Source organism: Bubalus bubalis, chromosome 23, assembly GCF_019923935.1.
Source record: "Bubalus bubalis isolate 160015118507 breed Murrah chromosome 23, NDDB_SH_1, whole genome shotgun sequence".
Classification (NCBI taxonomy): domain Eukaryota; kingdom Metazoa; phylum Chordata; class Mammalia; order Artiodactyla; family Bovidae; genus Bubalus; species Bubalus bubalis.
This window is the reverse complement of record NC_059179.1, coordinates 39,636,316-39,743,424: the sequence shown is the minus strand read 5'-3', so window position 1 is coordinate 39,743,424 and position 107,109 is coordinate 39,636,316. Positions and strand designations below refer to the sequence as shown.

The window sequence follows — 107,109 nt, the reverse complement described above, 5'->3', positions numbered from 1 at the left end:
AATGGGGTTTGGGAAGTGGAAGTCAGTGATCCAGTGAGAACGTAAACAGGATGTATCATTAGTTGGGCTTCTCCAGAAAATGTGTGTGTGTTTATGTGTATATATTTTCTAAATTTATTTCTATTATTTAGTAAAGAGAGGATACCGATGCTTTAGATTTTATCAGGTAGGCAGTTATGAAATAAACGGGTGCTTCGGTTTTTTTATCTCGCTTTGCTTTCTGGAAGTGACCAAAAGGAGAGCAGGCAGGAGGGGAATGGGAAGCGATTTTGATGGGAAAGACACCTCCCTTATCATATACACCACCTCCTCAGCGGGAGCTGATCCTGCAGTCTTGAGGTAGGATGTCTTCTTTTCCAAGAAATCTGTTAGTGGTCTTAAGGCCTTCCACCAACTGTATAAGGTCCATGCACATGAATGAGGGTCGTGATTCCTCCACGTGTACGGAATACCTGCATGGCAACACCTAGCCTAGCATCTGCTTAATAACTAGGTGCCGTCACCTAGCCCAGCTGACACAGAACTGTCACGCACTGATGGGAGCAGTGGGATGAGGACAGGAGCTTGGGAGACCTCAGAGTAGGAGTGCGCGGGGGCCGAGGTGAGTCTGGGTAGTTCTGCTGGGAGGGCCGTCCTGGGACTGCAGCCTGGACAGGACCGGGCAGGGGAGTAGGTCACTGTGGGAGGGGCAGAGCCTGGAGACCAGGCGGTGAGTTCATCTGCACTTCCCAGATATTTAATAATAAGGTAAACTGAGGATCGAAGGGAAAGTGGTTTTTTTTCATTTGTACTTTGTAGGCTCAGGAGAAGGAAGGAGACAGGTGGGAGAGGAAGGGAGGTGCAATGGAAAGGTAGAAACGGAGAGGCTGGTAGTCGGATTTCTCTTAGTCTTATTTTTTTTAAACTTTTAATTTTATATCAGGGTATAGCTGATTAATGTCATGATAGTTTCAGGTGTACAGCGAAGGGACTCAGCCACATGTATACATGTATCCATTCTCCCCCAAACTCCCCTCCCATCCAGGCTGCCACATAACATTGAACAGAGTGGTGGGATTTCTTTGTGGATGAGGGGAGACCTTCTCCCTCAGCAACAGGGCTGAGAAGAAAGCACAGCTCCACACAGGCCACCCAGGACAGTGAAGACCAAGTGCTGGCTAGGGCAGGCAAGGACAGGAGTGTTCCAGAAAAGGGTCCCTTCTGCCTGGAATTCTTCTTCCAGTGCCCTCCCCACTTTCTTGCACCTCCTTTAGGCTGCCTTCCAGATGCTTCGGGAACTCTGCTCTCCCCCCACACCACTGTCCTGGGCTCCCAGGTGTGGGGACCCCAGCAGATGACCTGTGGCTGCTCCTCTTCCCTTTCACAGCAAGCCAATGGCACCGTGCTGGCCTCAACTGCCCTCTCCTCTGCTCCTGGACCTTCCTTGCACTGCCGAGCGGCTCCGCACTCTCCCCTGATCTCCACTGGTTCTCAGTGGGCAGTGTCGGACAGCAGGCAGTTTGAGTATCGGGAAAGTTAGGCACACCCCAACCTCACACACACACACACACACACACACACACACACACACACGGAGAGATTTTTTTCAAAAGTAACAAGAACGTATAACCTGGCAGATTCGGATCATTCTTTCTCTTCTTTGGTGGCTTAGTTTTTATCTTAAATTTCACTGTGGGAGGCATCACAGCATTTAGGGCCTCCGAGGGCTTGATCCAGTCCTGCCTCACACTGCTCTGCCTGCAAACATTTCAGAGCTCAGAGGATGCGGTGACACAGCCTAGAAACAGGCGCAGCCCAGGAAGGGCTCAAAGACACAGAGGGCGTGTGCCCTCGCCGCGGCTTTTTTTTTTTTTTTTTTTGCACAGCTTGAAAGTTCAAAACACGCTGGAACACGGAAAGAAAGGTATTTGCCTGGGTGACTCAGACATGTTCCAGCATTTTCCCACAGGCTTCTGCTCGTCCCAAAATAACTGCAACCCTGGATCCTGTCCCTTGGCATATGATTACTTTGGTATAATGTTACAGAGCAGCGGCCACACTCACATGGGTGTTGCAGGAATGCACAGCCCAGGATGAGGCTCCGTGCTGTAGAAAAAGGAAGCGCAGAGACCACAACACGGAGAAGTGCTGACTCGCCAGAATCATCCAACCCACAGAGCAGGGCCTGGGTCAGCGGTTACCTTACATAGATGGGGAGAAAAAGACCCAGAGAGGGAAATGGTACACCCAAACTTACAGTTTGGGGATTACAAGAGAAAGCTGTCGGAAGAGCTGGCCCTAATTGCTCATCAAATAATACTGATTTTTTTCCCGTTTTAAAATTCAAGTATAGTTGCTGTACAATATGATACAAGTGGGGTGTCAAGGCTTCCCTGGTGGCTCAGATGGTAAAAAATCTGCCTGCCAATGCAGGAGACCTGTGTTCAATCCCTGGGTTGGGAAGATCCCCTGGAGAAGGGAATGACAACCCACTCCAGTATTCTTGCCTGGAGAATCCCATGGACAGAGCAGCCTGATAGGCTACACACACCATGGGGTCAAAAAGAGTTGGACACGACTAACATTTTCACTTTTACTACAGGTGTACAGCATAATGATTCACAATTTTTAAAGGCTTTACTCCCCTTATAGTTACTGTAAACAAAATTGACTATATTCCCTGTGTTTTACAATGTATCCTGGTAGCTAATACAGATGTTTATTCCTAAGTCATCATCCCTTTAGCCTTGGAATGCTAAGTCAAGGAAGTTTGAGGGCCTCGTGGTCAGCTAGGGTGCCCATGTGCCAGGTCTGGACAACAAGGTGGGTATAAGGTGTCATAATGGACCTGCCCTCAGGGGACTTAAGAGTCTTGCTTAGGAAATGACTAGATGCTAAAACAGCTGGACGACAACTGGCCCCTGGCAAACAAGCTGAAGGCTGGTGGGCGTTTTGGGAAATGAAGTCTGAGAAGAAGGGTTCTATCCCAGCAGAGAAGGTCTCACAGAGAGGTGGGCCCCCAGGCTGGGTGTCGACTCAGGTGGGAATGCCTGGAGGGGAGCAGATGCAAGGTGAAGGGGAGAGAGGAGCTCCAGGAACCTTTGGAAACGAAACACTGGGCAGCAAGTGACCCTAGCACAGATGCCATTACTGAATAGTTTGAAGTTGGGAATTCCCAGTGGTTAGGACTCCTTGCTCTCACCGCTGAGGGGGAATTAGGATCTGACAAGATGCCTGGCACAGCAAAATGGAAAAATAAAATTTCCAAGTCCCTTGTTTTATCTGGGAAGCAGGAATAATTTCATAGGATTTTGACATAATATATTTTTAAAAAGAACCAACTCTCTGACCAAGGGAGAGGTGAGAGATTATTCTCAAATTTTTGTGGTACTTACACAGAGTCCTTTCTGTCTTGGTGCTAAAGATGAGGAGAGCAGAGTGCACTTTCACATCTCCTGGGGCCTGGTTCAATCCTTCTCCTGCTCCTAGGTCTGCGGGCACCTGTCACTTCCTTTTCCCTCACCCGTCACACAAGGACGTCAATTACAGCTAACGCCTGTCATGTGCCACGCACTACTTTCACTGCTTCCATGTCTGATTTAATCACCCCACCTCCCCATTTATGGGCTTCCTTGGTGGCTCAGTTGGTAAAGATTGTGATGGCTTAGTGGTTTAGTCGCTGTCATGTCTAACTCTTTGCGACTCCATGGACTGCAGCCTGCCAGGGTCCTCTGTCCATGGGATTTTCCAGGCAATACTGGAGTGGATTGTCATTTCCTTCTCCAGGGGATCTTCCCGACCCAGGAATCAAACCCAGGTCTCCTACATTGCAGGCAGATTCTTTACAGACTAAGCTATCCGCCTGCAATGCAGGAGACCTGGGTTCAGTCCCTGGTTGGGGAAGATTCCCAGGTGGTTTAGTGAGTAAACCATCCCCTATTTTACAGCTGAGGAAACCAGGAAAGAAAAGGCTCTGTTTGCCCACTGTTTCAGAGCTTTTCCGTGAGGCTTTGATTTGATCCCAGGAGTTCTAAATCAAGACTGTTCTGAACTAAAACGTTCTCTTAAAGAGCATTGGCATAATTAAATAAGCTGAACCCCTCTGACACTAGCAAGACAGTTTGCTTTATGTCCCTGACTCCCACGGAGGCAAGATAGGCACATTAACAAGATCCTTGCAGCCAGCCCTACACTCAGCCTGTCACCACCATGCAAGGCCAAGGGACCGCCAACACAGGCTGGATAACTCCTGCCCAGTACCCACGTGCCATCTAATTTTGATGGCTGAAAACATTCTAACTGCACCAAAGGGCTACCTGCTGATAATCTTCAGTGATAAAATACCCACCTCATTCAGTGACCACTTAAGAACCCTTTACGTTGAGATACACTGAGCATAGGATCAGGGTCTTTTCCATTGAGTCAGTTCTTCATATCAGATGGCCAAAGTACTGGAGTTTCAGGACTGATGCTGAAGCTGAAACTCCAATACTTTGGCCACCTGATGAGAAGAACTGACTCATTAGAAAAGACCCTGATGCTGGGAAAGATTGAAGGAGAGGGAGAAGGGAACGACAGAGAATGAGGTGGTTGGATGGCATCACCGACTTGATGGACATGAGTTTGAGTAAGCTCCGGGAGTTGGCGATGGACAGGGAAGCCTGGCGTGCTGCAGTCCATGGGGTCGAATAGAATCGGACACTACTGAGCGACTGAACTGAGCATAGATGCCCAAGTCATCAAAAAGATGGTCGCATTCTTTACACTGATTCATCTAGTGAAAAACAGTCCAGAAGGCTTTTTGCTTTTTATTTACACACTTGTGTTTCTAGAATCATTGTTGTTGTTAGCGGCCAGCTTATACTCCTCAAATGAGTTCACCGCGTAAAGATGTTGGCGGACTCCCATGCGAATGACTTCAGCCTTTCTCATCAAGCCGAGTGGCAAGCACACCAGTGTGTATTTTTGTGCAGCACTGTCAGGCACCAATATTAAACTCAATACAGTCATGAGGAATTCAGCTCAGGGATTCAGCAGGCTTCCTCACAGCTCTGAGATCTCAGGCCCATCTTTCTCTTTCTTCTCAATTTCCACTTATGTGACAGAACATATCTCCACATTCTGAGGCTGGGATACTTCCCAAGCTCTTAAAATACATTAGTCCAGAAAGATCCTTTCCCCTCCAGTGGCTTCACAGTGCATCTGATCCCTAACCCCAGTGACTTCGAGGAACCCAATCTGGGAAGATATACCTGGTCCCAGCCTGGCTTGGTGACTCAGAGAAATGTCAGATCAAGATGACCCCAAGACACTCACAGAACACGTGCCCAAGCCCCAGTGACCTGGACTCCAGGAATGCGTGGGCCAACCTCAGGCAATACTGGAAACTGGTTTCTCTGTGCACTTTTGAACCCACGCAGCTGCTTGGTGAGACCTGCAGGTGGCCTGGGGCCAGGTGGGCAGAGATGCACCTCGGCTGGGGCAGTCAGAGAGGTGTGATGGGCACATTCCCATTACCTGGGTTTACAGCCCTGGGTCTTCCCAGGTTCCGGCTGCAACCTGAGACAGAAAAATGACCAAGACTCATTTTCTCATGGGCCACACCAGTAGGGATGTCACAAATCCCAGAGCAGGCTTGTAAACACATCTGCTGTTTATTTTTCCTGAAGCCAGTGCAAGTCGATCTTGATGCTGCCACTCTTCAAAATTCAGAAACCACAGAAGACATTTTGAGTTACATTATTACTTTATTTTCCTTTTTTTTACACATAGCATTAAAGTCATTCCACATACAGCTATCTCTATGGCTCCTTACACATTTTATTCTATCTAAAGTATCATAGCTATTAGATGACAAAAATCATCCTATTAAAATGGCAACATTTCTGAAAAACGGGCTTCATATTTAGTGATGAGAAACTGACTCCCCATCTACTCCCCCTGCCAAAAAAACCTCCTTCAATCCAGAGCTAGAAAGATAGTTCACATCCATGGCTAACACATGGGGCCCATACAGAGAAGGCTCCAAAACAAGCTATGGGGTTATTAAACTTGTAACAAGCAACTTCTTTATTTGTACGGAATACGAACACAAGAAAAGCATCATTTTCCTTTTTAGCCCTTTTATTAGTGTGTCTTGCCTCCACCCAAGTTACTGCGTACCAAGCGGCTATGAAGAGTAAAAACCAACTGATTTTAAGTCCCTGAAATGCATGCAACTTATAATTCCCTAAAGCACACAATCAGTTCCCAGTCTCCAGGGCTGACTCTTCACTTTGTAGAGACTACGGTGCTGCCGGGTTAGCAGTTGTGTCTGTTGTGCTGATGGGGTTTGGAGTTGCTGCTGCTTTGGCTTCCGGCGGCTGGGTTTCAGTTTTGGGGTCTTCTCCATCTCCAGCACTCTTCTTGCTCTTGTCTGCAGCCATCTCCATGATCTCCTGTAGTGGCTGATCGGTCTCAAGCGAGCTGGGCTGGAGTTCGTAAACCTGGACTTGACCTGGGACATCTATTGCTTTCTGTTCAAGTTTTTCCAAGATGGTCTGAACCTTCCTGACCCCATCTCTCCTGGCCTGGCGGACATCAGCTCGTCCTTCTGGGTCTACCGAATCCAGGGCCAGTAGCTCTTTGGTCAGATACTCTTCTATCATCAGGTACTTTTTGTCCGTCTTCTTGCCTTCAAAGTTGTCCACAGCCTGTTCCAGCCCTTGTACTTTCTCCAGGATGGCTTCTACTTTCAGCACACCTGGATGCTTTGGGGGCACTTCAGCCTCTCCTGGTTTAGGGGGTGCAGCTTCTGCAGGGGCAGGACTGGGGGCTGCTCTCTCTTCTGCAGCCACATTCTTGGGGGAAGAGGGGACGGCAGAAGGGACAGCAGAGGGGACGGCAGAGGGGATGGTAGGAGGGGCGGGGCTAGGAGGACAAGGCACCGGAGCGGAAGGAACCTTTATTTCCACCTTCTCAGAGGGAGGCGGGGGCTTCTGTGAAACAGGTTGAGCATCCACCTCCTTTCGGATCACTTGGATCGGGATGTGTCCGGGAGGGAGATCTGGTCCAGTTGGGCCTGGCCTGCTTTCTGGCTTGTTTTCAGGTTGAGGAACAGGCGAAGGTTCTCGATGGGTCATGGGCTGTGGGGAAGAGGCAAGGACACAGACAATTTTAATGGCTGAGAGTCACAGGTGGTCATTTGTAGCTAGTACTGACTAGAAGGAAATGGGAACGACTTTTAAAAAGTTTAACAGTATAAAAGAGATTTTCAAAGTCAACCGACACCAGTTACAAGAATAAAATATGGTATTCATCATGTATAATGGGGCTTCCCAGGTGGGGCTAGTGGTAAAGAACCCAGCTGCCAATGCAGGAGACATCAAGATGTTGAGTTCGATCCCTGGATCAGGAAGATCCTCTGGAGGAGGGCATGGCAACCCACTTTAGTATTCCTGCCAGGAGAATCCCATGGACAGAGGAGCCTGGCAGGCTACAGTCCATGGGGTCCCCAGGAATCAGGCATGACTGAAGAGACTTAGCATGACTAGCACACATGCATTATACGTAACCAAACCATTGTTATGCTTCCGTTTGTTACCTTGGTCTCTCAGTCTGTTATCTCTTACTGACTTTTTCTGAAGATGGAATTCTTACGGCAATGAAAAGAAAACCAACATAATTTTTCAAAAAGGAAAATACCCCAAACTCATGCTGACTCCTGAGTTACTTTAGCTCAAAGCAAAGTCCTGGGTGACTCAGACTTTCAGGGGATGGAGCCGTGGAGTAATAATTGCCACTTGCCCCCTTCTGCGTGAAAGTCTCTGCTCAGGGTGTGACCTTCCCATCTCCTGTTTCAGCAAAGTTATAATCGTCTTTTTTTTTTTTTTTAAAACCTATGACAAAAAAATAAATAAATAAATAAAACCTATGACAGCGTTGTGGTTTCTGCCCAGACTGATGTATTTTTTTGAGAATAAGCAAGATGCCCCAAATGGGTAACCTGTACGACTTCTGCTTGGACGCACTTGTGCCAGAGTGGATACTGGCACAGTACAGCACCTCCACACTGACTGCACGGCTGCAGAGGCTGAGATGCTCTTTAATGTGACCATAAGCTAGAGGCGTGTTTTAAAAAATGAACTATGCCTGCAACAGAAGGAACTTGGTTCATCCAGCATTCAAGTGAATATCTAAAACCCCCTTAAAAAAAATCTCACACACTCTGATTTCATCAACTGGGAAACAGGAGTTAGACTGTAATACTTGTAAAGTACTCCATATTAAAAACATTATATCCCACTATAATATTCAATTAGGTCAAATCTTTGCAAGCCTCCAACATGGGATCTCTGAATAAGCTGTGAAAGGGAGGCCACTACAAACAAGTAAGATTAAGTGGAAATAGGATTAAATATTGTTTCACCAATTACACAAAATATATAGGAAAGATATGAGAGGAAACATTGCCAGCTTGGCAAATGAGCACTTCTTTCCCATTTGAAAGGATTACTGAGTTTAAGTTAAGGATCTGATGGACGCTTGGCTGTTTGAACACCACTAGCCTCCTTTTCCATCAAATCTCTTCTGCCAACCAGGAGTCCTCAACTTTGGCCCTTGGCATTCATGAACTAGCCACACGCCTCTCCTTGGGCTTTAAAGCAATAGCTGAACAAGTGACTTTAGAAACACTTAAGAGGGGGTGTGCCCGCTGGCTTGTACTTTTCAAAAACTTTTCAAGGTCATGATAGCAGAAAAAGACCGAGAAACTGATCCAGATTAAAGGAGGCTAAAGGCAAATGACACCTGCATGCAATGCTCACGATCCTAGACGGCATCCTAGAACAAAGGGCAAACTGCTCTACAGGAGATGTGAAAACAAACTGTATATGAGACAGTAATGTCGTAAAGATGTTAACTGTCCTACATCTGATCATTCTAATGTAGTTTCAATGAGAAGGTAGCTCTCTTAGGAAAACACCTGCTGTCATCTTTAGGGGACAGGGGCATGTTATTTATAACTAAATCTCAAACAAAAATATAGATAATATATGGAGAGAGGAAAAATGACAAGGCAAATGGAGTAAAACATTAACAGTGAATATGGCTGAATCTTTGCTTTCATGACCTTCACGTATACTGGACTTCCATTCTGTAAGGTTGGAATCAGAAATTTCCAAATAGAAAAGCCAAAAACAAAACAAAAACAAAAGCCAGTAACAGGAAAGCACTCTGTTAGAGGGCCCTGGACAGTGTCCCCATTTGTAAGAAGAAGATGCCCTCCATTTGTTTACAGGGGACTTTCCTTTTAAGAACAGTGGTCAAGAATTCACTCAGCAGCTGAGGGGCCCTGGCTGCTGGGTACTCTGTGGCTCTAAAACCAGAAGACTGCTTTCCCCAGGGATCAGTGCCTGCACACCTCTGTACTGTGTGCTGTGCTAAGTTGCTTCGGTCATGACCGACTCTTTGTAACTCTATGTACTGTGCCCACCAGGCTCCTCTGTCCATGAGATTCTCTGGGAAGAATACTGGAGTGGGTTGCCATGCCCTCCTCCAGGGACTCTTTTTGACCCAGGGATTGAGCCCGCATCTCTTACATCTCCTGCATTGGCAGCTGGGTTCTTTACCACTAGTGCCACCTGGAAAGCCAGTGCATGCCTCTACCGAAGGTTAAACGGGCACTGCCTGTGACTTTCACCAGACAGGCAGGGAGGTGTCCCAGCCACCCAGCCGGCCCGGCATCAGCTGGGCAACACAGTCCTTTACTGCAAAGGGTAAGACATGCTGCCTGTGGTCAAGGTCAGAGCAGAGCTGAAGAGAGCAGATGAACACTTCCGAAATGCATAGAATAATCAGATGCTGAACTGTAAGAGACTAGGCACCCTGAGAAAAGATGAGGAGGCTGCACGGAAGCAGCAAGACTGGCTTGTCCCTTGGAGGATGGGAAAAGTTTAGATTGTGGAGGCATCTCAGAAAGTGGGTTCAGTGTGAGCAAAGAAACAAGAGAGGAGACAACAGACGAAAGGGCCAGCAGGGTGCAGAAGGGGTATCCATGAGGCAGGAGATGGAGGCTGCAGCTGGAGTGTGGAGTGGGGTGTGGCAGGGCCCTGAAAGGGTATGATGGGCAGAGGACACCTGGGCCCCAGATGTGTGATGCTGTGCTCTGCCCACCTTTCCCCATCACGGTGGCTGGAACTCTGCCCCTGAGGCAGCTGCTACAAAGAACAAGCAAAAGCTGTAGAAGGCACCAGAGGTTCACAGCCCTCGCCCGCATCTGCTGGTGACCAGCATTTTTCCGGGATCTCGGTCTCCCCAGGAAGGGCTGATGAGGGCAGAGGACCCAGGACACCTGCACAGAGCTCCTCCGGCCCTGGAGAGATGCCACCCCAGCCCATCTGTGACACCGACTCCCATACCTGAGGCCTGTCGACCGTGGTCTGCACACGGACAGATGGCGGGGGTGGCACTGGTGTGCTGCTTCTGGCTGGAGAGCCCTCCCGGCTGGACGCACTCCGGACAGGAGGCCGGAAGGGGGATGCGGTCCACGTGGTCCGGGGCTCCCAGTCATCCCCCTGGATCTTGTGGTACACAGGCTGGTGCGTCTGGTACTCGCCCTGCTGAGCTGGGTAGTGCGTCTTCTGGGCTTGGTGGAAGGATGGCTGGGCTGCTGGCCGGGTGACATTCTGCTCGTGTATCACAGGGATGGAAATGTAGCCCCGGGGGAGCTGGTGACCACCCAGGCTGCTCCTGCCAGCGGCGGAGGCAGGCAGGCTGGCTGAGGAGGAGGACGAGGAGCAGTCTGAGGCCGCTGGAGACTGGGACCGCTGCAAGACACAGAACGCAGACACATGGCCCTGTGAGGCACCCTTGCCTGGCTCTCCGACTCTGCCCCCAGTACGTGCCTGTTCAGGGTGGCAGGCTTAATACAACCTCCCACCTGTTAAGCCTTTCCAGGGTCCACATGTACTGTTAAGACTGGGAACTCAGGAGTCAAGAGGCCTGGGCTCAAATTCTCAACAGCCCGACAGCTTTGTTGTTTTAGTCGCAAAGTCGCATCCGACTCTTTGCGACCTCATGGGCTGAAGCCCACCAGGCTTCTCTGTCCACGGGATTTTCCAGGCAAGAATATTGGAGTGGGTTGCCATGCCTTCATCCAGGGGATCTTCCGGACCCAGGGATTGAACCTTGGTCTCCTGCATTGCAGGCAGATTCTTTACTGTTAACGAGCTACGTTTAAAGTACAGAAAAGAGTAACCCCTCCTCACCTGACTTGAAGATTCTGTAAAAGAATCAGTGGGTGTGTCTGGCACCAGCACCACCCACAGGAAGTGCTCACTGAGTTTTAGTTATTGTTGTCATTTCATTTCCTCTTTCCTGAACTCTTTTCCTGCTTATCCCCAGAGAACCCAGGGGGCAGCGGGAACCACGTCCCCATATGGACCAAGGCAGGCCAGGCCCCTCTCCCTTCCTGACAGCCTACTTTCTATTTTGGAAGAGCAGAAGAGTGTTTCCCCAGCTGGCTTCCAAGGCCCCTGCTAGGTTAAATTTGTGAAGATTTCTCTGACTGACGCATCCCTTTTGATTTTTACAACAAAAACATTACAAATATAGGCGCTGCCTCTCCAAGAAAGGGTAAGTGCCTCCTGTGTGAGTGTGTGCTCAGTCATGTGCGACTCTTTGTGACCCCATGGATTGCAGCCTATCAGGCTCCTCTGTGGATGGAATTTTCCAGGCAAGAATACTGGAGTGGATTGCCATTTCCTTCTCCAGAGGAACTTCCCAAACCAGGGACCTGACTCACGTCTCTTGCCTCTCCTGTACTGACTGCCAGGTGGGTTCTTTACCACCGCACCACCTGATGCCTCCATTAACTATGTTTTTCACATGGAGTGAGCATTTGTGCTCAAGAGCAGCGCAGGGGACACAGTGGGATGGTGTGCAAACAGGAAAACCCAGAGGGCCTATGGCTCAGGATTCCTGCTGGGGTCCACTGGCCTTCAAGTCTCAGCTAAGAACCAGGTTAAGGACCATGGCTTTAACTGTTAGTGCAAGGGTGCTGACCTCAGGCTTAAAACCTGAAAAAATAATTTTATGCTTTGTTTTAAACAGCAGACACTGTGAGGGCAGGCATGCGGTCTCATTTTCACATCAGCGTAGCTCCGAGCAGTGAACACTCACCCGTGAACACTGAACTGAGTGAACGACACAGAGCCTCTCTGTGCTTCTGGCACACACAGCTCGGTGGGAATGAGGGGTATCACAGGAGGAGCCAGAAGGCAAGGCTTCCACGCCCTGCAATGCCACTTCTGACTTTATGCTTTTGGACCAAGCTGTTACCCCTTCTTGAGCCCCAATTCCGGAGCTTCAGAAACAAACCACAGTCTCTGCTCACCTGAAAAACCAGCCTGTGAAATGCTGGGGGGACATAGGGCTGTCAGCAAGCAATCTTTGTTGGGTGACGCCGGCCAGGCCCCGATGCCCCACATCTCACGGGGTTGTCATGAGGGTCTGGGGTCATCTGTGGTCTGGGGCAGCCCAGGAGGCACAAAACCCAGCTCCCCGCCATCTCCTCCCCCTGCCTGCACAGGTCACGGTCATACAGGCCTGTGAGCCAGGCCTCTCCTTACCTCGGGTCCATGGGAGGCTGGAGGCTGGCCCGCTGCAGCAGCTGCAGCCGGTGCACTCGGTTTATCTGGCTGGCTGGCTTCCGCCACACCCCGCAGGGGCGACTGGGATCTCGGGGGAGCCGCTGCAGCCGCCTCGGTTTGGAAGCGCTGCGTCCCAGGCTGGGAGTATGCAAAGACAGGGTGCGGCCGGCTCGGGGCACCTTCATGGAGGACGGGGATGGGAATGTAGCCTGGCCGGAGCTGGGGGTACACGGCATGACCTTCTCTAGTGGGCAGCAGCCTGGGGCCCTCCCGCGAAGGCCCATTTGCAGAGGATGCAGTTTCCTAAAAGTGAGAGGAGACACACAGACCTGTTAGAAACTGGGAAGGAAACAGCCCCGAGCAAGAGAAAGCACAATGCCACGTGCTCCGATATTCCAGAGTGACTCTGGGCCCCACGGTGCCAGCTAGGAGCCAGGACAGCTGAGCACAGAAACTGTGGGTACCTCCCCTGATCCCCTACTTCTTCCAGACCTCTCCTCCCTTGCTGAAGCTGCTGTTGGCCCAGCAGTTTAAGAACCAGAAGCATCAAGAGAAAGCAAGAGACAAGCAAGGTATCTGTGAAGCACAGGAGAAGTCCCAGTTTCCCGAACTGGTAAGACAGGTTTTTGTTCTGGATGACAAGGCAGCCTTGCATACAGGAGAGTCCCCGACAGCCTCCCAAACCTTCAGAGACCCAGATCAGAAGATGCTAGGAGGGTCCAATGCCAACTTGCTAAGGGGATTACAGCCAGCATCTTGGCTTCCTAAACGGTCCTCACATTTCCTGACAACGCAGACTCGCGTGGGACCCCGACACAGGCCACAGCTCAGAAATCTGCAGAGAAGGGGCAGCGGCGGGCAGGTAGCTTCCTCAGGAATATTTTCAGAACAAGAGGCAAGAAAGGGAGATACCCGAGGAACGCAGAAGAGGCACAGGATGAGAACAAAACCCGGGGATTAGTTGTGCTGGTCTTGTGATGCCAACAAAGCTTGCTTGGCGAGGAGCGGCTGGGGTCCCTCCTATGTCCTCTCATGAAGTTCTCCCTTCAGTGGCCTGGCTATTTTGGGACCCTTGAGAAGGCCAAGTTCCAGATGTACCACAGAGAAAGATCCTGTTTCAGACAACAAGGCTGGCCAGTCACTCACCAGGCAATGTCATTCCTCACCAAGCAGAGGCTGGGCGACTGAAGCCAGGGACCCCTGTGGCTTCCTGTCCTGACCATCTCCTGAGCACTAGAGGGTCCTTTCACAGAGGAGGAGGCTGAGGATTCATGCCACTTCCACGCATCCAAGTGGACAAACTATTATGCCTCCTTACGAGGCATCCCCCTGAACGGCAAACACCAGAAGGCTTGAGGCTCTATTCCCGCTGGGGCAAAGCTGGTCACAAGGAGGGCAAGCCCTGGACCTTAGATCTTTCAGACCCGTGAACCTCTCTCTGCCCTCCTGCTAAGCTCGCCGCCCCAGCGGGCCTCCCAGCACTCATGAGAGGCCCGGGTGTTGCCGTGTCCTTGGGGACACCGGCAGACAGGCGGTACTCTCAGATTAGAATACCCACGTGCTCAGGGTGGCGGCATTATTTTAGCCTGCTTAACTCTGGGGTCACCCAAGAGCAGGGAGTGGGTCCAGGCGTCACATTCAGAAGCGCATTCCTGCCACGAGACGGGCACCAGAAGGGAGGCAGCAGCAGCGCTGAAGGAGGCCTGTGCTGCTGGGTGCTGACTCATCACAGGCCGGCTGGGCACCTCGTCCTCGCCCTGGGGCACCATCCCTCCAGCCTGGAGCGGAGCCTGGACAAGTGCGGGGGGCAGTGTCCTTGCTGGCCTCCTCCTGGCCACACAGTAGAGCAGAGATGGGCAAGTTAGCAGCCCTCGTCCGCTGGCTGGCCCTGCTCCCAAGCTACTGGGTACCATGGTTTACACCAGCAAGGCCCAATCCCTGCCGGCTGGGGGCTGCGTGAAACAAACAGGATGGCCACCTGGAGAGCACAGGGGCCCACCTGGGCTTTTCTAGTAAGGTGGGGTTTCCTAAAGAAGGCTCGCCTTCTTTCTTACCTCTGTTAGTAACCATTGCTTCATTGGGGGTAAGTCTCTTCACCTCTCTGAGCCTTAATCCCCTTTGCTAGAAAGTGGAGCTAGCAACACCCACTTCTCAGGTCTGCAGTAAGCTGTTACGAGAGCCCATGGAGAGGGGTTTGCCCAGGGGGCTGAAAGGCAGTCCCTTCTTAAACAGGCACAGGATGCTTCGACTCAAGACTCCCAAGGGTCAAAGGAATCAAATCTGAAGGACTCAGTTAACCAGTGGTAACCAGAGTCAGGAAGGTGGACACACCTAGAGGAAATGGTAGTCGTCTGGGAAGGGACCCTCTGAGGAGATGCAAAAGCTCTCTCTCTTTCTGGGTGGTGGAGATAAATGAGTGTACACCCATATATAAGAGCAGTCTCTCACAGTCTCCTCGTCTCTGGAGCCCCCACACTGCCCATCTCCTGCCTCAGTCCACCCACACTACCCAGGCTGAACCCGTGAGGGCGGCCACCCCCCACCACCCTGCTGTTATCTGTGCCTCCACCTCAGACCCTCCCGGGGCCTGGAAACCTTAGAGAGGCCTGGCTGAGTAAGGCCTGGCCACTCCTGGGGGAAGCCCCTGGATCCAGAGGGTCTGAGGGCGGGCCTGCCAATACATTTTATGCATCTCGCTGAATATATTTTGTGCCTCAGTTGAAAATGGAAAGGGAAGAAAAAGGAAGGAAAAAGGGGAGGAGGGCAGAGGAGCAGCTCTGCCTGCCCCGGGGCTGTGAGAGCACAGCCAATACCTGGCCTGGGTCTCGGGAGCAGTGCAGCGCTGGGGTCAGTGGAGGGAAGAGCGTGGTCGCTAGGCCGGGGCGGGGGCGTCAGGGGCCCAAGCTGGAAAGAAGGGAGGCTGGGAGAGGCCCGGAGGCTGCTTTCCTATAGTTCTGAGGTCTGTACTCCCGGTTCCGAGTGAACGAATGGCTCATTCATGCCGTTTTATAAAAACCCCACACATCTCTTCACGATTGTCGTGTCTAAAAGAAGGCAGGCAGCCCTGACGCTCTGGTAGGCGGCGGCCGGGGTGTGTGGCAGGCTTTGTTTAGAAAACACGGCCTGAGGTAAGTTTTAAAAAACCATCTCACGTCTATGGACTAGAAAACTAACACTTCTATGTGAACGAAAATTTAAACCCGAGTGAAACGCCCGCCCGCGACAAGGTCCGCACGGGGTGCTGATGCCGCCTCCGCTCCCGCTCTGCTCTTGTTAGAGCCCTGTCAGCAGCAAATGCTTCAGGTCTACGAACCAAACTGAGGACCCAGAAGAGTCACACTGCCCTTTTTTACCTTCTGTGGTGTTTCATCCGAGTCTAGTGAAAGGAAAGATGTACTTTTTTTCCGGGGGGGGGGGGAGGGCGGGGAAGACTTTAAAATGTTTAATTTATATTAAGTATTTATATGACTATGTATTTAAAGTTAAGTATACATTCAAATGGCTTTCCTGGTGGCTCAGACGGTAAAGCATCTGCCTGCAATGCAGGAGACCTGGGTTCGATCCCTGGGTCAGGAAGATTCCCTGGAGAAGGAAATGGCAACCCACTCCAGCACTCTTGCCTGGAAAATTCCATGGATGGAGGAGCCTGGTGGGCTACAGTCCATACGGTCGCAAAGAGTCGAACACGACTGAGTGACTTCACTTTCTTTCTATACATTCAAATATATATAATAAATATATATTATTAATTTTTATAATTATCCTAGAAAACGTCTAGAACATGTCTCCTTAGTCCCGTAAGAAGTGTTCTCAAGTTCAAGCCCAAGCCTCTTGGTTCTGCTGGCCGGCATCTTTCAATAGAAGACGCACTACCTGCCCTGCCCTGACTTCGCTGGGGACGGGGCTTCCGTCTCCCGGGGGTTTCGCTCCTGTGAGGCCGGGCGACAGGGACGGGGTGCCAGCAAGATGACCAGGCGGACGACGGCCGGCCCGGCCTCCCCATCACCGCCTGCCTCGCTTCCTGAGGAGCGGTGACAGCATCACAGAATTACCCTCCAGTCAGCTCAGCTCGTTATCCTTATCTGAGGGCAGAGCCATCAGGAATACATTCATACAAAATCCAATTAGGAAATCAGAGCCTGACTCCACTGCTTATCTCACTGCACTAATTTATAAAATGAACCGGCCAATTCTTCTTCTCTGGGCATTACATTAAAATCCTCTGCAGGTGCCAAACAACTCCATAAGAAGGCCAGGATGAAAAGCGGGAAAAATCGCCTCAGATGAGCCAAAACCTGCCCTAGCAAATATCAGGTATTACTACTAGATAAGCCTGGGGTCAGGTTCTGAGCTGGGACAAGGGTGTGGCTTACAAACAGGTCTTATTTACTCATTGTTGTTGTTCAGTCGCTAAGTTGTGTCCGACTTTTGCAACCCCATCGACTGTAGCACATCAGGCTCCTCCGTCCTCCATTATTTCTGGAGTCTGCTTAAACTCACATCCATTGAGTTGGTGATGCCATCCAACCATCTCATCCTCTGCGGTCGCCATCTCCTTTGGCCCTCAAACGTTCCCAGCAACAGGGTCTTTTCCAGTGAGTCAGCTCTTTGCATCAGGTCGCCAAAATACTGGAGTTTTGGCTTCAGTATTAGTCCTTCCAGTGGATATTCAGGGTTGATTTTCTTTAGGATTGACTGGTTGGATCTCCTGCAGTCCAAGGGACTCTGAGAGGATGACTACACTTCACCACTGGTTTTTAGTAACAGCGTGGGCACTAAGGGACAGCTACAGACTTGGAAAGAGACTGCACGTGGTCCCAGAGCCAGCTCTGCCCCTAAGGAGGCACTACAGAAGCAGCTTACTCCTACCCTCCCACCCCCAATTTCCTGAGCTGTGAAATGATGTGCTATAAATCGGTGGTTCTCAGACTAGTGGCGTCTGGAACACCCAGGAAATTAAAAAAAAAAAAATGCAGATTCACTGTTCAGTCCTAACAAAGTCTGACTCAGAAGGTCTGTGGGGAAACCCAGCCCCAACGGCCCTGGGAGCACAGCTCTAAACGAGGGTCCTTTCAGATGACCTTCTCCCTGACCTCTGATCCCAAGATCTCTCCTAGCTATAAACACCCACATAAGGCTCAAAAACAAGGAAAAATTGATGCTGCAGAAATCTAAAAATGATCACTCTTAACTGTACTCAGTTAAATCACATCAGTAATCGCTGGAATTCAAGGTGCCCTGAAGTTTCAGGAAGAGGAGGAGTTCCCTGTGCTATACAGTAGACTCGGGACCTTAAAAGCAGGCTGGGACCATAAGCCCCAAAAACAGTGCCCCCATGAGCCCCAACCTCAGCTCCACAGTGCAGTGTTCTTTAAAACGTGGGCCGAGCAGCTACAAACCACGCTCTGAATGAAGGGGAACAGCCACAAAGGCAACTCAGAGCACCACCGCCTTGACAGCCCTGGAGTCTTAAGTAGGACACACTCTATTAACTGGGTTTTTAGGCCAAAAGAGCCTCATGCCTGTCAGCTAGTGACTTTTACTAATGATACTTCCAAGACTTCTAAAACAAGGGGGGGAAAAAAAGATGAAGGGAAAGAAGAATCCTGGGACTCCCCATTTAGCGAGGACCTGGATCAAAATAAAGTGGCCTGGGCTTGCCTCTCTCAGGCAGGAAGCAAAACAAAAGAAAAGCTTCCTTCTAAAGCGCACACAGAGACCTGAGCTTCAAGGTCCTACAAAACCTTCCATTTGGTATTGTAGGCCACAGAAAAGAAGCAGGAATTATTGCCAATGTGATATATAAACAGATACCTACATCCCCACAGCCAAACTCGAAGCTCCCACTACAGTGTGGTAAAGGGTCTCTTCCACTGCTCCCAACCCTGTTTGGGGGCACATAAGAGACACCGGGCAAACTCTGAATAATAAGCAAAGTCCACATCCACCACAGTCTGTTTACAGCACTCCTGGTGGGACAGGAGTCTACACTCTAAGCAATCTAGTCCCAGGTGACTGAAGGTTTTATCTAATATACCCGTTATGAGAGTATGTACACTTCTCCACAAAACAGAGTTACAGATGTACAAAATAAACTTATGGTTACCAGCAGGGAAGGGGGGATAAACTGAAAAGATTGGGATTGACATATACACATTATGGTACATAAAGCAGATAACTAATAAGGACCTACTGAATAGCACAAGGAACTCTACTCAATACATCTGTAACGGCCTACATGGGAAAAGACCTAAAAAAGAGTGGATATAGGTAATGTATAACTCATCCACTTGGCTGTACACCTGAAATTAACACAGTATTGTCAATCAACTATATTCCAACAGCAATTTTTTTTTAAAGAAGTATGTGGCCCTGATCCTGGGATTACTGAGATGGGTGTCCCTATGCGCTTTTACTAGGGAAAACTTTTTTTAAAAAACATGACATTGCTTCTCTTTGCAGCCGTGTCCCAACAGGTAGGAATGAACCAGAGTGAGCCCCCATCTCCAAGCTGCCATCCTGGACTCCAATCCCGCCCCGTTGCTTGCCAGCTGCGTGCTCTCGGACAGGACTCCTTCCTACTGAGACTCAGGTCCCCTAGCTTATAAAAATCCCCATGCCTCCCAGGACCTGTTGCCAAATTTAAGTGAAATGAGGCACAAGAAAGTGTCCGTGAACTCTGAGCTGTCCTGTGCCCTGTATAACCGTGCTCTTCCATTCCACAAATAGTTACTGATGGACCCAGCTTCTCCCAAGCAACTGCTGGTTGGGCCTACTGTTCAGAAAGTTGTAAATTCAGGTTTAATTCCTCAGTGGTCTCACCCAAGTTGGTAATGAGCCTGTTAAAAGTTTGAAGCCCTTTTATCTGCGAGTCCTAAGAGCACTAATTAGCAGGGATGCCATTTTCTCTGTTAAGACATGTTATCTAATGTTTCATACTGGAAGCAAACACAGCCAAAGACAACTCCAGAGTTCTGAGCCCTACACTCGCCTCTGCCTTCAGGAGGCCCCCAACCCTGGAGGGGCTGCCTTGCAGACAACCAACACCCAGTCTGCAGTGACTGTAATGCCTGCACACGTGCCCTGAGGCCCAGGGGGAAGAGTCAAGCCAGGCTGGGGCAGAAGGAGTCGCCTAGGAGTAGAAAGTCTGCTAATGTCCCTTCAACATCCCCAGGGTGTCCCTCCATGGCATGTAAGTCGTGGGCCACAGCTGAGTATGTCCCCTGCTGGAGAGAGTGCTCGGGGCTCAGAGTCTCTCACTCCCTGGAGCCCCCTTCAAGGGTTCCCAAGGTCACAGGGGAAGTGGCTGCAAAACCAAGAAGAAAACCCTGGATCCTGGGAGTTCAGCTCCTGAACTCAGTGGCTTCAGGGTATTTAAAAAACTACCTACTTCCTCCTCAGGGAAAAAAAAAAAAAAAAAAGGTAGGGATCTGCTTTAATCAATCTAAAGCCACAAGCCACAGACGAAAAAGTACCTGAAATCTCCGTATCTGGAAGCAAACTCTTGTCTGAATTTAGATAAAGAGACCCCGTCACCCCCATGGGTACATTTCCATTGGTTTCTCAAGGTTCTGTCTCAGAGGCCAGCCATGCATAGCATCTGTTGGTAGCAGGGTGCTGGCTTTACCGGACATGCATTTTGCACAAAACACAATTCCCCAATAGGAAAAAAAGTCAAATCTCCAATTCATCAACCACAGCTCAAGCAAGGGGAGACTGACAGATGGTGGCAGCCCTGGGAGGAATTTCTGGGGGGGGAACTCCTACCCCACCCTAAGCAGCTTCTCAAAGCACTCCTTTCCCAACAACCACACTCCCTCAAGAGGGTGGTGAAAATTAGAAACCCCCTCCCTCTCCTTCTGCCCCTTAGGGTAGCATCCAGACCACCTGTGCACACGGCTGATGACCCCCCAACACCCTTGGGCATCTGGTTCCTGCTGGCACTGTCCTCAGGCCCAGGCAGAGACCCTCCCCTCAATCATAGGGTTGACGGTAAACACAGAACTCCCTGAAGAACACAGAACACACAACTGCCCTGGCCTGTCTCGGGCAGGGGATCTGGGGCCAAGGCTACAAGCTGCTGGGGCTGTGGGCTACAGGTCTGGCTGAGGCTCCAGAAGGCTGACGCCCACACTGAGTTCCTGCCCAGCTCCTGTGCACCCCCCATGAGGGGCATAGGAACCCCCAAGGAAGGGTGCTGAGGGCGTCAAGACACTGGTGGAAGGACAGTCAGCTGAGGTGGTTCAGGGGCCATAACAGGCCTTGCCTCGGGAAACAAGACTTCATGCCCATCTGGGAATCGGCAGACCCACATCCAGACAGCACTCTCTACTGTGTGGGGAAGCCGAGTGCCTCTCCGAGAATCCCCTCCGACTTCTTGGTGGAGGCTGGGGCCCACAGATTGCACACACGCCTCAGGTCAGGCCCTGGCTCCTCACAATCCCGCTGGACGAGTACTGGTGTACGCCCATTTCTCAGAAGGGGAGACTGAGGCTGGGCAGGGGGGAGGTGAGTGATTTTACCCGAGACCACCGGACATGTGAACACTTTCGCTATTCCTGTCACACCTTACACTGTGGGATTACTGATTGTTGATGGCTAAGGACAAACGAACATCTGCAAACCCTTTGTCTTCCCGGGGGGGGGGGGGGGGGGGGGGGGGGGGGTGAAATCACAGCAGGAGGGAAAGCATTTCATTTCGCCCGGTGGAGCTGAGCTGAGGCGCAGACCTGGAACATTCAGTTCAAGTGTGCTCCAGGCCAGGGAGCCAAGGCTCAATGCTGAGTCACCGCCTGGCTGAGGCAGGGCAGCGAGAGTGGGGCACTCAGTTCTGAGTCACCACAGACCGGAGACTCCTCAGGCCCAACCCAGGGCCTCTGCTGGGAGTGAACCCAGGTCCAGCCCAGCAGCAGAGCCGGGTCCTACTCTGACCCTCAGGCTCCGTGGGATAATCTGGAACATTCAAAAAAGCCATGTGGCTGCCTTCCCTGCTACACACATGTTCTTTCCTATCTTCCTGCCGTTTCCACTTCTAAACCATTCATTCATTCATTCTTTGTCCAAGAAAGAATTTTTAACGTAATTGAAAAAAATACAACAATTCTACTTTAAATTTTCAAGAAACCAAGGAAGTTACTTCAAAATAGGAAATGCCTGTTCTTCAACAGGATGCTAGGGAATTTTCAGGGCTAAGTCTCATCTCCCTCACTCAGGACGCAGCTCTGGGTGGGGGAGCTCTCAGGAGGCACTTAATGTACATAGGACTTCACAGCTGGCACAGGGGTAAAGAATCCGCCTGCCAGTGCAGGAGGCACGAGAGATGTGGGTTTGACCCCTGGCTCGGGATGATCCCCTGGAGTGGGAAATGGCAACCCACTCCAGTATTCTTGCCTGGAGAATCCCACGGACAGAGGAGCCTGGTGGGCTACAGTCCACAGGGTTGCAAAAAATCGGGCATGACTGAGTACACACACACGCTATACACAATATTATGGAGGCAGCGAACAATCGGCAATCCTGGTCTTCAGAACCGACAGTGAGTAAGAGGCTTTGCCGCTCTACAGTGTCTGACCTTACTGCCAGCCTCACAAACGGAAAAACTGGAGACAGACTCCTCGCACAGCCCTGGCTTAGTGGCGTCTGGCTGCTGACAGCAACCAACCTCCCTGGCAGGCCGGCTCTAAGATGCTGTGTCACTGGCGGGGACAAAAAAAAGACCGCCTCCAAATACGTAAGGATGAACTTAGGGAATCAATACCCAAGTCCCCTGTGGAGAAAAGGCCATTCAGAAATTCAATAAAAAGGAACCGGCAACTGGGAGACGTTTGGGGACGAGGCTGACGCCACTTAGGAACCGACAGAAGGCTTCCTGCAACACGCACGTCAGGAAGGGACGCTTGTCTTCAACAGCCTGTCCACTCCAGAGCCCAGGCCCATGTTTTCCTCTTCTCCACACAGAATTGTACATACTGAGCCCGTGGACCCTGCCAGGCCCTGAAGAGGCAGAGAGATGAAAGAGACGCAGAGTCTGCCTCTGGGACGCTCAGCCCACAGGGGCGTGACCTCGAGGCAAAGCAGGAACGTGCTGCCTTTTGGAGGAAAGTTTCAAATTGAAGTAATGTGGCATCTGGAGCCGGGATGGGCTGCTTCCAACTGGAGAGATGGGGGAAACGCTTTGTGGAAAATGGCCCTGAAGGAGGCAGAACTGTCCTCTGTGTGACATTTAACACCATGACTTGCAGAGAGCGGGCACTCAAAAAATTTCGGCAGAGATGAATGAGCGGAGACCGGGGCTTGTCTTCTCAGCTCAGACCCAGGCTCAGGAAAGGAGCCAATGTGTCTGATGAGCTGTAGGAGATGGACTCAAGGCTGTTTAAAATCGGGGCTGTGCCTGGCGAGCTCAGAGTATAAAGGTCTAAGTTTAAAGAAGCAGCTAGGCCCACTAGCATCAAGTCTGTCACCTGGGGTGGGGGCAAAGCTCTGCTCACAACAGTCTGTTCTGTCACAGCTGACAGGCTTCAGGCCAGGCACCTCCCCTCTCTGCATGTCTGTCTCCTCGTGTATAAGGTGAATCTGACAGCTTCCACCTTCGTGAGCGCCTCTGACGGTTTAAAGAGATAAGGTTTGTAAAAGCACCCACCTGTGTCTGGCACATGTCTACAAAGGTGTTGACAGACTGAAAAAATCAGTTCCTCCCTTCCTACAGAAACTCTCTCTGATCAAGCTTTTGCGAGCTGCCTGACTGGCTGAAAAGCTGCCAAGGCCCCCAAAGAAATCATCCTAGAAATACATGAATACTGAACAACACCAACTATCTCACCAGGCCGCACGATGCCAAACAAGGGCTGGAGATCAACTTTCACATCTGCAAAAGGAGGGGACTTGGAGCCTCACTTCACAAATCCAGCTTTTTGTCTGAGAGCTGAGGCACAAAAGGATCATGGGCATGCGGACTTGATTCACAAGCCATGAGGAGCCGGGAGGGCCTGGAGAACTCTGTCAGGTATCAGAGAGGTTTCCTTGCAGTTCATCAGCACTAGAGGATCCTCAGAGGTTCCCAATAAGCAAAGCCTTCAGCTACTGCTCCCAGCTTCTCTATATAAGGCGTCTTAAACATTTTAAGAGCAACATTAACACAGCAAAACTATGAAGCAGAAAGAGTAGGTGTGGATTGATGCATGGCTTCCTAATTTTTACGAAAAATGCCAGGTCGTTTTTAAATGTCAATGGGAAGGAACCAACGTGTAGAGTGGTTTATATAAGGCAGCTGTGTGTCATTCCAGAAACAAGGACAACGCTAATCAAGCCTCATGGGTGGTATGAGGCTTCCTGACTCACAGGCAGCCCCAACAGCATCAAACAGCTAAGCCTTCCCGGCCCTGGCTAACGTCAACCGCCGCCACAGTTCCTGCGCGCTGTCTCTACCCCCTGTAAAGGGCAAATATACACCGCGACACAGGCAACAAGTTATTGGTCAGGCCTTGCATAGGCCAAACACGGACTGTTCTTCAGAGGGGAGAACGAAGGTCCTGGATGAGCTGGGCTCCAAAGGCATTTGTTTGGCCATGTTTTTTATCAAACCCTCAGCAAATTGCTATTCATCTGTGATACAGACATTTGCTCCAGAGTCAGTGCAACTGGCTGGAAATATAAAGGAAAGAATGGCCGCTCCTCTCCTGTGTTCTGATTCTAAGAGGCACAAGAGCTAGCGATCGATCTGCAAACCACAAGATGATCTCATCTCTCGGAATATTCAGGAAACTCTCCTGAACGTGAAGGGGAACAAATGGGTCTCTGCTTCAACTGAAACTCAAACCAGCTCTGAGTTCCTCTGCAAGGATGCTCCTATCTGTTTCCTATAGGGCCTGAGGATAATCTGTCAAACGACTGTGGTGAGATTTGGCCGGCAGGGCAAGCCTCTGGCCTGCTTCTCCTGGGGTTCACAAGGGTCTGGGGATCACCTCCCCACACCTGGCACTGGCACCCTGCCAGGCTCCATCCCTCCCCCTGCCATCCCCGTCATCATCCCCAGAAACTCAGGCACCTGCTGAGTTTAACCAGGAAGGAAGGGAGGCTCGGGAGATGGCTCTGCAGGTTTAGATGTGAAGCAGGATCCTTTGAGGATGCCAAGGCTCACACAGGTGCACACAAAGTCATAGCTCCCCCACACCACCCCCTCTAGGATGTGGGATCATTGTCCTTTGGTGACTCCCAAGTGCCCAGGTGCCAGAATCAAGAACCAACAGGGCAGCTTTTTCTGACATACAGATTTCTGGGTCCTACCCTGAGCTACCTGGACCCAACAAGGGAGTACGCACAGCTGGCAACCTGTGTTCTCCTCAGGCTTCCCTGGAGACTGCCAGGCTCGGGAATCCGTGCCCAGGCACCTCCGGGACCGGAAAAGCTAGAACCGCCCTGCTCCTCTGCCCAGGGAGGTTTGCGAGGGAGCGGCACAGCGCCACACTCCAAAGCATCTGGCCTCTGTTTATTTCACAAGGCGAGCCAGAGGAGCGGCCCGCATAGAAACTGTACGTCTCAAAGAGGATGCCAAGCCCTCTGCCAGAGAAGGGGCCTGGACTGGTAGGAACTTGCCAAGAGACATGTGCAGAAAATCGATATCCAGGAAGACTGCAGGTGGGGAGGTTCAGATTCTCAGAGTGGAGCTGGAGTAAGCCCAAAGCCTTTGCCTTTAGCTGTCCTGCCTCTGCAGTGAAGGGCAAGATTCTTTCACTTGCCCCCTCTTTAAAAATGGGATGAAAGGTCACTCTAAACACCTCAGGGAAATGGGAGAGGATCAACTCTAAGACAACAGCAAATAAAACTAAACCATACACAAAGTTCTAGTCTTCTTCTTTCCAAGAAAGTCATTCATTTATCCATATGACTAAACTGCAGACACCCCAGAAACTGTCTTCCCCTGAAGAGGGCTTTCTCTGTTTTTCATGTTCAGTGAATAGCTCTTGATTGACTGACAGCATCTTCCCTGGAAGGTAAGGATGCTCAGAGGATCCTCTTAGCTCAGTTCCTCTAAAATCACCCTTTGTTTTTTGCCAGAATTCTTTTCTCAATCCACATTAAGAAACCAATTTCTGATATAAAGTGCTAGTGAAGGATATTCACTTCATGGCAAATAGATGGGGGAAAAATGGAAACAGTGAGGGACTTTATTTTAGGGAGGCTCCAAAATCACTGCAGATGGTGTTGTCTGCAGCCATGAAATTAAAAGACACTTGCTCCTTGGAAGAAAAGTTATGACCAACTTAGACAGCATATTAAAAAGCAGAGACATTACTTTGCCAACAAATGTCCTTCTAGTCAAGACTACGGTTTTTCCAATAGTCATGTATGGATGTGAGAGTTGGACTATAAAGAAAGCACCGAAGAATTGATGCTCTTGAACTGTGGTGTTGGAGAACACTCTTGAGAGTCCCTTGGACTGCAAGGAGATCCAACCAGTCCATCCTAAAGGAAATCAGTCCTGAATGTTCATTGGAAGGACTGATGCTGAAACTGAAACTCCAATACTTCGGCCACCTGATGAGAAGAACTGACTCATTGGAAAAGACCCTGATTCTGGGGAAGACTGAAGGCGGGAGGAAAGGGGATGACAGAGGATGAGATGGTTGGATGGTATTACCGACTCGATGGATATGAGTTTGAGTAAGCTCCAGAAGTTGGTGATGGACAGGGAAGCCTGGCGTGCTGCAGTCCATGGGGTCCCAGAGAGTCGGACATGACTGAGCAACTGAACTGACTGAAAGATTTTCCATCATTCACAGAAGTTAAAGTGAATTAGTCCCATAGTTGTTTTGTGTACATCAAAGCACAGTCTTGAAAGCCATGAAGCCCACAGAGCTAACAAAGTGAATGTTAGTTTTTTCCTTATGTTCTAGTGCCAACTTAGACAGCATATTAAAAAGCAGAGACATTACTTTGCCAACAAATGTCCTTCTAGTCAAGACTATGGTTTTTCCAATAGTCATGTATGGATGTGAGAGTTGGACTATAAAGAAAGCACCAAAGAATTGATGCTCTTGAACTGTGGTGTTGGAGAACACTCTTGAGAGTCCCTTGGACTGCAAGGAGATCCAACCAGTCCATCCTAAAGGAAATCAGTCCTGAATGTTCATTGGAAGGACTGATGCTGAAACTGAAACTCCAATACTTCGGCCACCTGATGAGAAGAACTGACTCATTGGAAAAGACCCTGATTCTGGGGAAGACTGAAGGCGGGAGGAAAGGGGATGACAGAGGATGAGATGGTTGAATGGTATTACCGACTCAATGGATATGAGTTTGAGTAAGCTCCAGAAGTTGGTGATGGACAGGGAAGCCTGGCGTGCTGCATCCATGGGGTCCCAAAGAGTAGGACATGACTGAGCGACTGAACTGACTGAAAGATTTTCCATCATTCACAGAAGTTAAAGTGAATTAGTCCCATAGTTGTTTTGTGTACATCAAAGCACAGTCTTGAAAGCCATGAAGCCCGCAGAGCTAACAAAGTGAATGTTAGTTTTTTCCTTATGTTCTAGTGCCACGTTGAAAAATCTCAATTAATTTGGTAAGCAGCTCTTTTCTTGAGTTGATCACATCCAGCCATCACCATCCAAGTAGTCACAAAAGCCAGAAGGGCAGAAAAACAATCAAGTACTCCAGCCTGCACAGTTCACACTTAAATTTCACAGAAATTTAAGACTCTTCTACCTTCTTCTGAACAATAAACTGCCTCTTAATTAGGACCTTCTGGTGTAGGTCTCTCTTTGCTATTGGTACTGGCTGAATGGCCTTTGGAAACACATGTGAACTCTCTGGGTTTCTTTCTCAGAAAAATAGAGGCTGAGCTAAAAGATCTTTAACCATCTTTCGACTTTAAAATTCTGTTAAATTTTCAAATCAACTTTTACAGCATCAAACTTCTGATTTACTAGCTCTTATGTTCCACTTGTTGAGAAAAATAATAGTAACTTAACCTGTTTTTTTTTCCCCCTTGAAAAAGTTTGTAAAACCACAGCCTAACCCATCCACCATACATAAGATCTCAACCTGCTGGGTGAGTTTCATGTTGAAAACCAAGTGCCAGAGATGTGGCATGTACACTGAACTCACAGTGGATATGTTCATACTTGATCTACACTCACCACCAACAACGCCAATGGATTCTGACTCTTCCTGTCTCTATAGGAAGGAAGCCTCAAAATGACAGGATTTTTTTTTTATTTTGGCCTCAGTAAAGATCTACATCCTTGCAGGCTGCAGTAACAGAGCTGGTTTGAAATGAGCTTTAGTTTCACTCAATAATGGGCTGAACAGTCAAAACGAATACATGGTTATGTCGATCCCAGCTAATTACAGCCTCTTGAAATAATTTTCAGGAATAAATATACAATTAATTTCTTATAAGTATAAGCTGCTGATTGTACAATATCTCACTGTTGGGCACCAGAGTTTCATAAATATTTTAAAGGAAAAAACTGCATAAAACTGAAGGTGGTTAACACAGATTTTTTCCTTCTAAAACAATGGTTTATAAAACATTCTTAATTCTGTGAATTTTTAAATCTTCATAATAACTTACCAGCTCTTTATGTCTTTTATTTTGCCCAGACAATGTAACACTACTACAAGTCTATTTCTTTTTGCCAAGCTTTATGTTTTGAAAAAGCTCAAAGTTATAGAGAATTACAAGAGCAGTACAATTAGTTATAATTTTTTAAATTAACGGACTCATTCCAAGTTTATATTTTCAAATTGTCATGGTTCTAAGGATTAAGTAGTATATACACCCCTGCATATATGTAAATAAGACGTACTTCTAATACAAAAGTATTACTACTAAATTATTTGTGTATTGGGGATAAGAAACAAATCCTAAATATTTTAGTAGCATAACAAGGAAGGGAATGTACTGATATTAAAAAAGAAAAAAAAAAATCTCTTTCTGACCAGGGTGAGGCAGTATCTAAGGCGATAGCCAACTAGGGGACAGTCTGGCATCTTCAGTTTAGAAATTGCCTGGAAGATTGCATCTTGTTTTTAACAAGTCATACTAGAATATATTCGTAGTGAAGACAACTTTCAAACATTAATACAGTTTTAATTTCAAATACAGAAGGGAAAAAAAAACAAGAAAAGGAATGCATTTACATCAGTCTCCTGAGTCACTCTGTGCCTGAGGTGGGAGAGTGAAGTCAAGATACCCTCAACCAAGTTCAGGAACTTGAGGAAGTAAAATTCCTAAGAGACCCTAAAGGACCCCCACAGAAGCTTGCCAACGGTCCCCTGGCGTCTGCCAAAGCACGGTCAGCAGAGAAAAGAGGATCTGAGCCCTGGAAGCCGGGTGGAGACCGTGGCCGGGCCTGGCCCGGGCCTTGGTGCTGAGCAGGCCGGCCACCCGTCGTCTCCTGGCCCAGGGCCCCTCGAATGGAGCCGGTGGACGGAACCTGGTGCCACAGCGCAGGTCCCACTTCCCGCCTGGCCCCCGGAAACCAAACACGGCCCAGGAAGGGCAGTCCTCTTGAGAACCTCCCCAAACTGGCCCAGACGCCGGCCAAGGGCGGGCCTGGAGAGGGGGCTCGTGGGGGGCGCAGCAGGCCGACCCCCCTGGGAGCTGGCGTCCTCCTGGGGATCCGTGCGTTCCAGGCGGCCTTCACTGACCTCCGAGGCACCGGCTGCGGCCGGCGGGCACCTGGCGCCTCGCGTCCCCGCAGGCCCAGTCCAGCCGCCCCCGCCCGGCCCTGTCCCCAGACTGGCCGTCGATGGGAGGTTGAGGGGGAAGGTGGAGGGGTAGCCGCTGGCCAGGGCGCGGCGCGGGCCTTGCTCACCTTGGGGCCCTCGGGGGGCACGCGCGGGTCGTTCCACGTCGTGGTGCGGTTGTTGTGGTCCACGAAGAAGGGCCAGCCGGTCTGCGGGTCGATCTTGATCTCCCAGCCAGGGGGCAGGGGGTCGCGGTCGCCGGCGCCGTTGCCGGACGCCATCTGCACCATGGGAGAGTGGGTGGCTGCGCTCATGCTGGGTCGGGGTCGGCCCGGAGGGGCGGCCGCCGGGGTGCTAGGTTGCAGGGTGCCGGGTCGCGGGGTGCTGGGTCACGGGGTCGCGGGGTGCCGGACCTCCAGGTGTAGGGTCGCTCGCTGGCCGCGGCCGGAGCAGAGAGTCGGGAGTGCCGCCGACGTGTCCGGGAAGCCGGCGCCGGGCACCTTTATGAATTAAAGGAGGGGGTGACGTGGCCGGAGAGGGCTGGAAGTGTCTGGAAATAGCCTCCTCGCTGCCAAAGGGGAAGGAGGAGATAAAGGGAGGTAGCAACTGGCCGGCTAGAAACTTCTGGCCCCATCCAGAGAAGTTGGCGGCGGCTCGAGTTGGATGCGGAGCTCCGCCCTGAGTCATCGGCTATAATCGGGGCGGGGCGGGGCGTGGGCGGAGCATCCGCCGGCCGCCCCTCCTCCACCCCGCCACCTCTTCCCCCACATTCGCGGCTCCCGGAGGGCGGGGGCTCCCCGGCGGAGTCGTCCGTGAGCTGGGCGGGGGGCTTGCATCCGAGGGATCCCTGTGCCGCCGAGCGGCAGGTGGAGCAAACCCCCGGGGACGTCATTTGTATGTCCTGGGCCGGTTTCGGTTTTCGGACTCGCTTGGTCTTCTTCGAGCCGCGTGGGTGTTCCCGGGACTGGCTCCTTCGTGTAAAAACAAACTCATCGTTAGCCTTTTAAGTCGTTGGGGATTAACTAGAGTCTCTCCCACCTCACCTTTGCACCCCCAGATTACTGATATATCCGGGACATTGGTGACCCTCAGTTAATCACTTTTTTCCCATGGGCTTAAGGGCCGTCCGGAAGGGGCTCTGGAATGTTGATCCGACATCAGAAGCAAGCCAGGGAGAATAATGGAAGTACAAATAGAAATTCACTTGCCTTTCTTTCGAATCCTAAAGAAAGATTGCATCAGAGCATGCTTGTTGCTGAAGCACATGTCTTAAATGTAGACTCTGTCGTTGCAGTGAAGAACTTTATAGAAAAAACATTCTTTGGGGTTTAGGGCTTGTTGATGGTGCAAGTTGGTTCTTGCTATCTTAATCTGACCTTCATTTGGAAAGTAGTGTAAGTCATGCGTGCTCAGTCACCTCCGACTCTTAGCGACCCTGTGGAGCCCGCCAGGCTCCTCCGTCCAGGGAAGAATACAGGAGTGGGTTGCCATTTCCTTCTCCAGGGTATCTTCCCGACTTAGGGATCAAACCCATGTCTCTTGCATTGCAGGCGGATTCTTTACCCACTGAGCCACCTGGGAAGCCCTTTGGAAAGCAGGAAAGAATTCAAATTATGAAAAATTTTTGTGTGGTTAATGAAATGGTGTTTACACTTGTAACCTCCACCGAGCACCTCAATTCCTCTGGGAGAGAGAGAGAGTATGCCCCCAGAGGTGGTATGTTGGGAGGTCTCATTTTAGATTTTTGCAGGCTCATTCCCTTCCCCAGAAACATTTTTGAGAAGGTGCCTTGGGCTAAAGTAATATTGGGCCCAATATTCCAACTCAAATGCAGAGGACATTCTGGAACCCTCAGAAACACTTTTTTTTGGGTCTCTTGCCACCCCCAAATTACTCCATTTGGAAGAAATGCTGAAGAGACCTGCCAGTCATTTTCAGTCGAACGGGGGTCTCACTTACATAGGTCTACTCATCAGCTTTAAAGTACAAAAACTCAGCTTTGTGAAAACACAGAGATGTTTAAGTGCCTGTACTAGGTCAGGCTTTCCGGGTGGCACAGAGGTAAAGGATCCACCTCCCAACAAGAAGATGCAGGTTTGATCCCTGGGTCAGGAAGTTCCCCCTGGAGAGGAAATGGCAACCCACTCCAGTCTTCTTGCCTGGAAAATCCCATGGACCGAGGAGCCTGGCAGGCTGCAGTCCATGGGGTCACAAAAGAGTCAGACATGACTTAGTGACTAAACAACAACAACAACTGACTCAAGTCACCACCAAATACACGAGACTCAGATATAAACCCAAATGCTAGTGCACCGATTTACCATAAGAACTATTATTATTGAAAGAGCTGGACCCTCAAGTGCACTAGTCAGTGGGCCTCTTTTTTATTTTTACTTTTGGTTGCACTGGGTGGCATGTGGGATCTTAATTCACTGACCAGAGCTTAAACCTGTGTCCCCTGTATTGGAAGTACAGAGTCATAACCACTGATTGCCAGGGAAACCCCAGTGGCTCTCATATTTTTCCTTATTTTTGAAGCCTTGACAGAAGGTTGGGCCTAGAGTCCGTATTCAATAAGTATGGATGTTTATTGAAGGTTGATTCCAAAGTGAATGTTTATTTGTATTTTCTTCTTTGCTCAATTTCACTACAACTACATTTAAAGACGGAACAACAACAAAAAAGACGGAACATTCTTTGCTAGTGTTAACGTTTGTTTGCTTTTTTGTTAGATTTGCTAGAGAAGCAGGGAGGAAATAGTTTCCTCTGGGATTAATATACCAGCTTCTGAGAGTTATAGCCCATCAGGGGTTTCAAGTGGGTTTGTCTACAATGGAGTCATAAATCTTGGAGAACTGTCTAGAAGAAACTCCTTAAAGCCATGCTGAATAATGAGGCACATGTCTACTCTTGATGGCTTTTTCTTTTTCTAGATCTTATGACACTCATTCCCCAGGGGCTATAGACTGAATATTTGTGTCCCCCAAAGTTCATATATTGAAACATATTCCCCAGTGTGATGCCATTTGGAGGTGGGTCCTTTCAGAGATGCTTAGGTCATGAGGATGGAGCCCTTATGAATGAGTTTAATGCCCTTATAAAAAAAAAACCCAGAGAGCTCTCTCCCTGCTTGCTTCCACCGTGTGAAGGCACAGTGAGGAGATAGATGGCTGTCCTCTGGCACCTACCAGACACTGAATCAGCTGGTGCCTTGATCTTGGAATTTCCAGTCTCCAGAATTGTGAGAAATACATTTCTATTGTTTATAAGCCCCCCGGTCTGAGTTAGTCTGGTATATTAGCTCAAATGGACCAAGACACAAGGCCTTCTGCCGTTCATTTGCCTATCAGAAGCATGACCCTGAATTTCTGTTTTTCTCTTTCCATCCAATCATCATCGAGTCTGTAGATGGTATCACCTCGGTACTCATTGTTTATGGGTATCCTCTCTTTCTTCAGTACCACCAGCCTAGTCCAGGTCATCCTTGTCCCTCATGTGGACCCTGGAAACAGCCTCTTAGGTTGTTCATGTCCAATCCATTGCCCAAATGGTGGCCAGAGTGACCATTTTCAAGCACAAGTGGGCCATGTCCTCTCTCTGGTTAGAATGCTTGAATGGCTCCCCATCGCCCTTTTTATCTCCAAATCCAACACTCGTTGGCCTGGTGTGTAAAAGACCCTTCTTCCACTCTCTCTGATGCCCACTCTTTGCTGGCTCTGCTGGACTACGTCATGAGCACACTACCTCCTCAACCTTCTTCGCCACTGCTGACAGGTCCCACACCCTTTGCCTGGCTGATGCCTCTCCATCTCCAGGTATCACCTTTGGTATCACTTTCCTTTGCCTTCCTAGTCTGGGTCATGTGTCCTTTCTAGATGCTCCCATACAAATCCTGGGGCACCCTATCAAGTGCGCTGCATTACAATTGCTTGCCTGATGGTCTAATTTGCTATGCACTGAGTTTCTTGAGCCTAGGAGCAGAATCTAGATCGACACTGAGTCCCCAGCCTCTAGCACAGTGCCTGGCAATTAAAAGTTGTAAAAACAATGATTGTAATGGTGGCCAAGTGGCAAGCATTTACTGAATGCCAAGTACTGTGGTATGAGCTTTATGTGGATAATCTCATTTAATCTTTGTGATAGTGAATGTAATCCCCTTGCAGGAATGAAGAATCTAGATGTTAAGAACATTGTAGGAAACCAATCACCAGCGTCCTTTGCAGACTGACTAAGCTGATGAAAGTTGTCTTGCCCAAGGTCACATCTCCTTCTTGGGGCAGCCTGGATCCAGTGACTGTTTGACTGAGGGGCGTCAGGACCCTGTCCTTTGGGTTCAACTCGAGGCATTGCTAACGTGCTCTCCCAGCTCCAGAGCGTGCCCTTGGGGTGGGCTGCTACTTGCTTGGGACTGCACCCCAGCTCAGCTTCTCCCTCTGCCCAGTCCTGCTTCCTGGTCTCATTTTTACTAGTGTTACTCTTAGGAGGATCCCTTCATAAAATCCTGTTGGCCAATTTCTCTCTCGCCATCTGCTTCTCAAGGAACTAATCCTGGAACAATCCTCCCAGTAGCCTAATGTATACTTATTACTAAGATTCTCCTCAATTAAGTTTTAAAGACACTAGGTAACTTGCTCAGTGTCCCAAAGCTCATGACTTGTAGAGGCGGGATTTGAACTCAGTCAATTGACTCTAGAGCCTATGCTTCTAACCAGGCACTCGATAAATCCAGTCAGTGAATCGATGGCTTATTTTCCATGAGTCACCAAGGTAAAAAAAATTTAGTTCCTATCCTTCCCTAGTAGCTAAGATGGTAAAAAATTTGCCTGCAATGTGGGAGACCTGGGTTCCATCCCTCAGCTGGAAAGATCCCCTGGAGAAGGAAATAGCAACCCTCTCCGGTATCCTTGTCTGGAGAATCCCTATGGACAGAGGAGCCTGGTGAGCTACAGTCCATGGGGTCTCAAAGAGTCAGACATGCCCGAGTGACTAACATGCAGAAAAAGAGCTTTGTGCATATAATCTTCTCAACGCCAAGGAAACCAGGGCAGCAACGGACGGCTGTGGATGATCACAGCCTGTCCTGTCAACGGTGTGGACGCGCTTGGCTGACTCATAGTGCAGGTCACTGAGAAGGGACTTAAGCCCAGCTCTAATGGTGAGTTCTAAATGAAAATGTCACCTGAAAGGTCTCTGTGTCTGGATGATTTAATCCATTTCTAATGGAACACATGAGCTGGCGTAGAACAGCCAGTTCTCCCTGACCTGTGCAAAATGCTGATTATCCCAAGTTGTTTTTGTTTGCTTTGGGATGTGTTCAGAGATCAACACATGCAGCCGTGCACAGCTTCACCAGCCAGGGCCTCCCAAGGGGACCCTTCCACTATGGGCAGCCTAGACTAGGGGAGGCCAGGGCCATTAGGATGGAAGGTCTGGTCTCTTGGAATGTCCTGATGGTCAGGTTCATTGGGAGGGGGCCACAGGCAGGACATAGAGAGGGTAGAGAGGAATAGATACCTGGTCTGGTTCTGCTGTAGAGACCTCGAGAATAAGGTCTAGATATATGCCCTGCAGAGGGGGAGGGGAAATCAATATGGTTTAGCTCAAAGTTTCAGATTTCAGCACTAACTTTGCATCTGTTTGTTATTAAAAGTTAAAGTCTGTGCCTGCTCCAGCCCAGCCGCCCTGTGCTCTCTGACCTGAGGCAGGTACATCCTGTTCCAGGCAGCTGGGCCTTTAATCATAAACTATTCTGTTTTGCTATTTAACTGTCTATGTTCTTCCCTGAAAGGATGGCAGGAGCCTTGGAAATGGGGACTCGAGTGTTAAAATCTAATTTTTTTAAATATCAGGCACTGGTGCTAAGCACCCCAGGACCTGATCTTATTTATTTCACTCGGCGATTCTAGGAGGCATTAAGCCCATTGCACAGAGGAGGACACAGGTTTAGAGATGGTGAGTAACTTGCACATATTCACATAGTTGATCGGCAGGTAGAATAAGGGAATGAAATGAAATCTGTCTGATTCTACAGCTTGTGCTTCTCCACCCTCAGTGAGACCCAGGTGAGCAGCTGTACTGGGTTGGATAGGTGGTAGTTGGTGGTTGCTAAGTTGTGTCCAACTCTTGCAACCCCATGGACTACAGCCAGCCAGGCTCCTCTGTCCATGGGATTTCCCCTGCAAGAATACTGGAGTGGGTTGCCATTTCTTTCTCCAGGGGATCTTCTAGACCCAGCGATCAAACCCGTGTCTCCTGTACTGCAGGCAGCTTCTTTACCTACTGAGCCACCAGGGAAGCCCAGCTTGGATAGTGTTCCTCCCAAATTCATATCTTGCCAGAACCTTGGAATGTGACCTTACTTTGCAGATGTATTCAAGTTAAGATGAGGTCAGGGGATTAAGGCAACCCTTAATCCAATGACAAGTGTCCTTATAAGAGGAGAAAAATGTGGATACACAGACACAAACACACAGGGAAATCACCATGTGATGCAGCGATGGGAATGATACCCCTACAAGCCAAGGACTGCCAGCAAACACCAGAAGCTGGGAGAGGTAAGGAAGGATCCTGTCCTGAGACAGTAAATTTCTGTTGGTTTAAGCCATCTAGTTTGTAGTACTTAGTTAAGGCAGCCCCAGGAACCTAATATTGAAGAAGGCAATGGCACCCCACTCCAGTACTCTTGCCTGGAAAATCCCATGGACGGAGGAGCCTGGAAGGCTGCAGTCCATGGGGTCGCTAAGGGTCGGACACGAATGAGCGACTTCACTTTCACTTTTCACTTTCATGCATTGGAGAAGGAAAAGGCAACCCACTCCAGTGTTCTTGCCTAGAGAATCCCAGAGACGGGGGAGCCTGGTTGGCTGCTGTCTATGGGGTAGCACAGAGTCGGACACGACTGAAGCGACTTAGCAGCAGCAGCAGCAGCAGGAACCTGATGTAGCAGCCATACTCTCAATCTCTATTGCCTGTCCCAAACGTTGCTTCTGTAATCCATAACAAGAACCACCCTTTGGAGCGTAATTGACAGATTGTTTCACTTGTCCCTCATTAAGAATAGCCATGCAGGCAGGAAGACTTTCTTAATTCCTTATCGTCCCAAATCAGCTTTCCTTGTCTGAGGAATTAGTTCCTTTGTTCTTGTTCAGTTGCTAAGTTGTGTCCAACTCTTTGTGACCCCATGGACTGCAGCACACCAGGCCTCCCTCCTTGTCCTTCACTATCTCCCAGAGTTTGCTCAAACTCATTGAGCAAACTGTCTATTGAGTCAGTGATGCTAACCAACCATCTCATCCTCTGTCACCCCCTTTTCCTCCTGCCCTCAATCTTTCTCAGCATCAGGGTCGTTTCCAGTGAGTTGGCTCTTTGCATCAAGTAGCCAAAGTATTGGAGCTTCAGCTTCAGCATCAGTCCTTCCAATGAGTATTCAGAGTTGATTTCCTTTAGGATTGACCAGTTTGATCTCCCTTGCAAAATACTAAACTCTCAATTCATTTGAAGTTAAACACTTGAACATGTTTTGAGTTTCTGTATATTGTTTTTATTATTATTATTTATTTGGCTGTGCCCAACCTTAGCTGAAAAAGTTGGCTTAAAACTCAACATTCAGAAAACTAAGATCATGGCATCTGGTCCCATCACTTCATGGCAAATAGATGGGGAAACAATGGAAACAGTGACAGACTTCTTGGGCTCCAAAATCATTGCAGATGGTGACTGCAGCCATGAAATTAAAAGACACTTTCTTCCTTGGAAGAAAAGTTATGACCAACCTAGATAGCATATTAAATAGCAGAGACATTACTTTGCCAACAAAAGTCCTTCTAGTCAAGGCTATGGTTTTTCCAGTAGTCATGTATAGATGTGAGAGTTGGACTATAAAGAAAGCTGAGCACTGAAGAATTGATGCTTTTGAACTGTGGTATTGGAAAAGATTCTTGAGAGTCCCTTGGACTGCCAGGAGATCCAACCAGTCCATCCTAAAGGAAATCAGTCCTGAATATTCATTGGAAGGACTGACGCTGAAGCTGAAACTCCAATACTTTGGCCACCTGATGCAAAGAACTGATTCATTTGAAAAGACCCCTGATGCTGGGAAGATTGAAGGCAGGAGGAGAAGGGGATGACAGAAGATGAGATGGTTGGATGGCATCACTGACTCAATGGACACGAGTTTGGATAAACTCCGGGAGTTGGTGATGGACAGGGAGGCCTGGCGTGCTGCAGTCCATGAGGTTGCAAAGAGTTGGACATGACTGAGCGACTGAACTGAACCTTAGCTGTGGCATGTGGGATCTAGTTCCCTGACCAGGAACAGAGCCTGGGCTCCCTGCAGTGGGAGTGTGAGTTTTTGCCACTGGACCACCAGGGAAGTCCCCTAAATGTATTTTTAAATGAGTTTTTTTTCTTTTCCTTTCACCTATCAAATTCTCCAAATCTTAGGGTCAGGTTGCAGTGATGTTATTCTAACCATCAATGAACTGATAGTTTAATCAAGCCAAAAACAGAAAAGAAATGGAGGAAGGGGGTGAAAAATGCCTAGTTACCTAAGTATTCATTCACTCCACCAAACACTTGAGGGCCAGTCTCTAGGATCATAATGATGGATGAAATGTGGGCTCAGTCCCCTTTGTGTAGGTGAGAACCTCATGAACAGTTAAATCACATAACAAAACAGTAAAAATGCTGTGGCAGAGAATTAAATGTTCTAAGAGCTAGAAAGAGAAATCAACCAAGACTGATGAATCTGAGATGGCTTCAGGGAGCATTGGACATTTATACTGGAAAAAAAATTATTTTTTAGTGGATAATACATTTGCCTGCTTACACATCTCCAAAGGGCACCCGAGGAAACTATTTTCATTTGCTAGGGTTGCTGTAACAAAGTACTAGAAACTGGATGGTTTAGAACAATGGAAATGTACTGTCTCATAGACCTGCTAGCTAGAAGTCCAAGATCAAGATGTCTGCTGGGTTGATAGCTCCTAAGAACTGCAAGGGAAAAAAATCTGTTCCCATGCCTCTCTCCTGGCTTCTAACAATTTGCTGAGAATGACTTCAATCTCTGTCTTCATCATCAGTGTTTTCCGTGTGCCTGTGTGGGCCCAAATGTTCCCTTTGTATAAGGATACATGGCCTATTGGACTAGGGGCCACACTGCTCCTCCTGTGACTTCATCTTAGCTAATTGCATCTGCAATGACCCTATTACCAAATAAGGTCTTGTTTTGAGATACTGAGGATAAGGGCTTCTGCAAATAACTTTTGGGAGTCACAATTCAACCCATAACAGTATTAAGAGAAAAGGTAAATCTCATTATTTTTCTCAGATGTTCCCAAGTCTGCTGGGTTCTGGCTGCCAAATCCCTGCAACCAATATCCCCAGGGGTCCTCCATGCATTTCCCAGGATGTATGTGCATTCTTCCCACACACAAATTCTAGCACATCTCATGCACTGGCAACCTCCTTATTCTTTTCACTTAATACCCTGCGAAATTTTCCACATCAGTCCACACAGACCTTCCTTATTTCCTTAAGTGGCTGTACAATAGGCTATAATTTATTTCACTGGAACCCTGTTAATAGACCTTTTGAGATCTATTACAAACAACAGCACAATGTATATTCTTGGGCACACGTCATTTTGCATGAATGTACAAGTACATCTATTAATACCTGGAGGTGGAAGTGCTTGGTCATCGAACGGGTGCATTTTGAGATGTTTTACCAAATTGTTCTCCAAGGAGGTCAGAAAAGGTCAGCCTTGCCCCAACTGTGTTCACAGTGCCTGCTTCCCTGCAATCTTTCCAGACTGTGTACCTTACTTTCCAATCTTTGCCAATCTGGTATATTCCCTTTGTACTTTAAATTTGCATTTATATTATTATGAGCAGAATCGAGCATCTTTTCATCTGTCTAAGAGATATTTGGTATTCTTTTTCTTTGAACAGCCTGTACCTATCCTTTGCCCATTTTTCTGCTGGAACTGAGGAAGAATGAAAAGGATTTTTACAGATGTGGAAAGACGGAATTTTAAAAGGGACTGGATAATTGTGGGGCACAGGAAGATGAGGACTGGCATTGAAAAATAGCTTGAGGACCTACCACCTCTGCAGTTGCTGGAGATATCTGGGCCAGGCCTTTCCTCCTCCTCCAGCCTGAGCGACAGTCTGCTCAGGTACCAAGGGGAAGTCTGGAAATTACATTCTAGGTCTAGAATTGCAGATTTGAGCTTGGACTGTGAATTGTCTGAGAAATCACTAGGCCCCTCCTCTGAGCCTGGTTTATCTCCAACGGGTTGATTAAAGTTGGTGGAGGGGAGGTGGGGGCATAAGAGATTGGACTCATAGCTTGAATTAGTAACCGATTTAGGAGAGAGGTAAAGCCTGAAATATGTCCTAACAAGACAGTCAGAGGCCAAGTTCAGAAATTCCTCCCTAGGCCACAACATGCTTTTGTGTTGTTGTTCTCTGTCTTTATTTTCCTGGGAGGTATGACTGAGGATGTCTGAAGAGCTGTTTTCAGAACAGAGAAAGGATCAAGCTATGCTTTGGTGTCTCTGCAGTCACGTGGTTTGTACTCTGGAAATCAGGCAGATGTCAGTCACACACCCTCTGTTGTTTCTAGAAGGTGCATGAGGTGGCTTCCAGAGGGTCTGTCAGGTATCATTGTTCCATTCTTCCATTCTTGGTGGATTTATCGACAGCAGCCCCTGGGCTTGGCCCTGTTCCCACAGACTCAGACATGTAGAAGCTGACCTGTGCCTTCCAAAATGTTAGACCCTAATTAGAGGAATAAGAGTACTGTGATGGCTAATTGTCTGGGTCAACTTGGCTGGGCCACAGAGCCCAGATACCTGGTCACACATTCTGGATGCTTCTGTAAAGATGTGTCTTGGATGAGATGAAGGTTTAAAAGTAGTGGACTTGGAGTAAAGCAGATTGCCCTCCATAGTGTGAGTCGACCCCGTCTAATCCACTGAAGGTCTTAATCAGAACGAAAAGTGATGTCCCCCTGAGCAAGAGGGAGTTCTGCAGCAGACTGCACTTGGACTAAAACTCTTTACTGGGCCCCCAGCCTGCTGGCCTACCCTGAAGCTTTTGGACTTGCCTTTCCACAATAGTGTGAACCAATTCCTTAAAATAAATGTCTTTCTGTCCCTCTCCCCTCTGTCTCGCTCTGCAGATAGACAGGCAGATCGATAGCTGGATAGATGGACTCTGCTGGTCCTGTCTGTCTGGAGAACTCTGACTAATATGATGACTGTGGGTTGTGTGGCCCTCCAGGCAGCATCTGACTTAGCCCGGGTGGAAGGAGATGCTGAGAGGAGGGAGGAGTGGGGCCTCGGCAATCAGGGGGGCCTTAAGCAGGACCTGGAGAGCTGAGGAGGATTCTGAAGCAAGGTCAAGTCTGAGTAGGTGCAAGAAGGGAGAAGGGCCTTCTGGGAGGGTAACAGCAAGAGGAAAGCTGTGGCGTGAGACCCACGCAGGAGACAAGATGGAGACACCGGGCTCCTGGCTCCAGGCCCCTTCTCCTCTGCAGCTGTCAGATGAACTGGACCTTGTTAGTGGAAGTATGTGCTTAATGTCTGACTCCATCTTAGGCTGGAAACTGGTATTTTCTTAGCATGCGTATTCCCCATGCCTGCCTAGATCCTTCACGAGTCAGTGTTAAATAAATATTTATGGAGTGAAGGCATTCACTTCGTCCTCATATTGAATTATAATCTATGGAAGAATGAATTCCCAACCTTGTTCCAAAAGGGGTCAAGAAATTGGCAGTGATGGTTAAGAGAATTATTTTGTCCCAATGGGGAGATAATTTTATTCCTTTCTTTACAAAAAATATACTCGTGAACAACTCAGACAATGCAGACAAATAGAAAATAGAACTGTAGTCCCGCTGCCTGGAAATGAGATGTAAATTAAATAACATTAAATCACCCTTAACTGCCAAAATAATGCCATTTGCAGCAACATGGATGGTCCTAGAGGTTGTCATACTGAGTGAAGTAAGCCAGACAGAGAAAGACAAATATCATGTATCACTTACATGTGGAATCTAAAAAATGGTACAAATGGACTTATTTACAAAACAGAAATAGGGTCACAGATGGAGAAAACAAATTTACAGTTACCAAAAGGGGTGAAAGTGGGGGGAGGGATAAATTGAGAGATTGGGATTGGCATATACGCACTAATATCTATGAAACAGATAACCAATAAGGACCTACTGTATAGCACAGGGAAGTCTACTCAATACTCTGTAATGACCTATATGGGAAAAGAATCTAAAAAAAAGTGGATATATGTATAACTGACGCACACTGCTGTACAGCAGCAACTAGCCCAACATTGTAAATCAACTATACTTCAGTTAAAAACAAATAATTTTTTTGGCCATGCAGCATGTGGGATCTTAATTCCCTGACCAGGGATCAAACCCAAGTCCCCTGCAGTGGAAGAGCCGAGTCTTAACCACTGAACTGCCAGGGAAGTCTCCTCTCTAACAAAAAAGTTTTTAAAAAATCACCATTCTTGTTATTCTTGCCACATCGTCAGAATTTTCCTTGCTCTTGAACCAGGACTGTCATATTTATTGTGCATCTACTGCTGTTAGGGATTGAAAACAAAGGTAAAGACAGACACAGGGGTTCCCTGCCTTCTAGGAGGGTTGGGCAGATTAGAGAGAGTCTCACGGAATCTAAACTCTTCCCAGCTTGGGTGTTCCTGGGCGGCCTCTTGGCTGCTGCACACAGTCTTTTGTTGTTGCTGTGCTTGAATACACATTTTCTTTTCCCCTTCCAAGGCTGTGGGGAATAGACCTCTCAGGGCATTTCTCTGGAGCCATTTCCATTTTATAAAAAATGGGGTGTTCAATTTGAAGGACCCTTTTCATTTTTTTCCTTAGATCTCTCTGGAAACTCAGCCTCTTTAGTTTAATGTTTTTTGGGGGGAGGGTATCGTTTTTTGTGTTTAAAGGTCGAATTCTTCTACTGGGCAGCAACTATTCACCCTGACAGGCCAAACTGGTTTAGTTTTTTATCACTCTTCACTCACCAAAAGATGCATTATCCTTAGTAAATAGAGGGGAATAATTAGCAGCATTTCCTTTGTTTTTGTTTGGATTTATTTCAGTGGTGTTCATTTTGGGTACATAAATAATAAATAAGATGCACCGTTGTTTGAAAATGCGCTTTAAATTTTAAGCTCATGTATAAATGAAGCATTTCATCCAATGTCTTAATCTGTTATTTCTTGGCATTCTTTAGGGTTGTTCTTATAGGTGTAGGCTAGAGCTTAGCCCCCCTGTACCTAGGAAAGGGCTTCCCTTGTGGCTTAGCTGGTAAAGAATCTGCCCGTAATGCAGGAGACCTGGGTTCAATCCCTGGGGTGGGAAGATCCCCCAGAGAAGGGAAAGGCTATCCACTCCAATATTCTGGCCTGGAGAATTCCAGTCCATACAGCCCATGGGGTCACAAAAACTTGGACACAACTGAGCCACTTTCACCTAGGAAAAATCTGTTTTAGTTTTCCAAAATTTTTTTGTTTCCCAGATTAATTTTATTCATTTTACCCATAGAGCTATCCCATACTGTTTTTTGGCCACAAGATACCAAGACCTACTTGGGAACTGGAACAGGCAGTTTTTACCTTCACAGTATCTGCAAACTGCGCTCTCTGAAACAGGCCTGGTGGGCCCCTGGGAGTCCATACTGTGTTCCTTACCCACAGTGCTAGGCTGGTAAAGGTGCATTTGAAAGCTGGGAAAGGATTTCCCTGGCAGTCCAGTGGCTAAGACTCTGAGCTTCCAGCGCAGGGGGCACAGGTTCCATCCCTGGTCAGGGAACTAGGACCCCACATGCCATGTGGCGTGGCCCAAAAAATATCCCCTTAAAACAAAACAAAAAACCCAAACCACTTTATAATGTAAAAAAATAAAAAATTTTAAAATATTAAAAAATAGAACACATATTTAAAAAAAGAAAGTTTGGAAAAGCATTTGCTAGTTATTAGCAGCTCATTGTCCCTGCCAACAGCAGGCAAGTCCCAGAGACAAGGGAGGCCAAGCTATGCTCAAGCTGGACTCCATCCCCAACCTCATGTGGGAGAGGAAGCCAGCAGTTAGGTTTCTTTCTTGTCCATATAAAAAGCAGAAGGAAGAAAAAAAAGCAGAACTAGGTTTTGTGATTAGAATTTTAAAATTTGTATTGTTTTCTCTGTAACTACCCAAGCAATTTATATAACTCTGTAAATGCTGGGAAGTACAGAAGTCTCAGAAGAAAATGAACATCTCAGGAAGGGTTGGAAACTTTTAAGGAGGCAGGATTAAGTTTGAGATGGGGAAGAACTTGCTCACAGTTAGGCCTGAGCTCCTGGTTCACTGACAATGTAGACAAGAAAGAGGACTGAACGAACAGCCCCTAAATGACTTGCCTGCTCTGATTTTGCCATGGGGCGGCCTGTCCTCAGCCTGCTGGGTTCTAGACAATGTGTCTCCTCTTCCTCACCGCTACGCACACAGAGCAAGAGAGGCCAAAGTGAATCAAGGCTCTGAGAATGGCATGGGCAGAAGAGGCTTAGTTCCCAGGAAATGCCACATCTGTTCATTCATTCACAATTCTTGAAATATGTATTGAGTAGTCATTATGGACCGTGCACCACACCAAGCTCTGGGGATGTTCCATGAACAGCACAAACTCTAGACCAAGTTCCCACATGGGCAGCAAGGTTGTACAGATAAGAATTTAGTCACAATTGTTAACACGAAGAAGGAACAGCCATCCTAGACCAGAAGTTAGGAAGGCATCTTTGAGGAAGTCACACATCAGCTGGTCCTTGCTGGGTGAGTAGGAGTTGGCGGGGCTGAGGACTGCGGAGGAGCCAGTCTACAGTATATGTGAAGGTCTGTGTTAAGGAACCTTCAGGAAAGGAAACAAGGCCAGTGTGGTGGGTGTGTGGTGGCACGGGGCTCTGCTGTGAAGTGAGCTGGGCCTGATCTTGTAGGGCCATCGAGGACTCTCTAGGGTGTGGGACCTACGGTAAGGACAATGGGAGCCATTTGCAGAATTTTAAGTGAGGAGTAATCTGATTTGTCAATGGCACCCCAGTCCAGCACTCTTGCCTGGAAAATCCCATGGACGGAGAAGCCTGGTAGGCTGCAGTCTATGGGGTCGCTAGGAGTCGGACACAACTGAGCGACTTCCCTTTCACTTTTCACTTTCATGTATTGGAGAAAGAAATGGCAACCCACTCCAGTATTCTTGCCTGGAGGATCCCAGAGATGGCGGAGCCTGGTGGGCTTGCCGTCTGTGGGGTCGCACAGAGTCGGACACGACTGAAGCGACTTAGCATAGCATTAGCATTTATTTACTTTTGGTTGTGGTAGGTCTTCATTGCTGTGCAGGGACTTTCTCTCGTTGCAGTGAGTCGCGACTTTCTCTAGTTGGACTACTTTCTCTAGTTGCGACTCTTCCTTGCAGTGCACAGGCTTCTCACTGCGATGGCTTCTCTGATGGAGCACGGGCTCTCGGCATACGGGCTCCGTAGTTGCAGCCTGTGGGCTCTAGAGCACAGGCTCAGTAGTTGTGACACTTGGGCTTAGTTTTTCTGAGGCAAGTAGAATCTTCCCAGACCAGGGATCAAACCCTAGTCTCCTGCTTTGGCAGCGGATTCTTAACCACTGGGCCACAAGGAAAGTCCCAGATTTGTGTTTTTCGAAATCTTTCGGCTGCCATATGGAGAATATCTTGTAGGAAGGCAAGGTTGGAGGTCAGGGGACTAGTTAGGAGGCCAATAGGAGCACTTAAGTGAGAGATGGTGCTGCTGGGCCTAGAAGAGGGATAATAGTAATGAAAATTAGGTTTGATTGAATGTGTAACTAAGTACCAGGCACCTGCATGATTTCATTCAAGCCTCACAAACGCCTGTGAAGTTAGGTGTCATTATTATTGTTGTTGCATTTTTTTTAAGATATTTTTTGATATGGACCATTTTAAAAGTCTTGAATTTGTTACAAAATTGCTTCTGTTTTATGTTTTGGTTTTGGGCCCCAGGGATCAAACTCGCACTCCCTGCATTGGCAGGTAAAGTCTTAACCACTGGACTGCCAGGGAAGTCATTAGTATGGTTGTTTTATAAAGAACACCGAGGCTCAGAGAGGTTAAGAAAGTTGCCCAAGGTCACACAGTCTGCGAATGGAGAGTCAAGATTGGAACCTGTGCACTTTGAGTCAACATTTGAACCTTACCCAAGGTCACAGAGTAGAAAGGGTCAGAGTCAGGATATAAGCCCAGGCAGGTCCATCTGGTCAAAGCTATGGTTTTTCCAGTAGTCATGTACAGATGTTAGAGTTGGACTAGAAAGAAGGCTAAGCACTGGAGAACTGATGTTTTCAAATTGTGGTGCTAAAGAAGACTCTTGAGAGTCCTTTGGACTGCAAAGAGATCAAGACAGTCAATCCTAAAGGAAATCAACCCTGAATATTCATTGGAAGGACTGATGCTGATGTTGAAGCGCCAATACTTTGACCACCTGATGCAAAGAGCTAACTCACTGGAAAAGACTCTGATGCTGGGAAAGATTGAAGGCAACAGAAGGGAGCAGCAGAGGATGAGATGGTGAGATAGTGTCACTGACTCAGTGGACACGAATTTGAGCAAGCTCCAGGAGATAATGAAGGACAGGGGAGCCTGGCATGCTGCAGTCCATGGGGTTGCAAAGAGTCAGACACGACTTAGTGACTGAGCAACAACAGCAAGCTGGCTGTTAACCATATTAACAGGGGGCAGGCTCTTAACCGTGGACCATGCAGCTTCCAGGAGCGTCTACAACATACTGGTCCTCCTACCCAGGGCCAGGCTTCAACAAAGCAACCCTCACTCCAAGTGAAAGCCCAGAAATAAAATTGGCCCTCAGACATTTAAAGTATAAAACTTGTGACTGGCATCTTTGGACCTAAGTTCATGTATGTAGAAATCGTGAATCTGCTATAAGCTGTTTATCAGCATGGCCTGAGCTTCTGAAAGCGTTACTTTCCAGACATTATTTTCTGAATTGGTTGGGAGGCTTTTTGTAGAAGGAGGACAAGTTATCTGATGAGGAGTCCACAGGGAGACTTTTCTCAAATTTCTGATGACATCATTCCATTATGTAGAGGTTGCCTTCTTGGTGTTGAAAAAAAGCTTTGCTTAATTTGGATGCCTATGGAATTATATTTGGAGCGATTGCTATTAAAGGAAACCAGCGGAAGGGCAGTTCCTCGTAAGCATGGATATCTCTGTATAAAGGAGACCACAGCTTTCCACAAAGCATACACAACCCCTTGTGATCTAGAACCTGAAGGAGGTGGATACTCCTGTGCTTAAGTGTTAGTCATTCAGTCATGGCCGACTCTTTGCGAACCCATGGACTGTAGCCCGCCAGGCTCTTCTGTCCATGGAATTCTCCCAGGCAAGAATACTGGAGAGGGTTGCCATTTCCTTCTCCAGAGGATCTTCCGGACCCAGAGATTGAACCCAGGTCTCCTGCATTGGTGGGAGGAATATTTACCATCTGAGCCCCCAGGGAAGGTCGTGTGTTTAAACAATCCTTCAAAGGAAACGTCAGCCCCTGGAGCCACCCACAGAAGTCATTCCTATTTCAGAACCTTCCAGAACTTCCCATCACTCTCAGGGAAGAACCCAAGAACTTCACTGAGGCCCCATACCTGTCGCAGCCAAACTTGCCAGCTTCTCTCTACCTTCCAGCCCCATTACGGAGTCTCACCTCCTCCCCCCTCCCCCGCCCCCAGATATCCTATACGGGTCCCTTCTTGCCAAAATGTCCTTTTCCCTTCCCTTCATGTGGATCCTTTCCATCTCATCCTTCAAGATCCTGCAGAAGGGTCTTAGGAAACTTTCTCCACTTGACCCAGGTACTACTAACATAGCTTTATTATTTGTTATTGTTATTTAGTTGCTCTGCTGCTGCTGCTGCTAAGTCGCTTCAGTCATGTCTGACTCTGTGCGACCCCATAGACGGCAGCCAACCAGGCTCCCCCGTCCCTGGGATTCTCCAGGCAAGAACACTGGAGTGGGTTGCCATTTCCTTCTCCAATGCATGAAAGTGAAAAGTGAAAGTGAAGTTGCTCAGTCGTGTCCGACTCTTTGCAACCCCATGGACTGCAGCCTACCAGGCTCCTCTGCCCATGGGATTTTCCAGGCAAGAATACTGGAGTGGGGTGCCATTGCCTTCTCCAATGCATGAAAGTGAAAAGTGAAAGTGAAGTCGCTCCGTCATGTCCAATTCTTTTCGACCCCATGGACAGCAGCACACCAGGCTTCCCTGTCCTTCACCATCTCCTGGAGTTTTATTATACACAAATTATAATTATTTGGTTATGGGTGTCTTTCTCTTTAAACAGAGAGGCCAGGGATCAACTTATTAGTCTTCATTTTTTCTTCCTTCTCCTCAGCTGTGGCCCTTCTGTCCAGCACAGCACCCGTTGAGTGATACTGGGCAGATTACCCTTCCCAAACTCTGACTCCACCTCCCTCCAACCTCACTTTAGCAAGACTGTCCTGACCACAGACTAATGTCTATGCTGAAGTGTCTATGTTTTGGACCATGTGAAACTTGACTTCCCTACGTGTCGGAGCTAGGAGTGGATCCCCAGAACACAATTCAGTGGCTGGCATGTGACCTGCAATGACCTGGGGAAAAATGATGAACCAAGCCCTCAGGCTCTGCTTTTAGGAATGTGAAGTAAGAAACAGCATTGGCAGAAGACAGGGGTGTGACTGAGTCACACGAAGGGGAGAGAACAAGAGTGAAGACTTAGTGGCTACCTAAGTGTCCAGAGCTTCCTTGGCTCCAGGCTACCCTCCAGCTCTTGTCTGATTTCTGAGCTCCAGTTTCCCATCGTGGTAGCCAGCCTCCAGGATGGCCCCATGACCATTCCCTTCTGGTACTCACCTCTGTATAATCCCTTCTCACATTGAATAAAGTGACTTGTGGGGCCAGTAGGATATCGCAAAAGACAGGGTGTGTGACTTCCAACATAGAACATAAAAGACATTGCAGATTCTTCCTTGGTCTCTCAAATCAGTCCCTTTGGCAGAAGCCAGTCACCACACTGAAGACAGTCAAACATCCATGTAGAGAGGCCCTTACGGAGAGGAGCTGACCAGCACCAACTTGTGCATGAGTCACCAGAGAAGTGGATCCTCCTGCCCCAGTAAACCTTCAGGTGACTGCAATCCAGGCTGACATCATTTTTTTTTAATTGGAGGATAATTGCTTTACAATATTGTGTTGGTTTCTGCCATACATCAACATGAATCAGCCAAAGGCATATCAGTTCAGTCACTCAGTCGTGTCCGACTCTTTGCGACCCCATGAATTGCAGCACGCCAGGCCTCCCTGTCCATCACCAACTCCCAGAGTTCACCCAGACTCACGTCCATTGAGTCAGTGATGCCATCTAGCCATCTCATCCTCTGTCGTCCCCTTCTCCTCCTGCCCCCAATCCCTCCCAGCATCAGAGTCTTTTCCAATGAGTCAACTCTTCTCATGAGGTGGTCAAAGTACTGGAGTTTCAGCTTCAGCATCATTCCTTCCAAAGAAATCCCAGGGCTGATCTCCTTCAGAATGGACTGGTTGGATCTTCTTGCAGTCCAAGGGACTCTCAAGAGTCTTCTCCAACACCACAGTTCAAAAGCATCAATTCTTCGGCGCTCAGCCTTCTTCACAGTCCAACTCTCATATCCATACATGACCACAGGAAAAACCATAGCCTTGACTAGACGAACCTTTGTTGGCAAAGTAATGTCTCTGCTTTTCAATATGCTATCTAGGTTGGTCATAACTTTTCTTCCAAGGAGTAAGCATCTTTTAATTTCATGGCTGCAGTCACCATCTGCAGTGATTTTGGAGCCCAGAAAAATAAAGTCTGACACTGTTTCCACTGTTTCCCCATCTATTTGCCATGAAGTGATGGGACCAGATGCCATGATCTTCGTTTTCTGAATGTTGAGCTTTAAGCCAACTTTTTCACTCCCCTCTTTCACTTTCATCAAGAGGCTTTTTAGTTCCTCTTCACTTTCTGCCATAAGGGTGGTGTCATCTGCATATCTGAGGTTATTGATATTTCTCCCGGCAATCTTGATTCCAGCTTGTGCTTCTTCCAGCCCAGCATTTCTCATGATGTACTCTGCATATAAGTTAAATAAGCAGGGTGGCAATGTACAGCCTTGACGTACTCCTTTTCCTATTTGGAACCAGTCTGTTGTTCCATGTCCAGTTCTAACTGTTGCTTCCTGACCTGCATACAGATTTCTCAAGAGGCAGGTCAGGTGGTCTGGTATTCTCATCTCTTTAAGAATTTTCCACAGTTTGTGGTGATCCACAGAGTCAAAGGCTTTGCCATAGTCACTAAAGCAGAAATAGATTTTTTTTTCTGGAACTCTCTTGCTTTTTTGATAATCCAGCGGAAATTGGCAATTTGATCTCTGGTTCCTCTGCCTTTTCTAAATCCAGCTTGAACATCTGGAAGTTCACGGTTCACGTATTGCTGAAGCCTGGCTTGGAGAATTTTGAGCATTACTTTACTAGCGTGTGAGATGAGTGCAATTGTGCGGTAGTTTGAGCCTTCTTTGGCATTGCCTTTCTTTGGGATTGGAATGAAAACTGACCTTTTCCAATCCTGTGGCCACTGCTGTGTTTTCCAAATTTGCTGGCATATTGAGTGCAGCACTTTCATAGCATCATCTTTTAGGATTTGAAATGCAGCAATACGGCTAACTAACACAGTTTTTTGTTGATCTACAATAATAAATTCTTTACAATAAAAACTCCCTGTACTGGCTCGTGTGTAAATACTATTTACTCACTGCTACCTTGTGTAGTTGGTAGGTTTGCACCCACTTCTAGGGACAGCCTATGCCTTGGGATTAGCAATTGCTCCATTGGAACCATAGGGCTTCCCTGGTGGCTCCAATGGTAAAGAATCTGCCTACAATGCCGGAGACCCAGTTTCAATCACTGGGTTGAGACGATCCCCTGGAGAAGGGAATGGCTACCCAGTCCAGTATTCTTGCCTGTAAAATCCCATAGACAGAGGAGCCTGGTTCTCTAGGGCTACGGTCCATAAGGTCACAAAGAGTCAGATATGACTGCGCAACTGAGCATGTAATCCCAATAGATTAACTTTACATTGAAAACATTTGCATTAATACATGGATAAAGCACTTTTTGCAACTCTTTCACATACATTCAGGATCAATAGGGTTTGTTTACTGAACAAATATTTATTGACTTCCTACTATGTGTAAGGAGTTAGAAAACATACGGAAAGGAATCAGAAATTATTCTTGCCACCGAGGAATTTATAATCTAGTGGGAGCATTATAACATGTATATAGGGACTTCCCTGATGGTCCAGTGGCTAAGATTTTGCACTCCCAATGCAGGGGCCCAGGTTCAATCCCTGGTCAGGGAACTAGATCCCACATGCCACAACTGAGTTTGCATGCTGCAACTAAAGATCCCGCATGCCACACCTAAAACCCATACTGGCCAAATAAATAAATAAGTAGATAATTAAAAAAACGTGTATATAAGTAACTAAAATACCATGTGGAAACTTCTAAAACCCTAACACTTGGAACTGAGCACTGGCCTTCTCCTGAGGGTTACACTAAAAGCTTTAAGTGGATAATCTTCTCTTCTTGGATGTGGTATCTATAAGGCAGGGTGGGGTGGGTTGTCTTTAACTCTAACACCTGTGACAGTACTTGGCACACGGTAAATATTTAGTGAATCTCACTGAGTCCTCACAGCCATATGGAAAAAGCAGAGTAGTAGAGTAGGTTATTAGAGCCAGACATCCTGGAATGAGAAGTCAAATGGGCCTTAGGAAGCATCACTACAAACAAAGGTAGTGGAGGTGATGGAAATCCAGCTGAGCTACTTCAAATCCTAACAGATGATGCTGTGAAAGTGCTGCACTCAATATGCCAGCAAATTTGGAAAACGCAGCAGTGTTCACAGGACTGGAAAAGGTCCGTTTTCATTCCAATCCCAAAGAAAGGCAATGCCAAAGAATGTTCAAACTATCGCACAATTGGACTCATCTTACACGATAGCAAAGTAATGCTCAAAATTCTCCAAGTAAGGCTTCAACAGCACACGAACCAAGAACTTCCAGATGTTCAAACTGGATTTAGAAAAGGCAGAGAAACCAGAGATCAATTTTCCAACATTCGTTGGATCATTAAAAAAAGCAAGAGAATTTCAGAAAACATCTACTTCTGCTTTATTGACTACACCAAAGCCTTTGACTGTGTGGATCACAACAAACTGTGGAAAATTCTTGAAGAGAAGGGAATATCAGGCCATCTTTCCTGACTCCTGAGTAATCTGTATGCAGGTCAAGAAGGAACAGAACCAGACATGGAACAACAGACTGGTTCCAAATTGAGAAAAGAGTATATCAAGGCTGTATATTGTCACTCTACTTATTTAACTTCTATGCAGAGTACAACATGTGAAATGCTGGGTTAGATAAAGCACAAGCTGGAATCAAGATTGCTGGGAGAAATATCAATAACCTCAGATATGCAGATGACACCACCCTTATGGCAGAAAGCAAAGAGGAACTAAAGAGCCTCTTGATGAAACTGAAAGAGAAGAGTGAAAAAGCTGACTTAAAACTCAACATTCAGAAAACTGAGATCATGGCATCTGGTCCCATCACTTCATGGGAAATAGATGGGGAAACAGTGGAAACAGTGTTAGACTTTATTTTTCTGGGCTCCAAAATCACTGCAGATGGTGACTGCAGCCATGAAATTAAAAGACACTTGCTCCTTGGAAGAAAAGTTATGACCAACCTAGACAGCATATTAAAAAACAGAGACATTACTTTACCAACAAATGTCCGTCTAGTCAAAGCTATGGTTTTTCCAGTAGTCATGTATGGATGTGAGAGTTGGACCATAAAGAAAACTGAGCGCTAAAGAATTGATGCTGTTGAACTGTGGTGTTGGAGAAGACTCTTGAGAGTCCCTTGGACTGCAAGGAGATCCAACCAGTCCATCCTAAAGGAAATCAGTCCTAAATATTCCTTGGAAGGACTGACACTGAAGCTGAAACTCCAATACTTTGGCTACCTGATTCGAAGAATTGATTCATTGGAAAAGACCCTGATGCTGGGAAAGATTGAAGGCAGGAGGAGAAGGGGATGACAGACGACGAGATGGTTGGATGGCATCACCGACTCAATGGACATGAGTTTGAGCAAGCTCTAGGAGTTGGTGATGGACAGGGAGTCCTGGCGTGCTGCAGTCCATGGGGTCGCAGAGTCAGAGATGACTGAACTGAACTGGGAGTAGTTTTTACATAGAATCAGTTTCCTGAATTTGGATCTGGGCTCCGTTACTTGCAGGGGAGTGATCTTGGAGAAGTTACTAGCCCTCTCCATGACTCCATGACTCCGTTTCTTGACACAAAGAGTGAGGGTCATCAGGTTGTGCTAAGTGACTTCAGTTGTAGCCGACTCTTTGCAGTACTATGGGCTGTAACCTACCAGGCTCCTCTGTCCATGGGATTCTCCAAGCAAGAATACTGGAGTGGTTGCCGAGCCCTCCTTCAGGGAATCTTCCCGACCCAGGGATGCAACCCATGTCTCTTAAGTCTCCTGCATTGGAAGGCAGGTTCTTTACCATTAGCACCACCTGGGAAGCCCGAGGATCATCACAGGCATCTAGTTATATTACCTAATCATGCTATCTCACAGAGTTGTCCTGAGGCTCACAAGAGATAATTCGTGTAAAATACTTGGAACAGTGCCTGACACATAATAAGCGCTAAAATATTAGCCCCTGTTAGAATCACTATGATGATGCCCATTTTACGAAGAAATGGAGGCTTAGAGATGTTAAGTAAGCATAGGTATATGTTTTTAACTGTATCACTCCAGTATTTTCCATAAAAGGTGTTAAGGGATGGTAGACCAAGATTAATGTCACAATATTTTCTTGTAAAGTAAAAAGGTAAAAGAGAGTGAGAGGTTAAGACTCCAGGCTTCCACAGCAGGGGGCGCAGGTTTGATCCCTAGTCCAGAAACTAAGATCCCACATCCCATGAGGTTCAGACTGGGGGTTGGGGGTGGGGCGGAGAGTGAATTCTCATCTAAAGAGGAGATGATCAAGTTAATGGAGCAACTCTTCTGACAATCTGTTCTAAACGAAGGTCAACTGGATTCTGGCCACAAGTTACTTTTGCTATTATGACCTCCCTTCTCAGGCAGCTGGTTGTTTCAGAGAAGACCCCTGGGGTTGGGGAGTGGGAGCCGAGGCTGCAGAAGCCATTTTTGCACAACTCACCACGCAGTTCGCAGCACAGCTGAGAAACACCAGGGAGAGCAGAATTGCTAATCACGCTGTCTGCTGATGTAAACTCTATTTGGATCCGATAATGTTTTTAAATAACCTCAAACACAATTAGCACCCTGAGGAGGGGGGGCTGGTTGAATGACTAGAGAAATATCATTCAGATGGTTCATTAACTAATTACAGCGCCCCACAAACAGTGTCTGGGAGGCAGGGGGCTGTGAGCTGAGTCACAGGGCTGAGTTAGGGACCACAGTTCAGCACTCTCTTCTGGCACTAGCATCAGGAGGTGGCTTTTTTTTTTTTTTTAATTTGGCTGTGCTGGGTCTTAGTTGCACGTGGGATCTTTAGCTGTGGCATTTGGGATCTATGCCTGCCTGGGCATTGATTCTCAGCCCCCGCACTGGAAGCGCAGAGTCCCAACTACTGGACTACCAGGGAATTCCCAGGAGATAGCATTCTTAATTGACAAAGAGGGACTCTTCCTTTCTTGCTAGCTATCTCCCTAGCATCAGTGGGAAGCTGGGAGGCGAGGCCTGGAAATACTTCCATGCCAGGGCTACAGGGCTTCAAAAGCTCTGTTCCTTTCCATGCTAACTCCCTGCACTCACAACCCAAGTCAGACTCTCAGAGAGCTTAGACAGGGCTGGCTGGTGTTGGGTCACTCTTTCGGTTAATGAATCTGTTGTCTCCTCTGTCTTGAGCACTGGGTGGAAGAATGTATCCTGGGGAGAAGAGGGCACCTGCTGTCCTACCGCAATCTTGCAGCCCGAAAAACTTGAATTCTCCCTGCATGGGACAGAGGTGGCCACACAGAGGCAGGGCTGGTTGTATTGCCACCATGGAGAAGTTAAAAAAATTGTTTGAAGTTGTAGAAAGTGTTTGCAAAGCACGTAGGAATGCCTGCAACTTAGGACAGGCCACTGTTTTTTTTCCCCCCTTTGACTGGGCTGAATCTTTGTTGCCCCATGCAGGATCTTTAGGGCTTCCCCAGTGGCTCAGCAGTAAAGAAAATGCAGGAGATGCAGGAGATGTGGGTTCAATCCCTGCGTCAGGAAGATACTCCTGGCGAAGGAAATGGCCACCTATGCCAGTATTCTTGTCTGGAAAATTTCATGGATAGAGGAGTCTGGTGGGCTACAGCCCATGGGGTAGCAAAAAGTCAGACACATCTGAAGCAACTGAGGTGCAGGCATGCAAGATCTTTAGTTGCAGCATGTGGATTCTAGTTCTCTGACCAGGGATCGAACCCAGGACCCCTGCATTGAGAGTGAGGAGTGTTAACCACTAGACCACAAGGGAAGTCCGTGAGCATGCCACTCTTTGATTCTTGGTTTTCTGAGCTGCAAGGGAGTTAGTATAATAATCTCCTTCAAAGAGTCATCAGATCAAATCATGTAAAGGATGCAGAGATTTTAGCATGGTGCTTGGCCAGAAGCCAGGACTGTGTCAGTTCTCCTTTTTGTCATTTGATCACACGCACGCTGTTACTCACATCCTTCAGAGGAGAGCAGATTCAGACCTCGGCTCCTTTCCCCAGGCACGCTCCTCCAGCATTCAGTAAGCATTCAGACTCTGGATGTTTGGCCAGCCTTGTGATGGAGCTGAAGACTGACTACTCACAACTCTTTTTCTGAATTTTTTAGAGAAATCAGTGTCAGTAGCACACTATTAGAATTGCAACCTCCTCCCCCAGCTTTGTTTTGAAAACAGCATTCTTTTAGAGGAATATAATTAAGCCTAGCTGGCTATATGACCCTATTTTTCTATTTTCCTCTAAAGAGGAGGCCAGATATTTCTGGGGCCAAAGACAGGATTAACATTTCTTAGCCTAGTAAACACACCCATCTGGATGCAGCATGGGGAGCATTAGCGCTCCAGTCGTTTCCTGTAATCAGCTTGAACGATCCAGGCCACAAGCTTGGAAATTGAATTCTAGAAGTGATTTTCCCATCGTGGAAGCTATTTCAATTATGGCTTCTGCAGATGAAACTCAGATAAGCCACAAACACAAGCCTTGCACACTTATGTAATGTGTCTGCACAATGGGAACCTTGAGCCGCACAAGGAACAGGCCGCCCGGAGGCTCAGAGCAACAGGTGCCGGCCAGGGCCACCTGCCTGCTCTGAGCGGCCGCAGTGAGCCAGGTGTCAGGTGAGACTCTCTGAGCAACCGGGGGTGACCGAATCCGGGCCCCATCCTTAAAAGCTGGCAGTGCAAAGGAGAAGACGAGATTCACTGCAGGAAGTTGGCAGTTGACTCCGGTGCCGTGAAAGCAGTAGCTCAGCTTGGAGTTGAGGGTGTGACATCTGAACTGAATTCCCAAGGGAAGGGAGGGCATTTCAGGCAGAGGGAAGAGCAAACCAGGACCCAGAGCTATGAAATGTGTGTGTGTGCCCGAGTCTCCAGGCTGCCCCTATGTTCAAGTGGGAGTGGCAGGAGACTAGCTTTGTCCATCACCATCATTTTTAGCCTCAGAAAGTCCTTTAGGAACTGCCCCAGGAGCTTATCTCCAAGACACCAGACTTCTAGGGCATGAGATTCAGAGCTCCATGAGCCCTCCCAAGAAATGCAGAGGCCACGCTGTTGCATTTCCAAGCTGGATCTCTAGAGGGCCTGATCGCTAGAGTGCTGGATCTCTAGCACATGGGGCCTGAGTATTAATATCAGAGTCCATGAGTGCAACAGTGGCCAGTCCATGGGAGGCTGAGGCAGCAGAGCCCACTTGGAAATTCTAGGATATAGCCGTCAGTCCAGGAAGGTCTCAGCTGTAGAATAAGATTCAGGGCAGTTTCAGAGGTCATTAGGCAGGTGGCCCTTGGGCGATCTGGGAGCAGAGGCCACTTTGCCCAGCGATCCTTCAGTGAAGAAGACTTGAGAGCAGACAGAGGCTGGCTCATGAGGTGGGAGCCTTGCACTTGTTCACTTTTTGTGTCCTACACAATTTGGGTGAGGGATGCTTTGTAAGGGGATTCCCATGTAGCTCAGTGGTAAAGAATCCACCTACCAATGTAGGAGACTCAGGAGACTCGGGTTTGATCCCTGGATTGGAAAGATCCCCTGGAGAAGGGAATGGCGACTCATGCCAGTATTCTTGCCTGGAAAAGTCCATGGACAGAGGAGCCTGGCAGGTTATAGTCTATGGGGTTGCAAAAGTCAGACATGACTGAGCGACTGAGCCCATGTGCTAAGTAAGTCGTGCTGAACCTATGAAATTTGTGACACCCAGCTACCATCAGCTCATCATGGGAAGCCCACAGTAGGAGTTCAGGGGGAAGCAGATAGACCTGAGTTCAAGTCCTAATCTTGCAGTTTGCTGTGGACCTTAAATTACAGAGTTTCATGAAGTGCAGGACTCCTAGTTGTTAAAATGGGGATTAGGGAGTCCACGGGTTATTGTGAGTGTCAAATGAAGTATTAGTGGAAGATCTGGCATCATGGTGAGTATTGGACGGTATTGGGTTTTATCCAGGTGCCCCTGGATAAAAGTTTGCAGCCAGTGGCTAATCTTGCATTATTTAGGGTACTGAGAGACAGTGTTACCCTTCAGTTTTGAGGCCTCCTTACTGTCACCCTCATGGCAGTGGGGTCGGCTCATCTATAATCACACGCTAAGGAAACAAGAGCAGGGCCTCCCACTGGCCTCTCCTCTTTCCTGCTTCCACTGAGACCCTTCTGATCGCCTTCTGCACGCAAGGCTGCCAGAAAAGAGTGCATGCAGCGAGAAGTGATGCAACTTGAAATTTCATTCACTGTCATTAGAGAACTTGCTGGGCTTGAACCTTTTCACTGCCCTTCTCAGTTTCAAAATCCAAGAGGCAAAGATTTTATGAGAGAAACAATGTAGATTCAAAGTTAAAAAAAAGAAAAAAGAGTCTAGGATACTGAAACTGAGTCGCTTTTCTGCCCCCGGCCGCAGTTTCCCCATCTGTAATCGAGAGATCATAGTAATAGCTTCCTCTTGGGGTTACTGTGGAGAGTAAATGAAAGTATTGAAAAACGCATGGTGCAGGGACTTGCCTGGTGGTCCAGTGGTTAAGATTTCAGCTTCCAATGTAGGGGCTGCAGGTTCAATCCCTGGTTGGGGAGCTAAGATCCCATATGCCTCATGGACAAAAAACCAAAGCATAAAACAGAAGCAACACTATAAAAAATTCAATAAATATTATTAAAAATGGTCCACATAGAGAGGGGGTGGGGGAAATGCTTGGTGCAATGCCTGGCAGAGAGCAAGCACCTCATGTATGTTAATGATAGTCATCATAGCCATTCTACTCCCAGACATGGTGTAGGGTCTCTTTCCAGAAATACTCTGTGCTTACAAGAAAATGTATCTACGTACACATCCACACAGATAGATGTTACACGTAATGCTCTGCAACTTGCTTGTGTTCACTTAATAAGCTTGGGCATGTTTCCACATTCAAGCATATTGATTTCCCACATTCTTTTTAAATAACTGGGCACTATTTCATTGAATAGGTACCATAATTTATATGACCAAAGGAGAGCATTTAAACTATAATGCTTGAATTATAGTTCAAGAGACACTGGTTCGAACCCTGGGTCAGGAAGATTGCCTGGAACTTGGGGACTTCCCTGGAGGTCCAGAGGTTAAGACTCAGCGTTCTCAATGTATCCAATGTAAGGCATGCCAGTTTGATCCCTAGTCAGAGAATTAAGATCCTACTAGCCAAAAACTAAATTAATAAATAAAATAACCTATTTTGAAGCTCTCTGTAAAAATGTTTTTAATTGAAAAAATTTTTAAATAAAATATATAATTACAAACTGTCCAGAGCTTCTATATTTGAACATACATGAAAACAACCATTTGAATAATTCAAACATCCTCTACAACATTTACAAAATCTTATAGATTTGACCCACATTGTGTACCCAGAGTGGTGCAGAGAGACAAACTGGAACCTCAGGTCAAGAGTGCTGTAGACTGGTCTGGACATGCCTAATGGGGCCGCTTAAAAACTGTGAAGTTGCTATATTTATTCCAGGTTAATTTGGAACAGAATCAAGATTAAAAGAAGTGTAATAGCTGTTTGTTTACACTTTTAACGACAATGTAAAAGGACCAGTGGTTTTAGTGTTATTTTTCCATTTGGCTTCCTGGCACCTCGAAATTCAATCAATGTCCTGCTGTTCAGAGGTATTTTGAAGTGTGCCAAGTCTTAATTGAAGTGGAAGTGCCTGAAACCAGAGTTAATACTGTGAGCAACAGGGAGTCGAATTTATGGAGGTAAACTGTTGCTAGCTCTGCATTTCAACTCCTTCTTGGCTCCTGGGGTCTATTTAAATTCCGAGAGTAGACTGGATGGTCGGAGCTGGGCTGAGCCGGAGCAGCAGCTCCGGTGATTCTGCTGAGCTTCGGGTTACCTTGGAGCATAAGAAAAGAGTCTGCTCCAGGGCCCAGGGCGGACCTCAACCTGACATGTGAAGCCTACTGAATGCACTGGGCGCTGCGCTGAGAGCTGGAGATGCAGTGGACCGAAGAGTGAGACTTGCTCCCTGTCCTGTGAGACTCTAGTTGGCGTGTATGCTAAGTCGCTTCAATCGTGTCCAACTCTGTGCGACCCTATGGACTGCAGACCGCCAGGCTTCTCTGTCCATGGGATTTTCCAGGCAAGAATACTGGAGACGGTTGCCATTTCCTACTCCAGGGAATCTTCCTGACCCCGTGTTCGAACCCATGTCTCTTGTGTCTCTTGCATTGACAGGCAGATTTTTTGCCTCTGTGCTACCTGGGAAGTCCTGGAACCACTATTGTACTAATTGATTCAAGGAAGAATCATCAATGAGTGTAAAACCACTGGTTAAACAATGCTGGGGGAAAGGATATTTACATCCGCTCAAATGATCACATCATGAATTACTTAATAATTACAAACAGTAAGAAGTGTCTTTCCAAAGGAGAAATCTGGTGGACATCTTCACCAATTATCTTCTTCACATCTTCCTTAATATGGCCAGTAATGGGACAAATCAACACCAGGTAGCTTCTAATGGGATATATTGAGGACACAGCATCACCTACAAGGAATTCCTACCAAAAATATTTAACCTGAATATAATTATGAGAAAATAATGAAATAAATCCAAATTGAGGGCCTGAACATTTTAAAAAGTGTCAATGTAATTAAAGAAGAAATAGAATTGTGATAAATTAGTACTTGAAAGCAGAAGTGAATGGAAAAAGACTCAGCCTAGTTTAAACTACCCCTTAACTTAAAGGAGTAGAGATGGATGAGAGGAGAGGGAACATATGGATAGAGAAACCTGGGGGTGGGTAATGTACTAATTCTTAGGTGGGGTGGTAAGTATTCACTTTATTATCCTTGACATGGTCATATATATTACATTCTTTGGTATGTGTTACATATGACATCATATTTTAACATGGCGTTTTGGTGATGACCTAGAGGGGTAGGATGAGGCGGTGGGAGGGAAGCTCTTAGAAAGGTGGGATATATGATTCCCAGGTGATTCATGCTGTTATACAGCAGAAAATAACACAACACTGTAAAGTAATTACACTGCAATTAAAAAAAAATAATTTTTAAAAAGTGGAGAAGCAGTAAAAAAATTTTCAACTTAAAAAAAAAAAAGACAATTTAGTTAGGGCAAGTCCAGAAGTCCTAAATTCTACCTTTGGCCTATCTTCTCTAGTGAAAGTGAAAGTGAAGTCACTCATTCGTGTCCAACTCTTTGCAACCCCATGGACTGTAGCCTACCAGGCTCCTCTGTCCATGGAATTTTCCAGGCAAGAGTACTAGAGTGGGTTGCCATTTCCTTCTCCAGGGGATCTTCCCGACCCAGGGATTGAACACAGGTCTCCCGTATTGCAGGCGGACACTTTACGATCTGAGCCACCAGGGAAGCCCTTCTCTAACTAGACGTAGTTCCAAAATAGAAGGCAACGCAGGTAAGTGAGAGGCCAAGGAATCATTGACTGTTTGCTCCAAACCCCACGGCAGAGAAAGGAGGTAAGGTGGGCTGCATGGGTACTGCCCCTCTTGTCCATGTTGGTTGGACCCTGAGGCCTGCTTACAGGTTCTGAAGTCTAGTATTTCTTACCCCAGAACTTAGATTTGAGTGTCAGACTTTGCAATCATGATAAGGGGAAAAGTCAGCTTTCACACAGATCCATCATCAGGCAGAAATACAACCAGTGGCAAGAGCCAGGGAGCGAAGTGCAGAGCTGGTGCAGGTCTGGAGGAGAAAGGGGAAGGGAGGAGAGGTGGTTTGGTCACGTGCTTTTGGGGAAAGAGCAGGCCTGCCCTTTCCTACTCCTGCTATCATTTCACAGGAAGGGGCAGAGGCAAGAGCCACACTCCACCCAAGGTCCCTTTAACTGAGTAACTGTCCACTGGCAGGTGTGGTCCATCTTGAGTTCCAGAGAAACTCCTCTTGACCTTGGTGGAATCAGGCGTAGGGCCAGAGGAGGACAGGAAGGACACTGAATTCCTTCTCTTGGAGGACAGTCCACTCCAAAGAGAGTGGACTTATTTTATAAGTGAAATTGACAGAGTTCTGGAGGCTTCATAAATGTTACATGGCTTCCTTTCCCCTCTCCTCCAGGAGCTCACAGTCCCCTCTGTCCAAGCCTTTCAGATGGTGAGTATTGTCACCCTTGCTCCCCACTGGGTCAGCTGGCGGGCACAGAGCTCCCTCTGCTGGCTCACACGCTGGAGACTTCTAGATGTTGAACAGAATCCTTCTTATGTGACATCAACTGCAAATAATTGTCACATAACAACCTGTAACAACTTATTATCTAGTACAAGTATCTATTGCTGTAGACAAATACTCTAATATAAAGTATAGCAAGGACTCTGGAATCAGTTCAGAACCCTTAACAGTGACCTATTTCTTAATTTCTGAGCCTCAGTTTTCTCATCTGTACAATGGGTATAATAATACTGGCTTAGGATCCAGTTAGCAAAACAGAAATTATATTAGTTGGTTTAACAAAGAGAAGTTGGGGGAACTTGGTACACGTGTTGGAGGACTAAAAAAGACAAAAATAGGTATTCTGAAGCTAGAGATAATAACCACAAGCAGCAGCTACCATTCCTTTGGTGGAAAGAAGAGGTTGGGGTTATCAAAACTGCCTCAGTCATCTATTGCTACTCAACAAACCGCCTCAAAGCTTAGAGACTTCACATTGCGTGGGTTAGCTGGACAGTTCTTCTGCGGGTCTCACCCGGGCTCACTCGTGCTGCAAGCTTTTGCTGGAAAGCAGGCTGAGACATGCTGAGGGGTTGGCCTGTCTCCCTCTGTCTGTTCATCCTCAAGGAAGCTAAATGGCGCTCCCTCAGGGAAGCCTGGCTTGCTATAGTCCACAGGGTCGCAGAGTCAGACACGACTGAGCAACTGAACAGCATACAGCAACAGTCCAAGAAAATGAGCCCCAAAGCAAAAGTTCTGACCCAGCCTCTTATTAGCTGATATCCCACCGACCACAGCAGATCACTTGGCCTAGCCTGAGTTACGGTGAGGGGACTCCACAAGGGCACTGACCTCAAGATGTTATCATCCATCAAGGGTCACTGGTGTAACAATTGATCACAAGGACCTATGGGATCTCCAGCTACTGCTCAGGACCTTGGAGGAGGGCCCTCATGGAGCTGGGGTGTAGACAGCTGAAATGTGGGTACTACCCAGCCATGCTGGGAATGTGGAAAGAAGTTGGAAATTGGAACCATCTGCTGTTCCCGGCAAACAAATAGGAAGAACTCCCTTCTGCCTTCTACACTCCCCCTTGTGGCCCTTTTTTGGCCAGCTGTGAGAGAAGATCTGGAGCTTGCAGACTCCCAGCCCTGGCACGAATCACAGAGCCAGGGCGGAAGGTGGGCACTGAAACAGTACCTCCCTTCCCTTGCAGGTGTGGTGAAGATGGGCACTGTCTGCCAGCCCAGACGATATGTTCAATTATGGGTAATTATTTTTAAGAAGCTTTTTGGCCACAAGGCACATGGGATCTTAGTTCCCCATTGTTGTTGTTCAGTCAATAAGTCGTGTTTGACTCTTTTTGACCCCATAGACTTCAGCACGCCAGGCTTCCCTGTCCTTCACCATCTCCTGCAGTTTGCTCAAACTCATGTCCATTGAGTCAGTGATACCATCCAACCATCTCATCCTCTGTGGCCACCTTCTCCTCCTGCCTTCAATCTTTCCCAGCATCAGGGTCTTTTCCAATAAGTCAGTTCTTCACATCAGGTGGCCAAAATATTGGAGCTTCAGCATCATTCCTTCCAATGAATAGTCAGGTTTGATTTACTTTAGGATTGACTGGTTTGATCTCCTTGCTGTCCAAGGGACTCTTAAGAGTCTTCTCCAGCATCACAATTTGAAAGCATCTATTCTGACGTTCAGCCTTCTTTATGGTCCAACTCTCACATCCATACCAGGGATCAAACCCATACCCTCTGCATTGGAAGGCGAAGTCTTAACCACTGGACTGCCAGGGAAGTCCTGGAGATAACGATTTTTAATTCTTTTTTCATCTTTCTTGAGCACGATTGCTCAACTCTCACTGTACTAAACTACACTGTACTATAACTCTCACTGCACTAAGTACCACACAGTGAGATAAAATTTAGAGATAGCTGAGGTTTTTGTTTAATCACAGTATTGTGTTACTGCCCTGTGGCTCTTATCCATAAATGCCATGACATTTATCATCTCAAGTTTCCCAAGTGGCTCTAGTGGTAAAGAATCTGCCTGCCAGGGCAGAAGGTACAAGAGACATGGGTTCAGTCCCTGAGTCAGGAAGATCCCCTAGAGAAGGGCATGGCAACCCACTCCAGTATTCTTGCCTGGAAAACTCCGTGGACAGAGGAGCCTGGTGGGCTACAGCCCACAGGGCCATGGAGAGAGGGACATGACTGAGCAAAACACAGGCTATTTATCATCTCAGGCCAGAGTGTGTCAGGAATTAGGACCGTTACAGCAGTTCACAGAGCATCTGAGTGGATTTTTCAAACAGGTAAGACACTGGTCTTGAGAACTGCACTTTTCAGTTGCAAGAGCTGGGTTTATTGAGAGAGGAAAGATTTCCTGAGGTCTCAGAGACCAAGAGCCTGGAGGACTCAGAATACAGAGCTCATACCAAAAGGTGCAGAGAGGAAAGGAAGCCATGAGGTCTGTGGGATAGTTTTTTTGTTTTGTTTTTTCCTGCTCCGAAGGAGATGGTAGTCACAAAGAGAGAAAGAATCAGAGGGGCTTAAATGGATCTGATATGTGGGGCTGCAGGAGAGGCCCTGTACTCTGGTCTTACCAGGAGTCATAAGGGTTTACACAAATTGCCATGGGAATGTAAGGATAGATTTACTTATTCTGTCTCAAAAAGCCAGGAACAGCCTCATATCTGCAGGACACAGACAACACTCAAACTGGGAAACTGAAACGAATCAGGGATCTATTTACGAAAGTGTGGGCAGGGTTTAGTAACAGCCACAGGAGGAGTTGCTACAGTAGCCTAGTACTAATAATAACTGGGAGCTATCAACTACCACTTTCAGGCCTGACGGAGCAAGAAGGAGGACCAATTACGAGAACCTGGTGAGCTGTATGTTGAAGACTGCTGGTTATGTTTTAGGGGACATGACCTGCTGAGGGTAGCAACCCAGTGGGTAGGAAGTTGTGGGAATAAATACTGTCTTTTCTTTCTTCTAACCTCCTAATACAAGGGTTGCTAGATTACATGGGAAATACCTATGCTAAAATATTGCTGAAATTCAAATTTAACTGGGTGTCTTGTATTTTATCTGGCAAGACTAGCCAGTACTCCCCATTGGCTGAACCAAGACAGAAGCTAGAGCCCAGGACAAGCTATTGATGCAATCATGGGGTCCCTTTGGGTTTTATTTTGTAGTCAATAGGGATAGTGGTAGATTTTCAGGAAAAGGATAAATATTAAGTAATACTTTATTTAATATTCACAACAACACTACTTGTGAGAGTATAGTGAATGTGTTAGTCACTCAGTTGTGTCCACTCTTTGCAACCCTATGGACTGCCTGCCAGATTCTGCTGTCCATGGAATTCTCCAGGCAAGAAGACTGAAGTGGGTAGCCATTCCCTTCTCTAGGGGATCTTCCCAACCCAGGGATCGAACCAAGGTCTCCAGTATTGCAGGCAGATTCCTAACCATCTGAGACACCAAGAAAGCCCAGTGATAGCATAAAATGCACATTAATGAAAGAATGAATAAACTGCAATGGTCACAAAGTGGAATGTAACACAGCAGTGAAAATAAACTAAAGACACAAACAACAACATGGATTTTTTGTTGTTTTTAACCATCTCATTTTATTGGTATTTGGATTTTTTTATAAAAACATCTTAAATAAAAATAGCTAAACAAAAAATAAAGTATATTTAACTTATGTAGGGTACAATGGCACCCCACTCCAGTATTCTTGCCTGGAAAATCCCATGGATGGCAGAGCCTGGTGGGCTGCAGTCCATGGGATCGCTAAGAGTCGGACACGACTGAGCGACTTCACTTTCACTTTTCACTTTCATGCATTGGAGAAGGAAATGGCAACCCACTCCAGTATTCTTGCCTGGAGAATCCCAGGGATGGGGGAGCCTGATGGGCTGCGTCTATGGGGTTGCACGGAGTCGGACATGACTGAAGCGACTTAGCAGCAGCAGCAGCAGGGTACATATCTTAAATTTAATGTACATATTATTTATTTTATATACATATTGTCTTATGTTGATATCCTAATCAACCCTGAATAATCATTGGAAGGGCTGTTGCTGAAGCTGAAGCTCTAATACTTTGGCCACCAGTTGAGAAGAGCCAACTCATTGGAAAAGACCCTGAGATGCGAAATAATTGAAGGCAAAAGGAGAAGAGGGCACCAGAGGATGAAATAGTTAGATGGCATCACTGATTCAATGGACATGAATTTGAACAAACTCTGGGAGACAGTGGAGGACAGAGAAGCCTGGCATGCTACAGTTCTTTGGGTCACAAACTGTCAGACAAAACTAAACAACTGAACAACAAAAACAATTTTTTAAATTGCATTTATTTATTAGTTTAGGCTGTGCTGGGTCTCTTGCGTGGGCTGCTCTCCAGCTGCAAAGAGCGGGGGCTACTCTCTAGTTGTGGGGCATGGGCTTCTCACCGCGGTGGCTTCTCCGGTGGGGAGCACGGGTTCTAGGCTCTTGGGCTTCAGAAACTGTGGCTCGTGGGCTCAGTAGTTGCCGCTCCTGGACTCTAGAGCACAGGCTCAGTAGTTGTGGCACACAGGTTTAGCTGTGGGATCTTCTCAGATCAGGGATCGAACCCATTTCTTCTGCGTTGGCAGATGGATTCCTAAGCACTGAGCCACAAGGGGAGCCCAACAACTATTTTTAACATAATTATTATATTCCAGATTCATTCTCAACCTCTATGTATCATTAAGGAGGAAGTTTTGTGTTACCATACAGTTTATTTTCAGTAGAATAATTTTCTTTACATGATTGCCTCTTGTGCATTTTTAGCATATTTTTATGATGGTATAATTATTATGTAGTCAGGTAACTATGACAATAGATGGGAAAACAGTGGAAATAGTGACAGATTTTATTTTTGGGGGGCTCCAAAATCACTGCAGATGGTGACTGCAGCCATGCAATTAAAAGATGCTTACTCCTTAGAAGAAAAGTTATGACCAGCCTAGACAGCATATTAAAAAGCAGAGACATTGTCAACAAAGGTCCATCTAGTCAAGGCTATGGTTTTTCCAGTGGCCATGTATGGATGTGAGAGTTGGACTATAGAGAAAGCTGAGCAGTGAAGAATTGATGCTTTTGAACTGTGGTGTTGGAGACGACTCTTGAGAGTCCCTTGGACTGCAAGGAGATCCAACCAGTCCATCCTAAAGGAGAGCAGTCCTGAGTGTTCATTGGAAGGACTGATGCTGAAACTGAAACTCCAATACTTTGGCCACCTGACACAAAGAGCTGACTTATTTGAAAAGACCCTGATGCTGGGAAAGATTGAAGGCAGGAGGAGAAGGGGATGACAGAAGTTGAGATGGTTGGATGGCATCACCGACTCAATGGACACGAGTTGGTGATGGACAGGGAGGCCTGGCATGGTGCAGTCCATGGGGTTGCAAAGAGTCACACTGAACTGAACTATTATAAAATCAAGCTATAAAGCAGTTCTATTATAGCCCCAAATCTCCACAAACTCTTCTATAGTCAACTCCTCCTCCAGTCCTCAACTTCTGGCAACCACTTACCTGTCTTTCATTCTTACAGTTTTGTCTTTTTCAGAATTTCATATAAATGGAGTCGCACAGCATGAAGACTTTGGAACCTGGCTTCTTTTGAATGAAAGAATAAAGCATAATGCATTTGAGATTCATTCCTCTTGTTGCATGCAAATTTCATTCCTTTTCATTGTTAAGTGGGATTCCATTGTATGAATAGTGTATCAGTTTATTCAGAAGTTTAAGGACATTTAGGATATATATCAATCAGGACTGATATGTGTCAATCTCCAGAAAAGTAGATCCAGTAGGATACATATATGTGTGTGGGTGTGTGTATACACATCTCTCGCTCTTGCTCAGTTGTATCTGACTCTTTGTGACTCCATGGACTGTAGCACACTAGGGTCCTCTGTCCATGGAATTCTCCAGGCAAGCATACTGGAATGGGTTGCCATTCTCTTCTCCAGGGCATCTTCCTGACCCAGGAATTGAACCCAGGTCTCCCACATCGGAGGCAGATTGATTACCATATGGGCCACCAGGGAAGCCTGTATACACACATATATATGTATATATATTTATACATATAATACATGCATATATACATCTATAGATGCATATATACATCTATACCTATCTATATCATCTGTATCAATATCTGCATCTGTGTCTATCACGAAAAAGAATTCATTCTGAGGAATTAGTTCATATGAGTGTGAGACAAGTCCAAAAGCTGAAGGGTAGGCCAGCAGTCTGGAGACACAGGCAGGACTTCTATGCTACATTTTCAAGGCAGAATTTCTTCTTCTCTGGGAAACGTCAGTGATTGCTCTTTAGACCTTCAAATGATTTAATGAGGCCCACCCACATTACTGAAGATAACCTTCTTTACTAAGTAAACTGTAAATGTTGGTCACATGTACAAAAATATCCCCACAGCAGCATCTGGACTAATGTGTGACCAAACAACTGGGCACTGCTGTCTAACCGAGTTGGCATAAAATTGTCACAAGATATGTCCAGTGTTTGGTGACTATGAATACAGCTCTATAAACATTCCTGATATGGGTTTTGTGTGGGTATAAACTTTCATTTCACTTGAGTAAATAAATCAGAGTGGGATAGCTGGATCATGTAGTAATTTTTATGTTTAATTTTATAGGTAACTGCCAGATTGTTTTCCAAAGTGGTTAGAGGTGAGAAATTAATGTAGAGTCTCTTAACTGATGATTGTGTTCAATTTAGGGTCCTGATCTAACAGACTTGAGATGGGGGAGTTGAAGGACTATAGGAAAGAGCATCACGTTAAGGACTCTGGAGAACCTAACAGACCCTGGTCCCCACTGTCACAAACCACAGACTTGAGGACCCTTTTCATCAGATCAGAGGTTGGTGACTTTTTGAAATTGTTTCTAAATGACTTTGCACGCAGCAGAGGCTGAGATTGCTATGGGCTGGTTTTTCAACGTGTCTATGTTCCTCATTTGTCTGATTTTAATTTAGATCAGCCTTTTGCTACATGTTTTAGTTGGTAGATTTTACAAAAAGTAAAGGTCTTTCATCATTTACAGCACCCTCTTAGGTCTGCTGCTAAGCTGCTAAGTCACTTCAGTCGTGTCCGACTCTGTGCGACCCCATAGACGGCAGCCCACCGGGCTCTGCCATCCCTGGGATTCTCCAGGCAAGAACACTGGAGTGGGTTGCCATTTCCTTCTCCAATGCATGAAAGTGAAAAGTGAAAGTGAAGTCGATCAGTCGTATCCGACTCTTAGTGACCCCATGGACTACAGCCTACCAGGCTCCTCCGTCCATGGGGATTTTCCAGGCAAGAGTACTGGAGTGGGGTGCCATCCTCTTAGGTCTAAGGCTTAGCACTGGGGAGGGGAGGGTTAATTTTTCCATTGGTGCAACCATGTTGATGCTTTCTTTTCTTTGTAGATGAATTCTAATTTTTATCAGCTCTATCTACGTAGTTTTTAAAACATCAACATGTATAAGGCTTGTCAGGAAACCAGAAATTCTGGAACCTCTTCCATTTCCTCTTCCCAGAATCATCTGTTTTCAGTATTTACTCCCTATCTTTAAATAGCTTGACTGCATTTCCATTTCCCGGTTCCTCAATTTTAGGTATTATCTATTGACTTCGGCTATAAAAGATAAGAATTTATCTTTCACCCCTCATCTACCACACAACAACATATTTTGCTGTAATATAATTTTGGTTAAATCAATTTTCAGTGTCTTTATTATTATGACCATGTAAATGTTACGCACAGCTGAGCCAAACAATACAATTACTTCTCCTATCCAATATAACTTTCTTTTCATGGAGTTGGTAAGTGTCTTATTTTCTGCTTGGTTTTTCATGTACTTGTTTACATTATCTCCCAATTCTCCCTCAGTTGTTTGCTCTCCTTTCAGTAAGAGCGAACAAACTTGGTATTAATTACATTTCATCTTCTTGACAAAATGTCTCTAGGACTCTTTTTAAAAGATTGCGGTAAAATATATACAACAAAATTTACCATGGATACCATTTTTAAGTGTACAGTTCAGTGGCATTTACCACATTCATTTTAGACAGCCATCAGCACCATCCATCGCTGCAACGTTTTCATCATCTCAAACTGAGACTCTGTTCCCATTAAACACCGGCATCCTCCCCAAACCCCCAGCCCTCACCCTCTACCTACTCTCTGAATTTGACTATTCTAGGCCCCTCCTATAAGCAGAACCATACAATATTTGACCTTTGTGACTGGCTTATTTCACTTAGCAGGATGCCTTCAAGGTTCATCCATGTTGTAGCATGTGTCGGAACCGCCTTCCTTTTTAAAGGTGAATAATAATTTCATTGCACGTATAGGCCACGTTTTGCTCATGCATCCATCCATCAGTGGGCACGTGTGTTGCCTCCACCTTTTGGCTGTTGTAATGCTGCGATAAACATGGGTGTATGGTTTCTCTTTGAGATCCTACTTTTAATTTCTCGGGGGTATATATTCAGAAGTGGAATTCTTGACTCATATGGTAATTCTGTTTTTAATTTTGAGGAACTGCCATACTGTTTTCCACAGTGGCTGGACCATTTTACATTCCCATTGACAGGGCCCAAGGGTCCCAATTTCTGCTCATCCTCGCCAACACTTGTTATTTTATTTACTTTTTCTGGCATTTTCCATAGTATCCATCCAAATGGGTTTCGGGTAGGAGCCTTTCCTTTTGACTGATCTTTATCAATTTTTTAAGGTCGTTTCTTTGATTTTCGTTATGTGTTAGTGTCCTCTCATATTCTCAGCCCTCCTTCCATACACTCCCCAGGGGATACTTTCTCTCGCCTCAGACCTCAGTTACACCTACAGATTTTTTACTCCAGTAGCTAGTCTGGGTCCCTGAGCTCTAGACTTCCATATTCATTTGAATGCTGGGCAGCTTTAAATATATGTGCAATCATTGAAAGCAAAACCAAATGCACTTTCCCTAAAACCCATTCTTCCTGTGTTTCTAACTCAGTGAAAGAATTCACCATCTGGGAAGATAGGCAAGCCATTAACATGGGAGTTAGCTTGTTTTTTTTTTCCCTTCTCCCACCTTACTGCCATCCTGTTATCTTGTATCCATAACTTTGTCTTTTTCATTGCTACTCCCCGCTGCTGCTAAGTCACTTCAGTCGTGTCTGACTCTGTGCGACCCCATAGACAGCAGCCCACCAGGCTCCCTCGTCCCTGGGATTCTCCAGGCAAGAACACTGAAGTGGGTTGCCATTTCCTTCTCCAATGCGTGAAAGTGAAGTCGCTCAGTCATGTCCGACTATGTGTGACCCCATAGACTGCTGCCTACCAGGCTCCTCCGTCCATGGAATTTTCCAGGCAAGAGTACTGGAGTGGGTTGCCATTGCCTCATGCCTAAATCTACTCAATTTGTAACTCCTTTTCTCTTGTTGAAATTTAGCCCAGAAGCTCTCTCAGCCTGAAATCTTTCATCCCTGTGATAATCTAGACACCTGCTTGAGTTTTTCTGCTCCAGTATAGGCCTGATACTATTCCTCTACTTAAAACCTCAGAACATATGTGGAAGAGAACCCTGGTGGCGCAGTGGTAAAGACACAAGACACCCAATCCCTGGGTCAGAAAGATCTCCTGGAGTAAGAAATAGCAACCTACTCCACCTGATCCAGTATTCTTGCATGGAAAATCCCATGGACAGAGGAGCCTGGTAGGCTACAGTCCATGGGGTCACAAAGAGTCAGACACTACTGAGCGACTTCACTTTCTTTCTTTCTACCCAATCCAGTATTCTTGCCTGGAGAATCCCAGGGACAGAGGACCTGGCAGCTTACAGTTCATGGGACTGCAAAGAGTCAGACACGATCGAGTGACTGAGCACAGAGGGACCGAGAATAGATGGATTCTTCTAGGGAAAAGCAGAAAGGAGAAGACTAACCCTATGATTTGAACTTCTCATGAAGAAGGTAGTTTTGTGCTGACAACAGGCATAGACCAGAGAGCCTGGAAACAAACCTGTGCATGTCAGAAACTTTGGCACAGGACTCTGGTAACCATGAAGGTACCTTACTCGAAATTCCCTCCAAGAGAACCTGGGGCTCACAGCACAGTTAGTGGACAACCTCTAGGTCTCACTCAGATTAGAAGACAGCAACTTTATAGCCACTGCAGCATTTGTGCAGAGACCACGCTCTCACCCAAGGCTGCTTTGAGCCAGTGGCTGAGACAGCAGGGGCACAGGAGTGGAGCCATTTCTGTCTGACATGGGTCTCCACTCAAAGGCAAACTTTCCTCTCAGGGTCTCCAATGACCTCGTCAAGGTGAGCTCCAAGTTGCACCAAGTTGGAGGCAATTCCTAGCCAACCCTCCTTGCCCACTTCCCTTTTCACAAGTGTCCAACAGGTTTTGTGGGATTTTTGCCTATTCCTGTCCTATTTCACCCTTCACAAATTTTCCTTCAATGCATCTCTTGATCTTCTAAGGACCCAAATTACATGATGACACAAGGCGCATGTCAGATCAAATGGGAAACACTGTGTGGAACTGTTCAATGAATGGAATTTTAAAATAATGATTATAAATGTGGAAAAATATGAAATTGGATCCCTATCCTATATTTGTATAAAATTTAACTCCAGGTAGATCAATGACTTAAATTTCAAATATTAAGTTTAAAAACTTTTAGTAGACTCCATGGATGAGTATCTTTTAGAATCCATGATTTAGAAGTTGAGGTAGGAAAATATTTCTTAAACAAGACACACACTCCAAACAGATTTGACCACTTTAAAATTAAGCACTTTTGGGACTTCCCTAGTGGTCTAAAGGTTAGGAATCTGTGCTTTCACTGCTGAGGGTGTGGGTTTAATCCTTGGTCCAGGAACTAAGATCTCGGAAGCCACTAGGTACTGCCAAAAATAAATAAATAAATAATTTTAAAAATTAAGCACTTTTGTTCATTAAAGGCATTTAAAGAGACAGCTTATAAACTGGGAGAAGATATTTGCAATATACATAACTGAGAAAGGATCAGCATCAAGAATTCCTTAAAATCAATGAAAAAAAGCATATATAACCTAATAGAGAAATGGACAAAAGATATAAACAGGCATTTTTCAGAAGAGGAAACACATATGGCTATGAAATATGAAGAGACACTCAATCTTATTGATTATTAAATGCAAATTAAGTCCACAGTGAGCTAACATTTTGATTGATAAGTGTAAAAAGTCTGACAAAGCAAGTGTTGAAGAAGTTATGGATCCACTCATAAAACCTCCTATATAATCCTAATGGGAGTGCAAATCTGTGTATCCACTTTGAAAAAAACATTTGACATTATTTTCTAAAATTGAATACTCACTACCCCATGACTCAACAAAACTACTTTTACATATAGACTCACACAAACCAAAGAAAACTCTTGTAAATCTGTAACAGAAGAGTACAAAAATGTTCATAGCATTGCTCACAGTAGCAAAAACCTAGAAGAAACCCAAATGTCCATTCATGAGAAATCAGACAAAACCTGATATGTTCACCAGCTGGAATCTTATACAAGAGTGAAAATGAATGAACTAAATACATAAAATATGGCTGAATCTTACAGTGTATAAAGTGTATGAATTTCATACAGTGTATGAATGTTACAGTGTATGAAAAAAGCTCAAAAAGATACAAAGACACCATTTCCCCCCTCCCACTTTGTAGTGGACTTTATTTCTGAGCAGTTTTAAGGCCCATCACTTCATGGGAAATAGATGGGGAGTGCTCGCTTCGGCAGCACATATACTAAAATTGGAACGATACAGAGAAGATTAGCATGGCCCCTGTGCAAGGATGACACGCAAATTCGTGAAGCGTTCCATATTAAAAAAAAAAAAAAAAATAGATGGGGAAACAGTGGAAACACTGTCAGACTTTATTTTTTGGGCTCCAAAATCACTGCAGATGGTGACTGCAGCCATGAAATTAAAAGACGCTTACTCCTTGGAAGGAAAGTTATGACCAACCTAGACAGCATATTCAAAAGCAGAGATATTACTTTGCCAGCAAAGGTCCGTCTAGTCAAGGCTATGGTTTTTCCTGTGGTCATGTATGGATGTGAGAGTTGGACTGTGAAGAAAGTTGAGCACCGAAGAATTGATGCTTTTGAACTGTAGTGTTGGAGAAGACTCTTGAGTCCCTTGGACTGCAAAGAGATCCAACCAGTCCATTCTGAAGGAGAGCAGCCCTGGGATTTCTTTGGAAGGACTGATGCTAAAGCTGAAACTCCAATACTTTGGCCACCTCATTCGAAGAGTTGACTCATTGGAAAAGACCCTGATGCTGGGAGGGACTGGGGTCAGGAGGAGAAGGGGACGACAGAGGATGAGATGGCTGGATGGCATCACGGACTTGATGGACTTGAGTCTGAGTGAACTCCAGGAGTTGGTGACGGACAGGGAGGCCTGGCGTGCTGTGATTCATGGGGTCGAAAAGAGTCCGACACGACTGAGCGACTGAACTGAACTACCACACGGTTTCCCCTATTGTTACTATCTTGCATTTATGTCGTACATTTGTTGCAAACAATGGGCCAATGTTGACATATGATTACTCACTAACAGTTCATAGTTTACATTAGCATTCACTCTGTGTTGTACATTCTATGGGATCCACCATTACAATACCACACAGAATAATTTCACCACTGGGTAAAAATGACCTGTGCTCCACCTATTCATCCTCATCTCATCTCTTGCAACCATTCTTTTTTTTTTTTTTTTTTTTTACCAGTCCTGCCAATACCTTGGTTATAGTCCAGTGAAACTCAGTTCAGAATTGTAAGACAATACATTCCTGTCGTTTTAAGCCACTAAGACTGTTAGAGGCACGGATCCAATGATGAACTGCATTATGATAAATACAGTCCTGTACCCAGGTCCAGTTCAGAGAATAAATCCCTTGAATAGCTTTTTATGGACTAGAAGACAAAGCCCAAACTCCTCAGCCTGTGCCAATCCTTAACAACATGGTTCTATAAACCCCCTGCTCTTCTCATCGCCTTATCCGACTAGTGAACACTCGGATGGAGAGATCTTCGAAACTTGTAAAGCAATTTTCCCTGGGGCTTCCCTGGTGGCTCAGTGGTAAAGAATCCGCCTGCCAATACAGGAGACGCAGATTCGATCCCTGAGGAAATGGCAACCCCATTCCAGTATTCTTGCCTGGAACGTCCCATGCACAGGGGATCCTGGCGGGCTACAGAGGTCGCAGAGTCGAACACGACTGAGCACAACCCCCAGAGCAATTTACACGCCGCCAACCCAGGCTCGAATACCTATTTGAGGGAAAACGCGCCCACAGGACGCGGCTGGCAGTTGGGAAAGTCGGGGGTGGGGCCCGGTGAGGGTAGCTTGCAGCTCAGCGAGGGTCCAAAGTCCACTCTATCATCTTCGCCCGTCGCGCGGGGTAGCGGTTGATGACAGGAGGCCGGCCGTTTTGGTTAATACTGGGGGTCAGAACGCCCCAAAGGGCTCGGACACCACGCGGAGTCAGAGCACTGACTTTAGCCGCAATTGAAGAAACCGCTCTCAAGCTGGATGGAGGCGGAGCGGCAGCTCCCGCAGAGCCAACAGAAGAGCTTTAAAATGCCAGGAGCAGTGCTAGGACAGCCCCCAGCGCGAGGCACTCTGGGACTTGTAGTCTACCTCCGAGACGGGGCTTCCCCCCACCTCGTTTCCCCGCCTCTTACTGTAGCTTTTATTCTCCCCCCGCTCCCCTCCCAGCACACCGACTTCCTGGTCGGCGCACGCCTCACAGACGACTACACTACCCAGAAGTCTCTTCTCCGCGTCCCAGCGCCCCGCTGGTGCCGGCCGTCTCCTTTGAACTACAGTTCCCAGAAGTCCTCTGGAGAAGTGATTCCCTCTCTCATTTCTAGGACCACAATTCACAGACACATCACCTTCCCGGAGGTTCTCTCTCTCTTTTTTCTTTTGACTCGAGCTGGCTGGGTTTCGCCGACCGGCCGGCGCACAGCGACGACGTGGTTCGCCGTGACACCGCACCGGGTTCCCTCAGCGGCCCGTCTTCCTCCCCTCTTAGCGATCCCCCTTGCAGGTCGTCGCCGCCGGCCTGAGCAGTGACCTGGCGGGCCGCGCCTGCGCTCTGCCCCGTTTCCTGCCTGGCTGGTGGCGGCGGCCATTTTGTCCATCCTCCTCCTCCTCCTGCTCCTCCTGGTTGGAGCGCAGTGTCCGGAGCGGGCTGGGGGGAGAAAGCCCGAGAGCAGGGTTCGGTGCCTTTTCCTCTGTCCCCAACCGGTGCCCGGAGCCCCCCTCCCCTTCCTCCCCACCCCCTCCCCTCCCCGGCCCTGCCCTCCCCCTTGTCCCGGGATCGCTCCGTCGCACCCACCATGATGGAAGACGACGGGCAGCCCCGGACTCTGTGAGTACCCGAGACGGAGGGGGTACCAGGCGCTGGGAGACCGCCTGGCACCGCGGGACGCTGTGGGAGGGAGCAGGAGTGCGGGGCCGAACCTGGGACTTCTCGGTGGATCCTTGGCCGCGGTGGCGCGGACGCGAAGTGCATTCCTCATCTGTCCCTTTTTTCCTTGGAAGGGAAGCCCTCCCTTCCCCCCCAAATACAGTCACTTCCTGGGGTCCGGGGCTCGCTTCGACCTTTCCCTCTAGCGCCCTTCTTTGCACCCCCTTCCTAAGCTGGGTGTCTGCACGGCAGAGCCTGTCAGGCCCGGGAGAGCTCCTGCTCTCCGTCTGCTTTGGGATCCCTGGGCTGGGCCGGGAGCTGCGGGTCCCCCCCCCAACCCCCGCCCGACCATGGGGGCCGGGCCTGGTGGGGGTGGGCCTGGGGGTGGGATCGCAGCCACCTCCCCCTGTGGGTCGCGAGGAATCGGCACTCGCGCCCTCCATGTCCCCGGCTCCAGTCGCTGCCGGCTCTTCTCCCTAAGTTGAACTCCCGGAGGAAGCCGGACGCTCGCCTGCAACTCTAGCCCCTACTCTGCCCCACGTGCCCGTGCCCGCGCCCACGCTGTCAGAAACACTCGCCCAGCGCCCGCTACTTTGAGAGTGAGAAAGGGATGCCTCTTGCCGCCGGAGCATCTTTTCCCTTCTTGGATGATGAAGTTTACTTTGAGCGCTACCTACGCTAAACTGCCAACCAGTTGTTAAACTGCTTTTGCTCTCATTGGTGTTATCTCCTCCTAATCTGTTTTTTGGGTCGAGACCTTCAGAGTTGGATAAATAGAGGTGTTTTGTTTTTTGTTTTTTTTTTTAATCGGCTCTTCAATGTGTGTCTTTTGAGCGCTCTTTCTTCGATCTTGCTGTTGCTCTTTACCTGAAGCCCAGTGTAATGAATGAATTTCATCTTCGAATTGCTTTTTCGAGTTTCCTTGCCTTTCTACTGAAGTAATGACTCAGCATTTGCATTCCTTTGCAAATGGTGTGGCACTCCTTTCTTTTTTTCCTGCCTTTTTTTTTGGAAGTGTGAGTAATTCCTAGTTACATGTTTAAGTTGGGTACCTTGGGTTTTCCTAACGTTTCGAAGCTCAGCACACCTGCCCCCGGTGCAGGGAGTCAGCCAGGCCGCTGCTTTGTTTTCTCTTCCCTCTCTGCCTGGTATTGATAGGATCATAGTCCACTTGGCTCTACTATCTGTTGGTTACATTACTTTGGGGGGAACACGAAGGTGGATCGGTACTCAGAAGTTTGACCAGTTTCTCTTCTGTACTCCTAGCAAAGTGTGTTCGGTCAAGAAGGTAGATATCTGTGTTCAATATTGGTACAAGTTTGGCTTCTTGTCTTGTTGGGAGGGGGGAGATTACACTTTTTTGTTCCTGTTTCTCTAATGTCTCCCTAAAGTATCCGCTGTTCTTTCTGAGAATTTGAGGCCAGCTTAAGCACATCAAATGCTTGGATAAAAAGCCTGCTTAGGAGAAGTTTTCAGTGTGTGTTCTGTGCTGTCTTCCATTTCTGCTGTCTTTTCCCAGAAGAGAGAATTGGGACAAGCTTGAAATTTGTCCTCTTGACATCTGTTGAAGCCAAGACTTGGGATTTAGTTAGCAATGTGTTCTTGGAAGGAAGCATCTGGGAAGGCTGAATTTAGGCCTAGCAAGCATGTATTTAACAAAGAGAAAAGTTACATTGTATTTAAAACTCTGAAATATCATTATTGCATCATAATAGCTTCTGAATAATTGGTAAATTCTTGAGGCACCTTTCACTTCAACTGTATCTGTTTCTTATGAAGAATTCCTGGTTCTTATCATGCGAAATAAAATGCTATTGCAGTAGCCTTAATTCATATAACTACTTTGCATCTGCCTTCTCTTCCATCTCTATCAGACCTTACTCCACAGACTAATTCGTCACTTAAGAATTCTTACCTCGACCTTCTCCAAACTCCTGTTCTTTCTCAGTATGTTTACAGCTGTCTAAAAATGTGACATGTATACATATAAGTACTGAAACATCTTGAGCCTGGTTGTGCCTGCATGTCAGATGTCAGCACATGTTCGCTCTTCTTCCTTTTTCCTGCTCCCACTCTTCTCCATGGGAAGGTTTGTTGTTTTTTTTTTTTTAGACAAGGACTGCTACATCTTCCTAGGTCTTACCCCTGCCTGGAACGTAAGAGGTACTCAACTATTTTACAATGATTTTACTTCTTTTCACTAAATTTAATATTAAGTCCGTTTTTTAAGAAATCCTGATTGATTTAAAATTATATATAGGCAGACATGGTCATACATGGTGTGGTCTGTTGATTTATATATATATATATATTAAACCTCAAACGTACAATTTTGAAATAAAAGCAAATGTTTCACAATTGCATTTTTGTCAGATTTTAATAAAAGTAATGCATATTTTACGTATTCTTAAAAGGTTCTTTTAGCTACAAGTAACATGATGAAAAATTTGAAGGTGATTTTAGAGATTGATATCTAGTAGGGGTTTTGTTTATTTATGGAGATCCTTCTTTTATTTTACATTGTGATCTTTGGTTTGGGCTTTAAAGTGGTTGGTATGTTTTAAAACAATGTACTCTTAACAAAGTTTATCTTAAACTGTTTCCTTAAAATGCCTGTGTGTTACTAGTGAGGTTTTTTTCCTGCAGACACACACAAGCTAAGACATATGGTTCTATCATCAGAAAACAATATGGTGTTTATAGCCTAGGTAGGTCTTTAAATATTCATTACCTACAGTATTACTAATTTATTTGATGGTATTTAAAGTGATATAGAATTGCTTTGATGTTGAGCCTAAAGTTTGTCATATAGTTGCTTTGAAGGTCTGTTTTCTGATGTTCTTTGTTCTCATTTGACATTTGCGGGAGGTGGGGGGAGCTAATATATATTGGGTAATTTGGGATCTAAAAAAACAAATGAGAAAAATTCTGTGTAAAACTGGTGTTGGAAGTGAACTGCCCAACACCTGCCTTGTAGGATTCACATTTCAGATTTGTGTTGTGGGTAACTTTGAGTGCAGTGATTTGATCCATGGTATTTCTGCATCTGTTATACAGCATTAAATGGTAATTGTGCTCTACTGTAGCTTCATTTTCTTCATCTATTCGATGTACCACAATGAATAGGAATTGTGGGTCTGGGGTTATACCATGGTGTGCAGAGCCATCTTGTAGGCTGTTTTCTTCCTAATAGAGACTCAGTCAAAAGGAGGAAATAAACCATTGATTTAGGGTATAATCTGACCATCCAAGGGCAATAGCAGAAGTAAATACTATTAAATCCAATTATAAAATTGATTACTCTACCAAGGGTTTGGCTGTATTGGGCCTGAAATTAAATTAAGCCTCTCATTCAATTTAATTGTATTCTGTTTCTCTAAAATGTATGTGTGTGTGTGTGTGTGTGTGTGTTGATATTCCTTATATAGTTGATCAGTTCACTTATACGTCCTGTACCTTTCTTCTGCTCTGCCTCTTTCCTAAAATGAAATATTGATAAATTGATCAGTTCATTAGAGGCCCATTGAAGGATATTGTTGCAAAATCTTCTCTTACGTAAGAATTTGCAAGAACAAAACCAAAAATGTTACTTAGCCATAGCATCTTATGTAAAATGCCGTTAATTTTGACCTTTGTAGGGCTAATCTTTTCAGAGTAGAGCACAGTCAGTGATGAAAAGTGTGATTAGTCTTCTGAAAGGGATGGTGTTCTTAAAATTCTGCGCAGTTTGACATAGGAAGTAGTTTGGCAATGTGGACTTTTGCCTACTGTGAAACTGCCAAGTTCTGGTCTCAAATTTGATTTTAACCCTGATGTTAGGGATAAAGACACCATTTTCCATTTTTAATGTGTTAATTCCTACAGTTCCTGTTCTTAGAAGACAAAATAGACCTAACGTATGCTTTTTCCCCACCTTGAGTTAAAAAGTGTTTCAGAATTCCCTAAGTATTTTCTCTTTGAATTGTCAGGTACGAGCGTTTGAGCTATTTGTCTTTTTCTGTTATTCTGTGTTCTTCAAGTAGAAATTTTATATTTAAATCCTTGGACTGTTAGAATATGTTGACTGCCTCATAACCAAAGCAGAAAGAAAGTGTAGAAATGACGTATAATTTAGAAGGAGAAAGGGTAATATTTCAGTATACTACCAAGACGTGATATTTTTGCCAGATCAAGCCTTGAATATTTTTGTTAGTATTTATTTTGGGACAGAAACTTTATGATAATGTCACGGTATTTAAGCTGTATAGTATAGTGTTTTAAAAGTTACGAGATATTTTTGTATTAAGTTGTATGGAGGATGAAGGCAAATGTAGATGAATGAATTACAGAACTCTGAGTGAAGGAAAAGGCAGTCTTGAGATTTGGGTATAATTTAGGTGAAATTATGTGTTGAATTATATCCTTTTTATCCTGTCAGATTTAGATGTCTTACATGTGGTTATGGAAGGCCAATTTTATATTAGCTTCTGGAGTTTGCTGCTTTACCACGGAACTTTTAGTGAAAATATTTGAAAAATAGGAAACTTTAAAACTGGACTTTTTCTATAAGTATTTCATGACATCCTAAAATTAACCTTTTGCTCTTTGTTGCTCGAAATGTAAATTAATATATCTAAATGTGCCTTTAGAAATTCTTCAGAATCTGTATTGATGAGAAATAGATTGACTTGAAATAAAGATCCTATGAAACAGGATGCCCATGCACCCTGGACTCCGTTCAAGTAACATTGGAGTTTTTCCTGGAAAGATGTTTAAACACTCATACAAATTTAAAATTATTTAAATCATTTACAATTTGTTACATAAAAGCGATACTCTTTACTTTGTTACTAGTTAGCTTTGATAGGTGAAACTCCTGTTCTCTTAGAAATGAGCTGCTGCTGCTGCTGCTAAGTCGCTTCAGTTGTGTCTGACTCTGTGCGACCCCATAGACAGCAGCCCACCAGGCTCCTCTGTCCCTGGGATTCTCCAGGCAAGAACACTGGAGTGGGTTGCCATTTCCTTCTCCAGTGCTTCAGTTGTGTCCGACTCTGTGTGACCCTATGGACAGCAGCCCTGTCCATAGGATTCTGTAGGCAAGAATACTGGAGTGGGTTGCCATTAACTTCTCCACTTAGAAATGAGCTAACTATTACTATTTAGGTTAAATGAGTTTTAACACTTCAGAGACCAAGGTCACTGTTCTTTATAGCTAGGTCTACCTTGTATAAAAAATTCCAAGGATTCAGACTCACAAACCCCTATGGGTTTAAAAGAAAAAAGAAAGGAGACAGGTGATTGTCTGGCTAGCTCAAACGTCTGTAACCTTTCACTACTGCTGGGAGTGTGTCCTGCACAGCCTACTCATGGGTCTGCTCTTTATTTATTTATTTATTTATTTTATTTTTTTTTAATTTTATTTTATTTTTAAACTTTACATAACTCTATTAGTTTTGCCAAATATCAAAATGAATCCGCCACAGGTATACATGTGTTCCCCATCCTTGTAACAAAAAAGGTAACATAGTGGACCTCAACCAGTTGGTCACTTGTTTAGTCTTCCATTCAAGTAACATTGGACTTAGGTTTCATTTTTAGAGTGTGTTAAAGTTATTAGGACCCATTACGATGAAATTCTTAGGTAAACAAGAAAATTGCTGTTGGTTCTTAATCAGATTTTCTTCTTTTACACTTAACCTTACTTTTCTCAGTCTTGTTTTCCCTTTCAGAGTGTCCCAGCTTAAACTCTGGCAACTGTAGATGCAAGGCTTATATTGGTCTCAATACATTGTTTCCAGATGTTATTACAGTTAGGAAAATAAAGTTTGTTTTCCTTTCCAGAAGAAACAGTGTTTAAATTTTACAAATATTGTTTGGTTTATGAGGATCATAACAGATGTGAGTTTTAGGAATTATACACTGCGTACCGGAAAGACTTAAAAAGTTTATTCAGCTAAATTGAGATAGGTCCATGATACAAGGTGGTCATCTTTGAGTGGCAGTGTTCTTTTCATTTAAACTTAACCTGTATATTAAATTTCTTATACAATATATATATATTCAACTTGTAATTTTAAAAAGACAAATTTTTAGATATGTTATAGTCAAAAGTATGCCTGAATTTGTCTTTAATTTTTTCTGAATTTCTAGAGAAATCTTTATATTTGCTTTGTTATCTACATAAAGATGTATTTTGTTGATTCTGATGCATTTTAATTGAGGAAATTTTGTTATTTTACTCTGCTCTCCTGAAACAAAATAATGAAGACATACCATCAATGACAGTCTTATTACCAAGACACAAAAAAATCCTTCAATCTCTTGTGTGTTTTGCTATAACTTTGATTCTGTTCTTTGTTCACGTAATTGCTTTGGTTGAGGGTCTAAGATAAACTAACCTTATATCTGATACCCCTCTATGATTGGGTGTTTTAATGAGTCAATATTTATGGTACTGTGTGTGTTATACATTATTTTGAATTGTCTTTCACATCTAAACATTGTAGTTTTCTTGAGACTGGTTTAAATTATTATTTTTATTCTAACAGATGAGAAAATGATATATAGGCTTTGGGGTGCAAAATCAGATTGATTTGCTCTTTATAAAGTCTTTTAAAGTGATACTTTAGTGCCCTAAGAAGTTATGCTTTCCTAGGTGAGAGTTAATCTTACACACAAAGAATCAGGCTTAATTGGAAAAATTTTATTGGAGAGAGGAAGTTGAAATAAAAGATGATGTGTAAATGATAATGCTTTAGAGCCAGAGCTGAAGGGAAATTGCTGATAGTTTTTTGTTTTTTTTTTTTTCTCTTCCTATACAGATACGTAGGTAACCTCTCCAGAGATGTGACAGAAGTTCTTATTCTTCAGTTATTCAGTCAGATTGGACCCTGTAAAAGCTGTAAAATGATCACAGAGGTAAGAGCTTCCCCGTTCCAGGTGCTGACAGTTAGCATACTGTTTAACATTTTGAGATACATGAGTTGATTTGTATCAATTTAGGCTTCAGGATACTAGATGGAAAGATTAGTGTTTGTTGTGTTGACTTGTTTGCTTTGACTGACAAATTAGGTTTAGAAGTTGAGAGGACAAAGTGTCTGCCCTTATTTTCAAATAGTCCTTCATGATGCTGCTGTCTTCAGGTGGTTATAAAAAATTATTAGAGCTTATCTCAAAATACTGAGAAACTAGGTGATATTTCATCTATTTACAGTAAGAATGTTACACTTGAATTTCATGGGGTGGTGTGTGCAGAACATTGGCTTATTATGACCATAGTGCCACACAGGCATCCTGAGCATTGTTAGTAAATGCTGCCTGAGCAGCTTGATGAAGGCAGGAGTCTGAATTGAATTGTTAATTTATTTTCCTTTTTTCCCCCCTCAAAACCTTACTTTTTATACTTTGCTGGTCAATGACTTGTGTTTCAGTTTATTCTCTTCTTCTTTTTTATTTGTTAACACTTTTTTTTTTTTTTTGGACTATTCAGTTTGTGCCAGGTGCCATGGTAAGTGCTAGGGATACAGTGGTGAATAAAACAGTTCCTAGCCCTGTAGAATTTTCCAGTCTAGTGAGGGAGACAGAGGCGTCAACAGGCACGAATGGTAATAGGATAGCAAATGCTGGGGAAGCTGGCGGTTTCCAGTGCTCTAGGAGCATATGGGTCCACACAGCCTCCAGTCAGGGGAGGGTTCTTGGAGGATTCAGAAAGGGTAATGGAAACTGGCTAGATAGGAATCTGAGGAAGAAGGGAATCCAGGTAGAAGAATGTTGATCCAGCCCGGTAGACAGAGAGTGGGAGTTCTTGTGAGATTGAGAGAAAAATAAAAACCATAACATGGTTAAGTTTGGAATGGGATTCATCTTCTGAGATGCCAGGAGATAAGGCAGGAGCATTCATCAGGGGCCAGAGCTGTGTTGAGGAGCTTGTGTGATGTCCTGAGACGGGAGAAACTGTTAAAACCTGTAAAGCAAAGTAGCCTTTTGATCTCCTTTCCTACCTAACAGTAATTTTCTCTCTGTCTGGTATATTACCTCTTCTTTCTTCCTGTCTTTGATTATTACTCATTCTCTCTTTTCATTCATCAAACATTTCCTTTGTACTTGGCACCGTTCAGAGCATTGGGAACATACTGCAGAGCTAGACCAGCAGGGTGCCCAAGGGTTCACATATTAATGAGAGTATTGTCAACAACAGTAAACTGTCGTGGAAAACTGTGAACAGTGATTCTGGACAGGGATAAGAGCTTTGAAGAGATAAAACAGTTCCGTGATGATGAGTGGAGTGTTGGTGCCGTGTAGCCTGGGCGGTGAGGGGAGGCGTCCTGCTGCCGTTGGTATCTGTTTTGTGAATGTAATAATAAAGGTTCATAAGGAGATGGGAACGGAAGTTGTCTAATTGAATGTTGAGGCTTTTTGGTTATGGTCTGTGATCCAGAAATCTCTCTCGTCAGCGGGTAGTTGACTCAGCCAAATTTTAAAGGATCAAATGAGTCTTTTTCAGACTGTGGATGTTGGGTATGGGACCAGCCTGGTAATGATTGCTGTCAGAAATCATCACCTCTTTGAGCTGAGATGGGAATAACAAGATGGTGCTGTCTACATTAAGAGCTGGAGGCAGAGGGAACAGCCCATACAAAAGCCTTGAGTTGGTAGTTAGCTTGGGTGTTTGAGGAACCAAAGACCAGGGTGGCTGGAGCCTGCTGAATGATGGGAAGGAAATGAGTAGGCAGGCAGGGTTTGGAATCAGTAGGGCAGTACCGGCCATGACAGGGTGCTTGGATCTTACTGTGGTTGCACCCGGTAGGGTGGTAAAGTATTCCTGTTTGATTTCGGGGGAGGGGCTGTGCTGGGTCCTCATTGCGGGGCTTGGATTTTCTCTAGTCTTACATGCATTTTAAAGGTGACTGGAAAATAACTGTTGTAGGGAGGATGGATTGTAGGGGGCAAGGGCTGAAGGAGAAGGAAACTAGCTGTGTCTGTTTCACTAGTCAAGGTAAGAGATGCTGTGGGGGACTTGTTCTTTAGAGTGGTAGCCACAGAAGTAGAGGTAGATAAATTTGAGATGAATTTTGGACACAGTGTCGATGGGACTGGATTGGCCATGGGACACAGGGAAATGAAGACATCAAGAAAACCCCCTAAAATTCTTGTTTGTGGTTGTGTGGGTGGTAATGCTGTTTATTTGCTAAAATGAACATGACTGAAGGGGGCACAGGATGGATGGGGGAGTGGTGAGAATCACGCTCTGTGTTGGCAGTGTTAAATTTAAGATGTATTTTAGACATATATCAATAAATGGACGTTATATATAGGCAGTTGGATAAATATTTTGGAACTCTGGGGAGAGCAATGCTGATGATACTGGCTTGCAGTGATATTTGAAGCCATGGGACTGGATAAGATGTGGTTCATAGAGCTAGAGATAGCGCTGAGAGAGGAGAGAGTAGGGGGGTCTAGTTGCGAGCCCTGGTGCATCTCAGCACTTGCCGTTCAGCCGCTAAGTCATGTCCGACTCTTTGTGACCCTGTGAACTGCAGCTCGCCAGGCTTTCCTCAACACTTAAGTGACAGTGATAGTTTGAGTTAAGAGGGGAAAATGCCTTCAGAAAGATTTCCAGTGAGGAAATAGGAAAACCAAGAGCATATGGTGAATCTAGAGGAGAACATTGAGAAGAGGAGGAGAGTTGTCAACTGTGTTGAATTCTGCTTGAAAGTCAAGATGAGGAAGAAAAGGGATCACAAAGATGGCAGAGAGGTCATTGGTGAGCTCAGCACAAAATTTCCTTGCCGTGGTTGGGTTAGAAACTGACTGGAGTGTGTTTAGGAAAGAATGGAATGTGAGAAAGTGGAAAGTCACTAGAAAGTGTTTTGAGAAACATTTGTTGGTTGTTTTGTTGTTGTTGTTGTTTTTATTATGAACTTTTACGCACAATCAGCCACTTGAGGGTAGAAGGGTTTGAAGTGAACTTTAATAATTTATCCATGTTGTACAACTCCTACACTTGAACTTGTAAATAGTTTTAAAGTCTCATATTTCTCTGCTTTGATATTTATGTCATCCAACAAAAATTGGTGACAACATCAAGGTAAGGACACAGTTGGTTTTAAACTTTTTTTCCCTTTGGGTGCACAGCATGTGGCATGTTAGGGATCTAACCCGTGCCCCTTGCCTTGGAAGCATGGGTCTTAACCACTGGACCGCCAGGGAAGCCCCCATAGCGTCCCTTGGTAGTGGTGTAAATGGAAAGCTTTCAAAGGCCATGAACTCCACTGCCGAGTACTGGTTTCCTTTCATCAATTTCATTTCAGTGTGTGAGAAATCTCTTTCTTGCCCTTATGATGTTCTACTTTAGATATTTTATCTTAGACTCTAGCTGCTTTCCCTGTATACATGTGTGTATGTGTGTGCTCAGATGCTGTGTCGTGTCTGGCTCTTTGCCACCCCATGGACTGTAGCCTGCCAGGCTCCTCTGTCCATGGGAGTCTCCAGGCAAGGATACTGGAGTGGGTTGCCACGCCCTCCTCCGGGGGATCTTCCCAACCCAGGGATCAAACTTGAGTTTCTTAAGGGTTCTTCCATTGGCAGGCAGATTCTTTACCACTAGCGCCACCTGGGAAGCTCCACCTCCATATACTATAATAAGTGTATATTACCAATTCTAAGGCAAATGTTAAAAAATTTTAACATCTCTGACAGTGACAAAAAAAATCAATGGTGTCTTAAGTGAGATGAAATGCAGTGTGATACGAATATCTAAGTGTGTGTACACATGTATGTACGTACATTGAATGGGATCTGACCTACTACTAGTTAGAGAAATCTGCAGTCAGTATGCACAAGTAGACTAATTACCTGAAGCCTGTCACAGTTATACGCTACCATTGGATTCCTGTACATTTTACTAGGTATCCACGTTTTCCTTTGAGACCATCAGGGCAAAAGAGGCAGGATAAGGAGGAAAGCTGACTAGCACAGATTTAGCATCTTACTTGAGATCCTTTCTTCAGTGAATGTTACTGGTAAATGTCAACTCTTTTTCACCAAAGGAATTTGAATGTGTGCTTCTCTTTGGCGCCTTTACCCGTTTCCTTTCTCTGCCTCGCAAGTACAGCAGTGCTCACGTTCACGTGGCCACAGTAGGGTTTTGTATGAGAGCCCACAGTTTTCTTGTCAGTATTAACGATTACACTTTTTTTCCCTCAAGGAAATGCCTTCTGGTTGCTTCACCACTATTGTTTTAGACGTCTTATTTTGGATTTTTCTTCTAAAACTTTCCTGGAATGAAAAACAGTGGTTGTTGAAAAGAGCTTTATTTTATCTGGTATTTTTAATCCCTTGTAAGTGCAACTGGAATTGCCACATTTTAAATATTATTTTTAGTGTATTTTACATTGAACAGTGATGAATATTTTTAGCCTACATAAAACATATTTGTACAATTGTATAGCTGTTCATTGTAGGTTGCTGTCTTACAAAAATTCATTTCCATTTTGGTTCATAAGTGATATAGTTGCTATAATTTAGGTACTTTTATATTGTTGTGTTTTTTTGTTATTTATTGTTGATAATCTTATATTGTTTATTTAATATTTATTGGTGTTGTATTAGACACTCTTATATTGGCATTTTCTGATGTAAAATAGCTTTGCCTTGGAATATTTTATTCAGACACATTTTCAGAAAACCTTTTTGTAATCACTAGTACATTTTTCTGGTCTTTGGAAGGCCAAATTCAAAGTGTATAGAATCTCCAATGCTTTCAAAGCTTTTGAAAGGGATTTCATTTCAACACTTGATTATAAATCTGAAATTTTTCAGTTTCCATTCTTATTCCTTCCTTATCCAGAGAAATACATCATCTTGTTTCATCATGTATAGTACTAATCCTAGTTTTGATCAGGAATAAAGTTTGTAAAGTTGGTTCATTTCTGTATTTTTTTATAGTCATGGGATACAGTTTATGAAGGATTATGATGCTTAAATAGAGTTCATCCTTTTGAAAATAATGTTGGGAGAGGAGAGCAGTGGTAAGGCGTGGTCCTCATCTCTCAGATCTGAGCTTGTTTTGTTTAGTATAAACTTCTGTTTTATATTTAACATTTCACCAGAATCCTATATTTTTATTTAATACTGATAGTCATGATTCTCTACTGCTTTGTAGTTCTGTTTGAGTACAACAATATTCTGAGGTACAAAGCCAAGTATAGGTGTAAATCTTATAAAGTGTTTGGCTTTGTAAAGTGTTAGGCTTTCATAAGCTTATACAATCTCACCTCGTACATTCCTAGCTATCAGTAATGTTTTTTCCTGGATTTTCTTCTCAGCAACCCGACAGCAGAAGGGTCAACTCTTCTGTTGGGTTTTCTGTTTTGCAGCATACAAGCAATGACCCATATTGCTTTGTGGAATTTTATGAGCACAGAGATGCAGCTGCTGCGTTAGCTGCTATGAATGGGAGAAAAATTTTGGGAAAGGTAAGATCATAAATAATGGCACCTTATGAGTATATCTATCTGCATGTCAGATTAGTTTGTGTTCTTTCTTAGCAAGTTTTTAAGCAAATACTCAGCTCTGCCAAGTGATGGTTTTGTTTTCTTCAGCTTAGTGCTTTTACCAAAATTCATTCTGCTTGATAAATGATTTAATAAGTGGTAAGCGTTATGAATCATAATGACATGCCTAATAATTTTATGAAATATAATCTTTATTTTTAGGAGGTCAAAGTAAACTGGGCAACAACACCAAGTAGCCAGAAAAAAGATACTTCCAGTAAGTACTCCTGCTGCATTTTACGGAAGAGTTCTGAAATTATCCTGGCAGCATTACCAGCTCACATAGGGCTTTTTCTTCCTTTTAGTGTTGCCTAAAAAAGGTTTAGTCCCTGACTTCTTAAATATTTGATTACTAAATGCTTTGATTTCAGATCATTTCCACGTGTTTGTTGGAGATTTGAGTCCAGAAATTACAACAGAAGATATCAAATCAGCATTTGCCCCCTTTGGTAAAATATCGTAAGTATCATAATCAATACTATATTCAATAGCAATAGGCAAAAGTGTATATGATGAACTTGTATCAGAGTTAAGAGTTTCTTTCCCTAGTTAGTGTGATTTTTTTTGTTTGTTGTTTGTTTGGTTTTTTTGATTAGTAGATGTTGTTGAAAATGTTAATGTCATTTCAATGTTTTGGGGTCTTGTTTTCATCTAATCCTGTGTATAACATGTGAAAAAATTTTAAGTGATTCTATTTGTTATCTTTAAAGCAGATGTTTGGGTGGTAATGCCTATTATAAAGTCTAGCTTTTGTCAAATGTTTTCAAAATTTGGTTGTTAAAGATACCGGTTAACCAAAATTAAATGTGATTTCCGTTGTGTATTAAAGTTTTATAGAAGGAATTTATAAGTGGGGAAAAGTAGGGAAATCCTTGGGTATATTGTGAAATTAGAAATGTATATGTTATTATAATGATAAATGTGTTTTGATATTTTAGCTGAAAAGTAGCACTATTACAGTATTAATATGTTTCAATGTCTGAGCCATAAATGTGGGATTAATTAGTAGATTATGGTGTTTGATTCTGCTAGTTAGGGCCAAATTGTGGTTTATTTATTTTTTTAAACAAAGTTTATGCTCAGATTTTACTGTATTGTTACTTGATCTAATATATTGGAAAATTAAAAGTGGTTACAAGTTCTGTAAAATGTTTATCACAATTTATCTAGTTAAAATCACATTATTTTATGTATTTATTTCCTGTAGATTTAAGTTAAATGTTTTAGTACTTTACAAAAATATGTTTCACCTAAGAACAACAATATTTCTCTCTACAGTTTGTTGTTCTGTAGATTTTATTTGATAGATGTAATTCTTAATTTTCTATTTTGATATTTGCTTTGCTTTTTAATCTCTAATAAATGTGGTAAGTAGTACTGTTTTTAAAATCAGTGTAAAAAATAATACAGGTTGCTGTTTTTCAATCTTTATTTATACCTGAGACCTGCAGTTTTTCTAAAGTCCAAGTCACAATTAAAAGTAATAGCATTCTGGTTATTTTGCAGAATTGCTCATAAGAATGGACAGGATCTTGAAGGCTAACTGCAAGGAACTGTGCACACTGGAACTCAGTTGTAGATTTTTTTCTCATTTCTATTTATTATTATTATACATTATTTATATATACATATTTTAGTATTTACATTTTAACATTCTATATTCAGTGGAGTTCTATATTTCCAATCATTTTAACTTACTCACTAAAATTTCTGTGTAAATCTGTTGTTTTCGTACTGGTGTGCTTAGCATTGTTGTTAGTTTTTTATTCTCCTTTCTTAAATTTCTGAAAATGTCAATTTTTCAAAATTTACAGCTGCCCAAACTCCAAAATGATGGTAGAGAATTGACCAAGAAAAATAAAGAAATCTGTTAACAGGCCATGTATGCCTTTTTAATTCCTATTTTTTCCTCTTTTTCAATTTTTTAATATTTCATATATTTTGTATCACTAGGCAGAAAACATTTAACTATTTAGAGTTTGCATGGTAAAGTAGTTAGCATTGTTACAGTAATTTATAGAACCAGTAAACCTTAGCGGACACTAGCCGATAGAATATTAGCAAAGGAAACTATTGTTCCTATTAATCTTCAGATTTGAGCATTTAGTTTAGAAAGCACAGGCTATTTGATTAGGTTGCATGTTTATTACATGTTTTTGTCCTACTGCTTTTTTCTAACAGGTAAAGAAGCGTTAGGGAGAGTTCAGGAATGGCTGTAGTTAATTAGGGCTAACTGAAATTTTATTTAAAAAAATGCTCACAATACAGTGTGTGTGGTTCCTTTTAGTTTTTATTTTGAGGATGACTCTCACTTCCCTCATTTAGCTGTGCTTCTTTTCACAGGGATGCCCGAGTAGTTAAAGACATGGCAACTGGAAAATCCAAAGGCTATGGCTTTGTGTCTTTTTATAATAAACTGGTATGTTCTGTCGGCTCGATTTGAATTTAATACAAAATTCAGTCATCAGTAAATGTTTTTGAATGTTAACAACAAACACGATGATTGTGTGATTTTGTTTGTTTGAGTAATAGAACATAGTTCTTTTTTTTTTTCCCATAAGCTTGGAAATAAATGGGAAAAGATAGGCTGGTTATAAGGTGATGATAAGGGAGAATATTGAAGTTTGTGGTTGTGACTTGGTATGGGTAAGATGTGTTAGAAATAAAACTCAAAATTAGGACGCATGAGCTAACCTCAGAATTTGGAGGGAAGGTAAATTATATTTGTCTTAACCATGAAAATCTCAATTTTAACTTTTTAATTATATTATCTGTATTTTTGTAGCTGGGATGGTAATGACTACAGCAAGTTATGTAAATGAAATTTTAGGCAATTCATATTGATTTTTGCATGTATTTAAGAAAAAGGCACCAAATATCTAAGCATTTGCATTAACTGTAACATCAGATAATATAATGGGCTTTGATATTAACATTTTGGAGCAGTTTCAACACCAAATTGCACGTTCTATTGAAGCAGGAAGATAAAGGGACGAGCGTTGTATTTTTTTTGGCTGTTCTGAGTCTTAGTTGTGGTACGTGTGATTCCTAGTTTTCCCTGCGCATGCAGGCTCTTTAGTTGGAGGCATACAGGATCTAGTTCCCTGACCAGGGATTGGTCCCAGCCCCCTGCATTGGGAGCCCCGAATCCCAGGCACTGGACCACCAGGGAAGGCCTTGGAGTCATGTTCTGTTTTTGCTTAGATTCATTGCAAATGCACATTAACCTCTATAATCTAAACTCATTTTTGGGGGAATTCCCTTGGCGTTCCAGTGATTAGGACTCTGCAGTTCCATTGCAGAGCGTATGGATTTGATCTCTGGGTGGGGACCTAAGATCTTGCATGCCATGTGGCATGGCCAGAAAAAAGGTTTTTTTTAAAACATTCTAAATCAGTGCAGAAGCTTTTTGTCTTAAGCTTTAAATCTTGTGTCATAGTCGTGTGTGTATGCCTATGTGCTAAGTCACTTCAGTTGTGTCCAGCTCTTTGTGATCCCAGGGACTATAGCCCACCAGGATTCTCTGTCCATGGGATTCTCCAGGCAAGAATACTGGAGTGGGTTGCTCTGTCCTCCTCCAAGGGATCTTCCTGACCCAGAGATCAAACCCTTCTCTCTTAGTCTCCTGCATTGGCAGGCAGGTTCTTTATCACTAACATCACCTGGGAAGCCCTGTCATAATCATAATCCGTTGCTATTAGAATGTAGATTTGGTAAGGGATAAGATAATTTACACCATAATATCAAGAGTTTTTAGATACTCTACAGTAAATGTTATGTTACAGATCAACAAGATATTTAAAAACAACTGTGTCCCTTTTCTTGGTTATAAGTGGGATTATGATTTTTCTCCTTTCATGTTTGAATTATAAATTTCCCTTGATGCTTAAATGCTGTTCCTAGTATCTTAAAATGTATAAATAAACATTGCTGTAATGAGTCACTTACTGATAAGATTTTTGTATCCAGAAATGCCAACATTTTATTTCATCTTAGTGAGTCTTGTATACCTTTATTTTCTGTGTTGGTAATAGCTCTTTTCTTTATTTCCTTCACAGGATGCAGAAAATGCAATTGTGCATATGGGAGGTCAGTGGTTGGGTGGTCGTCAGATCAGAACCAATTGGGCCACACGTAAACCGCCTGCACCTAAAAGTACACAAGAAAGTAAGATGTGTCTGCTTTTATATGTTTTTAAGGGTACTTCACAAAATCATCTATTCATATAGTCTTCATTTCTTAAAATTTAGTTTTGTTGGCATCGTAAGACTCATTTAATTTTCAATATATTTATCTGAAAATAACTGGGCTTTGATGTAAGTATATTTGAGGCTGTGAACCAGCTGGTTTCATAGGTCAAATCAATAGTGTCAAGGAGAAAAAAGTTCTGTTTCTCCCCACAGTGAGGCATATCTCATATCTTTATAGTATTAAGTAACCCATTTTATAATGCTGTATAACCGTCAACACTTTTTTCTTTCTTTCTACATACAGATAACACTAAGCAGTTGAGATTTGAAGATGTAGTAAACCAGTCAAGTCCAAAAAACTGTACTGTGTACTGTGGAGGAATTGCTTCTGGCTTAACAGGTATAGTGAATCTTTTTTCCTAGTTCCCTTCTCTGTGGAGCTTCATCATCATTAGTAGTAATTTCTTGATAACATGAACCTTAAATATTTTTACATTTTTTGTATGTTTATTTTTCAGATCAGCTTATGAGGCAGACCTTCTCACCATTTGGGCAAATTATGGAAATCAGAGTTTTTCCAGAAAAGGGCTATTCATTTGTCAGGTATAATTCTACCTTACATGTGATCCATTCCCTTCAGTTATATTATTTGATCCCCTCAAGTATGTGTTTGTTAATTTAGTACTTCTTTGCAATATAGAACTTTAAACTGCCTACATGATGTGCTTTAGGAAAATACCAAGTTGATAGGTTTAAGCTAAGGGGTTTCTGTATTACTAAGTTTAAAAAAAAAAACACCTCCTTCTCTTCCTCTCAGATTTTCTACCCATGAAAGTGCGGCTCATGCTATTGTTTCGGTGAATGGTACTACAATTGAAGGACATGTTGTTAAATGCTATTGGGGTAAAGAATCTCCTGATATGACTAAAAACTTTCAACAGGTAATTCGATTTTTCATAGCACTTTTTAAGGTTTCCATCTTACATATCTACATAAGAGCTTTAGAAAGTCTGTAAAAGAAAGCAAACAAAAAATAAAGCATATAGCTGCTTTCAGTTGATTTTATTAATGCTATTTCAAAAGTGATTATTTTACGGTATTAACTGAATCTTAATACTTTCTTTTCACAGGTGTCACCACCCCAATAAACTTAGACATGATAAATAACAGAGTCCTATTCACATAAGGGTGCTTACTTAGTTTTTCTCTTCCTTGTCTCCCACTTTCTTCAAATACTGTGTTTCTTACTCGTTTCCTAAAACAGTAATTTGCTTTTTCCTAGGTTGACTATAGTCAGTGGGGCCAGTGGAGCCAAGTTTATGGAAACCCACAACAGTATGGACAGTATATGGCAAATGGATGGCAAGTACCGCCTTATGGAGTATACGGGCAGCCATGGAATCAACAAGGATTTGGAGTAGAGTAAGTAGTTTGAGTTTTTCCAGTGTAGAAACAGATAAAGTTCCAGCAAAAGGAATCTAAAATTATGTTTTACTGGGGAGAATCTTTGTAAATTAAATACATTGAACTATGTGGTATTATAAGCATTGTAGAAGCCTTATGAAAAATGCTAAAACTTTGCTTTTTATAATCTAGGTGGAAAGGGAGGTTGGGATAGCATTTGATGTGTCCTACTCGCTCTGTGAGCAGTTGGTAGAGTTTGACTTATATTTCTAATACACCGTTTTATCTATTTATTTACTTTTGTATGGAAAAGATCTTTTGTCTTATTTATGTTCAGAAATTGAATGCTTCATGCCTATTACCTTGTGTGAGAAGTCGCCCAAGATTTATCTAATACAAAGCAGCTTACCCTTTTTGTTTTATGGGTCAGTTGCGTTGTTCTTGTACTTTTTCCCCCTGGGCCAGCCTAGATCTTTATTCTCAGCAGTTGCTCCTCCCCCTTCCAATGTAAACATGTGTTTTTTAAATTGCTTATAAATTGATATACGTATTTACTATGTGTGCAGTATTTGGAGGGTAGATGTGTTGAATCATTTGTTATTTTTTTTTAAAAAATCAGCTTTTAGATACTTATCAGACAACATTATGTTCTCTAAACAAAAATTTAAGACAATATTAAAACATATTTTGCATATATGGCTAGATATGTAACATTTATTACTTTGCGCTTTGTTGTAGGTATCTTGATTTCTTGTCTATTCTGTGATTAGGCTCTGCTTGATTTCTGTGTAAATGTATAGATGATTTTTTTTATTTGTGTTTGCTGAAGTTTTTTCTTTTTCTTTCTTTCTTTCTTCCAAGTCAATCACCTTCAGCTGCTTGGATGGGTGGATTTGGTGCTCAGCCTCCCCAAGGACAAGCCCCTCCCCCTGTAATACCTCCTCCCAACCAAGCTGGATATGGCATGGCCAGTTACCAAACACAGTGAGCGGGGACTCTAAACAAAATGTAATTCATGATAGCTTCAATTTCCTTGTGACACTCTGAAGACATGAAAGTAGACATCGGAAAATGAAAATATTTATTTTAAAAATTGAAATGTTTGGAACCTTTAGCACAGCTTTGCTTTGGTGAAGGACACATGTCTTCTAGTTCTGCCTTTTTAAGTTTTTGTTCATGATGGATATGAACATGATTTTTCTTTGTGTATAAAAACTAAAATAAAGTGAATAAAAAATTCTGACTACAAATTTTGATATAATAGGAGAAATGGGTAATACATTTTGATTCTTAGATACTATTCCATTTTTATCTTGCTGTTCAGTATTTTAACTCACTGTGTTTTTAAAAGAGCAAAAAAGGGAGGATCGTGAAAAACTGGGAATCACATATAAGTTCATCCTGAATTTTGATACTCCCCTCCCCTCCCCTGAGGTGGACCACATTCGAAGTCAGCAGGAAAAAAAAAGTGATATTGAGAAGAAATGCATGATTTTGGAGTCGCTTTGGAGGAAATACTTTCTCTGTGCCTAAAGAAACTGAAACCAGACTGATAAAAGAAATTTTGTAACCTAAATAAGGAACAGCATTGTCTGACTTGAGCAAATGTTGGTGGTCCACATTAAGACATATTTTTAAAACTTTAAAAAGTGTTCATAATTAAAACTGTAGTAAACTACATTTCATTTTGGGGGGAAAATCCCAAGTGTGGTGTTTGTATTAAAGTCAGACAGTCATACCTATGCTTTTACATGAACTTTAAATGATATACATTGTAAATATTGAATACAGTGTTTTAAAAGCATGCTTCAACATAGAAGTAGCAACAATGTAATTATTTGAAGTAACACTTAACACACTCCACTGCATTGAATGCAATGGATGAGTAAGAATGTTTAAGACGGACGTTTCCAAGGTTGGCTACTATGTAAGATTAAAATTATACAAATGACAGAAAAAGCCTTAATTTTAATTTCATACAAATCTGATGCATTAGTACATTTTAAAATGTCATTGGAAATTAGATTTTTTTTTTTTCTTTTTTCCTCTTTTTGCTTTACATCATCTGGTATGTAAATACCTTGATTAAAACCTTGTAAGCCTATTTCAAGGTTCCTATAAGTTGTATAGTACAAGTGTTTTTAAAAAATCTTGGGGTGTTTTTTAAAATTAGATATATTTTGCCCAAGAATTTTTTTAACAAGATTGTTAAAACATCTTATTTAGACAGTTTGATGTACCAGTTTATAATTGGATATTCAGCTTAAATAGTACACAGAGTTGTGACTTTTATTTTTAATTAATTTTTTCCTTGTGGGTAGTGTGCATGGGATGACAAGTCTGAACAGAACCTGAGCTGTATGAGTGCAGAGTTTGTAAATGATTTGATTGGGTAAGATTAACACTTGATTCTGAGGTATTTTTCAGGCCATGTTCATAAAATCTGCCTCAAATTTCTATCATAACAGGAATGTAAAAGAAAAATTCTATTTGAATTCTAACAGCTAGGGGGTGCAAATGTTTAGGCAGTGTATTTGAAATGTTTTGAAGTCTGGGCACCAAAATAAAAAAAAACTCTTTACAGTTATACTATAAGATACAGTTAGCACCCACAAATTACTGGTTTTTAAACTTTTGAAGTCTTATAATTAGCTTTAAAATAATGGTTTTGTAAATTGGTCTCCACAGTAATTTTGGTATTTTCCTTCTTCCCCCATTTAGAAATTTATTAAATATGAAAATTTACAGAGTCTGAAGTTGTTCGTCTTCAGGCCAAATTTTTTATGGGACTTTAGTTTTAACCACAGTATTCATTTATTACATCCATCTATTATAAAATTTACCCTTATTTCTTTTGTTCATGGTTAGTATCTTTGGGGGACATTATGGAAAATTTACTTTATATTTTATAAGGAGAACACTCAAATTATTCAATTATGCCTCCTAGTTTAATTTTTCTTAAATATATGTGAAACTTGAACTAAACTCTCAGTTTGCCTTTTTTGGTCTGCCAGTAAATTAAGTAGCTTGTTGCAACACCAGACTAGTTAATACTGCATAGTAAACATGTGACTGAAGTCTTTTCATCTTAATCTGAAAGAACAAGATTATGTGCTCAGTTCAGTTAATGGAAATTATTAATATTTCTTATTAAATGGTTTTTAAAATATAAAGCTACTTATCCAAATGAAATGTACCATTTTAAAACACAACTATCAAGCTAACGCAGACTCAAGACTAGTTTATAACAGGGAAGTCAGTGCTATCGCGATCCAATTTAAGCCTAAGAATCGTCGCCTTTTCCATGTTCATTAAAAACAGCAAAGATTCTTTGGCAAGCAAGAAAATGTTTATTTCATAATCACTTGGAGATTTATTTTTGGTGATGTGTTTCTGACTACCACCTTTGCTCTGATCTCTCTACTAGTATTTCCCCTCATGCCATTACCACTTGATTTTCATGTCTGCTGGCAGTGAGAGGCTGAAATGACTGGCCAACTTAAGCCAAAGCTGTAAACAACAGTTGAAGTTAAGTCTTTCAATAAAGACTAGACTATATGAGTGACTTTTTCTTATTGTCATTTATTACATAATTATCCTTCCAGGCTGCCATGAAATAGGAAATTCCATTTTGTTTTATGTTATTAGTTAAGGTATATGAAGTTTACATGTATTCAGGACCTATTTCTGTGTTCTGTATAAGTGATAAACATCCATTTGCTTTGCTGGATTAAAATTTAATTTCTGGATATGGAGGAGTAGAAATTTGCATCCTTCTAAAAATGTATGTTCTGTTGAATATTCAGTTCAGTCGCTCAGTCGTGTCCAACTCTTTGTGACCCCATGGACTGCAGCATGCCAGGCTTCTCTGTCCATCACCAACTCCTGGAGCTTGCTCAAACTAATTTCCATCGAGTTGGTGATGCCATCCAGCCATCTCTGTTGAATATTAGTATAGTAAAATCTCATTAGAGTCCACAAGTAATGGGAACCATAAGTTTACCATTTCTGGATTGATCTTTGGTAGTGCTATTAGTAAAGATTATGCTCAATAAACAGAAAAAGCATAAAAAGAATTTAGTAAATTGTCTAAACACCTCTCTAACAGGTGTGCCCAAATTATATCTTACCTATTCATTGAAAAATCAGCATTTGGGCTTCCACTTAATACATTATAAACATTGAATTTGTATTTTTGTATGTATTGAAAAGATACAGAAATGATTTAGACTTTTACTATTTATATAAACCCTTCAGAGGTTCAAATGAGTGGGTTTTGTTAAATAAGAATTCTGTGTGTAGTAATAAAATGTCTTACTTAGACTATGTTCAGATAGATCACTACAGATTGTATTATCTCTTCCACTTTCAAATAAGGAAATTATGTGAATAATTATGACATTTTAACAATGTGTCATTCCAAGTTGTGGTTAATTAGTGTGGTATTTAAATGCCATATGAAACCTAGGCTTATGCCTACCTAAATTGGGTCTGTTTTGGGAGAGGGGCTATTTTTTAAATAACTGCAGATAAACTAGAAACTATAATTTACAAAGTACTTTGTATAAATATCTCTTTGAGGGGCATGGATAATTTAATTTTAGAATTGCCCAAATGTGAAGGAGGTTCAGTTTATATCTAGAAAATAGAGGAAGGGGATTTATATGTATCTGTCTTAGAAAAGGGGTGTTCATAATCACTGACCCTTGTGTTAAATTAGACTTTCGTTTGAAGAAAGAGAAGATTAATCCACGTAACAAACATAAATTTGGCTTTTGAACAATGTCAGGGTAACAGGTGATGAAAGGTACATATCCAATAAATGAATCCCTTAATGTTCCAACTCAGTTCTAACACATAATGCTGAATTACCACTTTTCCAGATGGTTGCGTTTTTCAAAATTCAGTAACCATTGTTTCTTTGAGATATTCCTCTGAAAAAGTGATCCATATTTAATATTTTGAAGTTAGCTTGAAAAGTTAACCAGGCATGACTAAAACTGAACTGCAGTTGGATGGCTGTCAGAAGAAAGCTGGGATGGTTTTACGCTGAAAAGTTATCTCTTGGGGTCAAGCCGTCCAGTTGATTTTGCACCTGGGCTTAGTTTGCCCGTGGACCTCCTGTTTTGACTCTGAGTCACCCTTGTGAACTGACGAGAGTTTGCAAACAGCCAGTTATCAGGTGGCTCTGCAGAATTGTTTTTTTGAGGTAAGCCAGGTTTTCCTACGTATAACTAGTATCCTAACTTTCCCGACCATGATGTTTTTTCCCTTCCGTTCCTGTATCTTTCTTCCTTGGGTTTCAGTACACCAATGCAGAGAAGTCCACAAAACCGTCTGGACAAAAAGGGCATGAAAGGTATAGCCATATGCAACTGTGCCTGTTTGAGAATTGATATTAATACTGTATAAATTTCATCTTTTCACAGTTCACTTTACTGGTTAAGACTTGTGAGTTGAGTTGTTCCATATGTGGTATATATGATTGCTTTTGCTCATGAAAGAAAGCCAATTCACAGGTCTTAACAGCTAAACAAAACATTTAATAACTTCAGTCCTTTTTGAAAAGGACTAAACTTGGAAGAACATTTTTAACTAAATTGGATAGGTTATATTAATATTGTGGTATAGGGCCCAGTTCATCCTTGGTTATCTGTTTAATGAGGTTGGGAAAGGAGTGACTAGAATAATAAAGATGGGAGAAGTCCTTGATTCTGAAGAGTGTTAACACGGGAATAAGACAGTCCTGGACAGGTGTAGTAAACCATGCATGATCAGGACTTGGGTGCTGATACTTAATATGTTAGCATACATTCTGCACATTTTGTCAAGAAGACTTAATCAGGTTATTGAAAATAAAATATTACCAACATATTTGTCTTATTTACTGGCCTTGATCATTTCAGCTTCCTTTAATGTGTATTTTTATTTTTGTACCTATGTGTGTATTAGAATCTTGGGCACATGTTGCTGTTTTATTAATGTATTTTTAAATATTTATTTATTTTTATTTATTTGGCTGCACCAGGTCTTCTTTGCAGCATGTGGGACTTAGTTCCCCAACCAGGGATTGAACCCAGCTCCCCTGCATTGGGAGCTTGATGTCTTATCCACTCGACCACCAGGAAGTCCTGTTGCTGTTTTAAAATACTGCCTTTGAGCATTTTTAGTAAAATGGGATTAAGATATCCTTCAAAATCCATATTTAGTTTGTCATAACCAGGAATCTTTTAATGGATAACCTTGTTCCCAGGTTGCCTCACTACTTTTCTATCTTTGGATACTTCAGTTTCCCTCCATTAGAATGTAAGCTCCATGGGGGCAAGGACCTTCTGATAGCTACACAAATCCTAGGACTTAAATAACAGTATTTGGCACATGGAGGATATTCAGTAGATGTTTATTGCATGAATGTGATTGAGGAAGTAAAAGCAAATGAGTATTTTAGTCTCCCTCTTAGAACACTACATGAGTAGGCCTTGATCAGAATCAACCAAGTGCTTGATAAAATGCAGACTGAGAGTCCACAGTTGTGGCTAAATGTAATCCGAGGTAAAATTAATTGGTGTGGGTTCCTTTCTTCCTTTAGCTCTTGTCAGGGGAAGAAACTCTATGGGCAATGGTCACAAATTTCCCAGAAAAATTCGTATTTTAGAGTGCATGATTACTATGATTGTTACCCAATATAGTGTTAAGCATCTTTCAAAGGTGACTAGAATGTACACCTTATGGTAATGTTACCAGGTAGGGACCATAGCTGGTCCTGTATAGCTCTCTTCAAGAATGTGAGTGATACTGGGCCATGGTATCAGATAGTTTGGGGAGCATTTTTTCAGAAGAGGGGCTACCAGCAAGGCAGAATTGGGTTCCTAGGCAGGCAGCATCTGAGTATAATAGACTGCTTGGAAATAACCATAGGAAGTGACACAGTTGAGATTCTTGAAGTAGCAGTTATTTATATGTATATCATTGCTATGTATATATCATAGACATCTAAAGTCTGTGTGCTTCAGCAATACTGATAAACAAGGACATTATAAATTGCCTAAGTGAAAATTAGTTTGTAAAAGACTTGTAGGAAAACAGGAGGTAATTTTAATAGTGTTGATTTCTCATGGTATCACCTGTGAGTGTACATTTAAAATACTGTGTTACTTAAAATTTGATCTGCCCTCTATCACAAAGGGTAATGCCTTATAGTCTATATTTTTAGTTTGATTAGGTATTGAAACTGAAACTGCTAGTCGCTCAGTCTATGCCCGCAAGGTTCCTCTGTCCATAGAGTTCTCCAGGCAAGAATACTGGAAGCAGGTGGCCATTCCCTTCTCCAGGGGATCTTCCTCACCCAGGGATCAAACCCAGGTCTCCTGCACTGCAGGTGGAGTCTTTACCATCTGAGCCACGACGGAAGCCCCCAAGCAAGCCCTTCACTTGATTGAGTCTTAAATGTGCCCTGAATCTAGTGCTGCCAAGCACAAAGCTTTTAAATTCTAGTATGTCTGGAAATTACTTGTGTTTACTCCCAGGAATTGACAACTGTACTAAAATGTGTTATCTCTTTCAAGCAAGTCTGCCTACAATGCGTCTGGATTGGAAAGATCCCCTGGAGAAGGAAATGGCAATCCATACCAATATTCTTGCCTGGAGAATTCCATGGACAGAGGAGCCTGGTGGGCTACGGTCCACGGAGTTGCAAAGAGGCAGATATAACTGAGCAGCTACACTTTTTTCAAGCAAATACGTTGTCTTGACATTCAATTTGCTGATGCTTTTATTAGACCTACAGAGACTTGAGACAAAATGGCAAAAGTGGGGGAAAAATACATCTCAATTTATAAATCTTGTCTTCACTTGCTCTGTGTTCTTACCCAAGTTTGAACTACCATCTTTTTTCATCTGGAATACTACAGCTTCCTACCTGGAATGTATGCTTTAAAAAGTTAGGACATAGAAAAGTACACTTATGTGCCCAACTCCGAGTTTCGAGCACACACATTCATGTGGTGCCACTGAGATTGGATAAGAGGCATTGACAGCACCCTAGAAGCCTTCATGCTTTTTATCTGGTCTCTAACCTCCACTTTCCCCCCGAAGATAATCACTAGCCTAATGTGTATGATCTTAAATAGTTTGTTTTTGAACTCTATGACACCTGCTCCTTGGAAGAAAAGCTATCTACCTGCTGTCTACCAACCTAGACAGCAGATTAAAAAGCTGAGACATTACTTTGCCGGCAAAGGTCCGTCTAGTCAAAGCTGTGGTTTTTTCAGTAGTCATGTATGGAAGTGAGAGTTGGACCATTAAGAAAGCTGAGCATCGAAGAATTCATGCTATTGAACTGTGGTGTTGGAGTAGACTCTTCTAGAGTCCCTTGGGCAACAAGGAGATCGAACCAGTCAATCCGGGAAGAAATCAGTCTTGAATATTCATTGAAAGGACTGCTGCTGAAGCTGAAGTTCCAATACTTTGGTCACCTAATTCGAAGAGCCAACTCATTGGAAAAGACTGATGCTGGGAAAGATTGAGGGCAGGAGGAGAAGGGGGCAACAGAGGATGAGATGGTTGGATAGCATCACTGATTCAATGGACATGAGTTTGAGGAAACTCCAGGAGATACTGGAGAACAGAGGAGCCTGGCCTGCTGCAGTCCAGGGGGTAGCAAAGAGTGGGACACAACTCAGCAACTGAACACCAACAATAGGAAATAATGATGATAAAGTAGGGACAGAAGAGAAATAAAAGCATGGTGTACAAAACTGGAGCAGCAGTCTGGTTAGATCTATTAGTAAGGGAAATATATTGCTTGGGAAACAGTATGGGTCATTCTATTATTCAAGGCATGGTTGCTGACCTCCCACCTTGTCACTCCCAAAGTCAGGTGGGCCATTGGGAGCTTCCTCTGGCAGTCTAGGTAGCTACAGCTGGTGGTGGGAGCCTCTCAGTTTTCAGCTGCTTGGGGAACAGGCAAGTCAGCTTCTTTTCAGGAGCTCCTGTTGGTGTTGATGAACATGCTTGTGGCAGTGATCACAAAGGAAATCTTTAAGAGGGAAGCCAGTGAAGTCGCTCGGTTGTGTCTGACTCTGCGACCCCATGGACTGTAGCCCGCCAGGTTCCTCTGTCCATGGGATTTTCCAGGCAAGAGTACTGGAGTGGGTTGCTGTTTCCTTCTCCAGGAGATCTTCCTGACCCAGGGATTGAACCCCAGTCTCCCGCATTGTAGGCAGACACTTTACCATCTGAGCCACCAGGGAACGTGCAAATCTAAATCTTCCCTTCTCCACTCCTATCATCATGTCCCCCTCATCCCTGTCTCTACCACTGGCAGCTGTTCCTATGTTTACAGTTGAATGAACCCTTAGTCATCTTCTTTTCCCTGATCGATCAGAATAAGGACAGGGTGTTCAAAAGAAAAAGTAAAAATCTAAATAATTTGGAGTTAAATTTTTAAGTTCTGGGAGCAATGATCTAGTTGACTATATACATTTAAAAATTTTGAAAAGTTTGACAATTATTTCCTTTTTTTTCACCCAACTTTCATTCTTACTTTAAGCTGAAAACTTTACTGTAGATGTAAAACGTATATGTGCTTAGTCGTGTCCAACTCTTTGTGACCCCATGGACTGTAGCTAGCCTGCCAGCCTCCTCTGTCCATGGGATTGTCCAGGCAAGAATACTGGAGTGGGTTGCCGTGTGCTGTAGGGGATCTTCCAAACCCAGGAATCGAGCCCAGGTCTCCTGCATTGCAGGTGGATTCTTTACTGTCTGAGCCACCAGGGAAGCCCCAAAGAGTGAATAGTTTTGTTTTTTAATCCAAAAGAAAAAAAGCAAACCAGACAATAACAAATGTTGATGAGGATGTGGGGAAATTGAAACACTTGTGTACTGTTGGTGGGAACGTGAAACCGTGTGACCACTGGGAAAAGCAGTCTGGAGAGTCCTCAAAAAATTAAAAAATAGAATTTACCACATGACCTGGTAATCCCATTTCCAGATATATATCCAAAAGAATTGCAAGCAGATTCTCAAAAAGATATTTGTGTACCCATGTTTATAGCAGCATTATCCACAAAGCTGAGATGGAAGCAACTCAGGTGTGCACTGACGGATGAATGGATTATGCAAAATGTATATACATACCATGGAATATTATTAAGCCTTTTAAAAGGAAATTCTGACGCACGCTACAACCTGGATAAAGCTTGAAGGTGTTGTGCTAAGTGAAATAGTTCATTTCAGTTCACTTGCTCAGTCATGTCCGACTCTTTGTGACCCCATGAACTGCAGTACACCAGGCCTCCCTGTCCATCACCAACTGCCAGAGTCTACCCAAACCCATGTCCATTGAGTCAGTGATGCCATCCAACCATCTCATCCTCTGTCGTCCCCTTCTCCTCCTGACCTCAATCTTTCCCAGCATCAGGGTCTTTTCAAATGAGTCAGCTCTTCGCATCAGGTGGCCAAGCCAGTCACAAAAAGAAAAATACTGTGTAATTTTGTAATTCCTCTTATATGAGACATCTAATGTAGTCAAACTGATGGAGACAGAAAGGAAAATGAAAGTTACCAGGAGCTGAAAGGAAGAGGGAAAGGGGAAATGTTTCATGGGGATAGTTTCAGATTTGCAGGACGAAAATGTTCTGGAGTTTTGTTTCTCAACAATGTGACCCTACTGAACTGTACAGTTAAAACTGGCTAAGATGGAAAATTTTATGTTCTGTATTTTCAACACGATAAAGTATGTAACTTTTGAATTTTATGGATCACATTAAAAAATAATAATAAACAAGAGAATGATTACTGTTTGGGCCTAACCACTCTTTTCCTTTCAGATTTGTCAGCGCTGTCCGAATTCTCATTTTCTCGCTGACAGAATTAGATCCTCTGTGTAAATTTACCCAGTTTTCTTCTTGTTAGGTGACTGTCCTTAGATACTTTTCCTCTTGAGAAATAGTACTCTTCCACTGTTTTTGCTTTGTCAAGTCTACATTTTATGTAACCAAACTTAGTTATTTAAGACATTTAGGTGAGTTAAGATCTCAGCTAGTTGTCAGCTTATTAGTGAATTTCCTCTTAACTTAAACTGCCTTAAGCTGATTTTAGTCTACTGGTATTTCTTAGCCAGTGGCATAAAAATATTAGACGTGAAGAAATAAGTTAGGCCACCAACCTCAACAACACTAGGAGGGCAAGGCATGCAAAATGTAGAAGATAGCAGTCTGATCCTCAATTGCTGCGTATCCATTTAGCCTATGAAGTCAAGAATGGTATGTTTGCCCTCGGAGAATTTACTACTGTTTATGTTAAGGGTGAAGAAAACCTGGTGACCCTGACTTAAAAAGGTTGAGGGTAGTGGTGGCTGAGAACAGACGTGGTCTCAGCTGGCAAGTTTGTTTGGGGTTGCAGATAGTGCCTGGCAACAAATTTTATCTGTATCTATAAATCCCTTCAAAAAACGGACCCCAATCCAAAATGGCACTTGATAGCCTATTTTATAAATGTGTGGGATTAACAGTTTATTAAAGAAAGTATTTTGGTATTTATGACTGGAAGCTTGTAAAAATAAGTAGTGTTAGTAGATTCTCCTGTCTTTATCAGTAGAGATCACCTAACAAGACTGATAACCAGAAATTTGTGGTATTTGCCTCCCTGTAAAAGTAACTCCTTTTTATGAGCTTAAAACTTTGGGTCTGTCTGACGATTGCCAGATCTCTGTGTGGAACCAATGCCTACTCTTAACAAGTGTAGCTGTGCAGACTAAGATGCATTTATCCAGCTGCTGGGCCAACAGCCCTCACTGCTTTCAGCTTGCTTACAAACTCATTTAAGTGTGCACATGTAGGTACATGTCCATTTGTGTGTGGTGGCAATGGTTTAGTCAGTAAGTCGTGTCTGGCTCTTGTGACCCCATGGACTGTAGCCCGCCAGGCACCTCTGTCCGTGGGTTTTCCCAAGCAAGAATACTGGAGTGAGTTTCCATTCCCTTCTCCAGGGAATTGTCTGACCCAGGGATCGAACCTGGGTCTTCTGCATTGTTCAGTTCAGTTCAGTTCAGTCGCTCAGTCGTGTCAGACTCTTTGCTACCCCATGAACCGCAGCACGCCAGGCCTCCCTGTCCATCACTAACTCCCAGAGTTCACCCAAACCCATGTCCATTGAGTCAGTGATGCCATCCAACCATCTCATCTTCTGTTCTCCCCTTCTCTTCCTGCCTTCAATTTTTCCCAGCATCAGGGTCTTTTCCGATGAGTCAGCTCTTCACATCAGGTGGCCAGAGTACTGGAGTTTCAGCTTCGACATCAGTCCTTCCAATGAACACCCAGGACTGATCTCCTGCATTGTAGGCAGATTCTTTATTGATTGAGCCATCAGGAAATCACCCTCATTGGTGTATACACACATGTATTTTTCTACCCCAAGTATCTTCAAGATCTGAGTTATGACTTTGTATATTATTTCTGCCTTTTTTTTTTTTTTGGTTTAGGGTACAAAAACAAACATGTAATGTTTAGTTTTTAATTTTTATTGGATTATAGGTGATTTACAGTGTTGTGTTAGTTTCAGATGTACACCAAAGTGAATCAGTTATACATATACATGCATTGACTGTTTTTTAGATTCTGTTCCCATATAGATCATTACAGAGTACTGAGTAGAGTTCCCTGTGCTATGTAGTAGGTTCTTATTAGTCATTTTATACCGTAGTGTGTATATGTCCTTCCCAATCTCCCAATTTATCCCTCCCTCCCACCTTGGTAACCATAAGTTTTTCTACATTTAATGTTTCTTTAATATCTGATAAAAATATGAAACTGTTGAGCCAAAGTACACTTTCTGAGAACTTGGTCAATGAATATCTAAGAAGCAGTGATTCAGGAAAGTTTCTGGCTAAACTTTAAGCAAGAACAACATGATCTACAGTTCTTATCTTTTGTCAGATGAATTTCTTACGTGTTTACCACCATTTTTTAACATTTTCTTCAACGATATACAGAACAGCTATAAAATAACTTTTTAGGTGAAACTTGATGGCTGATCAAATGGTACTTGGAAATGGTAAATGGGAACATCTAGGTAAATAATCTATCTTTTGAAGACTGTTTGC

The 107,109-nt window shown here is 44.3% G+C and overlaps 3 protein-coding genes, 1 long non-coding RNA gene and 2 other non-coding genes across 16 annotated transcripts; 4 read left to right on the top strand and 2 right to left on the bottom strand.

Annotated features, from left to right (window-relative positions):
• Positions 1-5,706: 5,706 nt before the first annotated feature.
• BAG3 (BAG cochaperone 3) lies at positions 5,707-29,933 on the bottom strand. Its single transcript, XM_006048434.4, has 4 exons — positions 29,429-29,933; positions 12,588-12,911; positions 10,377-10,784; positions 5,707-7,103 (listed from the first exon to the last, which is right to left on the bottom strand). The coding sequence occupies exons 1-4, from the start codon at positions 29,612-29,614 to the stop codon at positions 6,264-6,266; spliced, it is 1,758 nt and encodes a 585-aa protein (XP_006048496.3). The 5' UTR covers positions 29,615-29,933; the 3' UTR covers positions 5,707-6,263.
• A 3,712-nt stretch (positions 29,934-33,645) lies between these two features.
• Positions 33,646-71,337, top strand: LOC112581625. 2 transcript variants are annotated; one of them, XR_006548090.2, is made up of 4 exons: positions 34,417-35,252; positions 39,251-39,477; positions 68,154-68,296; positions 71,202-71,337. It is a non-coding gene; the product is annotated as an uncharacterized LOC112581625 (long non-coding RNA). The 2 variants fall into 2 exon arrangements; XR_003106235.3 differs by lacking the exons at positions 68,154-68,296; positions 71,202-71,337 and having other exon boundaries at positions 33,646-35,252; positions 39,251-40,462.
• On the top strand, positions 50,706-50,777 carry TRNAG-CCC. Its single transcript has one exon. It is a non-coding gene; the product is annotated as a tRNA-Gly (tRNA).
• A 1,843-nt stretch (positions 71,338-73,180) lies between the features above and the next one.
• On the top strand, positions 73,181-73,287 carry LOC112581666. Its single transcript, XR_003106286.1, has one exon. It is a non-coding gene; the product is annotated as a U6 spliceosomal RNA (small nuclear RNA).
• Positions 73,288-73,944: 657 nt separating this feature from the next.
• Positions 73,945-76,513, bottom strand: LOC123331445 (translation initiation factor IF-2). Its single transcript, XM_044935338.2, has 2 exons — positions 75,934-76,513; positions 73,945-75,661 (listed from the first exon to the last, which is right to left on the bottom strand). Exons 1-2 carry the CDS (start codon positions 76,321-76,323, stop codon positions 75,359-75,361), a joined length of 693 nt encoding a protein of 230 aa, XP_044791273.1. The 5' UTR covers positions 76,324-76,513; the 3' UTR covers positions 73,945-75,358.
• On the top strand, positions 75,661-95,257 carry TIAL1 (TIA1 cytotoxic granule associated RNA binding protein like 1). Of its 10 annotated transcripts, none has more exons than XM_006048441.3 (14): positions 75,826-75,841; positions 77,993-78,043; positions 78,527-78,588; positions 82,681-82,777; positions 88,186-88,335; positions 88,576-88,630; positions 88,785-88,872; positions 90,757-90,832; positions 92,472-92,580; positions 92,908-93,003; positions 93,122-93,206; positions 93,421-93,544; positions 93,886-94,025; positions 94,869-95,257. In XM_006048441.3, the coding sequence occupies exons 4-14, from the start codon at positions 82,766-82,768 to the stop codon at positions 94,993-94,995; spliced, it is 1,062 nt and encodes a 353-aa protein (XP_006048503.1). In that variant the 5' UTR covers positions 75,826-75,841; positions 77,993-78,043; positions 78,527-78,588; positions 82,681-82,765; the 3' UTR covers positions 94,996-95,257. The 10 variants fall into 10 exon arrangements, with proteins under 10 accessions (XP_006048504.1, XP_006048499.1, XP_006048498.1 ...); XM_025274263.3 differs by lacking the exon at positions 75,826-75,841 and adding an exon at positions 87,806-87,888 and having other exon boundaries at positions 77,987-78,043; positions 88,237-88,335; XM_006048442.3 differs by lacking the exon at positions 77,993-78,043 and having other exon boundaries at positions 75,661-75,841.
• Positions 95,258-107,109: the final 11,852 nt, after the last annotated feature.

Coding starts and splice junctions, on each gene's coding strand:
- LOC123331445 (XM_044935338.2), bottom strand. CDS start 76,323: ATGGAGGGCGCGAGTGCCGATTCCTCGCGACCCACAGGGGGAGGTGGC. Junction 75,662..75,933: donor GATCCACCGAGAAGTCCCAG/GTTCGGCCCCGC, acceptor TTCTCCCCCCAG/CCCGCTCCGGACACTGCGCT.
- TIAL1 (XM_006048436.3), top strand. CDS start 75,810: ATGATGGAAGACGACGGGCAGCCCCGGACTCT. Junction 88,336..88,575: donor GGAGAAAAATTTTGGGAAAG/GTAAGATCATAA, acceptor CTTTATTTTTAG/GAGGTCAAAGTAAACTGGGC. Junction 92,581..92,907: donor ACCTAAAAGTACACAAGAAA/GTAAGATGTGTC, acceptor TTCTACATACAG/ATAACACTAAGCAGTTGAGA.
- BAG3 (XM_006048434.4), bottom strand. CDS start 29,614: ATGAGCGCAGCCACCCACTCTCCCATGGTGCAGATGGCGTCCGGCAAC. Junction 10,785..12,587: donor CAGCCTCCCATGGACCCGAG/GTAAGGAGAGGC, acceptor TGTGTCTTGCAG/CGGTCCCAGTCTCCAGCGGC. Junction 7,104..10,376: donor CCACGGTCGACAGGCCTCAG/GTATGGGAGTCG, acceptor TCTTCCCCACAG/CCCATGACCCATCGAGAACC.